This window comes from Mobula hypostoma, chromosome 21 (assembly GCF_963921235.1).
Source record: "Mobula hypostoma chromosome 21, sMobHyp1.1, whole genome shotgun sequence".
Taxonomy (NCBI): Eukaryota; Metazoa; Chordata; class Chondrichthyes; order Myliobatiformes; family Myliobatidae; genus Mobula; species Mobula hypostoma.
Genome location: NC_086117.1, coordinates 44,381,386 through 44,515,347, shown reverse-complemented (window position 1 = coordinate 44,515,347; position 133,962 = coordinate 44,381,386). Strand labels below are relative to the sequence as shown.

At 42.9% G+C, this 133,962-nt stretch overlaps 2 protein-coding genes across 2 annotated transcripts; one reads left to right on the top strand and one right to left on the bottom strand.

The window, feature by feature from the left end:
- The first annotated feature begins 13,559 nt into the window (after positions 1-13,559).
- On the top strand, positions 13,560-83,983 carry tprn (taperin). Its single transcript, XM_063073866.1, has 4 exons — positions 13,560-16,026; positions 70,770-70,971; positions 77,171-77,298; positions 78,833-83,983. The coding sequence occupies exons 1-4, from the start codon at positions 13,618-13,620 to the stop codon at positions 78,893-78,895; spliced, it is 2,802 nt and encodes a 933-aa protein (XP_062929936.1). The 5' UTR covers positions 13,560-13,617; the 3' UTR covers positions 78,896-83,983.
- Positions 83,984-88,836: 4,853 nt separating this feature from the next.
- ssna1 (Sjogren syndrome nuclear autoantigen 1) lies at positions 88,837-107,395 on the bottom strand. The gene is made up of 3 exons (XM_063073865.1): positions 107,232-107,395; positions 97,404-97,603; positions 88,837-95,701 (listed from the first exon to the last, which is right to left on the bottom strand). Exons 1-3 carry the CDS (start codon positions 107,281-107,283, stop codon positions 95,615-95,617), a joined length of 339 nt encoding a protein of 112 aa, XP_062929935.1. The 5' UTR covers positions 107,284-107,395; the 3' UTR covers positions 88,837-95,614.
- Positions 107,396-133,962: the final 26,567 nt, after the last annotated feature.

Below are 133,962 nucleotides of genomic sequence, written 5' to 3'. Positions count from 1 at the left end.
AAGAAGTTCCCCCTCATGTTACCTCTAAACTTTTGCCCCTTAACTCTCAACTCGTGTCCTCTTGTTTGAATCTTCCCCACTCTCAATGGAAAAAGCCTATCCACGTCAACTCTATCTATCCCCCTCATAATTTTAAATACTTCTATCAAGTCCCCCCTCAACCTTCCACACTCCAAAGAATAAAGACCTAACTTGTTCAACCTTTCTCTGTAAATATAATAATGATAAATATGATAACATGAATTAATAATAAGTACAGAATAATATACACAATAATAATTTACCGATGTGCAATACTGTGCAATAATAATGTACGAAATAATAAAACAGAGACTACTGTGATGTGTATTCTCCTGGCTAGCAGGTTATTGGAGGATCATTCCTAAGATCTTGAAACTCCAAACCCTTAAGATTCAATTAAAATATAAGTAATTCTTCCTCCTTAAGGAGGAGCTAAGAAAAGAAAACTGCTATCGTTGTTTGGTCAAGGCGGCTCGTCAGAGCAACACACACAAAATGCTGGAGGAACTCAGCAGGTCAGGCAGCACCTAGGAAATGAATAACCAGTTGACGTTTTGATCCGAGGCCCCTCTTCAGGACTGGACACTGGCAAGAATTGCCTGCTGCGCTAATGATGCCCACTCCTCAAGTACGTGTGCAAGCGTGTCACGGTTTCTGTGAATGTTGCTGATGCAGTGTTATAACTAGGGAGTAAATGATTTCCACTGATGTTTTCACAGCCCTGCTATGTCCAAACTCCTCTGCCACTCTAACCTGTAGAACCACAGATTCCTCTCATTGTGGAACCTTGGCAAGCAAAGCATATTGTGTGATAAACTTGAGAAGGACAGCATGTTTCTGTGAGCCTTTGCCTTTACTCCCTGCATTCAGTTCCCTTGTTTAATGTGCTGTGCCTGCAAATGTCACCATACTCGTCTCACTAACACACACACACATATTCATGTACCCAGTCACACCCATCACAGACCATAGAAACTACTTATAAATCAATGTGTGTCTGCTTAAGTTGCTCTTTTTAGTATTGTGGTTAATAATTAAAGTCCCTATTTAAATTTTCTGCTGTTCATCTGTTTTTCAAACTAAGCTTAAGTGAAAATGTCTGTTTGTATGTTATGGAAACAAGTTTTAGTAAATACCGTGCAGGGTGTGGGATACAGATGCAGATGTCAGTGGCATGAATTAAGGTGTGGAACATGCAGTTCAAGAGCTTTCTGCATTCCAATGTGTGTGTGTGTGTGTGTGTTACAATAACATCTTTTGTTTACCTGAATAGAATTGGTAATATCTAAAGAATAGAAAAGGGGGTGGATAGTTTCCAGCACTGCTAAGATACCAGAAAGTTTTGGCTACATTACTACTCAATAGTAAAGTAAGAAATGGGAGCAGGAGTAGGTTATGTGTCCTCAAGCCCACTCCGCTACATCATAAGATCATGGCTGGTCTGGTTGAATCTGATGGCCACAGTTCTGCTTAATCCTCATTAGACTCAACCTCACTATGGTCCAAAAATCAGACCAGATCCACTTTGAATATATTGAGCAATTCAGCTTTTATGGTTCTAGGGTAGATAATTCCAAAGATCCATCACCCTTTGAGAGAAATTCCTCCTCAACACCATTTTAAATGGATGAGAATTTAATTTGAAACTATCGCCCCGCTTCTAGATTCTACCACGAGGGAAACATCCTCTCAACACTCAACAGGTCAAAGACGTGCTATGAACCCCGTTTCTCATTTCAGGGATGCAGCCTGACCAGTTGAAGGTTGCCAGCATTTTTAGGTTTCTAGCATCTGTAGTTTTGGTTTGTCTATCCCTCAGCACCTACTTTGTCGAGCCTTATCGGAAGAAGATCACCTCTTATTCTTTAAAGTTCAGTGAGTGTTCAGCCTACTCATCCTCTTGTAGAGAAAACTCCCTTCATTTGAGGAATGATTCTTGTGAACTTTCTCAGAAACAGCCTCCAATGAAACTAGTTCCTGCTTTAAATAACAAGACCAAAGCTGTATACAGGTTTGATAGCACCAATGCTCAGTGTAACAGCAAGACTTCCTACTTCTATATGCAATCTCTTTGCTCTAAGGGCCACCTCATTTCTTACCCCAAGGCTTAAGCTCTCTTTTAGACCCAAACACCCCATCAGGCTGACTCTGCCACCAAACTGAAGGAGTGCATCACAGTGGGAGATACCAACAAATGTTTTCTTTTGGCCAGGAAACCACCTGCTGTAGATATAGAAAGTTATGTGTCTGCTGTACAAGTGATGTAGAAAGTTCCATGTCCCCAGCTGAGACCAAAGTAACAAGTTCTTTGGTCAATTCCAGCCCTCCAACATAAAATGCTTCTTATTTTCAACTGTGATACACGTCAAATGTAATCTTACATCAGCTGTGGTTCTTTGGTTGTGAAACACCTCATGACATTTCAAGAACGCACGGAGTTTATACAAAAGAATACGGACTGTCTCCCTTCTGCTTTGGAGACTTCCACTTTGGGCTTCATGTTGGACTCTTTTGGAGACTGAGGTAGTTTCAGCTTCTGCCAGCTCGAAAAGCTCGAACACAGGGATTTTCCTTTGGGAGAGAGACAGGGACCGTCACACGCAGACACCCTTCTCTGGCAGCAGTGAGCCAGACAGTGCTGAACGCCGGCTTGCCCTCTGCACTTTTGCCAGCAGACTCTGATCACTGAATAACAAGTCACGGGCTGTGAAGTGCTACAGAGCATTTTATTTTGCATTGTAATTCAAAGATTCAACACTTAAGATTTAAATCACGTTTATTATCAAAGAATGTACACCTTGAAATTTGTCCGCTAACAGGCAGCCACAAAACAAGAGACCTGAATAACCCAATAAAGAAAGACCAAAAACCACCGTGCAGGGAAGGAGAGGGAAGAAACACACTGTGCAAACAGTCGAAGCAAGCCAACAGCATTCCAAACCAGACTGAATCCCAGATCCACTCCCAGAGCAGCTGGAGTAGGCCCAGGCCAAGCCTTGGTCCCCAGTCATCACACCAGCGGGGCAGAAATGCCTGGCAGCCGGATCAGTTCACAGCCTCAGTGTCGCAGAGAAATAAGTGAACATTCGCGGGAAAGCGAGCAAAGTCAGCTTTACGTTTGCCTCTGTACCTGACCCTTGGGCTTCCAGTCTATCTGGGCCGACGTCTACATCGTCCGAGCTCTGGGTAGTTCCACATTCCAGGACCCGAATGCAACAGCAACAACACACCCGGCCACTGTTCTTGTCCTCACCAAATTGGCTCGGCGCTTGGAGGAATCCAGCCTCGCGCCCGGGTTAAATAGACGGGCATCAAAACTCTTCCACAGCAACTCCTCTCCACATCGCTCACTCCGTCTCTGGCAATGACCCTAACTGAAGCATGAACACGTTCTGTTTTTCTTTGTCCTACCTCAATACACAATGCACTGATTTGATCTGTACGAACAGCTTTTCTCTGTATCTTAGTACATGTGACAATAATACACCAATTGCAATTCCATTGCTGGTAGACTTACCTTAAGTTGACAAAACTCTGATTCCTAGAATGTGCTACCTCAATCTCTTTCTCCCGCTCACTCTCTTTCCCCTTGCACATTACCTCTTTACACTTGCCTCTGTGATCAAACAGCTCCCTGTACACCTCCTTTTCCTGCTAACATCCCTTGAATGGCAGAGGGAGTATACCAGTCAGGGGCTGACCTCTGCGTTTGTGTGTAGAGTTTCAGAGCCACAGCCCCCGGTACCCAAAGTCTGAATCGCAGTTTCTGTGTGAGGCAGGTGACACTTCTTGCGAGTCGCACTCTGTAACTGCTGGTTTCCAACTGGTGTCCCAGGGCAAGCCTTTGGATAAGAAATGAAAATCAAAAAAAGAGAAAAATCCTGGATATCTGAATTAAAAACAGAAAATGCTGGAAAACCTCAGCAGGCCAGTCAGCATCCATGAGAAGAGAAACAGTTAATAATTCAAGTCCGAGACACCATCAAAGTTCGGTTTTGATGAAGAGTCTCAGATATAACACAGACACTATCCGACCTGTTGTGCTTTTCTAGCTTTTTTTTGGTTTTTATTTTGGATAAGGAATGGCATTCATCCCCCAAATTGAGTTGCGGGGTACAACTCCTGCTGTGCACAGCCCTGGTGTGTAGAAGTCCATACTATGGCTCTGAATTCTATATTGACAAACTACTGTTACTTGTGACTGTGATTATTGATGCCTGTTCCAGAGTTGTGGGAATCCATCAAGCCCTTTTGCAAACAACAGGAAATCTGCAGATGCTGGAAATTCAAGCAACACACATCAAAGTTGCTGGTGAACGCAGCAGACCAGGCAGCATCTCTAGGAAGAGGTACAGTCGACGTTTCAGGCCGAGACCCTTCGTCAGGACTAACTGAAGAAAGAGTTAGTAAGAGATTTGAAAGTGGGAGGGGGAGGGGGAGATCCAACCTGATGGCATGAACATCGACTTCTCTGACTTCCGCTAATGCCCCATCTCCCCCTCGTACCCCATCCATTATTTATTTATATACATACATTCTTTCCCTCACTCTCCTTTTTCTCCCTCTGCCCCTCTGACTATACCCCTTGCCCATCCTCTGGGTTCCCCCCCTACCTTTGTCTTTCTCCCTGGGCCTCCTGTCCCATGATCCTCTCATATCCCCTTTGCCAATCACCTGTCCAGCTCTTGGCTCCATCCCTCCCCCTCCTGTCTTCTCCTATCATTTTGGAACTCCCCCTCCCCCTCCCACTTTCAAATCTCTTACTAGCTCTTCCTTCAGTTAGTCCTGATGAAGGGTCTCGGCCTGAAACGTCGACTGTACCTCTTCCTAGAGATGCTGCCTGGCCTGCTGCGTTCACCAGCAACTTTGATGTGTATTGCAAGCCCTTTTGCATTCTGGCAGTTAATCATCCCATCAATAAGATAGATATGGCCATGCTCGGAGCATTTTCTTCAGAGCCTGAAAGACAAATCTTTATAATTTCTTATTGTTGTCTTTTTTCTTCTTTCAAATGTTGGAGTCTGTGATCGGCATTTTGGTGATCTATTGAGTGATCTGGTGCTTTGCTTTGAGCAAGGTGAGTGACCTTGAGATTGAGAAGCCTGGAGACGGTAGGGATCGACTCCATTTCCCTACGACCTCGACGACTAAAGCACCGAGAAGCCTGGAGACAGGAGTGAGCCCGTGATCGACTCCACTTCTTTACGATCTCGGCAATTAAAGCTCCAAGGAATTTTGGAAAGTGCGGAGGGCAAGCCGGCGTTCAGCGCCGTCTGTCAGCCTCTGGCTCACCGCTGCCAGCGGAGGGGGCCTGCGTGTGACGGTCCCTGTCTCTCTCCCCGAAGGAAAGTCCCTGTGTTCGAATAGTCTCTCTCTCCCTCAATGCTGTCGGGAGATGGTGCCGGAGTCTGGGGTCTTGGGTAGGGTTTAATTGACACGGTCTGTGGATCGGGCTCTGCAGTTCATGTTATGTTGTTTTTTTGGTTCCTGGTCGCTCCTTTTTTGGTTGCTATTTTGGACGACTTTGAACGGAGGCAGCCTGCGGATAACCAACACAGAGCTGAACTGAGTATATCAGGACTCTTGTGCTTTACATTCTGTATTTTTCATTTGTCTTTCTTTTGTTGCTGTTTGCGTGATGTGTTTTTGTTTGTGTGAGGGAGCGTTGGTGTGTCTCTTTGAATGGGTTCCATTGTTTTCTTTGTTTCGTGGCTGTGTCTGGGAAGACGAATCTCATGGTTGTACATACTTTGCCAATAAATGTACTTTGAACCTTTGAAAGAGTGAAGGTACAGAAACAAAAGCCTGTCGTAATTTCTGGCGTCCAGTGTCCTTTCAGGCGCCTTCTCTTCTAGGCTGCTGTGGCTGCCTTCAGTCCTCCTTTGCCAGGCTTGCTCTGTTGACTTGGACCGAGAGACGAGCAGGCAAGGAGCTTGTGCTGGGCGTGCAGGCACCGGAGTGGGGCTGAGGAGCTTGTGGTGGGAGTGCGGGCACTGGAGTGGGGCTGAGGAGGGCTGGCGGAAGGACCACCAGCAGCAGAACCGCAAGAGCTGTTTAATGGATCTCAGGGGCTGAGAGATGAGAAGGTCTGTGCAGGAAGATCTACGACAATTGTAGAATATTGGCCATGCCACTGGATTAGTACGGTAGTAATCTAGAGTACATAGAAACATAGAAACATAGAAAATAGGTGCAGGAGTAGGCCATTCGGCCCTTCGAGCCTGCACCGCCATTTATTATGATCATGGCTGATCATCCAACTCAGAACCCAGCCTTCCCTCCATACCCCCTGACCCCTGTAGCCACAAGGGCCATATCTAACTTCCTTTTAAACATAGCTAATGAACTGGCCTCAACAGTTTGCTGTGGCAGAGAATTCCACAGATTCACCACTCTCTGTGTGAAGAAGTTTTTCCTAACCTCGGTCCTAAAAGGCTTCCCCTCTATCCTCAAACTGTGACCCCTCGTTCTAGACCTCCCCAACATCGGGAACAATCTTCCTGCATCTAGCCTGTCCAATCCCTTTAGGATCTTATACGTTTCAATCAGATCCCCCCTCAATCTTCTAAATTCCAACGAGTACAAGCCCAGTTCATCCAGTCTTTCTTCATATGAAAGACCTGCCATCCCAGGAATCAATCTGGTGAACCTTCTTTGTACTCCCTCTATGGCAAAGATGTCTTTCCTCAGATTAGGGGACCAAAACTGCACACAATACTCCAGGTGTGGTCTCACCAAGGCCTTGTACAACTGCAGTAGTACCTCCCTGCTCCTGTACTCGAATCCTCTCGCTATAAATGCCAGCATACCGTTCGCCTTTTTCACCGCCTGCTGTACCTGCATGCCCACTTTCAATGACTGGTGTATAATGACACCCAGGTCTCGTTGCACCTCCCCTTTTCCTAATCGGCCACCATTCAGATAATAATCTGTTTTCCTATTTTTGCCACCAAAGTGGATAACTTCACATTTATCCACATTAAATTGCATCTGCCATGAGTTTGCCCACTCACCCAACCTATCCAAGTCACCCTGCATCCTCTTAGCATCCTCCTCACTGCTAACACTGCCACCCAGCTTCGTGTCATCCGCAAACTTGGAGATGCTGCATTTAATTCCCTCATCCAAGTCATTAATATATATTGTAAACAACTGGGGTCCCAGCACTGAGCCTTGCGGTACCCCACTAGTCACCGCCTGCCATTCTGAAAAGGTCCCGTTTATTCCCACTCTTTGCTTCCTGTCTGCTAACCAATTCTCCACCCACACCAATACCTTACCCCCAATACCGTGTGCTTTAAGTTTGCACACTAATCTCCTATGTGGGACCTTGTCAAAAGCCTTTTGAAAATCCAAATATACCACATCCACTGGTTCTCCCCTATCCACTCTACTAGTTACATCCTCAAAAAATTCTATGAGATTCGTCAGACATGATTTTCCTTTCACAAATCCATGCTGACTTTGTCCGATCATTTCACCGCTTTCCAAATGTGCTGTTATCACATCCTTGATAACTGACTCCAGCAGTTTCCCCACCACCGACGTTAGGCTAACCGGCCTATAATTCCCCGGTTTCTCTCTCCCTCCTTTTTTAAAAAGTGGGGTTACATTAGCCACCCTCCAATCCTCAGGAACTAGTCCAGAATCTAACGAGTTTTGAAAAATTATCACTAATGCATCCACTATTTCTTGGGCCACTTCCTTAAGCACTCTGGGATGCAGACCATCTGGCCCTGGGGATTTATCTGCCTTCAATCCCTTCAATTTACCTAACACCACTTCCCTACTAACATGTATTTCGCTCAGTTCCTCCATCTCACTGGACCCTCTGTCCCTTACTATTTCTGGAAGATTATTTATGTCCTCCTTAGTGAAGACAGAACCAAAGTAATTATTCAATTGGTCTGCCATGTCCTTGCTCCCCATAATCAATTCACCTGTTTCTGTTTGCAGGGGACCTACATTTGTCTTTATCAGTCTTTTCCTTTTTACATATCTATAAAAGCTTTTACAGTCCGTTTTTATGTTCTCTGCCAGTTTTCTCTCATAATCTTTTTTCCCCTTCCTAATTAAGCCCTTTGTCCTCCTCTGCTGAACTCTGAATTTCTCCCAGTCCTCAGGTGAGCCACTTTCTCTGGCTAATTTGTATGCTACTTCTTTGGAATTGATACTATCCCTAATTTCTCTTGTCAGCCACGGGTGCACTACCTTCCTTGATTTATTCTTTTGCCAAACTGGGATGAACAATTGTTGTAGTTCATCCATGCAACCTTTAAATGCCTGCCATTGCATATCCACCGTCAATCCTTGAAGTGTCATTTGCCAGTCTATCTTAGCTAATTCATGTCTCATACCTTCAAAGTTACCCCTCTTTAAGTTCAGAACCTTTGTTTCTGAATTAACTACGTCACTCTCCATGTTAATGAAGAATTCCACCATATTATGGTCACTCTTACCCAAGGGGCCTCTCACGACAAGATCGCTAATTAACCCTTCCTCATTGCTCAAAACCCAGTCCAGAATAGCCTGCTCTCTAGTCGGTTCCTCGACATGTTGGTTCAAAAAACCATCCCGCATACATTCCAAGAAATCCTCTTCCTCAGCACCTTTACCAATTTGGTTCACCCAGTCTACATGTAGATTGAAGTCACCCATTATAACTGCTGTTCCTTTATTGCACACATTTCTAATTTCCTGTTTAATACCATCTCCGACCTCACTACTACTGTTAGGTGGCCTGTACACAACTCCCACCAGCGTCTTCTGCCCCTTAGTGTTACGCAGCTCTACCCATATCGATTCCACATCTTCCCGGCTTATGTCCTTCCTTTCTATTGCGTTAATCTCTTTTTTAACCAGCAACGCCACCCCACCTCCCCTTCCTTCGTGTCTATCCCTCCTGAATATTGAATATCCCTGAACGTTGAGCTCCCATCCCTGGTCACCCTGGAGCCATGTCTCTGTGATCCCAACTATATCATAATCATTAATAACAATCTGCACTTTCAATTCATCCACCTTATTACGAATGCTCCTTGCATTGACACATAAAGCCTTCAGGCACTCTTTTACAACTCTCTTAGCCCTTTTTAATGCTTGCCCTGGATTTGTCGGCCTGCCACTTTTACTTTTCCCCTTTGTACTTTTTGCTTCTACGCTCACTTTACACCCCTCTGTCTCTCTGCACTGGTTCCCATCCCTCTGTTGTGAACTAACCTCCTCACACCTAGCCGCTTTAATTTGATTCCCACCCCCCAACCAGTACAGATTCAAGGTCTGAATCCTGCCACGGCAGTTGGGTTTCTGTTAAAGAAAAGGCTGTGTCAGTAATAGAGACAATGACGCTGCTGGAACCAGTCTGTTTCACAGACATCATTTAGGGAAGGAAATATACTATCATCATCCAGTCTGTATACAGACGTGATTTCAGACCCACAGCTGTGTGACTGGCACTTAACTGCTGTAGCTGCAGATCAGCCAGCCACATTGTGTCACCTCACAACTTAAACAAAACCGGCTTTGACTTGTGTATCCAGCATGGTGACTAATAGCCTGCAGTGGGACTAGATCTTCCTCCTCTCACTTTCTATCTCTCACCCACTGCCTCTCCCCGGCGGCACCCCACGTCATTGTTGATGTACTGGGTGGCTGTCGCAATTTTACTTTCCCTGCCCCTCCAACCCCCGGCCACTCTCTGCTGCCCGTGTTCCCGCCGCAGACTCCACGCCTCCGTGTGGCAAACGCACTCAAACCGGCAAGGTCCCTCCCATGAACGCTTGGGGTCTCGTACTGAAGTTGGGAGAGCTGTTCCTCAAGCAGCACTCTGAAATAGAAAACCTAAACGCTGGAAGCGCATCACGTTACTGGTGTCTCTCTGGATTTTTAATAAAGCACCGTGACGGCTCGGTGAACAGCGGGACCAGCTCAGTAAGCGAACACCCCAGCACAACTGCAGATGCTACAGATCTAAAACAAAAATAAAGGATGTTGGAAATACGCGACAGGTTAGGCTGTACCCATGGGAAGGCAAACAGAGCCAACGACTCAGGTGGAGACTCGTCGTCAGAATCACCTCAGCAGCCCTGGACACACCATTTTGGAGATAAGCCCTTTGTCCTAACATCCACCCCCCCACACACACACACCCTCTCTGCAAATCAACACCAACTCGATTTCTCATCTTACTAGTTATTTTGAAGATTTTTTCACTGGAACCTTAACTCTGTTTTATCTTCTCCACAAATACTACCGGCAGTGTGGAGTGTTTCCACCACGTTCTCTCTTTTTTTTTAAATTTTCAGATTTTCAGCACCTGGCATTTGATGGATTTTCAGTATCAAACTTACAAAGTCGTAGAGACAGCGCTGGACTCTCCAGCCAACATAAAAGTCTTGGATCACAATGAGGAGAGAAAAAGCTAGGACTACTCAGCAGGTCAGGCAGCATCTGTGGTGAGAGGAGCAGCAGGTCGATGATCTTTAGACAGGGTTCTGAGAGGTCATTCAGCTGAAGAGTTAGTTCCATTTTCCTCTCTGCACATTGAACTTAGAAGAGTACAACACAGGAACAGGCCATTTGGCCCACAATGTTGTGGGTGAACCAGCTAAAAAGCAAATCAAAAACACCCAAACACTACCTACACCATGTCCATATCCCTCCATCTTCATCACATCCATGTGCCAATCTAAGTGTCTCTTAAAAGCCTTTGCAACACACATAAAATGCCGGAGGAACTCAGCTGGCCAGGCAGCATCTGTGGAAAAGAGTAAACGGTCAGCGTTTCGGGCTGAGACCCTTCAGCAGGACATGGACTATGTAAAAGCCTTTGGTGTATTTGCCTCCAGCACCATACCAGGCAGCGTACCAAATGTAGCCTCACTTGCTAAGTGTTTCTGGTATCTTCTCTTTTTATTTTCAAATCTCTGACACCCGCAGTTTTTAGTTTTTTGAATCCCTCGTACCACGATCACTGACCCACCCGATGAGATGACTCAATGGTAGGGGAAAGTTCTTTCTGGGAGTGTTTTGCCGTAAGTTTGAAACCTCCCATTACTGAAGCACTAATTGTCATTTGCTTTCTACCAGGAAGAACAATGATGCAGGAAGCTCAAGAAATGTACAGAATGTAATTTGCTTGGCGGGGGTGGACTTCATTATCTGGGGTTGCCTCAGTAGCACCATCACTAGCAGCAAGAGCTAGCGGCTGGACTAAATGTGTGGCGGGTGAAGAGACAACCAGCGCAAGGGTTGAAGCTACGACCTCATCCTAAACCATCTCCTGTTGTAGAAGAACCTGTCCAAGTCAGCGTTGGTAGGAGTGACTGTCAGACAATTCTTGTGCAAAACAAGTTCTACCTTTGCACAAAAACACTCAACCTTGTATTGTGCGGCACACTGACTGTGCTAAATGAGATAAGTTCACACCAACTCTAGCAGTTCAAAGCTGGACGTTATCAGGCGCTATCAACACCACAATATTAATAATGAAATTAGAACAGTACAGCACAGGAACAGGCCTTTTGGCCCAAGCTAATTAAATTAATAATAACTGTCTAGATAAACTAGTCCCTTCAGCCGACACAAAGTCCATATCCTTCCATTTTCCGCACATTTATGACCCTATCCAAGAGCTGCTTGAATGCCTCCACCAACCCCCGGCAGTGCAATCCAGACTCTACACATCAAAAAAAACCTCATCTCCTTTGAGCAACACGCACACAAAATGCTGGTGGAATGCAGCAGGCCAGGCTGCATCTCTAGGAAGAGGTACAGTCGACGTTTCAGGCCGAGACCCTTTGTCAGGACTAAATGAAGGAAGAATTAGTAAGAGATTTGAAAGTGGGGGGGGGGGATCCAAAATGATAGGAGAAGACAGGAGGGGGAGGGATGGAGCCAAGAGCTGGACAGGTGATAGGCAAAAGGGATATGGGAGGAACATGGGATGGGAGGCCTAGGGAGAAAGAAAGGAGGAGGAGAGCCCAGTGGACGGGCAAGGGGTATAGTCAGAGGGACAGAAGGAGAAAAAGGAGAGAGAGAGAGAGAGAAAAAATAATAATTAATAATAATAATAATAAATAAATAACGGATGGGATACGAGGGGGAGGTGGGGCATTAACGAAAGTTAGAGCAGTCAATGTTCATACCATCAGGTTGGAGGCTACCCAGACGGAATATAAGGTGTTGTTCCTCCAACCTGAGGGTAGCTTCATCTCGACAGTAGAGGAGGCCCCTCATCTCCTTTGAACCTACCCCCTCTAAGCTTATGTACATGGCCTCCGGTATTAGACATATCAGACCTGGGTAAAAATATACCAGCTGTCTACTCTATCTATGCTTCTTGTAAATCTTATAAACTTCAATCAGATCTCCCTTCTGACTCCACCATTCTAAAGAAAACAATCCAACTTTGTGCGACCTGTCCTTATGGCACATGCCTTCTCATCCAGGCAGCATCCTGGTAAACCTGTTCTGCACCTCATCGTCACTGAGGAGGTGTCCCCGACCAGAAATATTAATATCGTTTCTCTTTCCACAGGTGCTGGCTGACCTGCTGAGTGTTGAGAGCATTTTCTGTTTTTTTAATTTCAGATTTCCAGCATCTGCGGCTAAAACCCTCACAGGCCAGCGTGTCTGCCTATTAGTAGGATCAAGTTGGAGGACAAGGCGTGGTTGAATGTGGTGTGCAAAAATGAATGCAGGGAGCAATGGGTGCTTTAGATTAATGGCAGGGCAGGCATGCAGAGGGTGCTACGTTTCCTGGCTTTTGGAGGAGTATTATCTTGTTCAGTGCTATTGAGGACAAAGTGCATAGGTATTTCTATGCACATATTTTTGAATGATTATGAGGGCACATCCCAGTCTTACCTGATTACATTTCTGTCAACACATGCACTGTTTTACACCAGATTTCCAGTATGGGCAGTGTTTTACCTTATTTACTCAGCATCCTGATCTCGATTCCCCTTCCACTGCTGGATTAAATGCTGAGGAATCCAATCCAACAGCGCAATCTTCATTGTCCCTCTCACGAACTTCTTCGGTGCAATTAAGAATGGCTTTGGCTATGAGCCGACCGTACATAAATGATAACGTTTATTTGCCTGTAGGGTTACAGATAAACATGGAAACAGAAATGGTAAAGGAGAAGAATAATAAAGTAACAACAAAACCGGAAGTGATCATCTGTCCAACCTTCCTACTTCAGTATAAAATAAGACCTTTTTTACCTCATCCCCACTTTCCTGTATTAGCTAATGTTAATATGACTTACTTATGTTAATAAATAAGTCCTGCAAGCTACTCCGGAGGAACAGTTGAAGTTCGGAGGAAACTAACACAGGTTTGACAAAGCGGGAGAAAAGTTGTCCCGGGCTGGCTTGGAAACATGCCGTCGTCTCCCGGCAGGTGGCGCAGCGGGGCTACTCCCGGACCCCGCTCCCCGTGATTGTGTTTGTGGTCGCCATGGAGACGGGGGCGTGTCGAGGGCCGAGGCGCGGTGGCCGGCGGGACGGTGGAGGAAGGGGGAGCCGGATCCAGAGGTTGCGGGCTGGCCAGTCAGTCGGCGCGGTGAGGGCGGGCGAGCGAGCGGTCGGGATGTCAGTGAGCGAGCAGAGGCTACCGCTCCGCGCCCAGGAGCCGGTTCTGGACGCCCAGGCCATGGCTAGGATGCCGGCGTGGAAGAGGGAGATTCTGGAGCGACGGAAGGCCAAGCAGGCGGCGGACCGGGACCGGGACCGGGACCGAGCCCGAGCCTCAGCTGCCGGCGGCTGGGCGCAGAGCCCGAACACCGGCCGTGGGTCAAAGCCGCCGCTGGAGCAGGCGGAGGACGGCAGCTCCGTGCTGCTGGAGAGCATCGCTCCGGTCCAGGAAAACCCGTTCATCAAGCGGGAGAGGTGGCAGCGGCAGCTGGGCGACCGGGAACCGGGTGGCGGCGCGGCCCCGACCTCAGGCCGCTCGGTGCCGCGGCTCCTGGAGCTGTACAGCCACATCCCGGGCGTCCGTACCATCCGGGCCGACAACATCATCATCATCGAGTCCGACCCCGACTACTTCGCCGAGGCCAGCCCCAGGCACGGCGACTCGCCTCGCGTCGGCAGCTTGAGCGAGCTGTTACCGCGGGACGGCGAGGTCGGCGTGGCCGAGATCCGAGCCGACGAAGTGTTCGTCTACGAGACGCCTCTGAGCCGCAGCGCGGAGAATCTGAGCACCCTGGCCACCGAGGAGGCCGGCTCGGGACACCTGCACGGCAAAGTCAGCCGCTTGCTGGAGAAGTTTGACCAAAACTACGTGAAGCCAGCCCGGTCGAGGAGCACGGATAATCTGCTGGACGGATTATCCGCCAAGGACGGACAGAGCAAGCCATCCGTGATGCCAAAACCCCTGGTCCTCTCCAAACACAACCAAGGTCCAGCGCGGTCGGATGCCCAGCCTAGATCCTGGGGCAGCTCGCTCTCGGAGGCTGGGCGGTCGCCTGGTCCTGTCGTGAGCAGCGTGTCTCCCCCTCTTTCGAAATCACTCCCGTTGTCATCCCCCAAGAGGCACCCTTCCTCCCCGTCTCCAGGCACTACGTCTTCGTTTTCCCACGTTTCCTTAAAGGATCAAGGTACCAACATTTCTGCAGACAGACCTTTCTCTGTGTCGTCTTATCGTAAGCAGTTTGAAGGCTTGCACAGTGATGGATGGCAGAAGGATTTGCTCCCTTGGAAATCTCCTTCACAGAGGAGTAATGAGAACGGTGTGAAAGATTGCACCAACAAGGGAAATAAGGTAATAGAGAATGGTCTTCCTGAAGTTGATTTTGTGGGGAACCATGTGAACTCAGTGAAGGATGGGAAGACAGGGCAGCAAAATTGGTCAAATGCAAGTGATGTTGGGAATGGCCGGGTGCCCACTCCTCTTAAAGCATCCGGTGTGGAAGTCTCGAAAGGAACTGATAAATGGGGGCCAAAATGCGAAGTGGATTCAGGAAAATCTCCCAAATCATGCCCTGAACCCTCACGAACTGTGGCTGAGGTTTGTCATACCCCTCTGCCTAAGAATCCCACTCCTCTGGGGAAAGTGGAAGGTGCGGCCAAAGCCACTCCAAACCTATGCAATGGCGTGTCTGCTTCCATGAGTCTCAACAACTCCTTTGAGATTGTTCCCGCCACCCCGCCAGATGTTGCGTCAATTCCAGAGGATGATATCCAAGCAAGAGCGTTGGCAAATCTTAAGAAGCAATCCAAGAACTCATTTTTTGTGATTCCAAAGAAAAGAGCGGATGCCTCTGTAGCATCCAGGGATATTTGTGGTTCCGGGGAAGTGAGCAATAAATCTGATGAAAAGCCAAAACCTGGCATTAATGCTTCTGCGCCCATTGTGATTCAAACAGACAGAAGTTCAAGTGACTCAGAGGAAAACGATGAAAGAAAAGGAGACCTATCTGATGAAGAAGCTCCTCTTCCCAAAGCAGATTTTGAGATGAAAGAGACCTTGAACAAACCTAAATCAAAAGGTAGCTATGATGTGTATTCCACGCACATGAATGCCCAGCTTTCATCCAGTGAAGGAACATCAAGCATATTGCCCACCGAGTTGTCAGAAGCAGAGCAGGAAGCTGAATCTGGTGTAATACTGATCAGAAAAGGTGACCTCCCTGTCACTAACATAGATGATATTTTAGCTACGGAAGAAACCTTGAAACAATCAGCCATTGCAAAGCCATCTGTAAAGAAGGACAAGTCTCCCAGTGAATCCTTTGGTGGGTTACACCACCCCTTTATGCAACGGAAGAGTGGAAATACCTTCACCGTTGTTCCTCAGCGAAAGCCGGCAAACGGTAGCCAGGAAGCTCCTGCCCATAAGAGTGAGACCTCTCATGATGTGCAGCCAACTGAGGAGCTTGCCAAACTGGGGGCATTATTAAAGAAGCGTTACCCAGCTGCTGAAGATATTCAGGTGATAGGAGGCTACCTGTCGTTGGAGAGATCCTGTTTATCTAAGAGTGGCTCCACCAGAAAGAAGGTAGGCATCTGATTTCAGGTGGTAACTTGTCTTTATGCAAGATGAATTTACGTGTCAAGGAGGGGAAGATTGCCAAATGATTCTTTGTGCATTTGCCCCAGGCGAGTCATACAATTCATCTTCTATTGCGCGTGGTTTTGGAAGAACAGTTGGGTTAAATTCAGTTCTGTGGTTGCCTCTTTAAACGCCCCTTCTCCAGTCCACATTTATTTTCCAATTTCACAATCTACTGACTTGTGGTTTTGTGCTCTCATGAAAACCCCATGGTCTCTGGGTGCTTTTTGACTGTCAAGGGAATGGAATCTCCCACAGCAGATTGGAAAGTTAAAGCCTGTGGTTTATATGAAATCGCCTACAGGATGGATTGTACATGTCATATTGCCTGAATGGTTCACTATGATCAGCAAGCCTCTTGTCCCAAAAATAACTCTCCCTTTGTTACACAGTTTCACTCCAGGGGTTGTTTTGATCTTAAAGTGGTGAATGACTGACTTTACTAGGAAGCTAGTTATAATTTGGAGCTGCATAGCAGATTTGTAGGATTACGCAGGGAATGTGGGACAGAATCAGGCTGTGTGGTTCAGCCAGCCCACGCTCGTGCTTGTGTATTCAGATCTCTTGTTTTTACTCATCTGCATCTATGGGCTTCACCCTCGTATGGTCTGTTTGCTGGCCTCTTGCATTTACCCAGGTGGTCAGCTTCAGCCCCTGTTGGGTCTGAGTTTCATATTCTCACCACTCTTTGAAATGATAATGAAGTGACTTCTGAATTCACTGCTGGCTTTCTATACGAGGAGCTTGACTGCCACTGGTTACGTTCTCCTGCCTCTTTATCAATATCTTCTGTAATTTTGAAAAGTCCGGTATGTTTGTCCTGTCTCGATGTGGACACCCTCTTTTCATTTTACGCGCCTACATCCTTAGTATATCATCCAGAGCTGTACACAGCCCTGTGCGGTCTGAGCAGGGTTTGTTTATTTACTGAGATACAGGTATAGTGTGGAATGGGCCCTTCGAGCTGCACCTCTGACTTGATCTGAACCTGATCATGGGATAGTTTACAATGACCGATTGAACTACCAGCCGGTGCGTCTTGGGAAAGTGGGAGGGAACCAGAGCACTTGGAGGTAACCAATGCAATCACGGGGAGAATGTGTAAACTCCTTACAGGCAGAGGCGGGAGTTGAACCCGGGTCACTGGTACTGTAAAGCGTTGTGCCCGGTATTCTGTGCAGGTTTAGCACAATAACTCCATGTGGTTTACTTTCTTTTAATGATCTTGCTAACCTGTAGTGCATCTTCTTGTGCTTCAGCATCTTTTTGATCGCTTGCCCCATGTAGAACTTGCACGTGATCTCACACTTCGCCTTTTTTCCCTACCAAAACACATCCCCTTGAATTTATTTGCATTGAACTTCACTTTGTTTCCCTGTTCTAAGGTTTTGATGTTGTTCTGTATAATTTTCTTTTTCAGTGTTCACTGTTCTCCCGACCCCATCCCAAATTTGGTTTCAACTGCAAATTTAGTAGTTGCACTTTTGGTTCCAACATCTAGTACTGAATGTACATTGTTAAAGTACTGGAGTCCCAGTGATGATTCCCTTAAAACACCATTACCCAGCATTGAGAAGAGCTACTCTTTGTTTCCACACTGCTTTCTGTCCATATGTGAGCTAACAATCTATTCAGCTGCTTACACGCGTTCACCAGCAACTTTTATGTATTCAGCTGCTTGCTCCATTTCACCGCAGTCTCAAGGCTTATTAGTCATGATGGGGAATCTTATGCGGGGACTTTTGAAAATTAAAATAAATTGCGTCGTGTGTATGTGCTCTGTTTTCTCCTCAAAACATTACAAAATTTGGTCAGAGACTTCCTTGTTTATTAACGTTCTGCTAACTGGAAGTTCTTCTATCGTCTCCTTAGAGGACGGTTCCATTATCTTTCTGCTCCCTGTGGCCTTGTAGCAGATTGGAACTGAGTGGGAAAATGGATTGGCCATGATGAAACGGTGGAGCAGACTCGATGGGCCAAATGGTCTAATTCTGCTCCTGTATCTTGTGTTTTTGTTTTAATACTACCTGGCCTGTAATTCTTGCGGCGAGTTCTATTCCCCTCAATTCAGGTATTGCATTGGCTATCTGTTTTGTCTTCTGGTTCAATAAAACACATTTTTAAATGTGTAGTGATGTTTCCACTATCATTTGGGTTCTTTCAAGATGAGTAGAAGCAATCTGCTTGGATTGCTTTATGGTATGAGTTTGATTACTTACTGTATCTCTTTCTTTCTGTTACTAGAAGCACTCATCTCAAATACAATCCACTTGTTTTATTTTCCTTCTAAGTATTGAAGCAAAATTAATCATTCAGTATTTCCCTAAAATCTTCGGCATACTTCTATCTCTTAATTGTCTTATTGCTATCCCATCCTTTAATTGACATTTGTACAATTCTTCACTATTTAGTCCCTTTCATATTTTTTCATATTTTCCCTTTTTCTTGCAAGTGTATTCCCCTCATAAACTCTTGGTTGTGTATCTCTGGAATCTAGATATGGTGGGAGGCCAGTTCATAAGCTATACTTAAAAGATAAATATTTGGAAGTTTGAGGAACTGGCACAGAAGAAGAGTTGAGACCTGCGTAGATCAGGTAATTGCAAAGGGTTCACATACTTTTTTTGCTACAGTTTGTGTCTGTTCTGACTCTGAGTTGTTCTCGTGTTATCATAAATTCTCGTGGGTGTCCAGTGTGCTCTTTTTGTGAAATGTTTTTACTGCATTCTAAAAGCTGTTTTAAAATCTTTCCAATTATTCAGCATTGTTGTTTATCAGCTTTGGTCATTTTATAAACTGCAATCTTATTTGAATTGGAGCTATATTAGTACTTTTCATCTTTGAATTCCTGCAAGACTTGGGAGTAGATGTAATCCTGGGCTTTTGACAGTTTCAATTTCCGACTGAATACACATGCCCACTGTACAAGGTGATGAATGTTATTCTTGTCCCAGCATACATTTTTGTTCAGTTGAAAGAATTTCTTGATTAGAAGTCTGATCCCTCATTGCGAGCCCTGTAATTAGTTGGATTTTCTAGAGGCTGTCAGAATCGTCTGAGAACAGCAGTGGTGTGAAATAAACACAGATCCATTGGCATAAGTGATAGGAGCAAAATAGGCCATTTGGCCCATTGAGCTGCTTCGCAATTTGATCATGGCTGATGTATTATTCCTCTTAACCCCATCTTCTTGCCTTCTCGCTATAACCTTTGATGCCCTGAGTAATCAAGAATCTACCAGCCTTCACTTGAATGATTTGACCAATCTTGAGCAGTATGCTGGAGGAGTTCTGTGGTGGTTCTTGGTGGGGGGGGGGGGTCGATATTTTGGATAAAGATTAACGCATTGCGTGGGACTACAAGTGGTTCCGACAGGTTTGGTAGCAATAGGCTGAAATGTTAAAAACATTGTGATACATACAGTAATGGAGATAGTGAGTCTTGGTTGTTCAGTAAGTTGCTAGATATACTACACGCTTAAGACTGGAAATATTTTGTTTCTGTACACAAAAACCTACAATCTACACTCGGTGGCCACTTGATCATGTATCGGATTGTAACCTGGTGTGGTCTTCGAGGTTCGATGTGTTGTGCATTCAGAGATGCTCTTCTGCACACTACGGTTGTAACACATGGCTGTTTACATTACTGTCACCTTTCTGTCAGCTGAACCATTCTGGCCATTCTCCTCTGACCTCCCATTAATGAGGTGCTTTCACCTACAGAATTGCTGCAGTGAACTTTTTTCATTTTTTGCATGTGTGAAAATCACAAGAGATTAGATGTTTCTGAGATACTCAAACCACCCCGTCTGGCACCAACAATCATTCTACGATCACATTTCTTCCCCATTCTGATGTTTGATCTGAACAACAACTGAACCTCTTGACCATGTCTGCATGCTTTTATGCATTTTGTTGCTGTCACATGATTTGCTGATTTCGATGTTTGCATTAATGAGGAGGTATAGCTCAAAAGTGGCCACAGAGTGTATGTTGCTTTTTGTAGGTTCTACTCTCTCAGATTCTTTGTGCAGAGAATGTGGATGTTGGTGTTTTTGAAACTTTGCTCTGCAAGAGCTTTTGGAGGATCTCAAAAACCGTACTATTTCTTTAAATTCTTGGTGGGACAAAAGAGATGATGTATTGTGTTTTTGCACAAGTCCCACAGATTCAAGGATAGTTACCATGGACACGGTGTAACTGCAGGGCAGGGCAGGGCAGGTCAGGTGCAGAATGAAGAACACCTTTATCTGGGCAAGAATTCTGGATCTCGTGTGAGGGTCGTACTGGTATATATGATATTCCCATTTGTGAGTACCAAGGGAATGTATTATTTCTACATGTGAGTAGTAGTGGAGATTATTGGGACTGAGTGCAAGAGCCTGGCTTTCTATGATGTGAAGCGTGAGATTGTGAAACAGAATTCTTTAACCTATCATGATTTTCCTATTGGTATAGCAAATTTAGCAAATTGGATTTAATTTTAGACTGGTTACATCTTCTACATTAATTTCACCACTGTATCTTTCATTTATTACAGCTGTGAACATGCTGATAATTTGTGATCTGATATCTCCTGATAAACAGTAACTTATTTGGATCACACAGCAAGTAATAAAATGACTCACCTGGAAAGGTGGTGAATTATCCCGTTCACTACGTGTGAGCAAAGCTACTTGTGCATTAGCAGATTTTTGTCTGGTTAGCATAGCTATTCATTGTCTGGATTTTGATTGGACTTGACACTTGTCAATCATCAACAGGTGAGAGTAGCTGGTTTAACGCAGGAGTTGAATCTCCCGCATTGTAGGCTTTACGTGAGAGGCTGATTTCAGTTTTGTTCGTCCCGCCCCAAATTTGATGTTAACATTGAGTGTCAACCAAGATTGTCTGATTTTCACCCTACAAGGATGTATACTGCTAATTATTTTGGGGTTAGTGGGATATTGTTAAAATGGGATGTGTCACATTAGTGGAATGTGTGAAAAGTACATAGCAAGATTAAAATAAATGTTGCTGATGCCAGAAATCTGAAGTAAAGGTCAAAAATGTTTGCAGGTACTCAATGAGTTGTGCAACGTCTATGGGAATGAACTACAATTACAAATGTTTAAAGTTGATGACCTTTAATTATAACTAGAACAAATCTGCAAGGTAACAAGTTTCCCGCAGTAGGGGAAATGGTAGGAAGGAACGAAGAATCTGCTGGGGGAACTCTGGCAGCATCTGTGAGGGAAGAGGAATTGTTGACATTTTGGGTCAAAACCCTTCATGAGGAAAGACATTTCCTTTCCCCACGGATGCCGCTGGGCCTGTTGAGTTCCTTCAGCAGATTGTGTGTTGTGTCATCTTCCAACAGCTGTTCCTCCAAGCAACAAAAAGGAACCGTGGAGGAGAGACCAGTGCTTGGATGACAAGGATGATGTGGCAAGGCAAAAGAGGGGCAACTAAAGCAGCAAGATGGAGAGGAGGTATAAATGAGTAGCAGAATCACTATCTGGCTGTTGAACTTGGTATTAGATTTAAATCCAGATGGTTTGGTATCTGCCCCGTGTGAACTGGGAGTTTAGAATGCAGATGGAATGGGTAGCCAGACCAGAGATCTGCAATGCAGTCACGGTTAGAGCTTGTGCTGGGGTCAGGTAACTCGTCATAGTCAGACTCTGGAGTTCTCCTCTGTTTCTCACTCCCTTTAAATTTGCCAGATTTATTGGAAAACTTAGCATACTGCATATTTTAAAAAGTGAAAATAAAAGCATATTAATAAGGCTGATCTGGGAAATCTATTGGTCTGGTACTACAGAAGTCCCAAGAGTACTGGATCATTGTGGAGTTACTGTGTTAAAAACAGAAGTTGTAATCTGCTTGGTTAAAAGATGAGGTTTGTGATCATCTTCGTTGGCACGTTAGCTCATTATGGCTTTCTGGAAACAGCACCATAAAATAACTTCGGAGAATGAGTACCTGCTTTGCCTCCATTAACTCAGTTTTGCCTACATTTGTCAGACAGAGTCCCATTCTGGTCATATAATCTTTCTGTATTCTACCTGGCCACTATTTTTTCTCTCTTGTCTTCTGTTTCTACTTTCTAAGATTTGTTCATCTCTGATTCATTTGAGTATGATAAAGGATCATTAATTCAAAGATACTGCCTGATATTCTATGTAAAACATAAATTTCTGATTTAAAAGCAAATTAACATGTTAATTAGAACTGCAAACAGTTTCAAGCTCCTGACAGTGGACATCACGCACAACCTCTCATGGACCCAGAGCACATCCTACGCAGTCAAGAAAGCTCACCAACACCTCTGAAGAGAGCTGGACTTCGCACGTTCATACACGTGTCATTCTACAGATGTACAGTAGTTTGATTCCAAAGAGTAAGACTACTTCTCTCACCATCTCCACCATGACTCTTTTGTTTCCTATTAGTCACCGTATGTACAGCCTAGCATCACTTTATGAACATACAATCAATCTATGTATTTAAGGTATCTTGTGTATCTGCCCTTATTGTGTGCTTTTTAGTATCATTATTGTTCTTTATCTTTTGTGTTTTTTCTTGTGTTGCATCGAATCCACGGTAACAGTTCGTTCATTCTCCTTACACTTGTGTACAGGAAACGGCATTAAACAAACTTGAACTTGATGAAAGGTGGAGAACAATCACTCTCCTAACAGCCAGTCAGAAAAACTAAATCCTTCACCATTCCCCTGAGTTGCTTTTAAACTGCTACTTAAGGCATGCTTGAAATCTCCTACTTTACTTACATCGCTTCTATATGGTGTTGATAGTGATATGAGCATTGTAACTGAGAATTGCTGCACAAAAGAAAGTTATTTGCTTATTGTCGCATGTTTTATATTTTTGGGACTTGTAGCCTAACCATTTACTCATGCCTAATTAATGGCTTTCTTCTATCACAAGGTCAGAAATGGGGAGATTTGCTGATTGTACAATATTTAATTCCATTTATTCTGTTACCAAATGAAATAGTTGATGCCTGCATGAAGTAAACTAAAGACAACATTAAGTCAAGGTCTGAAAGATGACAGCTGATGTTTTTGCCATGAAGATATATATCTATCAATTCCACCAAGAGGCAATTGAGCCCACCATCGTTGATGTCCAGTGGCTTCAACTTTGGTGAATCTCCATCATCAACTTTATGGGAATTACCACTGGTTAGAATTTCACCTGGACCAGCCACACAAATACCATGGCTAGAAGAGCAGAGAATGGTAATCTGTGATGAGTCACTGAACTCCTGAAACCTCAAATGTACTACGTACAAGTGAGTATGAAATATTCTCCACTAGCTTGGGTGATTTCAACTTCAAAAAAACACTCAAATGTAGACAAGGGTTTCAAATGTAGCTGAGCTGTGCTGGGAGATCGGTTGAGCGGTTTTGTTGATGGTGTTTGGAGCTGGCCTTTGTCAGCTATGACAGTAAATGCATATGGTCTTACATAAGCCTGGTCTTCACTGTATGTGGTTATAGGAAATGACTGCTTATCCAGTGTGGGAGTCAGCTAAACAGGACAAGATCAGAAACTGGAGAGGTTAAGGTCATGTGGCTAAGCTACCATTGGATCCTGGTGCTTTTGCAATCCAAAGGTTCTTTGGAAGTCCAGAATGAGGCAGGAAGCTTTTTGCTAAGCCACTTTATTAAGTGTTGCAAGATCGAAGAATGAACAAAGAAGGAAGAACTGAGAGAACAGAGGGAAAAAAAGAGAAAGTAGCCGTGGTCATCTCGTACTCAGACTGTTCCACTGATAACAATTAACCCATAAAATAGCCAGACTGAAGTGGCCAGACACCTGCTACTGAAAACTTAAAGTTTCTGGAAAAATTCAGAAGCAACTGTACAGTAAAGTTCTGAACATTAACGTGCATGTGGATGATTATATAAAAATACCAGATAGCATAGGAAGGTAAAACTGCAAGAAAGGTAACGATTCTACACCCCAGTCTGACATGACTGAGGTTGAATTTTCTTATTCCAGAGGTGTTCAAATCCCATTGTGGAAATTAAATTAAATCTAGAATTAAGAATCTTGACTGTGGCCATCAATATACAGTAATTATTGCATAAACGTCTCTCCATTCCAGCCGTGGTGTTAGGGAAATCAATGCTTACTTGTCTAGACTGGGACCCTCAATGCACTTGATGTTTAACTGCCCTCTGAAAGAAGTCAGCTGGTTATGGGACAGATCTCTGAAATTTGTGATACTGTATAGTATATAGCCCTAAAATTTATGCTCTCTAGAGTGTGATTTGAGTTCTCAGTACCTGGATGACTGAACTGCAGTGAGTATAAACCTGTGTTCTTGGAATGCAGGTGACTCAGGAGGAGAGCAACTTGCGTGCACTTGATCTGTGCAGTTTGAATCTTCATCTGGTGACACTGAAACAAGAATGCTGAGTCTGAGTTAGCTCTAAAATTGAGCAAAATTAAGACATATTTTCAATCCATTAATCTTGGCTGAAGGATTCTTAAGACAGCTCTTTTGGGATGTGAAATAGTAACACCACTGCTGTTTAGGTTAGTGCTTTAGTTTTAAAGAAATCATTGTGGGATACAGAGTATTGAGGACCTGTTTCCATTAATGAAATTTCAGAAATTGGAGCTTAATTTTACATTCCCTTTTGGCATTTCAATGGAATAAAATGCAGCCAAATATTTGTCACAGCATGACTGTTCTTCAGAGCTCTCCCAGTTCTCAGAATAACGTGGAACTAATTTTAATACTTCTAGCAGAACCTGATCAGCTGTACTTCCCAATCTTTTGTAAATTACTTCTCCCCCGTCTGTTTCTTTACGACCCTGAACTGAGCTCTGTTCATCTAGACCACTTTGAAGTAAGTATTGTATTGACAGTTTCTGCAAAATGTAAATAAACTCAACTTCCCCATGAGTTTATTTTTTTACGGCTAAGTTATGATCCGCGAACTTTGCACCATGATGCCTATATAGTGGGCGAGTCTAAAGTTTGCAGATACACCTTCTACACAGTTTGTACAAAGTCCATTTTAGACTTGTAGGAATGTTCCAATTTCCTTTATCTTTTTGTGTGAGGAGATGTTCTCATTTCATTCTGAGTAGCCTTGCTTTGTCCTTAGGATGTTGCATTGAATCGAGTGACCTACAGTTGGTGTTTCCATAAGACCATAAAACATAGGAGCAGAATTAGGCTATCTGGCCCATCGAGCCTGCTCTGCCATTCCATCATCGCTGATCCTGGATCTCATTCAACCCCATATACCCGCCTTTTCGCCATAACCTTTGATGCCCTGACCAATCAGAAAACTATTATTTTTAGCTTTAAATATACCCACAGACTTGGTCTCCACCGCAGTCTGTGGCAGAGCATTTCACGGATTCAACACTCACTAGCTAAAAAAATTCCTCCTTCCCTCTGTTCTAGAGGGTTGGCCCTCGATTTTGAAGCTGAGCCCTCTAGTTCTGGATACCCCACCAGAGGAAACATCCTCTCCACATCCACCCTATCTAGTCCTTTCAACATTTGGTAGGTTTCAATGAGATCCCCCCCACATTCGTCTAAATTCCGGTGAGTACAGGCCCAAAGCTGCCAAACGCTTCTCATATTTTAACTCCTTCATTCCTATAATCATCCTCATGAACTTCCTCTGGACTCTCTCCAAAGACAACACATCCTTTGAGATATGGGTCCCAAGACTGTTGATAATACTCTTAGTCTGGCCTGACCAGTGTCTTACAAAGACTCAGCATTATCTCCTTGCTTTTTATATTCTATTCCCCTTGAAATGAATGGCAACGTTGCATTTGCTGCCTTTACCACAGATGCAAACTGTAAATTAAACTGGAATACTTACAGGAGAACTCCCAAGTCCCTTTGCATCTCTGATGTTTGAATTTTCACTCCAGTTAGACAATAGTCTGCGCTATTGTTCCTTTTACCAAACTGCATCATACATTTCCTAACACTGTATTCCATCTGACACGTCTGCCCATTCTTCCAATGTGCTTAAATCCTTCTGCAATCGCATTGCTTGCTCAGCACTACCCACCCCTCCACCTATCTTCGTATCATCTGCTAACTTTGCCATCATTATTTGCTAAAGTGATTTGGCCTGAAAGGTCAACTGTACTTTTTTCCATAGATGCTGACTGGCCTGCTGAGTTCCTCCAGCATTTTATGTGTGTTGCTCAGATTTCCAACTTCTGCAGATTCTCTCTTGTTTGTGATTCCATTATCTAAATCATTGACAAACAGTGTGAAAAGAAGCGGTTCCAATACCGACCATTGAGGAACACCAGTAGTCACCAGAAAAGGCCGCCTTTATTCCCGCTCGTGCCTCCTGTCTGTTAGCCATTCCTCTATCCATGCCATTATCTTTCCTGTAATGCCATAGGATCTTATCTTGTTAGGCTGCCTTGTGTGGCAAGATTTCCCTTTATAGAAACTGTGCTAACTTTGACTTATTTTATCATTACTTTCCAATACCCCGAAACTTGATCCTAAATAATGGACTTCAACACTTTCCCAACCACTGAGGTTAGGCTAACCGGTCTATAATTTTTTTTTCTTTTGCCTTCCTCCCTTCTTAAAGAGTGGAGTGACATTTGCAATTTTCCAGTCCTTCAGAACCATGCTAAAATCAAGTGATTCTTGAAAGATCATGACCAATGCAACTGCTATCTCTTCAGCAACCTCTTTCAGAACTCTGGGCTGTAGTCCATGTGGTCCAGGTGACTTATCCACCTTAAGACCTTTCAGTTTGCCTAGCATTTTTTCCTTTGTAATAACAACGGCACTCACTGCTGCTCCCCGACACTCACAGACCTCTGCAACACTGCTAGTGTCTTCTACAGTGAAGACTGATGCAAAGTCCGTATAGCCTTCTCCCCTTATCCCTTCATGCCCTGACCAATCAAGAATTTATCAACCTGTACCTTAAATATACATATAGACTTGGCAAAGAATTCCACAGGTTCACCATTCTCTAGTTAAAGAAATTCCTCCTCATTTCTGTTCTAAAAGGATGCCCCTCTATCCTAAGGCTGTGTCCTCTGGTCTTAGACTCTCCCACCATAGGAAACGTTCTCTCCACATCCACTCTATCAAGGCCTTTTATCATTCGATAGGTTTCAGGGAGGTCACCCCTAATTCTTCTGAATTCCAGTGAATACAGGCCTAGAGCCATCAAACACCCTTTATATGACAAGTCATTCAAACCAGGGATCATTTTCGTGAACACATCCTTTCTATGACAAAGGGCCCAAAACTCCAAGTGAGGCCTCACCAGTACTTTATAAAGTCTCAACATTACATCCCTGCTTTTATATTTTAGTCCTCTTGAAAAGAATGCTACCATTGCATTCGCCTTCTTCACCACAGACTGAACCTGTAGATTAACCTTTAGGGAATCCTGTACAAACACTCAAGTCCTTTTGCACTTCAGCTTTTTGTATTTTCTGTCCATTCAGAATATAGTCAATCCTTCAATTTCTTCTACCAAAGTGCATGACCATACACTTCCCCACACTGTATTCCATTTGCCACTTTTTTCTCATTCTAATGTGTCTAAATCCTTCTGTACCCTCTCTACTTCGTCAGAACTACCTACCCCTCCACCTATCTTCATACTGCCCGCAAACTTTGCGACAAAGCCACCAATTCCACCATCCAAATCATTGACATATAATATAAAAAATTATTCACTGGCAACCAACCAGAAAAGGCTTCCTTTGTTCTGACTCTTTGCCTCCTGCCAATCAGCCACTGCTTTATCCATGCAAGAACCTTTCCTGTAATTCCATGGGCTCTTAGCTTGTTAAGCTGCCTTGTGTGGCACCTTGTCAAAGGCCTTCTGAAAATCCAAAATACTTAACATCAACTGATTCTCCTTTGTCCAACCTGCTTGTTATTTCTTCAAAGAGTTCCAACAGATTTGTCAGGTAAGATTTTCTCTTGAGGAAACCATGCTGACTAAGGCCTATTTTATCATGTGCCTCCAAGTAGCCTGAAACCACGTCCTTAACAATAAACTCCAACATTTTCCCAATCACTGTGGTCAGACTAACTGGCCTATAGTTTCCTTTCTTCTGCCACTCTCCCTTCTTGCAGAGTGGAGTGACATTTACAATTTTCCAGTTTTCTGGATCCAGTCCAGAAACTAGTGATTCTTGAAAGATCATTACTAATGCCTCCATGATCTTTACAGCACATCTTTCAGAACTCTGGGTTGAGCACCTTCAGGTGACTTAGCTACGTTCAGATCTTCCAGTTTCCGAAGGCCCTTCTCTCTGGTACTGATAACTTCTTGCACTTCATGACCCCTGACACCTGGAACTTCTGTCGTACTGCTAGTATCTCCCACAGTGAAGACTGATGAAAAAATACATATTCAGTTCATCCACCATTTCCATGTCCTTGATTACCACCTCTCCAGCATCATTTTCCAATGGTCCGATATCCGCTCTCCTCTCTTGTACACTTTACGTATCTGAAGAAATCTGGTATCCAATGTATTGGCTAGCTACACTTTTGTATTCCATCTTTACCTTAATAACTATTTTAGTTGCCTTCTGTTGGTATTTGAAAATTCCCTAATCCTCTAACTTCCCACTTATTTTTGCTCTATTACATGCTCTGTCTTTGACTTTTACTTTGGCTTTGTCTTCTCTTGCCAGCCGTGGTTGTGTCGTCTTGCCTTTAGACTGCTTCTTCCTCTTTGGGATGTCTCCTTGGGGAACTGCTGTCTTTTACTGTTTAGGCCTTAGCTCATCAAGTTTTTCCATCTGCTTTAGGCTTAACACAATAGTCCATATTACCTTCAGGCCAGATGCCAGCTCATCACATCTTCCTCTGCTGCTGGTCACGGCATTGGGCTCAACTAAATAACACTCAAGTTCGGGAGAGTCTGTAAACACTTCACATCCTGCCGCTGACCTTCACGCAAAGCTGGCTGTAGTGAGAATGGGAGAATATTTACTCTACATGGCTTTATTATAACCTAATACTGTTCTCTAATATGTTCCCATTTTAATTCTGTAACCTTTGTGCAACCACTGTTGTTTAATCTCATGTCAAGTGTGATAAATCTGATTCTGATGCTGAAATAATTTAATCTAGTTAATTAAGTTTCTATCAAGCACCAAAAGTCTTTGTTGAGTCAAACCATGAAAAGCTGGAGATTTAACTTTAGGGTCACACCACCCAAAATCTTTTGGCGACTTGGGAACTGCTCCACAGTGCGTGGGACATGTCTGAAATGCAGGAAGTTAGTCTGTTTAGCTTTTTGTGTCCCAAAAAAGATATGAATGTATTTGTGGCATCCAGCCCATGGGCTGTTGCAACTTGATTTTTGGCTCCAGCTCTTTTACTTTTCATTTCTTCCACCAGTGAAAACGGTCTGATTTTACCCAACATATTAACTTTGATATTTTAAACCCTGAATTAAATGGATTTTTAAAATCCTAGACTATACAAGATAAATACGTAAAACTAGGGATCTGTGAATGGATACTCCAAGGTCTCTGTTCCCCTGCACTAATCAATAACCAATTTGATTCACTCACTTGGTTCTTCTTCTCAAGTACAGCACATTATATTGAATTCCATTTTCCACTCCTCTGTTCAGCTATCATCCCATTGATATCAGCCATAACTTGGAGCTTTTTGCTTCTGTATCAGTTCTTTGATATAATCAGAAAACTTTTCAATCATGACCTTGTTTCAATCTGTTAAGTAATGGAGATGGAGGGATTCATTGAGCAGAAGGCAGATGAAACCCGGAGTCGGAGGGGGATGAAAATGCTGATAGGGTTGGGAGGGTGGGGTTGTGTGGTGAGCTGTTGGGAAAGAGGACAAACAGGAGGATCAGAGGTGGATTAAGGGAGAGGAGAACATGGCAGTTAATGGCTATCTGAAAATGGAGAACTCGGTGCTCATACCATTTGGTTGTAGACGACCCAGGCATGAGGTGTTTCTGTAGTTTGCATTGGGCCTTGCTCACTCTGGCAGTAGAGAAGGTCAAGGATGAACAGGATGGAGTGGGAATGGAAGTAAAAATGAAATATCTTACTCTTGACTGCTGTTATTAGAACAATTCAAAGTATTCATATGGAATTTGTTTGGTCCTGAGAAGTGTTCGACAGTAGAGATGCTGGATACATGCACCTAGTTGCTAAAAGCACCTAGTTGCTAGATGTTGGCTTCAGTTATTTTTTTTATAGAGAAAGCAAAGTTTAGGCAATAGAGCAATACTGTGGGTTCTTGACATTCTGTGATCTTTATGTAGTCCCCTGGCAAGCCTCAGGCTGGCTCAACTCGCTGTCGTCTGGGGTAAGCAGCCTTCGGCCCCGCCAAACTGGGTAATCAAGTTTGTGTGGATGCTGTGTGATGTACCCCACCCCGCCAAATAACAGACAATGCACCATATGCGATTAAATGATTACACTTTATGGATCTTACTGGAACTATGTAAATAATAGAGATAAAATATAGAAGGAAAGCAAAAGGTGCCAGACTTATCAAGGTTCAACCACGTTATGCACATAGTTGGAGCTCAATTAACAGAGTCTTCTTTCCACCATTCGATCCCCTCCGACCCCCTCGACCCGCCGCCTGGGACCAACCACGGTAGTTGACCAGACGCTCCATACGAGTCTCTCTTCGTCTCCTCTCCTCGCCGAAGACCCTGGGCCTCGGACTCTCGCTGGGGGTCCATCTCGTCGGCCAACTTACAGCACCGCGTCTCCTCTCTCTGTCCCCATCACGCCTTCTGTGCCAAAGCCCGCGCAACACAATAGCTTACAGACACACAAGAAAGAATAACTTCTATCTCAATTGGTTCGGTCCTTCTCTTATCAATATAACCCAAACAAGCAGAGAGAGAGAGAGAGGACTCCTTACATCGCAGTTATTTCAGAAAAGCCATTTTAAATATAACATAACAAAGAAGCCATTTTGATTAGCCTATGCAGTAACATAAAAGAAGAAACCCCTTACACTCCCCCCCCCACCCCCACCAAATATCACTTCTTGAAGCACAGCAATGATCTGGTAGAAGGAATGCCCAGCTGTCCATGTAATATGGACCAAATACATTTGGACTAACTGTACCAAAGACATTTATTTATTTAATGAGGTACAGCGTGGAATAGGCCTTTCTGGCACTTCGAGCCATGCTGCAGAGCACCCCCTCCCTATCTAACCCTAGCATAATCTCCGGACAATTTACAATGACCAATTAACTTACCAACTGGTACGTCTTTTGGACTGTGCGAGGAAACGGGAGCACCTGAGGAAACCCATGAAATCCAAGGAGAACATACAACTCCTTACAGGCAGGGGTGAGAATTATACCTGGGTCACCTGTACTGTAAAGCTACCCACCCTTTCTTCCTAATGTAGGATATAGGAGTTAATTGTTCATAATTTTGATAGATGGAGTTGTAGTTAGTTTATAAAGTGTACAGGGATACTGAGTGCAGTGAGAATCGATGTTAGTTTCCACATTGTTTATTGGTTAATAAAAGTGTCTTTGTTCTAGTTCAAATGCTTGATATTTCCTGAAGATATTGTTCAGTATTTGGCCCTGTTCTGTCGAGTCTCTTCTGTTAAAGGAAACCTCACGAAGGAACTTTACCCCAGCCATGTGATTTCTTGAACAAATCTTTTGAGGAAATCCAAAGATACGATAAGGGTGGGGAGTAATTCCCCTGTTCTTGCCCCATAGTTAATTAATTTATAGCTTATCTGTTCAGTAAAGTCATTTAACTACTGATTATGTTGACTGACGTGGAGGGTTATGGTTGCAGTTTTGATAATTGGGTGGAAAAATATAAGCTGAAGAAGGCATTGAAGGGAGGACATCTGAAGTATTTGAATATAGCCCTGTCAAGTTTTTATCCATCTTCTCAGTTAACTAATTAATTGATCTGGTCTACTGTCAAATAATCAAATCAGTGTCTTAGATTATGTGAAGTATTAATCTGTTATTTACTTTAATACCTTAATATTTAATTTGTGCAAACCTGTTTGAATGATTGTGTTACTGTTCTAAAGCCTTTGGCAGTACTGAGCCCTCAAAGGTCCTGAGGAATACCAGAGGTGCAATCTCAGTGCATGTTGCTCCAGGCCTGCGTGCCACTTGGAGAATTGCAGGCTGATTGGGTCATCTTTTTTCCTACCATGTATGTTCAGGAAAAGTGAATGTGGATGGTTGGCCAAGTCTAGGTAATGGGTTGATTTCAGCTGGCCTGCCCCTCAATCTTTAAGCTCTGCTGTCCTGCACCAGAGAAGTAGTCTCACTAGATCTACCCTATTTTATCATATTAATTACCTAAATTGAAGAGAAGGCAAATCTTTTTAGGGATATATAAGCCAAATTTGTATGACTGGACTCCAGTATTATTCCAGTGATTGTGAAGGTCACACTCCACAAAGTCATGACATTTATTTTCCACAGTATACAATTCTCCAGAGAATGACTGCTCCTGTTAGCTGTACCACTCACGTTTGCTTGAATATAGGCCAGCAATATTATGCTTCAGTTTTAATGAATGCCTACATCTCTTTTCTCAGTTAAACTTCACAATATCTCACCATGAAGAAGTTGTTCTGATTTGCCTTTTGGATAATTTCTCATTTTGTTATATCAGACTTCATCTGCAGAAGGTGTTCAATTTGTAACTTGCGGCTGCATTCTGCATTATTGGATGTACAGCCTTCTTTAATGAATAGCAAACTTTAAGTCCAGAAACTTAAGGAATATCAGATATCAAAGTTTTGTCTCATTGAAAGTGAGTGCTCTTGTTCTCTGTCTCAACAACAATGACAAATCTCCCAAAAGGTCTTGTAACAATCTTATTTATGTAGTTGTGGGAGTCTTGTGATGCACTCGAAGATCATTGAGGTGCTTGACATTTAGCCTGGTATTTTGTACAGTGGTGAGTAGACTTGCACCAAACCAGCCCATTGCTCTGTCAGGTGTACATTGAGCTTTGCTGAACAGAAAGGAGGTTTTATAAAGAGCAGAGTGATCAGGTTTAAGATGTACTTACACCGAACCATAGACTAGTGATGAATGACAGTGACCAAAGTGGTGTTGTTATTGTCAAGCACAGGTAAGTATCAGTGAGTTGATCAGAGGAGTCAATGGAGTTGCTCTCTTCTGTAGTCCTTTGATGCTTCTGTGCTGTGCCTATACTGAGCTGAGTAAATGAAAGAAAGGTGAGTGGCCACATTATTGGTATTGCTTTATTATTGTCACATATACAGTGAAAAGCTTATCTTGCCTATTGTATGTACAGATAATTTTCCGAAGAAGTATAGGTTAGGGTTGAGTAGGTTGTGGACATGCTATGTTGGCACCAGCCACATGTCCACACTTGTGGACCGCCACCAGCACATCCTCGGACTGTGGTTGTGATACAAACAATGCATTTCACTGTATGTTTCAATGTACACATAACAAATAAAGCTATTCTTTAAACTTTATCTTTAAATCTTTATACGGTGTCTTGCTGTAGAATCCGGTAAAACAATCATGCAGAATAAAGTGTAAAAGTTACAGTGAAACAATAATGAAGGCAAACAATAAAGTGCAAAATCATATTGAGATAAATTGTGAGATCAAGAGTCTGCCTTATTGTACAAGATGTCTATTCAGGAGTTTGATAACAGTACATTAGAAGCTGATCTTGAGCCCAGTGGTATGTACTTTTAGGCTTTTGTATCTGCTGCCTGATGGGAGGAGTAAATGGGATCTTTGATAACGTTGACTGTTTTTCTGAGGCAGCAGGAAGTATGGACAGAATCCATAAAGGGGAGGCATCCACAGCTCACTGCCTTTTCATGTCATATACAGGGCAGTTGCCAAATGACCGGAATGGCAACCAGAGGCAATGCTTTCTATAGTGCATCAATAAAAAATTGGTAAGAGTTGATGGGGACATGCCAAATTTCTTTAGCCTCCTGAGGATGTAGAGGCATTGCTGATCTTTCCTGGCTGTTCCATTGACATGCTTAGATCATGACAAGCTATTGGTGATGTTCACTTCTGGAAGCTTAAAGCTTCAACACCATTGATGTAGAGTGGAATGTGTGCACCAGTCTCCTACTTTAATTTTGTTGACATTGGGGGAAAGGTTGTTGTCATGATACCATGTCACTTAGCTGTCTATCTCCTGCAATCATATTACAATGTCTTTGACGTTATCTTGGTTACCTTTTATCATTTGTTCTTTGGATGTTAGCAAGATCAGAAAGGCTGATAGTGCCAACACTCTGGTTGTTCTTGTAGCGGTGAGCATGCTCCGATGATAGTCAGATCGGTATCTCTACGATATTATAGTGCTTAGGATGTAGTAAGAATTTATCCATTCTATCGGTGTGGTTGATACCGATTCATCTAGTTTTATTCAATATTTTTGTAGAATATATGTGCATCGTTTATTTTTTCACTATGGTCATGTTTCCAGATGCCAGTTATCAATTGCACTGCCCGGCTCAGGCATACAAGTTTGGGGAGTGTTATGAAATAGGGTGAGTTCAAGTGCATTGTTCACTGAAAATGTATCTCAGGTAGATAGGGTAGTGAAGAAGGTGTATGGCATGCTGGCCTTCATCAGTTAGTGTATTGACTATAAGAGCTGGGACATTGTTGCTGTTACACAAGACATTGGTGAGGCCTCACTTAGAGTTTTGTGTACAGTTGTGGCCACACTGTTATAGGAAATATGTTATTAAACTAGAAAGAATGCAGAAACGATTTACCAGGATGTTACCTGGACTTGGGTGGTGGGGGATGGGGTGCTGAGTTATGTTGAGTAAGCTCGGACTTTATTTCCTGGAACACAGCACATTGAGGGGTGAGCTGATAGGAGTATATAAGGTCGTGAGGGGTATAGACAGGATGAAATCCCATAGCCTTTTTCCCCAGGGAGGAGTTGTGAAAAGCAAGAGGGGACAACATCGATTTATAATTGAAGCTGAGAGATTTAGAAGGGTTATTGGGGCAGCTTCTTTATGCTCGTGGGATGAGCTGCCAGAAATAGTGGCTGAGATGGAAACATTAGCAACATTTAAAAGCCACCTAGACAAGTACATGAACGGGAGAGGTGTGGGGGGGGGGGCTGCTGAGGGCCAAATGATTAATTTTGAGGAAATAAATAATGTTTTATATGTAGAGTCCAATCAACATTGTTCTTGCACCTTCTGGAAATACAAGGGGTGATTGATAAGTTCGTGGCCTAAGATAGAAGGAGATGAGTTATTAACTTCAAACTTTCTGTGTGTAAATGAACTTATCAATCACCCCTCGTAGCTTTATACCAAAGTATTCTGACCCAGTGAAAGATACAAAGATTAATCAATGTGCTGGGAGCTTTTTTTTCACTATCCGGTCTATTTCTCCCCAATGGGGTATCGATTGGATATGGAAGTCAAAGTCGGGTTTGTTGCCATATGCACAAGTAAGTGTATGCAATGACAAATTTATAGGCACATACAAGCTGCATTTGTAAGAAAAACACAAACACATTATATGAAATTTTAGGAAGGAACTTGTTAAAACAAGTCTATTTTACTACAAAGTGATCAAAGTAATTAGTGTTGTGATTATGAAAGTGATCCTCTTGGTTGTAATCTGAATTATATTTTTCACATTTTGCTACCATATTCCTGATATCCTCCTTTTAAAAAGTTCCTGATATGTAAGGGGAGAGGGGCTTTGAAAAATTACTCGGGAAAGGTGGGAATGCAGAGCTAGGATCTGCAATTATCCGATCAGACTGGCGGAAACGACTTGAGAGACCGAGTTACTTTGGAGCAGTAAGTAGTTCCTAACTTGTCATTTGTGTCTCAGGCTGCCTGCTCCCTTGTAAATTACCAGAGCAGGAATGGTAGATCTATATTATAACTTCTCCGAGAAAAAGTTACTGTTTATTTGCCTTCAAGCACACTTTAAAGCTTTATCCCTGTTCTTTTCCCACCCAAGAGAAGTTTTCTGTATTTCCTTTTGGAAGCTTTTAATATTTTAATATGGATCGGGGAGACTGGAGAGGTCTTTCTCTCCCTCTTACTAGCTGCTGTCTGAGGAAAATGCAGGAGTCTTAGGATCCACTTTGCCAGGATTGATCAGCAAGGCTGTGGATTCATTTTGGGGAACTTTGCGGTTCGTATTGCTTGTGTTCCTGCATTCTGGTTACTTTCTTTTTGATGTTTTCGGGCAGTTTGATAGGAGCGATCGATTTGGATTGGGCCGTTTTGTCAAAGAATGACCCTGTGGTCTGCATTGACCAGTGACGCCATGCTGAACTGAACTAAACTGAATACTACTGGTTTGATATCTGTGTTGTTCACTGGCTTTTTGCCATTTGTGCAATTTGTTCGTTTTTATTGGCTTGTTGAGAGTTTGTTATTTTCTTGAGCATGTCCTATGGTGTTTCTTTGTTTTGTTGCTGCCTGTGGGAGAACGAATCTCAGTTGTATTCTGTCTGCATACTTTGATAATGTACTTTGAATATTTAAATCTGTAGTAACAAGATCTATAAATGATACAAGTACAAGGAAGTGGCTGGTGGAAAAGGCAGAAGCCAATCTCGTGGAACAGTAACCACAGGCAAAGTTCACAGCTTAATTGGATAACAGGGGTGAATAAACTGTATTTCCTGTTTGGAGAAAGGAGAATAGCACGGGTAATTTTGTTCCAAAGGGCCCAGAGAATGGATAATTGGTTCTAGTAAATGGGTGTTGTCCTAGTATATTTCAGCTATCAACACTTCTTCAATAAATTATCGCATCAGATTATTAAACAACATTTAAATGCTTGGCATTATGAGTATTATACTCGTATAGATAGGGGAGAAAAAAAAGAGTGCCCTTTCCTTGTATGGTGCTGTAGAGATGAGTGTGGAACCCATCTGTTCACTAGCAATAGCAGTGATATACAGTGGTGCTAGAAAGTTTATGAACCCTGTGGAATTTCTCTATTTCTTCATTAATATCTGATCAAATCTTCAAGCAAGTCCTAAAACTAGATGAAGACAACCCAATTAACTAAATAACACAAAACATTATGCTTGTTCATTTATTTATTGAGGAAAAAATGATCCAATATTGCATGTATTTGTTGGAAAAAGTATGTGAACCTTTGCTTTCAGTAACTGGTGTGACCCACCCCACCCCACCCCACCCCACCCCACCCCACCCCACCCCAATAACTTCAACCAAATGTTTCTAGTAACTGTTGATCAGTCCTGCACATCGGCTTGGAGGAATTTTAGGCCATTCCTCCTTACAAATCTGATTCAGCTCTGGGATGTTGGTGTGCTTCCTTGCATGAACTGCTTGCCTCAGATTCTTCCACAACATTTTGATAGGATTAAGGCCAGGACTTTGACTCGGCCATTCCAAAACTCAAATTTTCTTCTTTTTAAACCATTCTGTTGTTGATTTACTCTTGCCTTTTGGACCATTATCTTGTCGCATTATCCAACTTCTATTAAGCTTCAAGTGACAGACTGCAACCCTGACATTCTCTTGTAAAATGTCTTGCTACAATTTTGAATTCATTGTTCCCTCCACGATTGTACAGTGGTATGCAAAAGTTTAGGCACCCCTGCTCAAAATTTCTGTTACTGTGAATAGCTAAGTGAGTAAAAGATGACCTGATTTCCAAAAGGTATAAAGTTAAAGATGACACATTCCTTTAATATTTTAAGCAAGATTACTTTTTCATTTCCATCTTTTACAGTTTCAAAATAACAAAAAAGGAAAAGGTTTCAAAGCAAAAGTTAGGCCACTCTGCATGGTCAGCACTTAGTAACACTCCCTTTGTCAAGTATCACAGCTTGTAAACGCTTTCTGTAGCAAGCTAAGAATCTTTCAATTCTTGTTTGGGGGATTTTCGCCCATTCTTCCTTGCAAAAGGCTTCTAGTTCTGTGAGACTCTTGGGCCAACTTGCATGCAATGCTCTTTTGAGGTCTATCCACAGATTTTCGATGATGTTTAGGTCGGGGGACTGTGAGGGCCATGGCAAAACCTTCAGTTTGCACCTCTTGAGGTAGTCCATTGTGAATTTTGAGGTGTGTTTCGGATCATTACCCTGTTGTAGAAGTCATCCTCTTTTCATCTTCAGCTTTTTTACAGATGGTGTGATGTTTGCTTCCAGAATTTGCTGGTATTTAATTGAATTCATTCTTCCCCCTACCAGTGAAATGTTCCCCGTGCCACTGGCTGCAACACAAGCCCAAAGCATGATCGATCCACTCCCATGCTTAAAAGTTGGAGAGGTATTCTTTTCATGAAATTCTGCACCCTTTTTTCTCCAAACATACCTTTGGTCCTTGTGGCCAAAAAGTTCTGTTTTAAATTCATCAGTCCACAGGGCTTGTTTCCAAAATGCATCAGGCTTGTTTAGATGTTCCTTTGCAGACTTCTGATGCTGAATTTTGTGGTGAGGACACAGGAAAGGTTTTTTCTGATGACTCTTCCATGAAGGTCATATTTGTGCAGGAGTCGCTGCACAGTAGAACAGTGCACCACCACTCCAGAGTCTGCTAAATCTTCCTGAAGGTCTTTTGCAGTCAGATGGGGATTTTAATTTGCCGTTCTAGCAATCCTACAAGCAGTTCTCTTGGAAAGTTTTCTTGGTCTTCCAGACCTCAATTTGACCTCCACCGTTCCTGTTAACTGCCATTTCTTAATTACATTACGAACTGAGGAAATGGCTACCTGAAAACGCTTTGTTATCTTCTTGTAGCCTTCTCCTGCTTTGTGGGCATCATTTATTTTAATTTTCAGAGTGCTAGGTAGCTGCTTAGAGGAGCCCATGGCTGATGATTGTTGGGACAAGGTTTGAGGAGTCAGGGTATTTATAAAGCTTTGAAATTTGCATCACCTGGCCTTTCCTAATGATGACTGTGAACAAGCCATAACAAGCTAATTAAGGTCTGAGACCTTGGTAAAAGTTATCTGAGAGCTCAAATCTCTTGGGGTGCCCAACACCTTTGCATGGTGCTCCTTCCTTTTTTTCACTCTAAAACTGTACAAAAAAAAAATACTAATTTTGCTTAAAATGTTGAAAAGAATGTTTCATCTTTACCTTTATGACTTTTGGAGATCAGTTCATCTTCTCCTCACTTAACTATTCACAGTAACAGAAATTTTGACCAGGAGTGCCCAAAATTTTGCATGCCACTGTAAGCTGTCCAGGCCCTGAAGCAGCAAAGCAGCTCCAAATCATGATACTCCTTCCATCATGCTTCACAGTTAGGATGAGGTTTTGATGTTGGTGTGCAGTGCCCTTTTTCCTCCAAATGTAGCAATGTGCATTTCTTCCAAAAAATGTTTGTCTCATCTGTCTTCAGCCCATTATCCCAGAAGTGTTGTAGGATATCCAGGTGGACTTTTGCAAACTTGAGATGTGCAGCAATATTTATTTTGGAAAGCAGTGGTTTCCTCGGTGGTGTCCTTCCATGAACGCCATTCTTCAGTGTTTTTCTTACAGTGGACACATGATCTGAGATTTTAACGAGTTCTAGAGATTTCTGCAGGTCTTTTGCCGTTACCCTTGTGTTCTTTGTCACCTCCTTCAGCATTGCACATTGTGCTCTTGGTGTGATCTTTGCAAGATGCCCTCTCCGAGGGAGAGTAGTAACAATACTGAATTTCTTCCATCTCTAGACAATTTCTCTTACTGATGAACATTTGGGTCTTTATAAATCCTTTGTAGCGTTTTTTAGCTTGATGCATCTCTACAATTCACACCTCTAATCTCATCTCATTGACTGGAACATCTGGCTCCAAATAGCTTTTGTAGGAGGCATTACCCCAGAGATTCACATACTTTTTCCAATAAATACGTATAATATTGGATCATTTTTCTGAACAAATAAATGAACAAATATAATGATGTTTGTGTTATTTATTTAATTGGGTTCTCTTTATCTAGTTTTAGGACTTGCATGAAGATCTAAACACGTTTTAGGTCATATTTATGCAGAATAAAGAAAATTCTACAGAGTTCACAAACTTCCTAGCACCACTGTAGAAGAGGAAAGCAAATGTAATATGTTCAGTTTTTCTGATGATTCAAAGCTGGAGTGGTGATGTGGACTGGGAGGAAAATATGAAGGCTTTAGGGAATATGGCGTAGTTAAATGAATGGACAAGGACATGGGCAATGGAGCGTAATGTAAGAAAAATGTGATCAACTCTATTTTAATGGGGGGGGGGGGTGGAGTCTGTATTTTGTTTACATGGCGAGAGGTTGAAAGGTCTTGATTTTCAGGTAGACCTGGGTGTCTTGTATACAAAATACTGAACTTTAACACACAATTACACCAAGTAATTAGGAAAGGATATATTTTCACTGTTGCGTGGTGGATCCCAAACAGATATGGAGTACAGGTGCCTGGTGGCATGGTGTCAAGATAACAGCGTTTCTGTCAGTGTCAGGAAAACGAAGGAGCTGGTCAGTGACTTAGTCATGGACTCGTAGAGCACTACAGCACAGAAACAGGCTCTTCAGCCATTGAGCCCATGCCGAGTTGTTATTCTACCTAGTCCCATTGACCCACACCTGAACCATAGCCCTTCATACCCTCCCATCCATGTATCTAACCAAACTTCTCTTAAATGTCGCATTCACCACTTCCACCGGCACCTCGTTCCACACTTGCTCCATCCTCTGACTGAAGAAATTTCCTGACCTCTCGTCCTCGTCTCACCCAACCTCAGTGGAAAAAGCCTGCTTGTATTTACCCTGTCCATACCCGTCATAACTTTGTATGCCTCTATCAAATCTCCTCTCATTCACCTACGCTCCAGGGAATGAAGTCGAAGCCTATTTAACTGTTCCCTGTAACTCAGGAGCTCAAGACCCAGCAACAACCCTGTAAATTTTCTCTGCACTCTTACAATCTTATTGACATCTTTTCTGTGGGTAGGTGATCAGGAATGCATTCAATAATCCCAATTTGAATTAAATACCAGTTTCTCAAAGTGGTATGAACCTAAATTTGTATTGTCTGTATTTGAAGCATTATCAGTTTTGCTGTGCATTCAAAAATAAGGGTCTTTTGCTGTTTTAATGTAATAGATGAACTGTGGAGGGACAAGTCACTGATGTAATCTTCTATTTTTATATTCAAGTTTGTGCCTGATCTGAATACATAGCAGAAATAATGTTAATGGGGAAATTAAGTGGGTGGTCAAAAGCTGCCCCCAGTACTGATAAACCAAGCAATGTACAATGCTTAGATCTTAAATTGACCCATCGTTTTCACTCTGACAGTAGCATTTCTGCGCTGACTCCCATATTCAATAGAATTCTCTTGGGTAAATTTACAACTTGCATGACATAGACCGATTTATCATTGATCATCAGACTAGCCTTGGAAGCAGCTTACTCTTAAGTCCATCTTTTCCTTTTGGGAGGCTTTACATATTAAACTGGGAAATGCTGTGATACGATTTCACTTTGTTGAAGAGTGCGGAACATTCCATGTCACAATATTGAAGAGTTTTTACACCAGGGAGCATCACTGATTGGCACAGGCCTCAGCTGTTAATGACCCCATGCTCATCCAAAAGCCACTTAAATTACAGATTTTCTCAGAAATGCCATGTACTTAATTTGGCAGGATACTTAATAGATTGAAGGGTGGTGATTTGAGCAAGCAGAAAGAATTATGAAACTGTTTACTTTAAAAATCTAATGCTTTTCACTTTTTCAGAAATGGGAATGTTTGGGAACGATTTTGCATTTCCTTTTGCCTCTAACCAGATTAAATGGAAGTCTGTTCTGATCAATTGCCCTAAAATTACTTTTATTTTTTAAATCCATTACTGTCAATACCATTTATGACACAGCTGTGTCTTGTTCTCCTGAGGGCTATGGCTCTGCAAATCGCTGAAATGGCAATTAGAATTTCACACTCCTGCACTTAAATGATTACAGGACAAGATGGAAAATTGGTTTATTTTAAGGAATGAGTTGTTTTTCTGTGATAATTTGGTCCCAACACCAACAAAATGGTCTGGTTTCATTTTTTGAAGTTTCAAACAAGGTAGGCAGTTGAATAGTTCTCTCTGCTCAGGTGATTGCATTGATTATTGCAGATGATTAATTTATTTTCATATTTGTAAGGCAAAAGGTATTCTTGCAACATTATTACTGTGCCCTTGCTTCCATTCCCCTTGAATCGACTGTTCACACACTTACAAAGAAGATTGTTTACTGCTAAGAACCAAGAGCAGTCTTGTTTTTCTCCGTTCTTCTGAAGATTTTGTATTCAGGAAGATGCATTCATTTGCAGAACAAATTGCAATTAATTTCTTTGAAATATTTATGGAGTCATTTTAAGATTCACTGTTCCACACATATTCTCTCAATGGCTGGTTTCGCCCATTTGTATACCTCTATGTTAGAGGCCGAAGTACAGATCATCTTGCTGTGAGTTGGCATTCCTTTCAAGTAAAGTAAATAATATAGCTGTCTCCGAAGCCTGCTGCATGATAAAAGATCTCCCTACGAGACCTTAATGCACTACTGATGGTGTATGTCCTGGATAAGATGCCTTAATGAGCTCATTAGAATTCTGTTGCTTGATGCACATTGCTCCTTGGGCGATTTGTAATGTTTTGAGGGTTCAGGGTCTCCCACTTCTCTGCACAAGTGAATAATGAATAGTTTGAGAGCTGGCTTCTCTCTAAAGGTCTGCTGCTGTGCATTGTGGTTAAGTAGAGCAAGATCATTGGTTGGTGTTTCACTCAGTGCTGTGGTACTGCCTGATGAAAACGAGATTAGCATTTTTTTTATTAAATCTAATCCTTCTCGGGTAATTAATGGTTCCTTTATTGTCGCGGCAGCTGAGAGGCATTCCTGCCTGATGTCTGGAGTGAAGGTCTTTCTCTTTTCTACAAAAAATCCCAAGAAAAAGCCAGTTGCTGTCCAGACAAATTAAGATGTATCGTTCTTGTCAGACCAAGACAAGCCCAGTGATAATGTGAGAAAAAATGTATCAGAACCGACTCCACTGAATTAAAGTACACACTCTTCTCTCCTCAGCCTTCTCTTTACATGAAATATTTCCACTGATAACTGAGTGTCAATAATTTCTTCAACAGAAATATTCAACTCCATGCCAACAACACTGGAAGGAGGTCACTCTGAACAGAAACATTCATCTAAATGCCTTCAGCTGCTGTATTCTTTTTTTCCCATAAATTCATTTCTTTGAAAATCTATGGCCAGACTAGGAAAAAGGCAATCATTGACCTTTTGTCCAGCTTCCACAGGGCAGACCTTGTCATTTTAATGACTCCTTTATTTGGATTTCAATTGATTTCATAACTTTATTTCAGCACTGATGAACAGAAGGAAAACACAAATAAATTCTAGATCCAGTTCCTCAATGATAACAATCATTCAGCCAAGCAGGGTGAATTTTATTTCTATCAGTAATGAAAGATCAAGGGTTGCTTTGGCTTTAAGATGGCGCTACTGAAGTTGGTGGACAGCTTACTAGTGGTTCATAAAGCAAGAGATATGACTAATTACTTTATTAGTAACACTTTTTCTGTGTTAAATTGTGGTAAATTAACACTGCAAGCAATGAAGAGGCGTGCAAAGGCGAGGCTGAGTCAAGGGTTAAGGCGTGCAGGTAGGATGCAAAGTTGGAGTGAGGAATGTTCGAGGAGAAGTGGTTGGAGCGAGGTGGAGGCATGTTGGAATGAGCGATGGAGCCCATCCACTTAAACCGGCAGTGGGGTTGGATTGATCTAAGCACCGAACCGATTTGGAAGGGTCAAGTGTGGGCCGGAAAGTGGCTGTGGCCATGGGCTGGGTGTCAGGACCTAGGCCCAGAGTGTAGTGCTGGGGAGGGGACTGGATCCTAGTTCAGGAGATGACCCGGTGTTTGGGCAATTTGAACACTGGACAGATAGACTGGAAAAGAAGGGTGTTGAGACCAGAGGCAAGGGTCGGGCTGATTCCACTTGTTGCTCCGAGACGTTTGTTCCTCTCTCTGCGGTGCTGAGCTTGAATGGCTGTTCCAGGCTTTGTATCTGCGAGCTTCACGATGATGTGACCTGATGTGTGATCGACTGAGTCTTTGGGCCTACTCTGGCTGCTCCGGGTCTATGGGCTCTGTTTAGTTCTGAATGGTGTTGCTTGCTTTTATTACTTACATGCTCTGTGTTTTATTTCCCTCTCCCTCCCCCTCCCCCTCCCTCCGCCTCTCCCTCGGATGTTGGTCTTTCTTTTAAAATTGGGTTCTTTCGGACTTGTTTTGTGGCTGCCTGTAAGCAGACAAATCTCAAGGTTGTATACTAAATGTACTTCGAACTTTGAGTGGAATCTTGCCCGTGGCTGCAATATATCATTAGTTTGTAAATTCACATGATACATGGCTTTATTTCCTGTAAAGCACGAGGCTGCAGTGAAGTCAAGAATGTTGCTGTGTAAATACTTTTACAATCTTCTGTTTAATTTATTCACAATCACATTCACTTCAGCCCTGGATCACTCATTGATCCTTTGTTCCTTGCCTCCCTGCACTTCGTCACATTCCCCTTACACAGAGTCTTGTTCCCCATTTCTTGCTGTGCCTTTTCTTGCTCGGGTTTGCTCTTTTCCCACTTTGAGCACGCACTTTCAAAACTAAGGTGTAGTGGACATTGCCGGTGCTCAGCTGAAGAATTTGAGTTTGTGGACTCGTGTCATTGGGGAGGTTCAACAAACTAAAAAGCAGCAACTAAACCAGGAGGTTTAGCCAACTGTTTGTGCTGAGGACTTTGATAAATGGTACATTCTTTTTATGCCATTTATTGGAAAGTTTCAAATGTCAATTTGGTGAAAGCTTTGTAGAATCTGTAATGTCAGTGATATGTAATCTTATTGCTTATTCTCCATCCAGGTAATCGATCTGTAGAGCTAATCAGCTGTGACCCTGCACTGCTTCTTAGTACAAGTTCGCCCTGTCTGACAGGGAAGAAGCATATTGGTTACATATAGGATGGCTGTCGAATGAGAAGAAATTGGATGAAACACTAGGGTTATACAATTGACTGATGTTGATAGCCCTGTAATCGGGATACAGTCTACAGTTAGCTGTAAAAATAGAAGCTGGTTGTGCAACCAATGTCTTCGGGATGATGTCTGCAACAAAATTAGAAGTTAGTTTCCTAGGAGGGTCAATATCTGAGATGCATTGCAAACTAGGCTTTGTGTCAGCACCTGCTGTGTAAGTGTGTAATTTTTTTATTTGACTTTTTATGAAAGGTAAGTTTGCATAAGGACAAAGTAATATTCAGAGCTGATGATCCATTTGGAGCTGCGAAAACTTGAAAAGTACTTTTCAAATGGAATTTAAAACGATCAGTAATTGGATTGGCACAGATGGCTTTGGAGAAATCATGAAGGATTGCAATTGGTTTCATCTTTCCAGTACAGTTCAGTGCAATGCTCTTGACTATTCTGATTAATGAAGAGTTGGTACATAGTTGGTCACACCCTGTCTATGAACGTTTGACGATGATTAAGTAACTATTCTGGAAAATAGAGCAATTTTTCAAATGAAAACTGGAGGGTCCTCCTTTTGGGACCCTGGTAGAGAACTGAAGCTGGGTGCCAGTTCTGTTCTGCATTGTATGTGCACACAATTCTGAATGTGGCCTCTAACTGCAACTAAAATGACAAAGCAAGGTACAGTAACATTTGAAAGGGCAGCATTTCTGACAGAGACCCTGGTTAGAAGTTTCCCCTTTATTGGAATTGGCATTCTGTGCATTGAATGTGGTTTGATGGAGCTCCCAAGAGAGATTTAGCCAATAAATACACTAAAGTCAGCTTGCTTTCAAATTTTTCCTGTAATGGTGAGATTTTAAAAAATTCTGTCAGTACTGTACTACTATAATCTCAATATTTTAGTATAGGATAAAGATAACCAATACTGTTGTTTCATGTAAAGATAACTTTCTAAGAATTATTTTCTCCATTCTCAAGAATTCAAATGTGTTTTAAAATCATTGAAGTGGTTTCAAAGATAAGTTATACTTGTGAGTTCAGTGAAAATATGTTGGCAGGAAGTGTGTCTTGGAATAGCTGCATCTCCTGGGACTGTAGTAAATTGATGTTTTGGCTAATCACTACATATAACTAACTGGATGTGCGTAGAGGATGTTAAATATTTCGTATTTACTGGTTGAAGGTCAACCAAGTTGCAGTCACTTCTCTCCTCCAGCTCTGTTTTTCTCTCAACCTCAACATTTGATTTAAGCAAGTTTTCAAAAATCCAGTGTAATTATTTATTAAAATAATGCAGTTTAATTTAGCCCAGTTCTTATAAAAGGTTAACAACCTTTAAATGTTAACTTTTTCTCTCATCATACTTGCTGGAAGTCTCAGCAAGTTGGGTAGCTTCTTGTGTTGTGCTATTAATGTTCCAAGAGTATGCAGCCAAATTTCCAAAGAATCAGGAATACTAATAATGTGTAGGAAAGATCTCTTTGGGCTGGTTTCTTCTCTGGATCTTAGACATCTTTTGAGATTAAGATTTTAAATCCTGATGGTTATTTTGGTACCAAGTTTACTTGAGGTGGACAAAGCTACTCTTCTTGAGCCAGTAATTAGCTGGTAATGTGGATGGTTAATTGTGTACTCCATTCAGGGCCACAATGGTGCTTACAAATAGTAATTGGAGAGGAGATAAGTGGAGTTGTTGTAGAGTAGTTCTGTGATCAATAGCTACCACCGTTGTTTTATTTATTAGCTGACTTACTCCTCAGTAATGTCATTGGAATATTATTTGGCTTTGCTGGAATTGACCTTTAAGGAGCAAATGTTTAATATTCCATAGACAGAATGATCAGAAGTACAAGTTGGTACTCACAGATGAAAGTTGGCTTTGCCAGACATCATTCACAGTTCTGTTCATGAGCAAAATAATTCTGATACCAGAATTGGTTTTGATGTTTCTTCTACCAAACCTCCCAGTGAGGAATGGGAAAGGTGATGGAAGGCAACAAACGCCTATGTGAGTAAACTTCTGAGCTGAGAACATTAACAAAATGTAAGATCTAAGTTTTAAAAAAAATGGTGATTAATACTTTGACCAAATCTTGCCCCAATCTTGACTTTGGTTTAGAATCCTTGCTCAGTCATTTTAAACAGTAACACAAAATTATATGATAAGTAATCAGAATATTCAAATACATAAGAGAAACGTGGAAGAGTGGGAGTTCAGAGCACAGGAGCAGGAGGAGGAGGGAGGATGTGATTTCCGTGGCAAGTTTTGATAAACTTTATTATTTGTGTTAAAAAGGAAATATCAGGAGTCCACAGCAGAAGAGACTTGTGGAAGATTGATGTTTTATTAATAATTAACTATTCCTAAAGTTCAAGTAAATTTATTACCAAAGTACATGTCTGTCACTGTATACAACCCTGAGATTTATTTTCTTGTGGAAATACTTTAACTTCCAATAACCATAATAGAATCAATGAAAGACTGCCCCAGCATGCGGACAACCAGTGTTCAAAGGACAACTAACTGTGCAAATACAAAAAGGTAGAAATAGTAACAATAAATAAATAAATAAATAAGCAATAAATATTGAGAAGATCAGATGAAGAATCCTTGAAAGTGAGTCCATAGATTGTGGGAACAGTTCAGAGATGGGGCAAGTGAAGTTATCCCCTCTGGTTCAAGAACCTGATGGTTCAGGGATAATAACTGTTCCTGAACCTGCTGGAATGAGTCATGAGGCTCCTGTAGCACCTCCTGAAGGCAGTAGCGAGAAGAAAGCATGACCGAGGTGGTGGTGATCCCTGTTGATGTATGCTGCTTTCCTGCAACAGCACTCCATGCAGACATGCTCAGTGATGGGGAGGGCTTTACCCGTGATGGACTGGTCTGTTCAAGAGCATTGGTGTTTCCATAGCAGGTAGTGATGCAGCCAGTTAATATACTCTTCACCACACATCCAGAGAAGGTGAGTTAGCTGCCCCAGAATGGACACGACAAGTCCCTTCACCAGAGGTGCTATCCCTCCCTGAACACCCCAAACCCGACAGTGTATACGGGAAGAACTCGTTCGTTGATAACTATTAGGAACTAATTCAGAGTTTTATAGTACTGTAGTAGCATTGGTAGTGTTCTAAGTTATTGGATATTTCATTTAAATACATAATTTGTTATTCAGTTAAATGGTAGTTTAGTTTTTTTTATATACTTGTTTAACTATTTCCATGAAACTTTCACTATTGGGGCAGCCGCTTAACTAGGCCGAAATGTATAGGTCCCAGTGTGTTCCGATTAACCGGAATCCACCATATTACTAGGCAAGTGATTTAACCACATTTTATATGGCTGTAAACCACATATGATAATGTATTAAGAGAACTGCTGTTTTGGAAGCTGTAGAGTTCTGACAAGGTCCTGTCTCACTTGAGTAGATGGTATATTCATCAGAGTTTGTTTATCAGTAGCAGTATTTCATCCGAGAGTAGGTGAACATCTTTTGAAAGAGCAGTCTCACCCTGCCTTTCGTTGCTGAAGCACTATACTCCCAACTATTGCTTGCTCATTGTGGTTTTAAACCAGATATTGTCGGACTATTCTTGGCCTCGTTAACATTGTGTTTCACTATGAATTCCCTTGGCCCAGCCTTTCAGTGAAGGAGACAAAATAGTGGAAAAATAATAGCTGCTCGTATTTTTAGCTGTTTTAATCTGAGTGCTTATATTTTGGTATCACAAATTTTAGGTGTTGACTTCTTGCTGCTCTTTTTTGACACCAGTTTGTGATAGTGGGTGGGGTGTTTGCACTGCGGAATGCAGAGTGAATTTTATGGGCTTGGTAGAGCTTCTCCTTTATAGTTCACCCTATGTGCTATGGGAGTGGCGAGGTTCTGTATCTAACTCAAGTCACGCTGTTTTTAAAGTTACCCAATATTCCTGCTGCAGGTAATGATACTATTTCCAGTGACCATGCATTACACTGACTCATGTTTCCATGATCTTTCTCTGATAAGCACGCTTGGTTGGTAGAAGCTTGAGTGTAACCTATTCTTTTCAACCTTGCATTTTTGATTGTGGCTAGACTATGTATAGTTGGAAACAATACAATCTTTCAATTGTTCTGGACCAAGATGTGTTATTTCCAGTCTCTGTCTGCCCTAAAATTTATTTTATTCTTAAAATGTACAGGAATACAATTGGTATATGTCATTATTTTTATTCCCTACACTGAACAGTTCAATGCATTCCCTTAATTCATTCTCTTAGTTCATCCTCAAACATGGCATAATCGCCCTGTGTTGATAGGACCTGAGACAGTGGCCTTTCCCCACAAAACCTTTGCAGTGACTGCATCAAAGTTCATCATAGCCTTAGCGAGTGTGCCCATCAGCATCATTTGGTTCTAGGTATTTTTGTACTGGAAGACCAATAAGTTTTGGACAGACCAAAATGTGTTTTCCACCAAGTTGTTTCGGTGTTTGCCCCGGTATGTATCACTGGATACAACCCGGGGAAAAAGGAGTCCTGTATTTACCAGCTGCTCTGACACCTCCTTGACAAAGCCACTGAATTTCTTTCTAGGCCACCTTGGAGGTGGACTCTCTGAGTTTCATTACAGCCATTTTGAAGGCAATGTATTGAGAATCTGGCTGTGTAAGAGTGATCTGATGGGGAGAGTTCTTGCTAATAGCCGAACAAGGTCTTGTTTGTTTGAGAGTTCCATCAATGAAGCGTTTGACCAAATGACTTTGATGTTCTTCTCCAGATCATCCAACAGTAGCCACCATCACTGCCTCCTTCAGGGTCTCCAAGACATCCTGTGCAGCCCACCTAGAATTTCCCAGATTTGGAATACTGAACATTCCGTGAGGTATCCTGTGAGGCAGAATGAGCTCAAAGGCAAGTGGGTTTCAGTGGTATATTGATGAAATCCCACTTCTGGTAGGTTTATGAACCACTTATAAAAACGTCCAATAGTCAAAGACAATTAGACTATTCAAATTGATCCAATACTGAAAAAGGATCTAGTGCCTTCCTGACATGTATGGTTTCAAAGATAAACTCTGCTCTCGATACCTGTACCCGGCTGAAAGCCTGAGAAGAGTTTATTGATCCAATAGCTAATTTTTAAAAATTGTTTAGTAAATTAAAGCAATTATGATAAAGTGAAATAATGTAACCTTTTAGTAGCATTCTTAGAATCAGAATCTGACTGAACGTGCCAAGAACTTAAGCTCTAGTTCTCTCAATGCTAATTAATTTTCAACTGAAGCCAAAGAACAACTGAGCCAAAACAATAGTGTGCAATTCAGTCAGACCATGACCACATGGTGCAGAACTTGGGTCAGACATACCTTAAGTGGTAAATTGGCTTTTAAACAGTTGTGACCACACCTTGAGGACTCTATTCAGTGGCCAGATTTTGCAGAGACTGAGGTTCACCTCTTGTCAGACTGCACCTGTAGTTTTGGGACAAGTTCTCAATAATCCCAGCTTGTGCGTGGGTCCAATTCAGATCAGCAAGAAAGGAGAACAATGCTTTAGCTTTGGAGGCGGTGCACAGACATGAAATTGGCCACTAGTTGCAGGGCTGAGTTATGAGTAGACTAGTAGGGTTTTATTTTTAATCATGAGCATCTCAGTTTCACTCTACGCTGATCTATTAACAAATTCCAATGTTAGGTTTAAGATTCATGTATGTACTCAGCCGCTAATGAAAATGTTTGTTTTTGTATTTTATTTATATTTCATATGCAATATTACTGGCTGGAAGCAAAATATTGAAACGAGTATTATTTGCTTTTTATAGTCAAGTTCAGTTTAATATCTTATGTACAGGTGCAGTGAAAAATGTGCTTGTAGCAGCTTCACAAGCATATCCTATTGGAGATGCAACATTTATAAGAAAAATAATAAATTATACATGAAAAACACAATCAGATCATAAACTAAAGTTCATTGTAGTGCAAAGTGGTCGTATTATTACATATTACATAAAACTTATAATTGTGCATTGTCTCAGCCCACATACTTCATTTTGTGCTCTTCTGAAAATTGTAACTGTTAAAGCCTTAATTTCATTTTATCTTACCAAAATATGGGCAATTAAATCCTGTATCCTAAGTTAGGAAGAAAGAGTAGGCGGCATGGTAGTGTAGTGATCAACACAACACTTTGCATTACCAGCGACCTGGGTTCAATTCTCAGCACTGCCTGTAAGGAGTTTGTACGTTCTCCCCGAGACCACATGGGTTTCCTTCAGGTCCTCCAGTTTTCTCTCTCAGTTCAAAGACATTACCGACCGGTTGGTAGGTTAATTGGTCTTTGTAAATTGTCCTGTTATTAGGCTACGATTAAACTGGGGATTGCTGGGCGATGTGGGTCGAAGGTCCGAAGAGCGCTGATTCTCAATGGACAAATATACTAAACAGAAAGGAAAGGGTAAATCAAAGTGTTTAGAAAGAATTTGAGATTGAAATGTGAAAGTGTAGTGTACAACTGATACAAATAACATTTAAGATGGCTACTGAGTCTCTTCTACCCCCTGCCTGCACCCCCCCCCCACCCAAAGCATGGAATGGGCTCCCAGATCTTTTAATGCAAATCTTGCCCTGGGCTTTGTTATGGTATCAATGGTAGCTACACTTGGGAGGTTTGGTATGCTGAAAGGCTGAGCAAGGTGACTGAGTAACATTTCTTCCCAATGTGATCTTACTTATAGACCTGTCCCAAGCAATTTGCTCTGGTGATCTGGTTTCAATAATTTTCATGTGTTGTGGGTATAAAGATATTTATTGATGCTTTTTTGAACAAGTAAGAGATTTGTGAAGGATTATTCTGATTTTAACTCCAGCAAAATTGCATAGGAGCTGATGTGCCAGCAGAACACTTCGCGCTAACGAGCAGTTAGTTTCCCACCCAAGTAAGTTTATATATAGGCATTTTTTTAAAACTCAAATCTTGTCAAGACTGTCATCTGGCAAACCTTAAAAAGAAATAGCATTTTACTCAAATACCAATTATGGCTCACATGTATCAAAGCTGCACACTTCATTTCATTTAATTTCTCGTTGGCTGTTGAGAACGATGTGAAATGTGATGAGTTTCCCAAATGCATCTGTAACAAAGGGGGCTCCAGTAAGATTTTGTGGTGTCCATATTTTGGAATGAGGTACTCTAAGTTCTGAAAACTGCGTTCTTTTATTTAATCCTCTTGAACAAATCTGGTCCATGGGAGCTATGACATTCACTATGTGTATTATGTTTGTCATTTGAACACATGAAATCAAATAATGTGTGCTTCCAGTGATTATTATTGGCTGTATGTTGTTCAGCCAGGTGTGCAATCATTTTGCAGATACATTTTGAAAGGAATTGTGTACTGACTCATGAATTGTAAGAACAGCAGGCTGCTTGGCTCAAAGGCACAGGTAAAAGAGACAAAGGCTCCAAGAGACTGCTACTGCTGGGCTGCTTTCTCATTTTTACTCATCTCAACAACAAATTATTGCACATTATTGAATAGGTTAGGACTTTATTCCTTGGAACGTAGAGGATTGACAGGAGATTTGATAAAGGTATACAAAATTATGAGGCGTACAGATGGGGTAAATGCATGCAGGCTTTTTCCAGTAAAGTTGGGTGGGACTACAACCAGAAGTCATGGGTTAAGGGTGAAAGATTAAAAAGTTTAAGGGGAACATGAGGGGAACCTTCTTTACCTAGAGGGTGGTGTGAGTGTGGAATGATCTACCAGCACAAGTGGTGCATGCAAGCTGGATTGCAATATCTAAGAGACGTTTGGATAGGTATGTGGATGGTAGGGGAATGGAGGGCTATGGTCGCAGAGCAGGTCAGTTGAAGTAGGCACCTTAGATGGCTTGGCTTGGACTAGATGGGCCGAAGGGCCTGTTTGTGTGCTACATGTTTTCTATGACTCCATGACTATTGGTAATTTTCCTTTCAGCTAACAATAGAGTTGGCATTTGTTATGAGATTTAAAGGTGTTAATTATATGTATTAGTGGAGAAAAATGATACTTGACAGAAGTGGGAGTTGGTCATGCCTGTCACAGCTGCTGGAGTCTGATGCGTGGCAGGTCTAGATTTCGACTCAATGATCTGGTTCCCTCACTCCTCTCCATTTGCAGTGATGCATCAAAACAAAACTATTCTTAAAATGCAATATTACTGAAGAATGTAAGTAAGCCATTTGAGGTTAGGCCCCACGGTTGCTAATGTTGGGACAAAGGATAGAGCCAGTGACTGAAATTGAATGAACTGTGGGACTGGAAGAGGTTAAGAGAGGTTGACATAAAAAAAATTTAAATTGTAGCAGCGAGGTGAAGCATTTTCCATTTGATTTGGAATTTAATGGGAGAACGATTAAGCATGAGGAAAAATTACTGTACAATTAGAAAACAACATTACTTATCCTCCCATCAAATGAAGATTACTGACATTTTGATTTGACAATGCTCGACAGTTTTTAAGCATGTCAGCAGAGTTAAATGACTTGAGAGGAGCATTTGAGTTGTTGTCCATAATTGGACATGTGTATTGAAAAGGAATTGGTAGTTGGTATTAGTGGAAGAAAGGGTGATACTCTGTTAGGGTTTTCAATTGTCATTCTTGGGTAAATAACACTAACGTATTCAGGGCAATACATACAAAATGCTGGAGGATTACAGCAGGTCAGGCTACATCTGATGAAAGGAATAAACAGTTAACACTTTGGGCCGAGACCCTTCATCAGAATTGGGAAAAAAGACGAGAAGTCAGAGTAAGAAGTTGGGGGGGCAGGGAGCAAGAAATACAAAGTGTTACATGATAGGTGAAACTGGGAGGGGGAGATGAGGTGAAGTAAAGAGCTGGAAAGTTGATTGGTGAAAGAGATAAAAGACTGGAGGTGGGAGAATCTGACAGGAGAGAGTAAAAGACCATGGAAGAAAAGGAAGGGTGGGAGGAGCACCAGAGGGAGATGATGGACGCATACGAAAAAAAGGTGAGAGAAGGAAATAGGAGTGGGGAATGGTGAAGGGGGAGGGGCAATTATTGGAAGTTCAAGAGAACCATGTTCACGCCATCACGTTGGAGGCTACCCAGATGGAATATAAGGTGTTGCTCCTCCAACCAGTGTGCAGCAGAGAGGAGGCCATGGACTGACATGTCGGTGTGGGAATGGAAAGTAGAATTGAAATGGGTGGCCACCAAGATTTTCTTGTGTTTGTGACTAACCTATTCAGGTTACAGGATGACCAAGTGGAGCAAGTGGTGCCCTGCAACAGAGTCATTACCCATATTCTGCAGATACGACTATTTTAATAGCATTGCTTTGTATCAGCTTTCCTTTTGCTTTAGTTACTATTTCAGGAGTTGACTATTTTAATGAGCTGGTATAAAAGTCATTTGGAGGCTGTGGCCTTTTAAACACGTAGACTCTCCATCGCTGCTGCTGGCTTCACAGCCACGTGATCTTTGTTTGCATATGATTGCAGGACCTAATCCGGGCGTGAGCTTCCTGTTATTTGGCAATCTGATTACTGTGTGTTTTAATGCACTTATTCATAGGTTATGGGTGTTGGCAGCAAAGTCAGCTTTAATTGCCTTTGAGGTAATGGTGGAGAGCTATTGCCTTGAACATTTGCAACAGGGCTCTCACAATGCCGGAATTCCAAGATTTCAGTAATGACGAGGCGACATGTGTCTTTCCCAGTCAGTGTTTTGTTCAATCCTGAGGAGAGTGTGCATATGGTGCTGCTTCCTTGTGCCAATGACCCTGCCTACCTTGCTGTTGGTTTAGATGCCCTCCGTGCAGCTGTGGCAAGCAAATGAAGTGCATTTGTAGAGGACAGGGCGCTTGTAGCTGCAAGGTGTTTGTAGAAGGGTAAATGGGGTGACCACCATAGGGCTACTTCGCCTTGGGTAGTGTTAATCTTGCAAGAATTGCAAGTGGATTAACTTGTGCAGTCATCATCCAGCATCTCATATCTGACCTCGCGATGGAAGGTCGTTGATGAACATTGAGCGTGGGACACTGCCCCAAGGAGTCCCTCTGCGACAAGGGCAAAACTCTCTGACCTCTGATGATTGCGACTGGAGCTCAGAGTCGAACCTGGAGCAGTGCATCAGCTGCATGATTTGCCGTGCCACTATCCTGAAGGGCATTCGTGTCAGACAAAGTTTGCAGCCTCTATTCCAATAAGTATTCTTGGAGGACGTGGATTTGCAGTGCAGCCTTGATCACCAGTGACTCTTTTTTTCCCTCAATAGCTTAGTCTGTCTTCTGAAAGATGGCTATCTATCTGTTTACCAGCAGAAAGATGCATTTACTGTTTTAAAAATAAAATTCTTTCAAATGCTGGTGGCAAGTTTATGTGACAATGTCCCAGAATACACTCAGACTTGTAGAATCCTTCAATTTCTTTAGGAATAGTGCAACTGTGAAAGTAATTATAAACCTCCATTGCAAAGCACTCCAGGTTAAGTGGAAATCAAGTTGTCTGCTGGCTGTAGACAGTTTTAAAACAATACAATATGCATGCTAATTCTAACTCCCTACTTCGATTTGTATTTTTTGCCATACACGGCCTTTCCTAACTTATTTAGAGATACAGCATGGAACGGGTCCTTTTGGTCTAATGAGCCGCACTGGCCAGCAGCCCATCTATTTAACCCTAGCCTAATCATAGGACCTTTTACAATGACCAATTAGCCTATTGACCAGCACGTCTTTGGATGGTGTGGGGAACCCACATGTTCATGGGGAGGGCTGACAAACATCTTCCAGAACTGAACTCCAAACTCTTGATGCCCCGAGCTGTAATTGCGTTACACTAACTCCTACGTTACCATGGCGCCGCACTTGTTTAGAAATGCAAACTAAGTATGTTGGTATTGTCTGCACAAAACCTGACAGGATTTTCGTTGAGGTCAACTTCCTTCATCAGTTGATGAGTAAAATGCACTTTGTAAGTTAGATTATTTCACCTTGTAGAAGAGTATGTGTTTTCCCTATGTTGTTGGGAACTGTTCGTGGTCTTTTTCTGACACAATCTATTTAATAAACAAGCATTCCTATAAATCAGTGAGTAGTTCATCCAACCACCCTTGGCCCATCATCAAGCATTGGCGGGTGTTGTCTGGCCCTGCCTCTTTAGTCACAGCTCTTGTGTATTGTATCCCAGCTCCAGTTCACTGTGGCTAACTTTGCTTTGGCAGTGGTTGGCACCTCCCAGGAGATCCATTTTTCCTGTGACCTTACAAGAAACTGTGCAGTTGTCTTTTATACTGACTCAGACAAGATCTTAACTTGTATCTGCCTCTGCTTGAGGGTATGCAGATCAGTCTACAGGGCAGCTAGTATTGCGTAAGGAAGTCCCAGGGTACCCAAGTAGTGTGACTGTGTAGTGCAGAGACTGTCAGCTAACGTGCCATTTCCTCAAACAAGAGAAAATCTGCAGATGCCGGAAATCCCAGCAGCACACTCAAGATGCTGGTGGAACTCAACAGGCCAGGTAGAATCTGTGGAAAACCGTACGGTTGAGGTTTTGGCCTGAAACGTCGACTGTTTACTCTTTTCCATAGATGCTGCCAAGCTTGCTGAGTTCCTCTGGCATTTTGTGCGTGATGCTGTTTCCTCTCTGCTTGGCTGGCCACACCTCTCTGAATATTTGCTGTTCCAATGAAGAGCTAAAAAATATTCATTTTATTTTGCCACAGGTAGCTGGTCCTGATTTGTGCAGCTGTCAGTCAGCATTGGGTCTTTTAAATTTCTTATGTGGCCAGAGTGCTTCCCATAGTGGAGAATGATGCTCGGCACTGAAGTAAAATATGAGTTAAACATGACGTCCTGTTCACAGGAGGGATGCCTTCCATTTCCATTTACAAGCTTCCTGATGTTTTGGCCACTCGTTGTGTCTTTTATGAGAGAGGGGAGAGGGAGACTGGAAGTTCATCCCAATCTGGGCAGAGAGCAGGGTCTACTTGAGATTTAAAAAAAAATCAGGGAACCTCACTCCCACCGTTAAATAAAGGCCCAGCAGATCTGTGACCAATATTCAATTGGATATTAGCTCTATATGGGATTGAAGTGCTGTCTGTTGGATCATTAGATTACCAGCACCACACCAGAATGCCTTGATTTTGTAGAGTATGGGCAAGCTGACTCCATCCTTTTGCTGGATGAGTTTGGTGATAGAGAGCTGATCTAAACCAAATGCTTCCCATTCCTTATAGTATCCACATTTTTGCATTGAGTCTTGAGAAACAGATTGAGTTAATGCCCAGGCAAAAATGATCTTTTATTGTACAATAATAATCAGTTTTGCCACATTGATGTAGATAGTAATCAGTTTTGACACATCAAGTTGGAACTGATTTCGTACGTGGTCTATATCACTGTTAGGGAGAGAGAGAACAATGCCAGAGGTTTGCTTTACTTAGTTTGATATTGCCTGCTTTTGTGGCAAGAATTGGATTCTGTTCAACCATTCAGTCTTATCTGAGCCCAGAGTATATTGGAGAAAGCTCATTAACACAGATATAAATCTGTCTACACTGATATATTTAATGTAATTTGCGTAGTAACATGTTTAAAGCAAATTCTCAATATCTTTCAGTAAATGGAGTTAGATGATTTATAATTCTGTTGAATTGGGGGCATGTTTTTGTTCAGAAAATTGAGTGACAAAGATAAGAACTGTTTTAAATGCATCATCTCTCTGAATGCAGTGGTAAGCCCATTTTGCAAACAGATGTGCTCAATCAAGGGCATGGGAAGAAGTTAGCACCATCTTCTAAATCTCTGACAAAAAAAAGTGTATGGAACATAACACATAGTTTGAATGATTTGTGAAGTAGTTTTTATTGTATATAAGGCAGTTCCTGCCAGGAATTTGTCAGGGAACATGATTGTAGTTTCCTGGAGTTGAGGATTTGGGTAAGAGTTCAGGCTCCTGTTGCCCTCTGACTCTTCAACTGTGTACTCACACAGACCCGCTACCACAGACCTTTCTCACCCACCTGGCTGCACCTATCACCTTCCAGCTAGCTTCCCTTACACCTCCCCCCCCACCAACCTTTTTGTTCTGGCATCTTCCACCTTCATTCTCAGTCCTGAAGAAGGGTCTCGGCCCGAAACGTCGCTCCAGCATTTTGTGTGCATTGCTTTGGATTTTCAGCATGTACAGACTTCTTCATGTTTCTAATCAGTTTGATATCCCTCAGAATTCGTATGAATGCAAGGTTCATGTACTTTTGGTATAATTACGACTTTATAAATAGTATATTCGGTAAATGGCAGTGTGAGTTTAGACAAATTGTTGGACTTCACTTGCTGCTGGGTTACTGCACAAGGCAAAACTTTCTGGTAAATTTTATTGAAGTATTTGGAATACTATTTGTATTTTTTGTGGTAAAATGCTGAATGTTCAGTAGCATTTTAGCATCTTAGTAGAGTTGGTGCTTGACTATCCAGGGTGTTGTGATGCAGCATCTCCGTTTCACAATACGGAAATGAATAATGCAGAATACCTTGCCCTGTCACTGAAATCTGGAGAGTGGTCATCTTCCCCGGGACCCCACTGGGATAGAATCTTGGATGTTTGGGTCCAGAGGGATTCTGTGTATGTGGGTGGTGCAGTACTGATCCACAAATTGGATAGGCTTCCATTCAATAAATAGGAGCTGAATGTAAACATGGTATATACGCTGTGTGATAAAGAATAGTACAAACAGTACTTGCCACTCCAAAAGTAACAATTGTAGGGCTGTTCTATACCTGTTGAGCTTAAACAAGGAAAATAGATAGCTTGTGGGAGGGTTTCAAAGCAGAGGAAGGTGAAAAAAAGTTTAATTTTGTGAGCTGATTTGGAGCAGACTCAATGGGCCAAATGGTCTAATTCTGCTCTTGTATCTTCTGGTCTGATTGAGAATGTCTTGGAGTTCCTGCACTAGCATATCCTGTATTAGGGCATGAAATCTGGTAGGATTCATTCTTGGTTCCGTAGAAACGAAAGGAGTCATAGGAATTATAACATTTTAAAACACAGCAGCACAAGACAGTTACTTCTGTATTGATTTCTCAGGGATGGGATGGGATTTTAATACATTTGGAGTTGATGCCATGCAATTGGAATTTGTGGGATTTTGTGAATTCAGGAGAATCTGGAATAGTTCTTTCTCCTGATGCAAATCTAAAAAAAAAATCAGGAATGTGGCACATAAAAGACAAGGAAATATCCTTTTAGTATATTTCAAAATGTGAAAAATATTTCGGCTATCTTTACCAGTTCATTTGGAAGTACCATTTTAAACTTTTTTTTGTATAAAAAAGGATCTGGTGCTGCTTTTCTTTAAGTTTAGAACTGAATTGAATGTACCTGGACTGGTTCGATGCTTTGCGGTTTGGAGTTTTATATTCTGTGTTTTTTTGCTCATTTCTGTTTATTGCCATTTGTGCGATTTGGTCTTTTTTTGTGTGCGTTGGGGGTTTGTTTCTCTCTGAATGGATTCCGTAGTCTCCTTTCTTTGTTTTGTGGCTGTCTTGTGGGGAAGACAAATCACAAGGTTGTATCCTGCATTCATACTTTGATAATGAACTTGAATCTTTGAAAAAGGAAATGTTAGACTTGCCCCTCATCGGATTTTACAAATCATTCAGAAAGGTAATTTGGGTGATGGGTGCGACTTGATGAAATCAGTTTCTTCTTGCATATCCTGTTGCTTAATTTCTAATCTGAAACAGCATCACCTGACTCTTTCAGTGATATTTTTGTGTGTGAATGTTGAGTCAGAGTCTTGAGCGTGTTTTTGTTTGAGCTTTCAGACATGTGTTAAATGGCCTCATGTTTAAATAAAAATCAGGGACACACTTCAGGGTCATATATCACCAAGCCTGTTAGTGTGGGCGATGAGCAATCAGTGAAATTGTACTCTTCTCTTTTCATGACATCAGTGCGCCAGTATGTTCGGGAGCAGAGAACGAGCAGTGTCTGATCGAGCCCTGGGTGCTGGGCAGTGCTGCCTGTCAGCTCGTGGGATCAGTATTACTGGGTCACGGTTATTTCTTGGCTCGTTTGATCTTTATCACCTTAAGTAATTAGTTTTATTACCTTAGTTCTGAGAAAGCTGAATTAAACGGTTGGTGGGTGCCAGAGCAACAAATCTCCTTGAAGGGGCCATGACTGCAAAATTCTGTCAGAAGTATACTCTGGTGTGCACACATTTAAATAGGCTTCACATGTTTAATGTTGCTCTGCTCATTCTGCCATCCAAAGTGGCAATAGTGGTTGGGTGGGGTTGTTTATGATGCTGAGAAGGGGGCGTGGCATTGATATCCTGAGCTGTGAGAACAACATATATTTGTGGTTTTATTGATGTTCTGAATTCACTGAAAGATCATACCTTAATTTTCCCTGTGGCCATTGACCCCGATATGAAGAATGGTTACTGGATGCTTTTTCTACCTTTCTAAGATAATTATCTATTAGTCTAGATTGGGAGAGACTTGGGGGCCAAATAATGATATTAAATTGCTTGGAGTCTAAAAAGTCCTTCCTCGCGTGCTTCCAGCAGTGATCGTTGTTTAGTGATTATTAGTGCAACTGCACCTTACTTTTCTTCCTTATTAATCTCAGGGGAAAAAGTCAGTTTTTTTGCCCGTGCACTTTGCAGTGACAGAGGCATTAACAGTCATTGTGTTTGGATATTTGCTGATGCATCAGAAAGCAGACGTGTTACTGAGACTGCTGAGGATTAACATGAGGCAGGCCAACTCAGCTTTCAGTCTCCTTCTGTTCTCTGACCTGAAAACCGGATGATGTCCATTCTCACAGGTCAGTGCCCTTGGTTGAACCACAAAGAAGGCAGTTGTCAGCATCTCTTTTATAAGTATAAGGACTTTTGGCACATCATCAAAGACTCTGACAAACTTCTGCATATATACAGTGGAAAAATTTTGACTAATTTCATTATGAATTGGAATGGAAGCTCCAATGCACAGCAATGCACGAGGCCAGTTGCATCATGGGTGCAGCTTTCCCTGCCATTGAGGGCATCTACAGGAGGCATGTCTCAGGAAGGCGACTTTTATCATCAGGCCACACCTTCTTTATGCTGTCATCGGGCAGGAGGTACAGGAGCCTGAAGACCCCAACCTCAAAGTTCAACTACAGCTTCATCCCCACTGCCATCTATTTTTGAACCCACTAAACTAGCTAGCAATTTTGCGATCTCCTGAAGGATTTGGTGAACTTGACTCTCAAGAATGCAGGTACAGCAATGGCCAAACTAGCCTTTGCCGGGGCAGACTTCAAGCCAGATTGAAGAGTCGAGGCCTGAGAGTGGAAAACAAACCGGTGTTCAGCCCGCAGAAGCAGAATTAGGCCATTTGGCCCATCAAGTCTTCTCTGCTATTTCATCACGGTTGATCCAATTTTCCTCTCAGCCCCAATCTCTTACATTCTCCCCGTATCCCTTCATGTCCTGACCAGTCAAGAATCTCTCAACCTCTTGCCTTAAATATACATAAAGACTTGGCATCCACAGCTGCCTGTGGCAAAGAATTCCCCTGATTCTCCACTCTCTGGATAAAGAAATTTTTCCTTATCGCTATTCTAAAAGGATGCTCCTCTATTCTGAGGCTGTGTCCTCTAGTCTCAGACTCCCCCACCATAGGAAACATCCTCTCCACATCCACTCTTATCAAAGCCTTTTCACCATTTGATAGGTTTCAATTAGGTCACTCCTCATTCTTCTGAATTCCAGTGAATACAGGCCCAGAGCCTTCAAAGCTCTTCATATGACAAGCCATTCAATCCTGGAATCATTTTCATGAACCTCCCTTGAACCCTCTCCAGTTCCAGCACATCCTACTAAGATAAGGGACCCAAAACTGCTCTCAGTACTCCGTGAGGTCTCATCAGTGCTTTATAAAGTTTCGACATTACATCCTTGCTTTTATATTCTAGTCCTCTTGAAATGAATGCTAACATTGCATTTGCCTTCCACACCACAGACTCAACCTGCAAATTAACCTTTAGGCCAGGGAATCCTGCACAAGGACCCCCAAGTCCCTTTGCACATCACTTTTTTGTATTTTCTCTCCATTTGGAAGATACTCAACCCTTTCATTTCTTCTACCAAAGGGCATGACCATAAACTTTCCAACACTATATTCCATTTGCCACTTCTTTGCCCATTCACCTAATCTGTCTAGGTCCTTCTGTAGCCTCTCTACTACTACTACTAAACTACCTGCCTCTCCACCTATCTTCATATTGTCTGCAAACTTTGCAACAAAGCCATCAATTCCATCATCCAAATCATTGACATATAACATAAAAATAATCAGTTCCAACACAGACCCCCTGTGGAACACCATTAGTCACCAGCAGCCAACCAGAATAGACTCCCTTTTATTCCCAGTCTTTGCTGCCCGCCAATCAGCCACTGCTTTGTCCGTGCAAGAATCTTTCTTGTAGTACCATGGGCTCATAGCTTGTTAAGTAGCCACGTGTGACAACTTGTCGAAGGCCTTCTGTAAATCCAAGTACACAACATCAACTGATTCTCTTTGGTCTGTAGTGCTTGTTCTTTCTTCAAAGAATTCTAACAGATTTGACAGGCAAGAGGAAACCATGCCTACTTTAGTATGTTCCTCCAAGTACCCTGAGACCTCATCCTTAATCAACTCCAACATCTCCCCAACCACTAAGATCAGACTAACTGGCCTATAGTTTCCTTTCTTTTGCCTCTCTTTTTCTTGAACAGTGGTGTGACGTTTGCAATTTTCCAGTCTTCTGGAATTAATTCAGAATTGAGTGGTTCTTGAAAGATAATTACTAATGCCTCCACAATCTCTTCAGTCACCTCTTTCAGAACCCTGGGGTATAGACCATCTAGTCCAGGTGACTTATTGACCTTCAAACCTTTCAGTTTCCCAAGAACCTTCTCTCTCGTAATGGTAACTCCATACATTTCATGACTCCCGACACCTGGAACTTCCACCAGACTGCGAGTGCCCTCCACAGTGAAGACTGGTGTAAAATACTTATGCAGTTTATCCAGCATTTCCTTGTCCCCCTTTACTACCTCTTCAGCGTTGTTTTCCAATGGTCTGATATCCATTCTCGCCTCTCTTTTACACTTTATGTATCTGAAGAAACATTTGGTATCCTCTTCAATATTATTGGCTAGCTTAGTTTCATATTCCACCTTTAGCTTAATGACTTTTTTAGTTGCCTTCTGTTGGTTTTTAAAAGTTTCCCAGTCCTCTAACTTCCCATTACTTTTTGCTCTATTATCTGCCCTGTCTTTGGTTTTTATGTTGTCTTTGACTTCTCCTCTTAGCTACGGTTGTGTCATCTTGCCTTTAGAATATTACTTCCTCTTTGGGATATATATATATATCCTGCACCTTCCAAAGTGCTTCCAGAAATTCCAGCTTTTGTTTCTCTTCCTGCCAGTGTTTTATTTCAATCAGTCCTGGCCAACTCCTCTCTCATGCCTCTATAAGTAATACTGACGTATCTGACTTCAGCTTCTCTTTCTCAAATTTCGGGGTGAAATTTGAAGCCCACTGCTCTTTTCTGTAGAGCTGAAAAGCCTGACACAGTTGGAGGGAGAGTTTGAGGCAGCAAACACTACAGATCCTCACACTTCCACACATCCATAACTTCACTGTGCATATATAATCCCGCATCATCTCCATCTTGGTAAAGCTGAATGGTAATGTCTCAGGTTTAAAATTTAAAACTTTGAAATAAAGCCAAAAAAACTGTAAAAGAAAGGAGGTAAGTGTGGTGATGTATGGAATTCACCGGCTGAAAAGATTGTGAAGGCAGAAATTCCATTTTGTTCTAAAGATACCTGGGTAAACAAAGAGCTTAGAAGTGGTAGGAAAGTTATTTTTTTGTTATTTTTAGCTGGCGCGTATACAAAGGCTAATTATATACCTACTCTATCAAAGATTTTATTCTTTATTCTATGCATTGGAGCCATTATGAATTGTTGCTCCTTGCAAGAGCATTTGCTGAGGAGGCTCATTAACTTAATTGAAGGCTTCATTTTGTGCAACTCATCAGAGTGCTGGAGGAACTCAGCAGGTATGGAAATGAATAAACAGTCAACATTTCGGGCCAAGTCCCTTCTTCAGGACTGGGAAGGAAGGGGGAAGATGCCAGAATAAAAAGGTGGGGGTGAAAGGAAATGGGACTAGCTAGAAGATAGGTGAAGCCATCCTAAACAGGTTGAGATTGGTTAGTCTGTGTGGAAACCCAACTCATCTGCAGGATTTCCACAGTACAGTGATATCATCATTTTTTTTTCTCTATGAATGATGTGGGAAGTCTGAGATTTTGTGCCCATCCCCATTTAGGATGACAACTGAGTGACTTGTAAGGAGACTTCAGAAGTGACTAAATTTCAACTATTTTTTGAGAGTCACAAGCAGGCTTTACTGGGTAGGTGTTAATTATCAGTGAAGCTAACGATTGTTCATGACTGACTGATGGACTTTCATGTTCATTTATGAACTGGCTCAAATTATTGAATTCAGTCTGTAAACTTAAAATTCGTAAGCTTTTGTTATAAACCATAACTACTAGGCTGCCATTACCATATGTCCTAGTAGATGTTTTTTATACTGTAATAGTTACTTTGTTCTGGCGCATGGTCTTGACCCAAAATATCGACCATCTCTTTGGAACTCAATGGGTCCAGATACCGCTCTACCCATTGAGTTCCTCCAACAGATTGTTTTTTCTCATCCCTTTCGTTAACTTGCTTATTTCTTCAACTCAACTAAATGTGAAAGAAACTTTGAGAATCTCTGAGACTGAAGGTGATTTCCACGTAGTCGTTAAACAATTAAGAGTGCGCGAGGAACCCATTTGTCCAATTGCATCCATCCTTGATAAAGGAGAGCTACGGGTTAATTCTGTTTTCCCAGTAGAGTGGGTAGAAGTGCATATGCAAATACTTTATGGAGAATAGAGGCTTTCTGCTTGTATCATTGCATGAAGAAGTTAATTGCAAGCTGTAAACTTCCCCTGTCTTTAATTAAATCTATATAAAAAGGATCTGATTGAAAGGATCTGATTGTTGACTTTTCTGTTGTTTTCTCCAAACTGCTTAAATCACCTCGTGAGAAGTGTGTTTTACCGAAATTGTGTACAACTATACACCGTGTTCAGTGTTGTGGAAAGGGTAAGTACCACAGACTGTAGTGCTCCTCCGACAGCACCCCTTCACCCTCCCAACGACTGCTTTGTGTGAAGTTCTACGTTAATGAGGTGGAACAGAGCAAGGGAATATACACTGAGCGGGGGGGCGGGGGGTGGGGGGATATGGAGTGGCATGGAGGGAGGATATGGGGTGGTGCAGAGGAATAGAGTGCATGTCCAGAGATATGTGTCGACAAGTTGGTTTAAAAAGGCAAATTGGATGCTGTCCTTTATTAGCATGGAACTTGTCTATTTTCTTACACTACACCATTTCACTCTATTGGCTCTCAGAGCAATTCACTAATCCTATTTCCCACTAGTTTTCTGTGTCATCTGTACACTCCATTCAGCCTCTCAACTACACACTACACTCGTCTTTGAGATGTGGGAGGAAGCTGGAGTCGCAGTGAGCTGGCAGACGATACGAGGCAGCAGATATACATTGCTGCACCACCAAGCTGTGGGTTATGTTGGAACTGTAAATAAAGGTTTGAGTACTTTATCTTGCTTAATTACAGGAGAGATGTGATGGCACTGATTAAAGTGCAAAAACAATTTGAGGCTTTTGCCAGGGTTGAAAATCTGTAGCCACGAAGAAGGATTGGCAGGGTTGTAATGTTTTCTTTGGAGGCTGAGGGGAGATGTAATAGTTTAACATCATGACAAGCTAGGAAAAGTGAGTAAGGATCTATTTTCCTTTAGCAGAGGTATCAAACTGAGGGGAAAGTAAATGGTAGGGTTATAGGGGTCTAGAGTTCTCTGCTTGAAAGGGTGGAAGAGGTAGAAACTCTCACCATATTTAAAAAGTTTACATTCAGAGCTGTGACCAACCCAAAAAGACTACACGCAGAACTAGTGCTAGAAAGTGGGATCAGTTATGTAGCTCTGTCCAGTACCTATGATGGCCTGAATGGACTCCTCCTGTATTATAGGTTTTCCGTGAATAGTGAAAGATCATTGAACTGAAAAGCTTCTCTCTACACCCCCCACCCCCGCTGTACCCTTGCGTTCTCTGAACTACCGAGTATTCCATCATTGTGTATCTTACTGCAGAAATCTGAAATATTTTGCTTTTCCCAGTTTTTTACCCTAGTTGGTGAGGTGTAAAGAATTTTATTTGAATGCTCAATGAAAAGTGCAGAGCCGCCAACACACAGAGGTGAAAATCAATGAAGTATTAAGAGATAAAGTGCTTACGACAGCACAGCAATCCATTCTAAAAAGATGAGAATTGTGTGAATTTTGTTTTAAAAATCTAGCTGTTCTCAATTTCCTCTCATGAGAACAGGAAATGTTTGCCCCACTAAGTCAGGAAGCTTGACTCATTTCCTCGTTGTCCACCCTGAGTTATCACTGAACTTTTCTACGTCAGCTTTATGTGCAACTCTTTCAAGTTCATTGACATTTGCCTCCCTCTAATCTGAGAGTGAGGCTGTGGTAGGGAAGGCACTTTAAAACAAAAATCTTTGTTAACTAATTTGCCTTTAAAACCTCTATAAGGAATTTAGAGGAATTATTCTTAATAGACCTCTCCCCTCCAGTTCTATCCGCTAATAGTACTTGTACCCCAGGAGTCAACTGGGAGAATATCTGAATGGGCAAGAACAATGGAGAAGGTATGGAAGCAGGTGCACAAATGATTAAAGTGACATGCAAGAGAGTTTCCTTTATGAACCATATGAGAGGGACAGTGTGTGCTATGGAATAGGACACATCTCCCTAAAGTGGTAATCAGTGACCACTGTGCCTGTTCCATCCTGCTGACTCGACAATGTGTTGTGGAGGCTGTGGGCCACTTGAAGACCTGAACTAAGGACATGAATCCCTCTCACTAGCTTCGTCCCAGGAATCTAATGCCAGCTTGCGGGCAGAGACTTGGGGACCAGAAATTCATGGCTTACTTAGGGCCCAACTTGAGATCCAGCCATAAGTGAAGATGTCCTGTACTGGTCCACTGTTGCTCTACAACAATGGGATGGAATATTTGTAGATACAGAACTACCAGTTCACGTAACCTATATTAACCATTTTTTAAGAGCTATTGCAAGGAAAATGGAGGTCAAGATATTTTGAATTACCAACCCAAAGCTGACTCAGTTTAGAGAGGAAAATGTACATGAAATTGAAACATTTGCACTGATGTACTTCAGCGATACTTCAGCATGGGCAAAGAGGAAATGAGTCAAGCTTCCTGACTTAGAGGGCAGGTATCTCCAGCTCTCATGAGAGGAAGGTATGAACTGCTAGATGCTAGATTTTTAAACAAAAACATAATATATTTTTGACTGCCTGGGAGTGTTACCTGAAGCATTTTCCTCCGAATTTTGAGTTTACTGCTACCTCAGAGTGTTGGTGACTTTGCCCTCCACTTGCCCCACACTCAGCCTGTGACCTCCCCTCCCCCCCTCCACCGGTTACATTATTTATGCTGGTTGGTGCAAAGATCTCTTTTGTCCCAGCCTTGCCAGACTGGCTGTGCCACAGCCTGATAAGGAAACACCAGCGCCTTTGAATGAAAAATCCTGCAAAAGCGGATGCAGCCCAGTCCATCACGGGCAAAGCACATCTACACAGAGTGCTATTGCAGGAAGGTAGCGTCCATCATCAGAGACACACCCCACCACCCAAGTCATGCTCTCTTCTCGCTGCTGCCATCAGGAAGAAGGTACAGGAGCCTCAGGACTCACACCACCAGGTTCAGGAACAGTTATTACCCCTCAACTATCTTGGACCAGTGGGGATAAATTCACTCAATTTCACTTGCCCCATCAGTTACCGCAACCTATGAACTCACTTCCAAGGACTTTTCATCTTATGTTCTCAATATTTATTGCTTACTCATTTATTATTATTATTACTTTTTGTATTTGCTCTGTTTATTGTCTTTTGCACACTGATTGAACACCCAGTTGGCGCAGTCTTTCATTGATTCTGTTATGAATTTATTGAGTATGCCTGCAAGTAACAGAATCTCAGAGTTAAATATGTTAGCATATACTGTATGGCAAGTCAAGTCGCTTTTTATTGTCATTTTGACCATAAACTGCTGGTACAGTACACAGTAAAAACGAAACAATGTTCCTCCAGGACCATGGTGCTACATGTACTTTGATGATAAATTTACTTTGAACTCTGAATTCAGGCTGCAGGTTTTAGTCAGTCTCTCACTGCAGTCTTGGTCTGCTTCCTAGTTAAAGATGGTGATGGACGAAGTATAAGAATATTTAAAAGAACTGAGTGAAATTGGGCTTCTTGGAGGAAAGTGGCACTGAGATAAAACATCTGGCTTTCTGAGCAGGCGCAAGTACTAAAGTCACTTGCTGCATCTGCTTATTGTTTATGTTCTTGTGTTCCTATTTCTTGTCCATTCCCAACCCTGCCCCAAACCACCATTTCCTTGTTGATCATGAATGCTACATATTTTAATACAGCTTGATTTCATTTCTCAGCTGCTTTGTATATCGCCTTTGTTTTCCTCATTTTCATATTGCACATTGTATACTTGCTTTCAGCAGGACCAAGACCTCAGTTTCCCTTTGTGCCTGGCACAACTGTGTATAATCTTTTGACATTCGAAGGAGTCCAGTTTTGTGATCTTTCTGTACATTTGTGTGAGGATGTGGTCTGAGCTCTCATTGTCTCTGAATGCTCCCCACACCCTGGTCGCAAGTAGCAGTTTCTAGTCCATACCTGCTACATCTCATCTTTGTACTCTTGCCTATCCGTGCTAAATTTAACTCAATTCCAATCATTACCACTGAAGTTATCTCTCATCGATAACACCTACAGCTAGCTGTACAGCTTCCGTTTGCAAGTCTAGATCTGTTACCTGTCTTGTCGAGCTTGCCATGTACTGGATAAAAATGTTTTCAATATATTTTTAGAACTCTTGACATTCAGCGGGTTCAGTTTTCTGATCTTTCTGTATATCCGTGTGAACATGTATTGATAATATCTTGGTTGATAACTATTGGTGCAATTGAAGTTCCTGACTGGTATTCCTCTTTTAGCTTCTCATAAGTACACTATTGTCTTGCTCTCACGGTTGGGAATGATTGTACTTTCCCAGTCATATGATTGCTGGAGCACCTTTGATACCAAGGCTTGGCCCTGGCTGTATTCCCTAAAGGAAGTATCACCCTTGCAGGATTCAGATCTGAATATGGTTTAGTGAATGAGTCACAACTGGGGAATTTCTAGATTACCTACCTGGTCCTATTGCCCCTCAATCCATTACTCACTCTTGTAGCTCTCAGCCTCATGGATGTACTCGTGTCTGGGGCTGGAATTCCAGCTGACGATGCTCCCTGTATGTGTATTGGTCAGAGTTCCCCTTGGCGTCATTTTTATCCAGCCTTCGTGCTGGACTGCCCAGCAACCCCGACAACCCCAATATAACCCTAACTTTATCACAGGACAATTTACAACGACCAGTTAACCAAACTGGTTTGTGGGAGCACAGCAGAGGACCTGGAGAAACCCCACACATTCCACAGGGAGACTCCTCACAGAGGATGCCGGAACTCTTGACACTCTGAGCTGTGGTGGTGTCGCGCTCCACCTTGCCTTTATTTATTATTAAATAAATACAGTGCTCTCTTACTATTAAATAAGCTTATCATAAGTGATATTAAGACTTGACATTGATCTGTAAAAGAAGGAAGAAAAGCGATTATACTCACTGTAGTTAATTTTCCTCAGCTGGTGTCAATTTAAAATGTATTTTTCTTGCCTCTTCCTTCACACTTGCACACCCTTGGCTCATGGCTGTCTGATTATTTTTTAATGTGCCCAGTGCAAGTTGTTTAATGAATCAAGTTCTATCTTCTCCTTTGACTGTTTAATCTATTATCCTAACGACTGGAAATCAAATCTCTGAGTTCTGGCCTGCTGGCAGTCTGTGGGCAGTTCTCAAGGTGCTGGCTCCTAGCTCTTTGTGCTCTTCTCATTTCTCCTGTGTTCTGACTGACGGCTCGCTTACGTTCAGCTCTTGTCATCCCACACTGTTTCTTTATGCCAAGTGCTTGTTCTCCATCGCTGCCTTGTGTCCCTATCACTAACAGCTCCTGTTTTCTTCCGCCTCCCCCAGCTGCTTTCTGTCTCATCACTTCTCTCTGTCCCGTTGTCTCCCACTCTCTCTCTCTCTCTCTCGCCCTTTACACCACTAGCATTTATGACAGCAACGGAGGCCCATCTCTGGCTTCTTTCATTGCATCCGTAGCTTCCAGTCTCCCATTCGCCTTTCCTCTATTTACACTCCTACCACTTGTACTCTTCACCTTCTCCCTTCACCTACCATTACTTCCCACCTCTCACTGCAGTACCAGTCAAAGCCTTTTACTAAGTAGATTAAAACTGAGCTTCTACTGTGGAGGAAGGCTGAAGTTCACGCCTGGTTTAATCGCCTGCCCTCTCTTCCTGTTACCTTTTTACAGATGAAGATTTCTTTCAATGATTCTAGTCTGCACACAACATTTGAGTACCCCTCTGAGAACTCGCTTATTCAAGAGGAGGAATCTGAAGTGAGTGAAGACGATGAAGAGGAGCAGCTCTCGATGAGCAGCTTTCCACGTCCCAGCTACACCAGCTCTCCCACGTCTGTGAGCAGCCCCATTCGGACCAACAGTGTGGCCTCAGGTACGTGTCATCGGACTCCTGCACTAGAGTTTCTGATCACAAATGAAACCTTTCCACTCAAAGGGTCTGTCTCACTGCAGAAAACGATGAGAATGAAGTGGTGAGTTGGCAGTTCATCCTGTGTACTCGTCACTGAGTTATAAGGTGGCGCACAGTAGAGAAGTTGGGCAGTAATTTGGTATTTTCCAGCAGAGAATCCACAGGGAAGGCTGTTTTAAGTCACTTTGTTGCATTCAAATAGCTTTGATTTGAAATCAAATCAAAGTAGCAGGCAATTGACCTTGTGCAGTCTTGAACTGATAAACTCTCAGAGAGATACCACATGGAATGGGTCTTTTGGACCACTGTCAACCATCATTAATCCCAGTTTTTCCTTCCACATGTCTGTTATCACCCTCCAGATTCTACCCACACACCGAGGGCAATATAACATGAGATACAAGAGCAGAATAAGGCCATTTGGCCCATTGGATCCATTTTCCCTCTCAGCCCCAATCTCCTGTCTTCTCCCCGTTTCCTGACTGATCAACTTCTACCTTAAACATACCCAATGATTTAGCCTCCACAGCAGCCTGTGGCCATGAATTCCACATATTTACCACTCACTGGCTAAAGAATTTCCTCCTCATCTCCATTCTAAAAGGGCATCCTTCTATTCTGAAGCTCTGTCGTCTGGTCTTGGACTCTTCCATCCTCTCCATATCCACTGTATCGAGGCCTTTCAACATTTGATAAATTTCAATTAGGTCACCCCTCATTCTTCTGAATTCCAGTGAATACAGGACCACAGCCATCAGAGGCTCTTCATTTGACAAATCTTTCAATCCTGAGATCACTTTCGTGAACCTCCTTTGAATTCTTTCCAATGTCAGTACATCATTTTGTAGATAAGGGGCCCAAACCTGCTCAGGATACTCCAAGTGAAGCCTCACCAGTGCTTTATAAAACTTCGACATTACATCCTTGCTTTTATATTTTAGTCCTCTTGAAATGAATGCTAACATTGCAATTGCCTTCCTCACCACAGACTCAACCTGCAAATGAGCCTTCAGGAAATCCTGTCCCGGTCCCTTTGCATCTCTGATTTTTATATTTTCTCTCATTTAGAAAATAGTTTACCCTTTTATTTCTTCTACGAAAGTGCATGACCATTGTTGTAGCGTGGATGAAATCACCAGATAGACAGAGCTACTGGTAGATACAAAGCAGCTTCTTTATTCGACACAAGGTACAGGCAGAGACATTTTCAGTGGAAAGGTCTGCTAGCCCAATGTGGGCTTGATATTTATATACTAAACACAAAGGCAATCGCTACTTAAAGTTACAGACAATGCTTCCTTTTGAAGCTACATACAAAACATCACACCTGACTTCATCCTTTCCTTCCGATGCCAACATGTCTGGGTTGGTATCCACAGCCTTTAGGAATGCAAGTTAAATCCACAATACATTTATTTGGCATTTTACGTGCTAACATAGAAGACAATTCATATCTATGAAGTATAGATAACGCTGTCTTCGAAACTACCTGTAAACTTCATCCCAGAGGCGTCAGCAGTGTCTGGTAGTCACAGCTTTTCGGAAATGCATTGTTACAAATGAACTCAATCCACAGTACTTTGTCAAATAGAAGACCGGTGGCCAGAGTCATTTAAGTGTAAACGAATAATCTACCCAAAACTCACTCTAACAACCATACACTTTACCATACTGCATTTTATTTGCCACTACTTTGCCCATTCTCCTAATCTAAGTACTTCAGTAGCCTCTCTACTTCCTCAAAGCTCTGAACACCACTGGTTACCAGCAGCCAACCAGAAAAGACTCCCTTTATTCTCACCGTTTGCTGCCTGCCAGTTCAGCCAGCTTTATCCATGCTAGTATCTTTCCTGTAAAACCATGGGCTCTTCATGTGTGGCATCTTGTCGAAGGCATTTTGAAAATCCAAGTATACGGGATCCACTGATTGCTCTTTGTCTATCCAGCTTGTTATCGAAGAATTCCAACAGATTTGTCAGGCAAGATTTTCCCTTGAGGATACCGTGCTGGCTACTGTCCATTTTATCATGTCCCTCCAAGTACCCTGAAACCACATCCTTAACAATAGACTCCAACACCTTCCCAATCACTGTGGTCAGACTAACTAGCTTGTAATTTTCTTTTCTTGAAGAGTGGAGTGACATTTACAATTTTCCATTCCTCTGGAACCATGCCAGAATCAATTGATTCTTGAAAGATCATTACTAATGCTTCCACATACTCTTCAGTCACCTCTTTCAGAGGATTTCCATCTGGTCCAGGTGACTTATCAGACCTTTCAATTTCCCGAGAATCTTCTCCATAGTAATAGTAACTTTACATACTTCTGCTCCCTGACACTCTTGAACTTCTGGTGTACTGCTAGTTCTTTCCACAATGAAGAATGATGCAAAATGCTTATTCAGTTTGTCCGCCATTTCCTTGTTCCCCACGACTATCTATCCAGCATTATTTCCCAGTGGTCTGATATCCACTCTCGCCTCTCTTTTACACTTCATGTATCTGAAGAAACTTTTGGTATCCTCCTTAATATTATTGGTTAGCTTACTTTTGTATTCAATCTTTTCTTTCTTAATGACAATTTTTAGTTGCATTCTGTTAGTTTTTAAAAGCTTCCTCTACAGTAGACAATTAAACTACCAGCCCATGTGTTTTTTGAACATGGGAGGAAACTGGAGAAGACCTAGATGATCACTAGGGGAACAAGCAAACTCCACAGAAACAGCACCCGAGGTCGGGGTTACAGCTGGGCCTCTGGCACTGTGAGGTAGCAGCTATACTGTGCAGCGTGTTGCTCACCTTTAGCACAGACCTCACCTCAATCCCATTTGTTTTAGTAATCAGGATTGATTGAGGGACATGTACAGAACAGTCATTCTAGTGCTGGAAGAGTGGGGAGATAAAACCCACATCTTCTGTTCCCTTCACAAAACTAGGCTGGGGAGCAGGGAGTCTCTTGTGGGAAGTTGCTGATACAACAACGCTAGGACTGCTGCTTGGATCTAGAATAAATCAGGAACTTTCAGAATCGGGTTCGATATCACTGGCACATGTTGGGATACAATACATGAAAATACTGAAAAAAAAAAACAAAATTACAGAGAGCATATATTAAAATAGGTAAATTAAAATACGTAGTGCAAAAACAGAAACCAAAAAGAAATAGAGAGGTAGTGTTCTCATGGGGTCAAGCCCATTTAGAAATTGGATGGCAGAGGGGAAGGAGCTGTTTCTGAATCGCTGAGTGTGTGTGTGCCTTCAGGCGTCTGTACCTCTCTCCTGATGGTAACAGTGAGAAGAGGGCATGTCCTGGGTGGTGGGGGTCCTTAATGATGGATGCCGCCTTTCTGAGGCAACGCTCCTTAAAGACATCTTTGATACTATGGCGGCTTGTATCCATGATGGAGCTGACTAATTTTAAAACTTTCTGCAGCTTGCTTCGATCTTGTGCAGTAGCCCCCCACCCCCCCCCCACATACCAGGTGGTGAGGCAGCCAGTCAGAATGTTCTCCACAGTACATCTGCAGAAGTTTTCAAATGTTAGAAGACAAACTAAATCTCCTCAAACTCATAATGAAATATAGCCACTGTCTTGCCTTCTTTATAGCTGCTTCGATATGTTAGGACCAGGTTAAGTCCTCAGAGATCTTGACACCGAGGAACTTGAAATTGCTCACTCTCTCCACGTTTGATGTCTCTGTGAGGATTGATTTGCATTTCCTCGTTTTACCCTCTTTGAAGTCCACAATCAGCTCTTTGGTCTTACTAACGCTGAACGCAAGGTTCAGGAAGCAAATCATGGGTGAGGCATTGCCTGAATATGATCTGATGTTGCCCAGAAAGGTTCAGTCAATAATTTACAAAATTAGACAAGTTTATGCAATAAAATTAAATAGGTGTAAGTGGGGCAAAGTAATTACTGGCTTTTATGGATGGAAGTGTGTTTGCTGGGGGAATTTCTGTTCACATTGCAACAGGAACCATTTCACTTTAAGCCACTCTGGTTCTTCATTTTGCTTAGAAGTTGACAGTTATTTTATTGGGCACTAATCTTGAGAATTGAACTAATAATCCAGAGGGAAGAGCTCAGATCACATTGGAACTTAAACTCTGTTAGTTAAATCAATTTGGATTACACTATACTATTGTAAACTTCCTAGTTTGATAACATCCTGTAGAAAAGAAAATAAGCCAAGTACAGATGTATTTTTCTTCTTTGTATATAGCTGAATATCTGTCTTCATGATGAATGTTCCTTCAGACCAATGGCGAAGGTCCATTTGAGACCTAGCTGGCTTTGTTCCAGGCAGAACTGGAGAAACAGCGTCATCTGGTGGCTATAGTTGGGTACTGCAGGTTATTTTTTAAATACAATGGATTCCAGATAATTGGGCCATCAGTTAATCGGGGCAGCTGCTTATTTGGGACAACTTGGAGGACAAGACTTAATTGTGAAAATAGAAGGGACTCCCAACTTGTATGTAGGCATTATCCCGCTTAACTGGGATGGGAGACTGTTGCTGAACAGTTTCAAACTAACATCAGTCACTTAGACTTTATGACTGTTAGACACTGTGCTTAGAGCAAGTAGCTTTAAAAAGTGTCAGTTGTGTGTGTTTGTGTTCAAAAAGTAGTGATTTTTTTTGTCACTAATGATGAGAAATAAGCAGTAAGACAATGCAAAACTGTTTAGCTCAGTGTAGTTTCAAGCATTTAGACTTAGATGTTCAAAATGGCTGGGAGTGAACAAATTAGGAACTACTGAGAACTTGAAGGTATTGATAATCATCTTGAATGTCACAATGAAAATTAAGACTGTCTAAAGCATTAAGTGAAGGCAGCCCATTATCTGCACTTGGTGTCTGTGCTGATTTTGTTCGTTTAAAGTCAATCAAAGAATGTGGTGGCATACACTGGATGAATTTGTCCATCAATAACTGTTAGGAACTAATGCAGTTTTATAGTACTGTATTGGTAGTGTTCTAATTTGTTCTGTATTTCATTTAAATATATTATTTGTTACTGGGTTAAATGGAAATTAGCTTTTTTATACTCTTTTAATTATTTCCATGAAACTTTGGCTAATTGGGGCAGACACTCAATTGGGCCATAATGTTCTGGTCCCGCTGTGTCCCAGTTAACTGGAATCCACTGTACACAAAACTAGTTATCTTCAAAATTTAAAAAGCAAATGGAAAGAAGAACAATGAATTAAAAAAATGAAATAGAAGCCTTATCTGAGCTATTTTGGTGGTAGATTATTGATTACAATGCACCAGAAGACAGCTCTTGATAATAAACATTATGGTCAGCACAGGATGGAGATGAGAGTGAGGTTCTCTAAGAATAAAAATTAAATCACGGCAGATACCATGAAAGAGGAAGTAATGTTATTATGACTGACAAAAGACACAGGTACACTACATCATGCTTTCTAGATCATATGGTTAATTCAGCAGAAGGTGATCAATTGAGGGCCAGCATTGGGCTGGATGGTGAGGCTAAATGTAGGAAAGCAGGAGTTATTTGAATAGGTTATCAATGGGGTTATTTGGTCTTTCAGTTCCACTGTTCAGTACAATCACGGCTGATGCTGTATCCAGATACCACACTCCTGCTCCCTCTTACCTCCACCTCCCCTCCCGACGGCTTCTGCATCTAGAAATCGCTCTGCCTCGAGTACTTTCAGCAAATTGGCCTCCGCTGTCTTTTGGTCGAGAATACTGTTTCTCCTCTTTAGTTAGAAATCTTAAAATGTTTAACTTTCTTCTAAAATAGGTAGTAAAAGTTAGTATTATTGTTTGATATCACCTGTAGTAGTCACAGAAAGTACATGTTGAAGGACAGAAAAGACATTTGATGTACTTGCTGCCTTCTGATGGGTGAGAGACTGACATTAATACATGGTCTGAATCACTTTTTGAACTTCCATACAATTTCAGTTCCGCTGTTTTCCTCGAGGTTTTGCAGTGTTTCACGCAGCTTCCAGTCAATGGATGTGTACTCTGATCTTATCTCACCCACTGTACAGGATAATTTAAAACAAACTTAGTGATTTGATATTTCACTGTTTATGATCTGATAAGATAACAATCTTAAAGATAACAATTCCTTTCTCTTCTTCCCTTTCCTGCCACTCACCCTCCCACCTTTGATGCAGCCTTGTCGAACTACACGCCTAAACACACGATGCCATTCGATACATGGCAGGAGCAGAAGATGAACAAAACTTTGTCCAGTGGGGACAGCTTGCTGCAGAAAAACGAATCCGTGACAGAGGACAACATGGTGAGTTAGTTATGGAATTAATGGCTGCTGGTTGATGTGGAACATAAGCCATAGATTCAACAAGTGAGAGCCATAATGTTGACAGGAAAACTATAGTCACATGTATTCTGCAGCGTAACATGGGGTGACAACCAGTTCTAAACTTTGAGATGATTAACACATCAGGACCTCCTCCCTGTTCCCTCGTAAGGGACTAACATGATCTTTTCCGAATTTAAAGAAGATAATTCAGGATTATTCCCCAAGACGCAAGTTAATTGCTTTAAAGGATAAACTATCCAGAGAAATAAAGAAGAAAGCTGAAAGACATGAGAATTAGGGTTCCATTTTATACAATACAGGCACCTGAACTGAAGTAAAGTCCTTTTGAAAAGAGCAAATGGGGTTGTAGAAAGGATGGTAAGCCAATGTAGGTGGGAGAGGGATTGTTGACTGTTATTGGTTACCTAAATAAGAGGTGCATGCACTAGAAATGGATGAGCTGGCCGTCACAGAACTGGACTGAAGCTGGGAATGAGATGTATCTGGGGAAAGGAAGACGAGTGATAAAACTGCAGTAGTGAAAGGAGCTTTAATAATTTTAATTTGACATGAACTGGGAGAACTAAAGAGTTTAGCGAGAAAGGGAAAAGGGAGTTGGGAAACAACAGTGCTTATAAGACCTGTGTGGAAGTCATGGGCACCTGTGCCATGTTACATACCTGGCTCCAGGTGAGCAGATGTCTTATGTAGACTTGAAATGGTGTTGAAGATTAAAGGAAGAATGTCATTGCTGTGGGTCCACTTTGGGTGCTGTTTGGAGAATACCAGATACAAGCAGCTCAAGAAATTCATGGATTAAAATCTTATGAATTATTAAATGAAAATACACAAATTGATGTCAAGCTAATGAACTTTTGACAAAAGGATTGTGTGGGGAGATGTCCTTATTTCTTCAGGCACTTCCTACCGCTGTATGGGTGTCACTGTACCATTGGAAGGGACTGGAACCAGGATCCCAGTGGACAGTGGGTACAAGGACTTGCAACTCAAAAATGGCATTTGGGAGAAGGCTGGGGAAGAGTGATATAAAGCACATGGCATTATGTGTAAAGATAAAATCAAATGATATAATAATGAAATAGCGATTATGCAAGTAAAACATAGAAGACTAATGATTTTGAGCTAATTTAAAATTCTGTTCCCTGAAAATGTGAGAGTAACTCGGATGAAGGCAATGACGAATATTTTCTTCACATTTGCTGATGATACAAAGTTAGGAAGTAGAGTTGGTAGTCGTGCAAGACGGTAAAAGTATAACAGGCCATAAAACTAATGGGCAGTGCTGGGAATGTGAGATCACTCATTGGATTGAAGTAACTAGGAAACAGAGAACGGAGGAAAATCTGCAAATAATGGAGATAGCACATGGGTATAAAAGAAAATGTAACAAGGGTAATATCATTTTATACTAACCTGTCTCTCTGCTCCTGTACAGTGCTATTTGTTGTTTAATGATGCCCAATACTCACTCTTGTTCCATTTTTATCCTCAGCTCACACCAGCAGACAGCAGCTCCCATTCGGATTACAGTAGTGAACCAGCGCTATACTTCTGATCAGAAGGAGTTGGGACCTAGAGATAGTAACAGTGCTTTTTTGGGACAACTTTGCCAGTAATGATTAGACTGGCAAATGCAGGCCACGTGCCATCTGAGATGTGGCCAGATGCTCTTCGAAAAGCTCACCCTCCCAATCGCAGTTCTGTGGGCCACACTTGCATGTCCCAGGACCAAGTTTAATTTCAAGAGAGACTCAATTTGCTTCCGTACATTCCTTCAGGTATCTCCTGTGCCTACAAGGAGACCCGTCTCCAGATTACATGTGAGACACAGCGGTGTTTATGTGGCAGCCTTGAGGCTCAGAGATTTTTTACCGACACACTGAGTTTGCTATGTTTGCACTTGCTCTTTAAGGGCTCTGACCTGTTTCTAAATCATTCCTGGAAACTGCCAGACAATGGACATTTGAAGCTTATTCTGAAAGATGCTGACTACTCAATTCCTCACTGGAGAGTTTCATTTTGTCTTGTCTTTTATGGCTTTGGCCACCTTTGTCTTTGAATATTGGGTACAGAACCTAGTTTGTGTTTTCAGCAGTTGCTTCCAGTTGTATTTGAGACTGCAATATCATGAAGTGTATATAATGAACCTTTTTGTCAGTAACTTCCATTGTGCCACAGGTTTAACCGATGGTGGTACTAGTCAAAGGGTTTGTCTGTTTTCATTTTTGTGCTTGTCTTTGAGTTTCCTTAATGATGTAATTAACCATCCTGGCATTTTTGACTTCTGACTGCCTCCTGGTGAGGTGTAGAGGCTGCGAGAGTGCCAAACCGCTTTGCATTTGAAAGTGGAATTTCTTTATGGAATGAGTTTAGTGCCATGTTTTTACTGGTTAGTTTGGGCAGTGGGAGAGAGTTGCTAAATTCAGAAGGGTTAAGAGTGGCGTTGAATTTTTCTGTACACCTGCTATTCCTCAGGAATTGAAAGTATGTTAATGCCTTGAGTGAGATATCAGATTTTTGAGAGGCTTCAAACAGTGATCAAGGACAAAGCTCTTCTCTCTTTGTGGATTCGTTTAAATCTGGATTACACGTTCTGTACCTGGCGTACAAAGGTCCTTGTAAATTGGACCTGATATCAGTGACTGCTAATGAGAGCAGAAGTGTTGGAATTGAAGCAGGAATCACTTCTAGGCTGCTTGTGGTATGATGCCACACCTAATTAAGGGATAATTTGTGTTGATTCGTGCAGACTTTCCTATACTAATAAAAAGAAATTTATTCCCAGATCTTACAAAAAATGACCCCCAATTGGGGGGAAAATGTGAGACCTGAAATTCTGTTTTACTCCTGTCTACTGAAATGGTCATGTGCACTGCTGTAATGGTGAAAGTCTGCAAGACATGCTGCTTTAGCCATTGCTTTGGAGGCTGCTGTTCTTTGAGCTTGAATGTGTCGGAGCTGGGAAGCAGTTAATGCCAATACCAATTCCAATGCTGCAGAAAGAAAAACGAATGACTTAGATGGATCTCCAGTTGTACTAGCTGAATTGTGTGTAGAAAGATATTTTACTTGTATTTGACATTAGCTGTGAGAGGAATGTTTAAAGGTGCCAGGCTGCATTAGTTCCATGCCAGTTTCCCAATTGTGCAAATAAGTATGTTTCTTAATTCATTGGGATTTGGGGCAATGAACCATGAGTGAGAATCCTCAAGACCTGGGTAACTTATCTTCGGTTTCCCGAGAATATGGAATGCAATTTAAAAAAAGTCTAGCCTATTACAGCTTCCTAATTATAATTAGGTTTAAAATGTTAGATGAGGAGTTGGAAATCGAGCACTTGTTGCAATTGCACTAGATTAGCCCTGATATTATCTGGTTCTCTGGTGGTCCATGAGGTAGATTCTTCATTCATGTTGAAATGTAAACTTGCAGAATGCACTCCTTTTTCCCTGGGTTTAAAGCCTGCTTGGGTTGAGGTGCTTGAAGAAACCTGTCTGGCAGCTTTATATTGAAGCTACTTTCAAGTACTCTCCCTGTTTTGTCCCCCCAAAGGTTTTTGGACAAAAGTCTGCGGTCTAAAAGCATTTGCAATTTTATTCATAGTTAAGGAGCCGTCTCCGTCAGGGTGGTGAATGAGAGCAAAGATCATCCACAGCTGGTCAGGGATGATGTAGAGGGGTAGGCATTGTTCTAATGCTGGTGTTAAGAGTTGAGGCAGTGTCATAATTGTGTAAAAGGATGTGTGAAATTATTATAAACTGACCTGCACTTTAATACCAAATTATCCGTTTTTGAGACTGTAGTCACTGTGCTTGTTTTCGTCTGAGGGTGGGTTTAACTGTGAGTGCTAGCCGACTGCCTGTTAATGTGTCAATTATTCAGATGCAGACATATATGAGGTAAGGCCTTTACTCATCCACCCTCTGCTTTTTTCCCACTCCCGCCCATGTTCTACTGTAATCCCATTGATCTGTGACACAAAATTAAAAAGAGAAGCACACTGGAAAATCTAAAAAAACATCGTCAGGAGAGGGAACCAGGCTAATCTTTTGGGTGGACTTTTGTGATCAAAACATTGTCGAGCAAAAGATTTCTACCTACACAATTGATATTTTTACTGTTTTAAATGCTAACAGCACACCTATATTGAATATATTCTACTTTTATTAATAGAGAGCTAGAGCTTCAGCTGACAGAATTTACATTACAGCTACACGTTTTTGATTGACAGTTCTGAGCACAAGGGCCCTACACCATCTGACCGATCTGAAGAATTTTTGAAGGAAATTAGCCATTTCTCTAAAGTCAACACTCCAAGTACTCTAAGACCAACTAACAGCATTCTTATTAGGAGAAGTTTATAGCTCTGGGTGAGTTGTAGGCATTTTATTCACATACAGTGTTTGAATAAAGAGCCTTCTGTGAGTTTTTTTGAGACAAATGAGCATGTCTGACAAAAAGGTTATCAAAGGAGGGATGAATTCTGTGTGCACATACAAAAAACACTTTGAAATTGCTTGGCAAGCCAGGGGAGTGCATCATCAGAGATCTGGATCCAGGGTGAAACTTGTTATTCCAAGAAATTCCATATGCACTATACAATTTTGCACTTAGAGACTGAACTGTAAGGAAGAAATGGAACTTGCCACCGTCCAGTCATAAGGCCAAATGTGTGCTCTTTTATTAACACTCACCTTTAATGCAAATGCTAAGAAAGCACGTTATATAAAAGAAAACACCTCAATTATGGACACAACAGTCTACTAGAGAAGAGTTTCTTTCATTATAGTTATATGCAATGCTTATTTTGATAGAAATTTTGTATTTTTGGTTGTAGATGTAATAATATAATGATTTATGATTTTCAGAGATGTGATTGGTTTAAAATAAAAAAATACACTGGCTATAGTATGTGTGTGAAAAGGCATCAAAAATCAATTTACCTTTAAATGTAGATAAAAACAGCAGGACACTACTTACTGCTGTCATTTGTTCTGACCTGTGGCTGATCAGTAACTGAACTTGACCATCTGAACTCTGCCTGACGTTTGGCTTAAGTCCGAGTGAAATATTAACAAGTGGTCCAAGACAAACACGTAGCAGGTAAGCTCATTGCCGCTCAGCCACTTCCAAGCTTCTGTAAGGCTCTGTCATGGTGCTCACGTAAGTACACTTCTAATTTGAAATTTTCTGCCTCAAAACATTCTTTCAGTCCCCGCCACCTGAACTTCTGCAACTTGGCTCTAACATTTGTCTTTTACCAGACCTCTTTACAAAAGGAAAACTCTTCATCAACCAGGATTCATTATTTTATATACTTAATGACACACCACTGGCCTATTACCTTCCTGGGGAGAAAAAACAGTCTCTCTACTGTCCTAATACTTCTCACGTCTCTATGAACTCCTTTTGAGTGGTCGGTGTATTAGTGGATTAAAAGTGGGACACGTGTTCAAACTCAGCAGAGTTTAATTTAGTGAATTAAATAAGCCCTTCATGAATATTTGGAGATATGTTTAAATAGGAATAAGGGTCTACAAACCAAGAACCTGACCTTTGCTTAGCTTACCTGTCCCACTGGCAGTCAGAGTGGCCCTGTGAAATTAGCTCCAATATAGACAAAGCAAGTTGATGCTGAATTTCCTCTGGTGCCCTGATGAATCAAACTCTTTCATATTGAACAACAAGGGCACAGGATATAATATTGGTGAAGGAGTCTGTTCATTGTGAAGAATATAACAATCAGGTGTGATCAGCAAGGGTTAAGAGAGCCAGCAGAAGGGGAGAAGCTAAGTTAATTAGCTTAACAGTGTGGAAGGTTGATCCTGACTAAGGTAGAGTTCTGTGAATCAATCACCCTCTCTGTTCTATCTAATGAGAGCAAATACAGTGACCTAATTTAAAAATCGAAGTAAAGGGAGATGCATCAATGGTTGTCACTATTGGAGGCTGATCATCCCAATTTGGGATATGTCTGCAGGAGTTCCTTAGGAAATTGTCCTAAGTCTAACATCTTCAGTTCCTCCTTCAATGAATTTCCCCACTTCTGACCCAATGTTGTAGGGATATTTTCTGAAGGTTGACAATGTTCAATTCTATTCACAACTTAACGTCCAAAACAGACATAACTGATAAGCAGAAAGCACCATTTACTATTCAAAAGTGCCAAGAAATTACCATCTTCAACCAGATGCCTAGATTTTTTTTTGGAAGCACTACTATTGTTAAGTCCACCACAGCAACATCTAGGGATTCCCAACCTGTGGTCCACAGACCCTCGGTTAATGGTAGGGGTCCATGGTATTAAAAGTGTTAGGACCCCCCCCCACCTGATCAAAGGGTTCACCATTGTCAAGAAACTCAACTGAGCGAGGTACGTAAGTTTGATGATGAGCAGGTTAGAGGCCGAGCATCTAACTGCAAGTAACTCGTATTCTTGACACCCTTAAACTTCTTCAAGGCTCAGGTCATGATTAAGTACTCCATTTGCCTGGGGAGAGTACAGCTCCAATGACATTCAAGCAACACTACACCATCCAGGACAAACCAGCCTGCTTGATTAGCACCCCAACACAACTTTGAATATGCATCCTCTTCACCACCATTGTACTATGACCCCAGGGTACACCAGTTACAACGTGCACTATAATTATGTGCCTAGACCACTTTAACAGCACCTCTCAAACCCACAACCTCAGTTAGAAAGGACAAGAACAGCAAGTGCATTAAAATGTCATTGTTTGTTCTCCAAGTTTACAGAATCCTGACTTGGAAATATATCACCAGTTCTTCATTGTTGAGTCCAGATAGTGAAATTCCCAAGCCAACAACATGTACCACAACCTCTAAAAGTTAGGGTGGGCTGTTAAGGCTGGTCATGTCTGTACTGTCCATGTTCCAAGGAGTAAATAAAAGAAAAGTTCAGCCAGCAAAAGTTTGGGGCCTTTCTATGTTGGAAAGCGAGGAATAAAAGGGCAGATGTTCTTGTGGTTGCAATGGAAATGAACCAAAGTTCAAAGTAAATTGATTATCAAAGTACATATGTCACTATATACAACCCTGAGATTCATTTTCTTGTGGGCATACTCAGTAAATCCAATAACCAATGAAAAACTGCACCAACGGGGCGAACAACCAGTGTGCAAAAGACAACAAGCTGTTGCTACCCAGGGAAAATGGGAGAGTATGTTGGTACACTTCTCTCTCTCCAGAGTTTTCTGAAGGGAAATGTCTGGTCGATACACAGAAAGTAACCATCTAGCTTTTCTGCAGCTCCCATGATTTTATTTACCTCTGTAAAGTTGCCCTTTAGCATCCTATTCTCCAAGGGAAAACATCTGCAGCCTATCCAGCCTCCTCATAATTCAAGACCTCTGGTCCGAGTGATACCCTTGTGAACCCTTTCTGCACCCTTTTTAGCTTCATGACATCCTTGCAATAGTTGGCCGACCAGAACTGTGCACAATACCAAGTACGGTGTCACCAATGATTTGTATTTTGTAACATGATGTCCCAACTCCAGTGCTCATTGCCCTGACCAATGACAGTAAGCATGCCAAGCACCACCTTCACCACTATCTCTATCTGTATTACCACTTTCAGCAATTATGTGCATATACTCCTAGCTCTCTTCTACAACACTCACTAGGGGCCTACCTTTTATGGCTTAAGCCCTGCCTTTGTTTAACTTATCAAAATTATGGAATCAATGGCCTTATGGCCAAGTTTGGATGATACAAAGATGGAGGGGAAGGAAGTGTTGAAGACGCAGGGAGTTGTGCAGAAGTATTTAGATTAGGAGAATGGGCAAAGAGGTGGCAGTTGGAATACAGTGCAAGGAAATGTATGGCCATGCATTTTGATAAATGGAATAAAGGTGCAGGCCATTTTCTAAATGGGGAGAGCATTCAGAAATCAGAGGTGCAAAGGGACTTGGGAATCTTCGTGCCAAATTGCCTAAAGGTTAATGTGCAGAGTTGAGTCAATGGTAAGGAAGGTAAATGTGATATAAGCATTAATTTCAAGATGACTAGAATATAAAATCAAAGATGTAATGCAGAGGCTTTATAAGGTATTGGTCAGACCCCACTTGGAACATTGAGAGCTGTTTAGGGCCCCTTATTAAGAAAGAATGTGCTGGCATTGGAAAGGGTCCGGACGAGGTTCATAAAAATGATACCAGGAATGAAAGAGGGGCATTTGATGGCTCTGGGTCTGTACTCACTGGAGTTTAGAAGAATGGGGGGAGGAGGGTGGTCTCATTGAAATGTATCAAATATTGAAAAGCCTAGGTAGAGTGGATGTGGGGAGGATGTTTCCTATAGTGGGGTTAGTCTAGGACTGGAGGAGACAGCCTCAGAATGCAAGCAAGGACGTCCCTTGAAACAAAGACAGTAGACAGAAATGTAGAGGAATTTCTTGAGCCAAAGGGTGGTGAATCTGTGAAATTCATTGCCACAGACAGATGTGGAGGCTATATCATGGGGTATATTTCAGAATCAGAATCATGTTTAATATCACTGACATGTCATATAATTTGTTGTTTTGCAGCAGTACAATGCAAAAGGTATAAAATATGAATTAGAATAAGAAGTAAATATTTTAAAATTAAATAAGTAGAGCAAAAATAGTGAGGTAGTGTTCATGGGTTGGTTCATTGTTCATGTAGAAATCTGTTGGAGGGAAAGAAGCTGTTCCTAAAATAATTAGTTTGTATTCAGGCTCCTCTAACTTCTCCGAGGATGTCCTGGATAATGGGGGGTCTTAATGGTAGATGCCACCTTTTTGAGTTATTGTGTTTTGAAGCTGCTCTCAATTCATGGGAGGCTAGTGCCCATGATGGGGCTGGCTCCACAGCTTTTCCAGTCCTGGTCAGTGGCCCCTCCATACCAAGTGGTAATGCAACCATTTGGAGTGCTCTCCACGGTACACTTAGAAATTTGCTAGTCTTTGGTGACATACCAAATCTCCTGAAACTGCTTATGACCTATAGCTGCTGTTGTGCCGCCTTCATAATTGTATCAATTTGTTGGGCCCAGGATAGAGCTTCAGAGATGTTGACATCCAAGGACTTGAAACTGCTCACTCTTTCCACTGCTGATCCCTCAATGTAGACGGGTCTGTTTTGCCTTGACTTCCCCTTCCCCTTCCGTAAGTCCACAATTCTTTGGTCTTACTGATGTTGAGTGCAAAGTTGTTGCAACACCACACAACCAGCCAATCTATCTTATCTCCTCATCAATCTATCTTATTTCTGTTGGCAAATTTATAGATGACGTTTGAATTGTGCTTGGCCACAGTCATAGGTGGAGAGAGTAGAGTAGCGTACTATTTAAATTGGAGGTTGATAGGTTCTTGATTAGTAAGAACAACAAAAGTTACGGGGCGAAGGCAGGAGACAGGTTGAGAGGGATAATACATCAGCCATGATGGAATGGAGGATCAGATTTGATGGGCTGAATGGCTTAATTCTGCTCCTGTATCGTATGGTCTTATCTTGCACCTGTGAGTTAAATTCCATCTGACATTCCTTAACCCACTTCCCCAATTACTTGTGACCAAAATAATTGGGTCAGAGCTCTGCTCTCCTACTGCATTGAGCCATGAACTGTGGTGGCAAATAAGCAACAGGAGGTTCTATAAATATGTGTCATCAGTGAACAAGGACACAAATGCCAAAAAGCAAGTTGAAGCACAGGAACAAGCTCTTCAGGCCACCATGTCCGTACTGAGTGGATGACATTTCCCAAGGTCTCCACAACATAAAGTCAATCTTAAGCCAATATAGTGTGAAATAGTAGCTGACTGCACTGGTTCTGACAGACTAATGGAATCCAACAATATTACAGCTATAGAGCTGAAGATGTGCTCCCAAACTATCTTCACATCTATCCATACAGCCAGTAAGGCAGCATGTCAGGAGAGAACCAGAGATAATATTTCAGATCAATGATTTTTGTCATTGACCTCAAATGTTTCTCTACAGATGCTGCCTGGCTTGCAGGTTGTTTACGGCTTAAGAGAGAAAGGAGAAAATGTTCTGACGGGTGTTCAGGATAATGTTCTTGGTAAGTACTTCCGTGGCCAAACAAGGAAGTTGGCATTGCTGGACTCAGCTCTGGAAATGATCCAGGCTAAGTAGAGTATGCAATAGTTGGAGAACGTATCGTAAACAGTGATTATAACATTTTGAAGTGAAATGGGAATGGATACAGGCCAGTCCAAAATCAAAAGTTAATTGGAAATGGGTCACAGCATGGAATAGACCATTCTGGCCCTTCGAGCCGCACTGCCCAGCAACCCCCAATTTAACCCTAGCCTAATCACGGGGCAATTTACAACCAATTAACCTACCAACAGATACATCTTTGGACTGTGGAAGGAAACCAGAGCACCTGGAGGAAATCCATGCAGTCATGGGAAGAACGTACAAGCTCCTTACAGGCAGCAGTGGGAATTGAACACGAGTCACTGGTACTGTAAAACGTGCCAACCACTATGCTACCGTACTGTCCCAGAGTTCCTGTTTCAGTGGGATAAATACAGATCTGGCCCTGGAAAAGTAGAACTGAACCATTTAAATCTGAGCAACACACACAAAATGCTGGAGGAACTCAGCAGGCCAGGCAGCATCTATGGAAAAAAGTACAGTTGACATTTCGGGCCAAAACCCTTCAGCAGGACTGGAGAAAAGAAGTTGAGGAGTAGATTTGAAAGATGGGTCGAGGAGAGAGAGAAATGTCAGGTGAAACATTATTACGATTATGAGGACACGCAGTCCCCTTTTATTGTCATTTAGTAATGCATGCATTAAGAAATGATAAAATTTTTTTTCCAGAATATCACGAAAACACATGAGAAACCGACTTAAAAACTAACAAAAACCACATAATTATAACATATAGTTACAACAGTGCAAAGCAAGACTGTAATTTGATAAGAACAGACCATGGGCACGGTACAAGTCTCAAAGTCTCTCGAAAGTCCCATCATCTCACGCAGGCGGTAAACCTCCAGTGCCACCAACTTGCCAATGCAGCATCCGACCACAGTCCGACTCCGAGTCCCTCCGAAAAACTCCGAGCTTCTGACCAGCTCTCCGACACCGAGCACTGAGCACCATCTCTGCCGAGCATTTCGACCTCGGCCCCGGCAACAGGCGATACACAAAGCCGAGGATTTGGAGCCTTCGTCTCCGGAGATTCTTGATCGCACATGGAGGGGGAGAGATGAAGCAATAATCTAGGAAGTTGATTGATGAAAGAGACAAGGCCATGGAAGAAAAAAGAAAGTGGGGGCAACACCTTGTATTCGTTTGGGTAGCCTCCAACCTGATGGCATGAACATCGATTTCTCAAACTTCTGGTAATGCCCCACCTCTCCCCACCCCTACACTATTTCCCATTCCCTTGTCCCCCCTCTCATGTTATCTCCTTCCCTGCCCGTCGCTGCCCTCCGGTGCTCCACCCCCTGCCCCCTTTCTTCCATGGCCTTCTTTCTGTCTCTTTCACCAATCAGCTTCCTAACTCTGCTTCATCCCTCCCCCTCCAAGTTTCAACTATCGCTTGGCGTTTCTCTCCCCTCCCCCCATGTTTTGAATCTACTCCTCAGCCTTTTTACTCCAGTCCTGCTGAAGGGTTTTGGCCTCAAACATCGACTGTACTTTCTTTTTCAGAGATGCTGCCTGGCCTACTGCGTTCACCAGCATTTTTTATGTGAGCGCTTGAATTTCCAGCATCTGCAGATTTCCCCGTTTGTAATTTTAGTTTGGAATTGTTTCAAAAGTTTTGAGGAGTTAAAGTGAGAGTTCCCATGCAATAATAGCATTCATTTCAAGAGGTCCAGAATACAAGAGCAGGGATGTAATGCTGAGGCTTTATAAGGCACTGGTGAGGCCTCACCTTGAGTATTGTGAACAGTTTTGAGCTTCATCTAAGAAATGGTGTGCTGGCATTGGAGAGGGTTCAGAGGAGGTTCACAAGGATTCTGGGAATGAAAGGATCATCATATGAGGAATGTTTGATGGCTCTGGGTCTGTGCTTGCTGGAATTTAGAAGGATGGCGGGGGGGGGGGGATCTCATTGAAACCTTTTGAATGTTGAAGGGCCTAGACAGTAGATGTGGAAAGGATATTCCTCATGGTAGGGGAATCCAGGACAAGAGGGCACAGCCTCAGGAGAGAGGGGCATCCATTTAAAATTGATGCGGAGAAATTTCTTTAGCCAGAGGGTGGTGAAATTGTTACCACATGCAACTGTGGAGACAGGATTGTTGGGTGTATTTAAGGCAGAGATTGATAGGTTCTTGGTTGGAAGATGGTTATGGGGAGAAGGCTGGGGAATGGGGGTGAGGATGGGAAAAAAGGAGCGATGGGCCACATGCCCTAATTCTACTCCTATGTCTTATGGTCTTCCCTGGTGAATGAATAGAGAGTAAAACAGAGCAGAATTAAAGAAGCATAGCAGATGCCAAGTTTTTAGCTCAAGGGAGGATTGGGCTGATTATAGAGGGTTTAAAAGAGCAATAAAGGAAATGGGAAAAGGAGTTCATGAAAAAAAGACTAGCAGCAGGTATAAAAGGGAATCCAAACAAAAAGGGTTTTAAGGGAGTTTGATCAGGGAGAACTGAGTCATTATCACAGAGGCAGAGGGAACAGCTAAGATCTAAATAAGTACTTTATATCATGTTTTTAGAGGAAGAGGTGCTGATGGAGATTCAGAAAGAGAGATGTCACTGAGATTCTGGATATGCTAGAACTAGAACTATGGACTTGCATAAATGGATATTTCATCTACTACGGATGAAACAGCTCAGCACAGCAACAGGCTCTTCAACCCACCCTATCTATACCAAGCATGACGCCAGTGTAAACTACTGCCAACTGCCTGCACATGGACCATATTCCTCCATTCCCTGAATATTTGTGTATTTATCTCAAAGCCTCTTACACACAGCCACTGTATCTGCATCTTCCATCTCACCTTCCACTGTCTGTGGGGGGAAAAAATAATTGCCTTGCATATTTTTAAACTTTCCCCTTTAACCTATGCCTTCTAGTATTTGATATTCCCACCCTGGGAGAAAGTCTCATATCTACTCTATTCCTCTCATTAGTACTTGTCAGGTTACTTAACCTTCAGCACTCCAGAGAAAACAGTGCAAGTTCGTCCAATCTCTCCTTGAAGCTAAGACATTTCAGCCCAAGCAACAACCTGGTGAACCTCTTCTGCACCCCCTCCACAACCTTCCCGTAGTGTGACAACCAGAACTGCACACAACATTCCTTTTGCGATCCAAGTTTTATACAGCTACAATATGACTTTGCCAAGTTTTAGTCAGTGCCCCAAACAATGAAGAAAAGTTTGCTATATGCCTTCTTCACCACTGTCTGCCTGTGATGCCATTTTCAGATGTAATGAGTTGAATCTCAGATTGTCATGGGAAGCAAGGGACGAAGTAATAATAAAAATTTAGTGTCTCGGATTGATTAGCAAACACCGATTATAAATTTGTTAAAGACAAGTCATTTTTAACTAAACTAATATGATTTTGATGAGATCAATGAGTGAAATGTGTTTAATATGATTTATGTGGACTTCCAAAGATCTTTCAATAAGATACTACATAGTAGACTTTCTCAGGGTGAAGACCTGGAGTAGAAGGGGTGGTGGCCAATTTTTCATTCTCTGCAACAGGAGACAGAATGGGGAAAGGCCATTACGTTCTGGAAGTGAGCATACAGTGGAGTTTCCCAAGGTCCAGTGCTAGAGACCATTGCCTTTAGTTATATAAATTCATTATTTGATTAGGTATAGTACATGGGTGACTATCTCTGAATTTGCAGAGGACACAAAATTTGGAGGGTTGTTAAACTGAGGATAGGAAGAGACTTCAACGAGATATGGACACACTAACTGGTAGATGGCAGATGAGATTTAATGCTGAGAAATAGTTTTATTTTCTGCTCAGAAGATGAGAAAATGTAATTATGAAAAGGTTGCATTGGTAAAAGGAATACAATACATTGAAAATGGCAGGTTAGGTTGATGAAGTGGTGTGGTTGAAGAATTATAGAGTATAATAGCAAGGAATACATGAGGCACTGGGTTTATCCATGTCTGCAATATTGTGTCCAGCTCGGGTCCTCCATATTCTAGCGATGAAGGACTTGCAGGCTGGAAAAATGGGAAATCCTTCGAGTCATAGTCATAAAGTAATACAACATGGCCCTTCAGCCCAATGGGTCCATGCCAACCATAATATCCTTCCTGCTCATCCCAATTGCCTGTGTTCGGCCTATAATCCTCCAAGTCTTTCCTCGCCATGTAACTATGCAAATACAACTTAAATGTTGCAGTTGTACCTGCCTTGATCATTTCCTCTGACAACTCATTTCAGGAACTCGCTACCTTCTGTGTGTAATACCCTGGCTTAGATTTCTACATTATGCTGTAGGTATTTCATTTTGTCAGTTTTCTGCAAAAGCAGTGTGTCCTACTGGTAGAATGTTTTGATTTTGGCTAAGATGAGAAGCCTTGCTGTTCAGCTTTGGAATGTTGCATCAGCCAATCAGGATGGTGGGATCTGGAGGAAGTGCTAGAGAGAACGGGGTGGAGAGAGGTTTGTGACACACAGTAGTCCAGTTTGGGGACTCTCTGGCAGAACAGAAGGGAGATGCAGCAGGATGCTGTGGGAAGAAGAGTCCCCATTGCAAGAAGTGCTTTGTGCAGATGAATGGCTCCAGGGAGGAGAGTCAATACTTCTGAAAGAGAGCCAGTTTGTTCGAGATGGACTTTAAGGGAAGTTTGGACTGCAGCTGGTGCTTTCACCCAGACCAAGGGTTCAGCGCCATGAGCAACGGTTATACCCAGCTTTGGAAGACACAAGCTCCAACTGTTATGTGCACGTTTAACTGAAATGGGCCCTTTTACTTCATTCTTTCTCAATAACTTTGATAAAGCTGAAATTAGTAAATATGCTTTATAATTTTATGTGGTGTACAGTTATTTCTTGCCAATTGATAATTGTATATGGGCAGTAGTTACACAGCATTCACTCAAACTGAAGTTTCTTTAATCGGAACAACCTGAGGTTCCTGTTTAGCTGAACCTCAAATCATACTGACCCTAGATGTATATTATTTTTGAAAGGTGGCCTTCTCACTGCAGTTGCACTGCACTCCCTCACTTCAAGCAGTAGAGATCCACTGTGGTCAAGAACCTGGGATACAAAATGAAGGAAGGTGATTGCCCAAAGAATCAAAGACGATAATGGAAAATTTCTTTATTATGGAGTAGGTGGTTAGGTTCTGGAATGCCTTGTTGGGCTGGAGGCAGATTCAGCTGTAACATTTAAAAGAGATTGAGAGTCTATCACCTCTTTTGTTTTTATTTCTGTATAAACATATTCAGTGAGTTCTACCAGGACCACTTAGCTACAGAAATTCATACCCAAGAGCAGATGACTACTCAGTATCTGGAGTCCATTGGCTGCCTGACTGGACAGTTTCTATTATGGCTCTCAAATATAAAATGAATCAGTATTTGAGGGAAAATGAAACAATAGAGCCATGGGGACTAGTTGCATTGCTCTTGCAGAGAGACAGCACAAACGTTAAGGTTCCTTCAGTACCATTGTCATTCAATGATTCCTTACCCAGCATGTGCAACTCCAGCTCGGCTGATGATCGTCTCACTACCCTATCAAATGATCTGCACTCCATTGTAATTTGAGATGCTCGATGAAGTCTCTCTAGCCAGCCACTGAACACATGTAATGCTTAGTAGCTTTAAACTGTGTCCAGGATATGCTTTTCAAATGCACAACTTCTTTTAGAGTCATAGTACAGATAATACAACAGGACAACAGGTCTTTAGCCCCACTCATTTGTGCTGACTATGGTGTCCCATTTAGTCCATATCCCTCTAAACCAGGGGTTCCCAACCTTGTTTATACCATAGACCAATACCATTAACTGAGGGGTCTGTGGACCCCATGCTGGGAACCCCTGCTCTAAACCCTTCCTAATCACATACTTGTCTTTTGAATATTGTTATTGTATCACTCAATCACTTTCTCTGAGAGCTCATTCCATACATGCACCATTCTCAACATGGAGCTGTTGCCCCTCTCTTGTGTAATGGCCTGCTTCAGATATTTTGTGCTATGCTGTAGGTATTTCATTTTAGCAATACTGTGAGAACAGTCTGTTCTGCTTCCAGCCTGTTTGGGTTACTGTTATAGGTAAGGGATGCTTAGGAATGTGTGTCATCCAATCAGGACGCTGGGGGAAGAGATTTTACGATGGACACTAAGGTGGGTCGAAGTCTTTTTGGTGGGAGGTGGCAAGAAAGGAGCCTGAGAGAACTGGCCATAGGATTTGATCTCTTAGGAACAGGTGCATCAGAGGGCAAAAATTAACCATCATGTTTTGGCACCATTTGAAGTTCCTGAGTTATGGTTTGATTACGTTGCTGTGGACCTGGTTGGTCCTCCCCTGCTCTCCTCCCCCCACCCCCAACAGCAGTTCCACACATCTCCTTACCAAGGTGGATGCCAGAGGTTATCCCTCTAGCGCCAATGATGGCTGCAGACAAGGCTCGGCTATTCATCGACACCTGGGTTATTTGGTTTTGCACCTCATCTGATGTTTCTTCTGACCGTGGTCCCCAACTCACTTCAGACCTCTGGGGCACAATGGCCCAGAATCTTGGCGGTAAATTGCATCACAGCATAGCGTATCACATGCAGTCCAATGGCCTGTGTGAGCGATTTCACTGTTCCTTAAAGGCTGCGCTGAGGACCCTCACGTGGGACGAGTATGGGCATGGTCGTCTCCCGTGGCTCTTGCTGGGGCTCAGAAAAGAGGACCTGCAGTCCTCCACACAGCTCAGTTGGTGTACTATGGGACTATGGGTGCCAGGTGATTTTATTCCTGACTCCACAACCACCTGGTTGGCACTTCATGTTCTGCCCTCCTCATTTTTCTATTTATGATTTATAATTTAATTTTTTAATATTTAATATTTGTAATCCAGGGAGTGGGAAGTGCAGAATCAAATATCGCTAAGATGATTGTACATTCTAGTACCAATTGTTTGGCAACAATAAAGTATAAAGTAAACTCAATTCTTTTACGTCTATTCCTACCTCCCATCATGGAAACAGCACTCTTGGGTTTCAGTTGACCTTGTTCATTTTTGTCCATAGTGATGCATATTGACACCCACTTAGGCCCCCTAATGATAGCCCGTTCCCTGTTTTGGAATGTGGTGGAAAGATTATTCTTGTAGGTAGGACGGGCAAACCTGAATGTATTTCTGTAGATCGCCTTAAACTGGCCTGCCAAGACCTGGATGGTTCCACTACCATACCTCCTGCGTCACAACATGAACATCTGCATGTTAGCACACTCCTGGATGTGCCAGAAGCACCTCTGCTGTTACTCCATAGGACCCGAGCCGGGCAGGTCATACGAGCTCCAGGCTCATTCACGAAGCCAGTTTTGGTGAATTCTGGGTTGGGATCGGGGGGGTTGCTGTGTAGGGTAATGCAGTGAGTGACAGATGATACATTGTTCATAACAGAAACTGTTCTACATAACTGATAAACACCGTCATTGAATTGTGTTCACTTTAAGAGATGGTGTCTGATGTAATGATGTCAATGTAAGGCCACTGCTTTCGGACTGCTCATAATGGAAGTAAAGGGTTGTGGCTTTTAAGCATATAAACTGACTCGTGTGTTTTATTCACAAAATCCTACAATAGTTTGACATAAAGCTTTAACTAAATCTTTAAGTATGAACTCAGTTATCCTGTCTATAGATGTTGCAATACCAAAATTTAGAACTTTGTGTTGAAAAACGTATGACTGCACAAAGATTTTTGTGGCCAATGCCCACCGAGACATTAGCTATTCCTGTCGACTTCCTCCTTCACAGCATAGCATTTTCCTTCAATGCCAAAGTGATTGGGGGAGTTCAAATGATAAAACTATTACAGAAATCGGGGATCACTATCCCTCCTCTCACCATAAAAGGCAGGTAAACTTCTTTCTAGTGCTGGAACGATTCCCAATCATTATAATGATATATTTAAATAATTCATGTTTTCTCTATCTATATACTTTATTACAACGCAGCACTACAAACAAGTCATTTTTTTTGAAGAATCAAAAATCCCTGATAGAGGTGTTATTTGAAACTGTACAGTGGGCATCTGTTGAGGACATTTCTCACTGCTGTGATTGAAGCTGATTGCAGAAAAATCAGGAGTCATTCATCCCTGTTCTCTTTGACTTGACTCAGACTTCCAGCTTCCCGCTTCAGGACAGTCAGCAGAGTCTGTGAGCTTTCCAGGATCTGTGCAAACAGGGAACAGCAATGGACAGGGCACTTAACTGCTGCAGAGGAAGGGCATCAGCAAGAAAACGCAGCATTGTCGAAGGAAGAATTAAGAAGGCAATGAATCTGAGTGTAACAAAGTCATTACCACTGAAACTACCTATTGATGTTGTATGGCCAAAACTTAGTGTTCAGGAGTATAAAAGGTGGCAAACAGAAGTGACAAATGAAATACAGCATAGGGAAGTGTATGGTCATGCACTTTGGTAGAAGGAACAAAAGCACAGACTATTTTCTAAATGGGAAGAAAATTCAACAGTGCAAAGGATTTCCTAAAGGTTCATTTGCAGGTTGGGGAAGGCAAATGTAACGTCAGCATTCATTTTGAGAGAACTAGAATATAAAAGTAAGGATGTAATGCCGAAGGTTTATGAGGCACTGGTGAGGCCTCACTTGGAGTACTGTGGGCAGTTTTGGTGGGCCCGTTATTTAGGAAAGGATCTGACATTGGATGAGGTTCAAAGGAGGTTCACAAGAATGGTTCCGGGATTGAAAGGCTTATTGTATGAGGAGCCATTGATGGCTCTGTGCCTTTATTCGCTGGAATTTAGAAGAATGAGAGGTGATCTCATTGAAACCGACTGAATGTTGAAAGAGTGGATGTGGAAGCTGTTTCCTATAGCGGGGGGAGTCTAGGACCCCAGGGCACAGCCTCAGAGTAAAGAGATGTCACTTTAGAACAGAGATGAGGAGTAATTTCTTTAACCAGAGGGTGGTGAATCTGTGGAATTTGCTGCCACACTCAGCTGCGGAGGCCAGGTCATTGGGTATATTTAAAGTGGAGGTTGATATGTTTTTGATTAGTCAGGGCATGAAAAGTTATGGTGAGAAGGCAGGAGAAAGGGGTTGAGAGGGAAATGGATCAGCTATGGTGAAATGGTGGAGCAGACTCGATGGACTGAATGGCCTAATTCTGCTCCTATGTCTTATGATTAGGGGGCTTAAAGTAAAGGGACCTTTGGGAGGCAGTGATCATAATATGATAAATTCACCCTGCAGTTTGAGAGGGAGAAGCTAAAGTCAGATGTATCAGTATTACAGTAGGGTAAAGGGAATTAAAGAGGCATGAGAGAGGAGCTGGCCAAAGTTAATTGGAAGGGGACACTAGCAGGGATGACAGCAGAGAAGCAACACCTGGAGTTTCTGGAAGCAGTTTGGAAGGCACGGGATAAATACATCCCAAAGAAGAAGCATTCTAAAGGCAAGATGACAGAAGAGTAGCTGACAAGGGAAGACAAAACCAACTTAAAAGCAAAAGAGAGGGCATATAAAACAGCAAAGAGCAGAGTCAAAAAAGTAATGCACAGTACCAGGCATCACTGCAAATACCTAACTGTACCATCCATGAAAATGCCAACAAGCTCAGTTTTCTGTTCTCCAAGCACAAATGTTTCAGCGTCCCTACAAAATTGTAACAGCACAGTCCCAGGGTACAAAAAGGATCACTCACAAAGTAGATTTCATTGCCTATAGTTCAGTGATCCCGCTGAATTAAAGTGTGATCTATGGGGATGAGGATCATGGATGCAGAAAGGAAAAGTGACTGACATAAAGCTTAGTTTTCCTGTAGGTTTTTAATGTCATGGCTGTGCATCTTGATGATATTTCAAGTAGTTGATAAGATTTCAATTAAAAGAGCCTGAGTGATTTTTGTACTCACCTTCATATAAGCGGCTTCAGTCTCTGCAATAGTTCTATCAAATTCATTTCGTGTGGCCATTTTGCGTGCTAGGCTCTCATTCACCTTTGCAAGTTTCTCCGTCAAAATGCGAATGTCATTCTGAAGTCTGTTCTTCTCTTCTTCTTCCTTGAGAATTTGCTGATTCAGCTCCTCTCTCTTTGTGCACAAATCCTCTATGCCTGTCATTGAAGAAAATAAAATATCCAGATCGAGTGTTAGTTACTGAATAGGTGACAGACTGAAAGGACTGAGTGGACACTTTCTGAAAACAAACTATACTGTTTTTCATTCCTTTCTTCCTTTTCCTGCTCCTCATCTGCCCCCTTTCCATGCTTCTCTCTCCCTTGACCTTTCTTTACACAGACAGAAATACATGGATTCAATCTAATAGCCATCACAGGACTGTGGTTGAAAAGCAACAAAGGTTGGGAATTAAACATCCTTGGATATTTAACTTTTAGAGGAGATGGACAAAATGAAAAAGGAAGTTGGGTAGCCCTAACATTAGCAAATTAATTAAAGATAAAAGTGAATGATCCTAGTTTAGAAAAATAAGAAATAGAAACAATTTGGCTGGTGTTGAAGAACAGTAGAAGGCAGAAAATATTCCTTCAATTTATATAAATATCCCCCAAAATAGAGTCATAGATTCATAGAGCCTACAATTCAGAAGCAGGCCCTTTGGCCCATCAAATCCATGCCGAACTATTATTCTGCCTATTCCCATTGACCTGCACCTGGACCATAGTTCTCCATATCCCTCCTTTCCATATACTTATCGAAACTTCTTTTAAATTTTTCAATCAAAATTGCATCTACCACTTCCATTGGCATCTCGTTCCACACTCACACCACTCTCTGAGTAAAGAAGTTCTCCCCCAAGTTCTCTTAAATATTTATCTCACCCTTAGCATACAGTATGACCTTAAGATGTAGGTTCACCCAACCTCAGTAGAAACAGCCTGTTTGCACTTACCCTATCTATACCCATATTAATTTTGTATACCACTATCAAAACTATCATTCTCCTTAACTCCAGAGAATATACACCTAACTTCGTAACCTTTTCCTCAAATCCCAGGACCATCTTTGTAAATTTTCCTTGTCCTCTTTGTCTTATTGATATCTTTCCTGTAGATGAATGATCAGAACAGCACGGTAGCGCTACGGTTAATGAATGCTATTACACTGTCAGCGGTCCGGGTCCAATTCCCACCACTGTCTGTCAGGAGTTTATACATTCTCCCTGTGACCGCATGGGTTTCCTCTGGGTGCTCTGGTTCCCTCCCACATTCCAAAGACACATGGATTAGTAGGTGAATTGATCACATAGATGTAATTGGGTGGCACAGGCTCGTTACCATGCTGTATGTCTAAATCTGAGTACTCCAGATTTGGCCCCACCAATGTCTTCTATGACTTTAACATAACATCCCAACATGTGTACTCAATACTCTGACATATAAAGGCCATTGTGCCAAAAGCTCTCTTTATGACACTATGCACCTATGATGCCACTTTCAAAGAATTATGGATGTGTATTCCCAGATCCCTCTGTTCTACCGCACTCCTCACTGCTCTGCCATTCACTGTGTAAGACGTACTTTGGGTTCTCCACTCAAAGTACATTAAATTCCATCTGCCATTTTTCAGCTGGTCTAAATCGCACTGCAAGCTTTGATAGTTTCCTTGCTGTCTACTATGCCCCCAGTCTTGGTGTCATCTGCAAAGGTGCTGATCCAGTTTACCACATTATCATCTATATCATTAATGGAGATCACAAGTAACGATAGCCCCAACACCGATCCCTGTAGCACATCACTAGTCACAGGCCTCCAGTCAGGGAGGCAACCATCTACAACCACTCTCTGGCTTTTTGGGAATGTTGAATCCAATTTGCTATCTCACCTTGAATGTCAAGTCACTGAACCTTCCTGAACATTTCCCATGTGGAACTTTGTCAAAGGCCCTGCCTAAGTCCATGTCCATCCACTGGTTTCCTTCATCAACTTTCTTGGTAACCGCCTTGAGATTGATCTAAGATTGATTTGACATAACTTAATGCACAGATAGCTATGTTGACTATTACTAATCAGGGCCTTATAATTAACAATTAGGACATCTTCCAATAATTTGCCCACCATTGACATCAGGATCACTGGCCTAAATTTCTTGGCTTATTCTTGAGACTTCCTTAAACAGTGGAACATTAGCTAATTCTCAATCCCTCAGCACCTCACCTGCGGCTAAGGATATTTTAAATACCTCTTCCAGGGCCCCTGCAATTTCTTCACTAGTCCACCACAAGGTTTGGGGGGGCGGGGGGGAAGCAACTTGTTAGGCCCTGGAGACTTATCAACACAACAAGCTCCTCCACTTATTCAGATATGGTCTACTGTTCTTAGATACTTAGATATGATACCTCTCTACTGTTTTGCCTCAGTTCTATAGACTGTGTCTGTCTCTCAAGTAAATGCAGATGCGAGAAAATCAGGTTTATTATCACTGACATAAACTATGTCATGAAATTTGTTGTTCTGTAGCAGCAATACAGTGCAATACATAAAAATTACTATAAATTACAGTAAGAGATAGATAGACAAGTGAAGTAGTGCTTTTGTGTTCATTGTCTGTTCAGAAACGTGATGGTGGAGGGAAAGAAGCTGTTTTTAAAACATTTGAGTGTGGGTCTTCAGACTCCTGCATCTCCTCCATGGTGGCAGCAATGAGAAGAGGGTACGTCCTAAATGGTAGGTGTCCTTAATGACTGAGGCATTGCCTATTGAAGATATCCCTGATGGTGGGGAAGCTGGTGCCTATGATGGAGCTGGCTGAATTTGTGACCCTTTTCAGCTCTGTCCAATCCTGTGCATTGGTGTCTCTATACCAGACAGTGATGCAACCAATCAGAATGCTCGCCACAGTACACATACTCTTCAAACTCCGTATGGGGTGTATGGGGTGTCAGGGAGGGGTAGCACCTCTGGTGGGGAAACATGTCGCATCCTTTTCAAGGCGGTTTGTCCACTTTTGGTCCCCACCTGGCACTCAGCTCTCACCTGTGGCTCCCCGTAGCTGTTTGCATGCGACAGCAGCCACATCCTGGGCAACGGCTTCGACAAGCTGGCCAAACCAGGTGAGGGTAGCCGACTGGTTTCAAACCCTTGGTGAGATAGGGAGTTGTCTATCCCAGCATGTGAAGACAGACTCTGGCAGACTGACCGGATGAGACCAATGGAAGGTCCAACGATCAAGAAGGCGGTCTCTGCAAGCGTTGTGGAACATGTAGAGCACGACTAGACATAGAAGACGTCCTGGTCATCCACTGCGCCTAGTCACATCTCCAGCTGTCTCGACTCTTGTCTTGCCACTGGATCCAGATGGGAATTGGGAAGAGAGTGAGGCTGATGCTGCGCAACTCTCCCTCACTTAAATCCAGATCATGTGGTACTCTCGACACCATCAATGGTGTCAAGGTCTTCATCGACAACGATGGACGAACCACCACCACTCTTCAAACTCCTAATGAAATATACACCGTCTTGCCTTCTTCATAATTACATCAATATGTTGGGCCCAGGATAGATCTTCAAAGATGTTGACACCCAGGAACTTGAAGCAGCTCACCCTTTGCACTGCTGTCCCCTCAATGAGGACTGGCTTGTGTACTTCTGACTTGTACTTGTGGGCACATCTGCTTTACAGACTTGAGTGGAGCACCAACACAGAGGCTGTGTACAAGGGCCAGAGTCGCCCCTACTTCCTGACAAGATTGAGGTCCTTTGGAGTATGCAGGTCTCTTCTTCACATAATCTACCAGTCTGTTGTTGCCAGTACAATCTTCCATGCAGTGGTGTGTTGGGACAATGGCATCAACGTGGGTGATGCCAACAGGCTCAGTAAACTGATTAGAAAGGCTGGCTCTGTTATAGGAATCAAATTGGACACACTGTGATAGAACAAAGGACCCTACGGAAAATCCTGGCATTTCTGGACAATGTTTCTCACCCTCTGCATGCCACCTTGGCAGAACAGAGAAGCACTTTTAGTAACAGGCTAAGACACTGCGCTGCTCCGAAGAGTGCTATATGAGGTCATTTTTACCCTTGATGATCAAGGCTCTATAATGAGTCAACTCACAGCCGTGGAAGTGATGACCCTCTCCTGATAGGCTTTTTAAGGTAACTTATTTTTTAATCTTTCTACTTCTCTTCTAATATTTATACCTCTGCACTTGTGATTCTGCAATTTCCTTTGGGATCATAAAGTGTCTATCTATCCAGCTATCTATTAGCAAAAATAATGAAAAGAAAATTGGCAATATTTACAAAAAGATGTCTACCAGGAAACACAATAATTAGCTCCAAACTATTTCTCCAGTGTGAACTCCTGGCAGCCTGATCTCTCTCTCTCTTACCGAGGGCAGAGTCCTGATTTCCTTAGGCACTAGGACATATCGACTTTAATTACTAGCCAAGTTAACTTAAGACTGCACATGAATTAGAATATGTTGCACCCCACAATGTGGTTTCAATCATATTACAAAATAAACAGAAGTATCTACATTAAATACACTATACAAACAACATGTACACACTTATACATCCCCATTACAAAAGAAATTGAATAATCCGCTGCGTATGGCAGGAAAGGCACCATAAAGCCAAGCCAGTAGAATACATTATTAGAACATACTGGGAAAGACATTGAAGTGTGCAGGCTCAGCACAACAGCAGAATGGCAAGGCAATGTGTGTGTGTGTATGTATATATATATATATATATGTGTGTGTGTGTGTGTATATATATATATATATATAGACAGATATATATACATACATATATATATACACACACACACACACATATGGAGTACGTTTGCTGAGCGTTCTCTGTCACAAGGGCAATTCATAGAGTGTGTCCGACAGTTTACTAGGTCAAAACAAGAAAAGATATTCTTCTAGATTTAGTATTGCATAATGAGAAAGGACTAATTGAAGAACTAATGTTGTAAGTTCTTGAGGGAACACTAATAATACGACAGAATATTGTCTGAAGTTTGAATGCGATGCAGTTTAATCTGAAATCTTAGTACTATATTCAGATATAGTAAACAACAAAAGCGCGAGCTGGCAATGCCACATTGCGCAAGCACATTAAAGGGTATAAGTTGGCAAATACATAATGGCTAACGTTTTAAAAATTAAGACATGCGAGCAATATATATCCCTGTAAAACAAAAAAACAGGAAAAGTGGTCCAGTCATTGCAATCAAGTTAAAGATAGCATTAAATCAGAGGAAATGATAATGTTGCTAGAAGAAATTACTAAGCTTGATGATTGATAAAATCTCAGGATATAAAAGCAGAACTGAGGCTTTGATAAGGAAAGAGAAACTAAAGTTCAATAGGCAAAGCTTCCATGTAAAAATAAAGCAGAATTAATTACCATGGACATAGACTAAGAAAGGACAAGATACATTGGAGAAATAAGGAAATTGCACAGAAGATAAACTAAACATTTTGTATTCTAAAATTATAACTACTAATGTCGGAAATCTGGAATGAGAATATAAAATCCTGGAGGTTCTCAGCAGATCAGGCAACAGAGGATCAGAGTTATTAGTACAAGTCAATGGTCTTTCACTGAATGTATTCCTCTGTGAGTAATGATATATTTTGTAGTATTCTTCATGGAAGACAAACCCTGAAAATAGTGGAGGACGATGGGTCCAGAGTGACCGGGGTTTGAAGAAATTCACATCAATAAGAAATTGGAATTAGAAAAATTACTAGAACTAAAAGGTGACAAGTCCCCTGATAACCTGCTTGCTACGGTTTTGAAAGAGATAGTGGTTGCACTGTCTGTGATTTCCAAAACACAGATTCGAGAACAGTTTCCACAGATTGGAAATTAGCAAATGTTAACCCACTATTTAAGAAGAGGGAAAGAGCAAATACTGGGAGTAATAGATCAATTGGCCTGACATGAGTTGCAAGAGGTGTTGGGACCCAACTATTCTTGTTAGGTCTCAACACCACCCTCTGTAACTGAATCATGGATTTCTTGACAGAGATCTGAGACAGTCCATGTAGGTGACCTTTCACACCAACTACTGAAATCACAGATAACAGGAGGGCAAAGCGCAAGTTGGGCTTCATTGCAAGAATAGAGTTGTCTTGATCCATTTATATTGGGCATCCGGAAATTGCAAATGGACTATCATGAACAAGTCTGTTTACTCTAACAAAGGAATAACATACCTGTGATAGGTGGAGTGCAATAAAGGTTTGTCGAATTGACATTTGTCACATAGGCATTTAGCACTCAATGTCTATCCTTTGTGGAAATTGAAATAATTACAGGTGAATCCACTGAACATGCGGAAGACTGCAGGATAGCTAACGCTGTGTCTTTATTTAAGATGGGTTGTAAGGATACACATGGTAAGTACAGACCTGTTAGCCTAACATCTGTGGTAGATAGGATACTGGAAAGCATTCTGAGGGACATTTGGAAAAAGCGGGGTTTGATTAGGGATTGCAAGTATGGCTTTGTGTGTGGGAGATCTTGTCTTACAAATTTGAATTTTTTGATGAAGTGCCAAGGAAGGCTGACAAGGTAGGCAGGGTACACGTGGATTTCAGTACAGCTTTTGATTAAAATTCAGCATTATAAGTTGCTCTGAAGGGTTAAATCACAGGACACCCAAGCAGAGCTAGCAAACCAGATACAACATTGGCTGGATGGTAGGTAACAGAGGGTGATGGCGATGTTGCTCAGACTGGAGGTCTGTGACTAGTGATGTGTCCCAGGAGTAATTTTGGGCCCATTGTTATTTGTCAGCTGCAGTACTTTAACAACTTGGACTGCAATATAGAAGAAGAGTTAATAAATTTGCAGATGACAATAACATAGGTGATACCGTAGACAAAGGAGTACCAAGGATTGCAGCAAGATCTTGTTCGGCTTCGTATGTAGGCCGACAAATGGAATTTAATTCAGTTACGTGTGAAGTGTTACATTTTGGAAGGACAAATCAGGTCAAACTGTTGTATTGAACAGAAAGACCCTGGGTATTGTAGAACAGAAGGAGTTTGGAGTACAGGTGCATAATCCCTTTAAAGTGGAGTCACAGGTAGACATGTCATTATGCCTTTAATGTTATCTCTTTTCCCTTTTCAAGGTGGATGGGGTTCTGTCGAAGACCCTAACCTGGAGCTACACTCAAACTTCAGATGCTGTGGCAACGGGACCCACTCCCGGGGGCTCATGACTGACTGTTTTGCGATATCCCAAGGGCATGGCCTAGAAGTGAAGGTGCCTTTGGTGTTCTGAGGCTTCATGGCCCTCATCTTCTAGGCCGAGTCCATGGGATATTGAAACACAGTCGGCTGTGCTTGGTGAGTAGAAGTTGCTGATGCTTTTTTTTGCTGAAGTAAGTGGGGGAGGGTCGGTGCTTTGACCATAAGATATAGGAGTAGAAGTAGGCCATTTGGCCCATTGAGTCTGCTCCGCCATTCAATCATGGCTGATCCAATTCTTCCAGCCATCCCCACTCCCTGCCTTCTCCCCATACCCTTTGATGGTCTGGCTAATCAAGAGCCTATCTATCTCTGCCTTAAATACACCCAATGACTTGGCCTCCACATCCACTTGTGGCAACAAATTCCACAGATTTACCTCCCTCTGACTAAAGTAATTTCTCCGCATCGCTGTTCTAAATGGACGTCCTTCAATCTTGAAGTCGTGCTCTCTTGTCCTAGACTCCCCTACCATGGGAAATAACTTTACCATATCTAATCTGTTCAGGCCTTTTAACATTTGGAATGTTTCTATGAGATCCCCCCTCATTCTCCTGAACTCCAGGGAATACAGCCCAAGATCTGCCAGACGTTCCTCATTCCTGGAATCATTCTCGAGAATCTTCCCTGCACCCTCCCCAATGTCAGCATATCCTTTCTAAAATAAGGAGCCCAAAACTGCTTACAACACTCCAAGTGTGGTCTCACGAGTGCCTTATACAGCCTCAATATCACATCCCTGCTCTTATATTCTATACCTCTGGAAATGAATGCCAACATTGCATTCACCTTCTTCACCACCAATGCAACCTGGAGGTTAACCTTTAGGGTATCCTGCACAAGGACTCCCAAGTCCCTTTGCATCTCTGCGTTTTGAATTCTCTCTCCATCTATATAATAGTCTGCCCGTTTATTTCTCCACTGAAGTATATGACCATACACTTTACAACATTGTATTTCATTTTCCACTTCTTTGCCCATTCCCCTAAAATATCTAAGTCTCTCTGTGGGCTCTCTGTTTCCTCAACACTACCCGCTCCTTCACCTATCTTTGTATCATTGGCAGATTTAGCCACAAATCTATTAATCCCACAGTACAAATCATTGACATACATTGTAAAAAGCAGCAGTCCCAACACCGACCTCTGTGGAAATCCACTGGTAACTGGCAGCCAACCAGAATAAAATCCCTTTATTCCCACTCTGTTTTCTGCTGACCAGCCAATGCTCCACCCATGCTAATAACTCCCCTGTAATTCCATGGGCTCTTATCTTGCTAAGCAACCTCCTTTGCGACACCTTGTCAATGCCTTCTGAAAATCCAAGTACACCACATCCACTGCATCTCCTTTGTCTACCCTGCTTGTAATTTCCTCAAAGGATTGCAGTAGGTTTGTCAGGTAGGATTTCCTTTCAGGAAACCATGCTGGCTTTGGCCTATCTTGTCATTTGCCTCCAGGTATTCCGTAATCTCATCCCTAACAATCGATTACAACAACTTTTGATGTCAGGCTAACAGATCTATGGCTTCCTTTCTGCTGCCGCCCACCCTTCTTAAATAGTGGAGTAACATTTGCAATTTTCCAGTCATCCGGTACAATGCCAGAATCTATCAATTCTTGAAAGATCATTGCTAATACCTCTGCATTGGTTAGAACACACTTGGGAATATCGTGAGGAGTTTCGGGTCTTATTTAAGAAAGGATGGCTGGCATTGGAGAGGGTCCAGAGGAGGTTCACGAGAATAATCCTGGAAATCAAGGGGTTGAAGCATTTGGGTGGGGGTGGGGGTGGGGGTGGGGGTGGGGGTGGGGTGGGGTTGATGGCTATCGGTTTGTAATCGCTGGAGTTTAGATGTGGGGGTGGAAATCTCATTGAAACCTATCAAATATTGAAAGGCCTAGATACAGCAGAGGATGTTTCCTAAGGTGGGTGAGTCTAGGACCAGAGGGCACAGCTCAGACTACAAAAATGCCACTTTAAATCAGAGATGAGGAGGAATTTCTTTATCCAGAGGGTGGAGAATCAGTGTAATTCATTGCCACAGATGGCTTTGGAGGCCAAGTCATTGGGTATATTTAAACTGGAGATTGATAGGTTCTTGGTTAGTTAGTATAGGCGTCAAATGTTACAGGAAAAGTCAGGATAATGGGGCCAAAAGGGATAATAAATCGACCATGATGGAATGGCGGACCAGACTCGACGGGCCGAATGTCCTAATTGTGCTCCCGTGTCTTACGGTGTTATGGAGTAGAGGCCCACAGGACATCAAATGATCGTCATATGTGAAACCGAGGTGTTGTGTGGACGACGGAGGCCCGGTTGCTGAATCTAATTAAGGCAGTGATAGATAGGTAACACTGTAAGTGGGGGAAAGTAATACTGACTGGTAGATTTACTATAACCTTAAAGAACACGAAGCAGGCAGAGGGTCCAACAGCCGACTGCGCCTCTTATTTCCTGCTTCCCGCCGTCCCATCACCTCGTCACCCCGTCCCACTTACATTTAACCAGTTCGTTGTTGTACGACTGCAGCGCGGCTCCCTGGTGGCTCATGGCGGCGGCTGCAATCGCCCTCGGGCCGCAGCTTCCCGACCGCCGCTGCCCCTCCCGCTCCCGCTCCCGCTCCCGTTCCCGCCAGCCGTCTCCCAGCAACAACCGACGGCCACCCGCGGCGCGTCATCAGCCTGCGACTGCGCCGCATTGATTTGACGTAGACAGGTGTCCCGGTTACTTGTCCAGAACCTGGCTATGTCAGACGCTTCTTACAGACTCAGTGACCGGACCCATCACGGCCGACGAGGGGAGGAGGGAAGGAAGAGAAGGACGCTGGTCAGACAGGACAAGGCCCAGTGGTTGACAGGAGTGGGGTCAAGAGAACTGAGTGCCAGCCCTTGAGTGAGTTATAATTCATTTCAACATCCTTCACTGTAATCATTTTGGCTGCCCGTTTCGGTGTCATTTGGACCTGAAGATGTGTCTCGGCCCGAGACGTCGACTGTCGGTTCATCTCCATGGTTGCTGCCTGACCTGCAGAGTTCCTCCAGCATTTTGTGTGTGGTGCTTTGGATTTCCAGCATCAGCAGAATTTCTTCTGTACCAAATACGTTGTCACCATCCTTTGTAAGATCTTACACAACGGCCAAGGAATAGAACGGATTTATTGTTCTCTAAGAAATTATTACTACTATGATAAGTCAACAAACATAGGACCCAAAAATGGCATGACGGTTCCCTTGCAATGGACTGGTTTGTCAACAGTAGTCGAGATGTCTCAGTATCAGCTGTGGGCAGCAATGGTTATCTTCTTAAGTTAATCAAAGAGTAAAGTCAAGGGCAGCTTCGAAGGATTCATTTCATAAAGCTCTCACAGGTTCCAAGATTTTTATCCTTTGTATACAAACTTAGGGGTTCAGTGGGGTGGCCAAAGGAGCTGTAGGGTGCTCCTTCCCTCTGCTAGCCTGCAGATCACCCTTGGGCAAGATGTTACAATGGCTTAGCATCACCCCCACTGATCAGGGTTACGTGATGCCATGGGAGCAGATGGTGGATGGTCATATTAGCAGCTGGTGCATGTCACAAGTCCCGGTTATGTGACCACAGACAATTTAACATAGAACATAGAATAGTACAGCACAGTACAGGCCCTTTGGTCCACAATGTTGTGCCGACCCTTAAACCCTGCCCCCCGATATAACCCCCCACCTTAAATTCCTCCATATACCTGTCTAGTAGTCTCTTAAATTTCACTAGTGTATCTGCCTCCACCACTGACTCAGGCAGTGCATTCCACGCACCAACCACTCTCTGAGTATTGCTAATGGCTGAAGAGTATTGCTAATGGCTGCGGTTATCTGTCTTGTACAGCACACTCACCAGAAGAAGGCAATGGTAAATCACTTTTGTAGAAAAAATTGGCAAGGATAATCATGGTCGTGTAGACTCTGATTGCCCATGTCATACAGACAGAGAACATAATGATGATGATGATAGTACAAACTTAAAACCCTGATTTAAAGATTTGACAAATGCTTTATAAGACATAAGTACAGAATTGGGCTGTTTGGCCTATTGAGTCTGCACCATCATTTGACCATGGCTGATATAAAATTTCCCTCAACCCCGTTCTCCTGCCTTCCCCATATCCTTTGACACCCTCACTAATCAAGAACATGTCAACCTCTCCTTCAAATACACCCGATGACTTGGCCTCCACAGCCATATATGGTAATGAATTTGACAGATTCACTGCCCTCTAGATAAAGAAATTCCTTCTAATCTCGTTTCTAAAGGGATGACCTTTTACTCTGAGACTGTCAAGTCCTAAATTCTCCCACTACTGGAAGCATCCACTCCACCTCCCCTTTATCCAGGCCTTTCAATATTTGGTAGGTTTCAAGGAGATTCCCCCTCATCCTTCTAAACTCTAATGAGTACAGTCATCAAATGCTCCTCGTACATTAACCTTTTCATTTCTAGGATCATTCTTGTAACTTCTAGACTCTCTCCAAAGCCAACATGTCCTTCCTTAGTTTTAGGGTCCAAAGGGCTCAGAATACTTAAAATATGGCCTGACAAACATCTTATAAAGTCCTGCTGAAAGATCTCGTCCTGAAACTTTGACTGTACTCTTTTTCACAGATGTTGCCTGGCCTGCTGAGTTCTTCCAGCGTTTAGTGTGTGTTGCTTGGATTTCCGGCATCTGCAGATTTTCTCTTGTTGGTGATCTTATAAAGACTCAGCATTACATCCTTGCTTTCAGTCTTTCTGAAGTTAACGCTGAATTGTATTTGCTTTCCATGCTACCAACTTAATCTGCAAGTTAACAATTAGGGAATCCTGCATTAGGACTTCCAAGTTACCTTGCACCCTGGTTGCTGAATTTCCACCCCATTCAGAAAACAGCCTAAGCCTTTATCCCTTTACCAAAGTGCGTGACCGTGCTGTATCCATTTACCACTTTGCTTATTCTCCTAATCAGTCAAGTCCTTCTGCAAACCTTGTCCTCAGCATTACCTACCCTTCCACCTATCTTTGTATCATCTAGAAACTTGGCACAAAGCTATCAATTCTGATATCCAGATTACTCTCATATAATGTGAAAATAGTGGACCCAGTCCCTTCCCCTGTGTCACACCGTTAGTCCCCGGTAGCCATTCAGAAACGCACCCTCCCCTCGTTATTCCCACTTTTATTCCTCCCAATCAGTCAATCTTCTATCCATGCTCGTACCTTTTCTATAATACCATGGGCTCCTATCATGTTTAGCAGCCTCATATCAGCACATCCTCAAATTAAACAGCATCACTGACTCTTCTTTGTCCATCCTGCCTGTTACTTCCTCAAAGAATTCCAACAGATTTGCCCTTAACGATAACAACCTTGCACTAACTGTAGCAAGACCAAGGAGCTGTTTATTGGCAGGAGGAGGAAATCAGAGGCCCAGGAGCCAGTCCTCATCGGAGTATCAGAGGTGGAGAGGGTCAGCAACTTTAAATTCCTCAGGGCTATCATTTCAAAGGATCTGTCCTGGGTTCAGCATTTAAGTGCCATTATGAAGAAAGCACGGCAGTGCCTCTACTTTCTGAGAAGCTTGCCAGGATTTGGCATGTCACCTAAAGCTCTGGCGAACTTCTATAGGTGCATGATGGAGAGTATATTGATTGGTTGCATCACACCTGCTATGGAAAAGCCGACAAAAAGTGTTGAATATCACGGGTAAAGCCCTTCCCACCACTGACCACATATATGTGGAGCACAGTCGCAGGAACGCAGCATCCATCGTCGAGGACCACCAACCAGGCCATGCTCCCTTCTCGCTGCTGCTGTCAGGAAGAAGGTATCGAAGCCTCAGGATCCACACCACCAGGCTTAGAAATGGCTATTAACCCTCAGCCGTCAGGCTCGTGAACCAGAAGGGATAACTTCATTCACCCCATCACCGAACTTCGCTCAACTTATAGACTTCATCTTCAAGGGATCTTCATCTCAACTTCTCAGTATTTATTGCGCGTTTATTTATTTATTATTATTATTTCATTTTTCTCTTTCTTTTTGCATTTGCAGTTTTTTTTGCAAATTGGTTGTTGTCCTTCCCCATCCTATTGAGTGCGGTCTTTCATTGATTCTATTGTGTTTCTTGTATTTCCTGTGATTCCCTGCAAGAAAATGAATCTCAGGGTTGTATATTAAAGTTTAAAGTCTGTCAAGAACCTTATGGCCCATCAGACTGGTGCTTATGCCGGTTTCCGTGACGTGAAGTGACTGAGAGTACGAGACTTCCCCCCGGATAGGACGCCAGTCTATCGCGAGGTTAACCCCCAGCATTTTGCCGGTACCCACTTTCAGCTGGGTGGACTGGAGCAGTGTGTGGTTAAGTGCCTTGCTCAAAGACACAACACGCTGCCTCGGCTGAGGCTCGAACCCACGACCTTCAGATCGCTAGTCCAACGCCCCAACCACTTGGCCACGCGCCACACAGGCTTGTATATAGTGACATATACGTACTTTGAAACCATGTTGACTTTGGTCTATTTTATCATAGTACCCTGAAACGTCATCCTTAATAATGGACTCTCAAATCTTACTAATCACTGAAGTCAGACTAACTGGCCTAGGGTTTCCTGAGTTTTGCCTCTCTCCCCTTTTAAAGAGTGAAACCCAATGCATTACTAGCACCAGCCTACCTGCCATCAAGGATAGATGTACTGAAAAATGCCAGAAAAAGGCCTATAACATCATGAAGGATTTCACCTACCCTGCTCATGAATTATTTGTCCCACTCCCTTCAGCATGGAGGCTGTGTATCATGCACACCAGGTCCACCAAACAAAAGCAGTTACTTTCCCCAAGTAGTAAGGCTGATCAAACAAACACCCACTAACCCAACCCTTCACACACCCCAACACCACTACTTAACCAGAGTCACTTTATGTACAGACACTCCTGATCCTTATGTCACTTCATGGACATACAATCAATGTATGTATATAAGCTATCTTATATACTTATATATTTTTTTGTTTTTTTATTATGTTCTTATTGTGTGTTTTTGTGCTGTGTTGGATCCAGAGTAACATTTCATTTTCCTTTACACTTTGGTACTGGAAATTACATTAAACAGTTTTGAATCTTGAATTTTGGGTAACAGTTGCAATTTTCCAGTCCTCTAGAACCATTCCTATGTCTGGGGATTCTTGAAAGATTGCTATTTGGCAAGTCAGATCATTTGGCTGTACTCCTACAGGAGGGGAGGGAACGTCGACTCAGACCATGAGAGGCCTGCGTCGGGCATTTTCATGCCTTCCAAGGTGCAGATTGGAAGTCTGTTTTGGGGCGCCATTCCTCACACAGACACTACAGCAATGTGTGGTTAAGTGCCTTGCTCAAGGACACAAACACGCTGTCACAGCTGAGGCTTGAACTAGCGACCTTCAGATCACTAGATGAATGCCTTAACCACTTGGCCACATGCCCAACACTTACAGGCAGAGCCTAAAGAGCAAGGCTCCAGAGATCAAGGCAACCAAGAGGTAATCGCAGGAGGCAGAGGAATGGTTGCAGGATAGCCTTGAGTCAGTGGTCTGGGCTGTGTTCACAAACTCACCTGAGGATCTGAATGCCTGCACTAGTGTCATTACAGACTGCACCATGGTCAAAACAGCTGTGGATGAGTGTGTCCCCACGAAATCATTCAGGAGTTTCCCCAATCAGAAGCCCTGGATGAACGATGAAATCTGGAATCTGCTGACAGCCAGATCAGAGGCATTCAAGTCTGGAGATCAAGAATGCTACAAGAGGTGCAAGTACAATCTCCAGAAAGCCATCACTCAGGCGGTGGAGATTCTGGATTAGACTGGAATCAACGAGGGATACTCGACAGCTGTGGCCAGGTTTGAATGCCATAACCTGTTGTGACATCGGGCACAACAGAGCTTCGATTCCAGATGAGCTCAATGCCTTCTATGCTCGCTTTGATCACCAGAACAGACAGGAACCACCACACTCTCCCAGGTCTCCCGATAGTCCTTTAGTCTCAGTATCTGAAGATGACTTGTGGGCTGCCCTCACGAGAGTGAATCCGGGGAAAGCATCCAGTCTGGATGGAGTACCTGGCCGAGTACTGAAAATCCGTGCTGACTAACTGGCTGGTGTGGTCACGGATATCTTCAACCTCTCACTCCAGCAGTGTGTGGTACCCACCTGCTTCAAGCAGGCTTCAATCGTACCAGTGCCCAAGGAGAGTGTGGTAACCTGTTAAATGGCTACCGCCCAATGACACATCCACAGTGATGAGGTGTTTTGAGGGGCTGGTGTTGAAACATATCAGCTCCTGTCTGAGTGGCAACTTGGATCCGCTCCAGTCTGCCTACTGAAGCTAAATGTCTGCAGGAGGTGCTGTCTCGTTGGCTTTTCACACAACCCTAGAACATCTGGACAGCAAAGGCACATACATCAGGATGCTCTTTATCAATTACATCTCGGCATTTAACACCATCATCCCCTCTAAACTAATCAGCAAACTCCAAGTTCTGGGCCTCAGTACCTCCTTGTGCAATTGGATTCTGGATTTCCTCACTTGTAGACCCCTGTCAGTTTGGATTGGCAAAAACAACTCTTCCACAATCTCCATCAGCACAGGAACACTGCAGGGATGTGTACTTAGCCCCCTGGTCGACCTGCTTTACACCTGTGACTGTGTGGCTAAGTACAGCTCCAACACCATATAGAAGTTTGCTGGTGACACCACTGTTGTGGACTGTATCAAAGGGGGTGATGGATCAACGTACAGGAGGGAGACTGAAAATTTGCGCCGCATTGATTTGACGTAGACAGGTGTCCCGGTTACTTGTCCAGAACCTGGCTATGTCAGACGCTTCTTACAGACTCAGTGACCGGACCCATCACGGCCGACGAGGGGAGGAGGGAAGGAAGAGAAGGACGCTGGTCAGACAGGACAAGGCCCAGTGGTTGACAGGAGTGGGGTCAAGAGAACTGAGTGCCAGCCCTTGAGTGAGTTATAATTCATTTCAACATCCTTCACTGTAATCATTTTGGCTGCCCGTTTCGGTGTCATTTGGACCTGAAGATGTGTCTCGGCCCGAGACGTCGACTGTCGGTTCATCTCCATGGTTGCTGCCTGACCTGCAGAGTTCCTCCAGCATTTTGTGTGTGGTGCTTTGGATTTCCAGCATCAGCAGAATTTCTTCTGTACCAAATACGTTGTCACCATCCTTTGTAAGATCTTACACAACGGCCAAGGAATAGAACGGATTTATTGTTCTCTAAGAAATTATTACTACTATGATAAGTCAACAAACATAGGACCCAAAAATGGCATGACGGTTCCCTTGCAATGGACTGGTTTGTCAACAGTAGTCGAGATGTCTCAGTATCAGCTGTGGGCAGCAATGGTTATCTTCTTAAGTTAATCAAAGAGTAAAGTCAAGGGCAGCTTCGAAGGATTCATTTCATAAAGCTCTCACAGGTTCCAAGATTTTTATCCTTTGTATACAAACTTAGGGGTTCAGTGGGGTGGCCAAAGGAGCTGTAGGGTGCTCCTTCCCTCTGCTAGCCTGCAGATCACCCTTGGGCAAGATGTTACAATGGCTTAGCATCACCCCCACTGATCAGGGTTACGTGATGCCATGGGAGCAGATGGTGGATGGTCATATTAGCAGCTGGTGCATGTCACAAGTCCCGGTTATGTGACCACAGACAATTTAACATAGAACATAGAATAGTACAGCACAGTACAGGCCCTTTGGTCCACAATGTTGTGCCGACCCTTAAACCCTGCCCCCCGATATAACCCCCCACCTTAAATTCCTCCATATACCTGTCTAGTAGTCTCTTAAATTTCACTAGTGTATCTGCCTCCACCACTGACTCAGGCAGTGCATTCCACGCACCAACCACTCTCTGAGTATTGCTAATGGCTGAAGAGTATTGCTAATGGCTGCGGTTATCTGTCTTGTACAGCACACTCACCAGAAGAAGGCAATGGTAAATCACTTTTGTAGAAAAAATTGGCAAGGATAATCATGGTCGTGTAGACTCTGATTGCCCATGTCATACAGACAGAGAACATAATGATGATGATGATAGTACAAACTTAAAACCCTGATTTAAAGATTTGACAAATGCTTTATAAGACATAAGTACAGAATTGGGCTGTTTGGCCTATTGAGTCTGCACCATCATTTGACCATGGCTGATATAAAATTTCCCTCAACCCCGTTCTCCTGCCTTCCCCATATCCTTTGACACCCTCACTAATCAAGAACATGTCAACCTCTCCTTCAAATACACCCGATGACTTGGCCTCCACAGCCATATATGGTAATGAATTTGACAGATTCACTGCCCTCTAGATAAAGAAATTCCTTCTAATCTCGTTTCTAAAGGGATGACCTTTTACTCTGAGACTGTCAAGTCCTAAATTCTCCCACTACTGGAAGCATCCACTCCACCTCCCCTTTATCCAGGCCTTTCAATATTTGGTAGGTTTCAAGGAGATTCCCCCTCATCCTTCTAAACTCTAATGAGTACAGTCATCAAATGCTCCTCGTACATTAACCTTTTCATTTCTAGGATCATTCTTGTAACTTCTAGACTCTCTCCAAAGCCAACATGTCCTTCCTTAGTTTTAGGGTCCAAAGGGCTCAGAATACTTAAAATATGGCCTGACAAACATCTTATAAAGTCCTGCTGAAAGATCTCGTCCTGAAACTTTGACTGTACTCTTTTTCACAGATGTTGCCTGGCCTGCTGAGTTCTTCCAGCGTTTAGTGTGTGTTGCTTGGATTTCCGGCATCTGCAGATTTTCTCTTGTTGGTGATCTTATAAAGACTCAGCATTACATCCTTGCTTTCAGTCTTTCTGAAGTTAACGCTGAATTGTATTTGCTTTCCATGCTACCAACTTAATCTGCAAGTTAACAATTAGGGAATCCTGCATTAGGACTTCCAAGTTACCTTGCACCCTGGTTGCTGAATTTCCACCCCATTCAGAAAACAGCCTAAGCCTTTATCCCTTTACCAAAGTGCGTGACCGTGCTGTATCCATTTACCACTTTGCTTATTCTCCTAATCAGTCAAGTCCTTCTGCAAACCTTGTCCTCAGCATTACCTACCCTTCCACCTATCTTTGTATCATCTAGAAACTTGGCACAAAGCTATCAATTCTGATATCCAGATTACTCTCATATAATGTGAAAATAGTGGACCCAGTCCCTTCCCCTGTGTCACACCGTTAGTCCCCGGTAGCCATTCAGAAACGCACCCTCCCCTCGTTATTCCCACTTTTATTCCTCCCAATCAGTCAATCTTCTATCCATGCTCGTACCTTTTCTATAATACCATGGGCTCCTATCATGTTTAGCAGCCTCATATCAGCACATCCTCAAATTAAACAGCATCACTGACTCTTCTTTGTCCATCCTGCCTGTTACTTCCTCAAAGAATTCCAACAGATTTGCCCTTAACGATAACAACCTTGCACTAACTGTAGCAAGACCAAGGAGCTGTTTATTGGCAGGAGGAGGAAATCAGAGGCCCAGGAGCCAGTCCTCATCGGAGTATCAGAGGTGGAGAGGGTCAGCAACTTTAAATTCCTCAGGGCTATCATTTCAAAGGATCTGTCCTGGGTTCAGCATTTAAGTGCCATTATGAAGAAAGCACGGCAGTGCCTCTACTTTCTGAGAAGCTTGCCAGGATTTGGCATGTCACCTAAAGCTCTGGCGAACTTCTATAGGTGCATGATGGAGAGTATATTGATTGGTTGCATCACACCTGCTATGGAAAAGCCGACAAAAAGTGTTGAATATCACGGGTAAAGCCCTTCCCACCACTGACCACATATATGTGGAGCACAGTCGCAGGAACGCAGCATCCATCGTCGAGGACCACCAACCAGGCCATGCTCCCTTCTCGCTGCTGCTGTCAGGAAGAAGGTATCGAAGCCTCAGGATCCACACCACCAGGCTTAGAAATGGCTATTAACCCTCAGCCGTCAGGCTCGTGAACCAGAAGGGATAACTTCATTCACCCCATCACCGAACTTCGCTCAACTTATAGACTTCATCTTCAAGGGATCTTCATCTCAACTTCTCAGTATTTATTGCGCGTTTATTTATTTATTATTATTATTTCATTTTTCTCTTTCTTTTTGCATTTGCAGTTTTTTTTGCAAATTGGTTGTTGTCCTTCCCCATCCTATTGAGTGCGGTCTTTCATTGATTCTATTGTGTTTCTTGTATTTCCTGTGATTCCCTGCAAGAAAATGAATCTCAGGGTTGTATATTAAAGTTTAAAGTCTGTCAAGAACCTTATGGCCCATCAGACTGGTGCTTATGCCGGTTTCCGTGACGTGAAGTGACTGAGAGTACGAGACTTCCCCCCGGATAGGACGCCAGTCTATCGCGAGGTTAACCCCCAGCATTTTGCCGGTACCCACTTTCAGCTGGGTGGACTGGAGCAGTGTGTGGTTAAGTGCCTTGCTCAAAGACACAACACGCTGCCTCGGCTGAGGCTCGAACCCACGACCTTCAGATCGCTAGTCCAACGCCCCAACCACTTGGCCACGCGCCACACAGGCTTGTATATAGTGACATATACGTACTTTGAAACCATGTTGACTTTGGTCTATTTTATCATAGTACCCTGAAACGTCATCCTTAATAATGGACTCTCAAATCTTACTAATCACTGAAGTCAGACTAACTGGCCTAGGGTTTCCTGAGTTTTGCCTCTCTCCCCTTTTAAAGAGTGAAACCCAATGCATTACTAGCACCAGCCTACCTGCCATCAAGGATAGATGTACTGAAAAATGCCAGAAAAAGGCCTATAACATCATGAAGGATTTCACCTACCCTGCTCATGAATTATTTGTCCCACTCCCTTCAGCATGGAGGCTGTGTATCATGCACACCAGGTCCACCAAACAAAAGCAGTTACTTTCCCCAAGTAGTAAGGCTGATCAAACAAACACCCACTAACCCAACCCTTCACACACCCCAACACCACTACTTAACCAGAGTCACTTTATGTACAGACACTCCTGATCCTTATGTCACTTCATGGACATACAATCAATGTATGTATATAAGCTATCTTATATACTTATATATTTTTTTGTTTTTTTATTATGTTCTTATTGTGTGTTTTTGTGCTGTGTTGGATCCAGAGTAACATTTCATTTTCCTTTACACTTTGGTACTGGAAATTACATTAAACAGTTTTGAATCTTGAATTTTGGGTAACAGTTGCAATTTTCCAGTCCTCTAGAACCATTCCTATGTCTGGGGATTCTTGAAAGATTGCTATTTGGCAAGTCAGATCATTTGGCTGTACTCCTACAGGAGGGGAGGGAACGTCGACTCAGACCATGAGAGGCCTGCGTCGGGCATTTTCATGCCTTCCAAGGTGCAGATTGGAAGTCTGTTTTGGGGCGCCATTCCTCACACAGACACTACAGCAATGTGTGGTTAAGTGCCTTGCTCAAGGACACAAACACGCTGTCACAGCTGAGGCTTGAACTAGCGACCTTCAGATCACTAGATGAATGCCTTAACCACTTGGCCACATGCCCAACACTTACAGGCAGAGCCTAAAGAGCAAGGCTCCAGAGATCAAGGCAACCAAGAGGTAATCGCAGGAGGCAGAGGAATGGTTGCAGGATAGCCTTGAGTCAGTGGTCTGGGCTGTGTTCACAAACTCACCTGAGGATCTGAATGCCTGCACTAGTGTCATTACAGACTGCACCATGGTCAAAACAGCTGTGGATGAGTGTGTCCCCACGAAATCATTCAGGAGTTTCCCCAATCAGAAGCCCTGGATGAACGATGAAATCTGGAATCTGCTGACAGCCAGATCAGAGGCATTCAAGTCTGGAGATCAAGAATGCTACAAGAGGTGCAAGTACAATCTCCAGAAAGCCATCACTCAGGCGGTGGAGATTCTGGATTAGACTGGAATCAACGAGGGATACTCGACAGCTGTGGCCAGGTTTGAATGCCATAACCTGTTGTGACATCGGGCACAACAGAGCTTCGATTCCAGATGAGCTCAATGCCTTCTATGCTCGCTTTGATCACCAGAACAGACAGGAACCACCACACTCTCCCAGGTCTCCCGATAGTCCTTTAGTCTCAGTATCTGAAGATGACTTGTGGGCTGCCCTCACGAGAGTGAATCCGGGGAAAGCATCCAGTCTGGATGGAGTACCTGGCCGAGTACTGAAAATCCGTGCTGACTAACTGGCTGGTGTGGTCACGGATATCTTCAACCTCTCACTCCAGCAGTGTGTGGTACCCACCTGCTTCAAGCAGGCTTCAATCGTACCAGTGCCCAAGGAGAGTGTGGTAACCTGTTAAATGGCTACCGCCCAATGACACATCCACAGTGATGAGGTGTTTTGAGGGGCTGGTGTTGAAACATATCAGCTCCTGTCTGAGTGGCAACTTGGATCCGCTCCAGTCTGCCTACTGAAGCTAAATGTCTGCAGGAGGTGCTGTCTCGTTGGCTTTTCACACAACCCTAGAACATCTGGACAGCAAAGGCACATACATCAGGATGCTCTTTATCAATTACATCTCGGCATTTAACACCATCATCCCCTCTAAACTAATCAGCAAACTCCAAGTTCTGGGCCTCAGTACCTCCTTGTGCAATTGGATTCTGGATTTCCTCACTTGTAGACCCCTGTCAGTTTGGATTGGCAAAAACAACTCTTCCACAATCTCCATCAGCACAGGAACACTGCAGGGATGTGTACTTAGCCCCCTGGTCGACCTGCTTTACACCTGTGACTGTGTGGCTAAGTACAGCTCCAACACCATATAGAAGTTTGCTGGTGACACCACTGTTGTGGACTGTATCAAAGGGGGTGATGGATCAACGTACAGGAGGGAGACTGAAAATTTGGCTGAGTGGTGTAATAACAACAACCTCTCACTCAATGTCAATAGGACCAAGGAACTGATAGTAGACTTCAGGAGAGGGAAACCCGAGGCTCATGAGTCAGTAATCATCAGAGGATCAGAGATGGTGAGGGTCGGTAACTTTAAATTCCTGGGTGTTACTATTTCAGAGGACCTGTTCTGGACCCATCATATAAATATTATTGTGAAGAAAGCACGATAACATCTCTACTTCTTCAGGAGTCTGCGGAGATTCAGCATGTCATCAAAGCCCTTGGTGGACTTCTATAGATGTGTGGTGGAAAGTGTGCTGACTAGCTGCACTATGGCCTGCTATGAGAACACCAACGCCTTTGAGTGGAAAATCCTAAAAAAGTAGTGGATTTGGCCCAGTACTTTGTGGGTAAAACCCTCCCAACCATTGAGCACATCTCTATGAAATGTTACAGTAGAAAAGCAGCATCTATCATCAAAGGTCCTCACCATCCAGGCCATGCACTTTTCTCGCTGCTGCCATCAGGTGGAAGGTACAGGTGCCTCAGGACTTGCACCACTACGTCCAAGAATTATTACTACCGTCAACCATTAGGCTCTTGAGCATTAGGTTTATTCATTATCTGCATTTGCACAGTTTGTTTACAGTTTGCAGTTCCTGATGTTTACAATTTACAGATCCTGTTTACAGTTACTGTTTTGTAGATTTGCTAAGTATGCCTGCAGAAACATAATCTCAGTGTTGTCTGTGGTGACGTGTATGTACTCTGATAATAAATTTTACTTTGAACTTTGAACTTTAATACCAACCACAATCTTTCAGAATCCTGGCGTGTAGTCCGTTCAGTCCGGGTGACTTATCTACCTTCAGATCTTTCAACTTCTCAAGCACCTTCTCCCAAGTAATAGTGACTCCATTCACTTCTGTCCCATAACCCTCAAATTTCTGACACGTTGCTGGGTATCTTGCAGAGTGAAGACTGATGCAAAATGTTTATTTAGTTTGTCTGTCATTGTAGTTGAACATTCACTTTTGCCTGTCTTTGGTATCTTTTATTTATTTTACTACATTATCTTCATATTTCATCTTTTCTTCCTTCATTGCTTTTTATTGCCTTTTGTTGGTTTTTAAAAGCTTCTCCATCCCTTTAGTTTCTCGCTAATTTCCGCAATATTCCACGCCTTTAATGCTCCCTAAACATCACAGACTTAAAGAACTCAATCCATTAATGAGAAATAAATCAACTCCTCCCTGATCACGCCCCCACATCTTATTTTTAGCCCAAGTCCACTAAGCCACTCTGAAGGCAGTTGTCTTAATAGACTCAACTGTATTATGTTCCTCAGATTTGACACAAAGATCTGCTTTTCTTCTATCTGTGCGCTCTGTTTTATTTCTCCAGAGTAATGACGCCTGCCTATTGGGGCACAAGCTGTAAACACAAAATAATCTGCAGATGCTGTGATCAAAGCAACACTTTCAGTACGCTGGATGAACTCAGCAGGTCGGGCAGCATCAGTTAGAAACGATGAGTCGTTGTTTTGGGCCGGAACCCTTTGTCAGGACTGAAGAATGAAAGATGGGGAAGGATTTGAAGAATGCTTGTAGCTTCAGTTGAAAGACCAGTAATTTGAAAGACAAAGGGGTGGGGGAGGGGCAGCATTGACGTCATAGCCCTGAAAACAATGGGTAGTAGAAGAGGAAGGAGGCGGAATCATGAGGGAGCTGGGGGAGGGAGTAGAGTGAAATAGGGATAGAGGAAGGGAGGGGGAGGGAATTACCGCAAGTTGGGGAATTCTATGTTCATACCAAGGGGCTGGAGACTACCTAGACGGTATATGAGGTGTTGGTCCTCCAACCTGAGTTTAGCCTCATCATGGCAGTAGAGGAGGCCATGTATGGACATATCTGAATGGGAATGGGAAGCAGAGTTGAAGGGGGTGGCTACCGGGAGATCCTGTCTGTTGTGCCGTAAATTGTTGCTGTAGATCTTGACCGGAAGACATCAGTTGAAGCTTTTATGTTTACACAATACTGTCTGAACATCCTTCTGTTCTTTTTTTCCTTTGTCACAATAATTAGACTATTATGAATACATTGTGTCGTTAATGAATATCACAATCTTTGTAAGAATATTTTCCTAGTATTGCCAACCCTAAATTTCAAGATGTTAATGAATTTGTACCTAAACCTATGCCATTGAAACTGAATATTGTTACAATATACACTCAGTGGTCACTTTTATCAGTTTCCTCCTCTACCTAATAAAGTAGCCACTGAGGGTATTTCTGCTGCTCGAGTCCATCCACTTCAAGGTTTAGCATGTTGTGCATTCAAAGGTGCACTGCTGCACACCACTGTTGTAAAGCATGGTTACTTGAGTTACTGTTGCCTTCGTGTCAGCTTGAGCCAGTCTGGCCATTCTCCTCTGACCTCTTCCATTAACAGGGCATTTTCCAGAGAACTGCTGCTCACTGGATGTTTTTCGTTCACCGTTTTCTGTAAACTCTAGAGACTGTTGTGCGTGAAAACCGCAGGAGATCACCAGTGTCTAACCACCCGCCTGGCATCAACAATCATTCCATGATCAAAGTCACTTAGATTACATTTCTTCCCCACTCTGATGTTTGGACTAGCCATGTCTGCATACTTTCCTGTTCGAGTTGCTGATTAGATATTTGCACTAACGAGCAGGTGTACGTAATAAAGCCGCCACTGAGTGCACATCTCTACATGAGGTCCTGGCTCATTCCATTTGCTCCTATGACTTGGAACATGTCATGCAATTAAATTCCTTTGAAAAGAATTAATCCCTGCTTGAACATTTGCTTTGGACAAAATAATTCCAGATTCCAACTACCACATGAAAAGTATTTGTCCCAGGACCATCCCCAGGCCTTTTTACAATTAACAAATCCATCCATATAATCAAAAAATGATGAAGACGTCCTCCTGCACAGGCTGACTCTGTGGTTAGAAGGCATAAGGTGCATTGGCTTTCATCAATCGTGGTATTGAGTTCAAGAGCATGCATTATGGGAATAGAATGAGTATGGGAATAGGAGAATAGGATGCCTTTTCTCCTTGGAGCGACGGAGGATGAGAGGTGACCTGATAGAGCTGTATAAGATTGTATAAGGGGCATTGATTGTGTGGATAGTCAGAGGCTTTTTCCCAGGGCTGAAATGGTTAGCACGAGAGGGCACAGTTTGGTACAGAGGAGATGCCAGGGGTAAGTTTTTTGCATAGAGAGTGGTGAGTGCGTGGAATGGGCTGCCAGCGACAATAGTGGAGCTGGATGCGATAAGATCTTTTAAGAAACTCCTGGATAGGTACAATGGGCTTAGAAAAATAGAGGACTATGGGTAACCCTAGGTAATTTCTAAGGTAAGAACATGTTCAGCACAGCTTTGTGGGCTGAAGGGCCTGTATTGTGCTGTGGGTTTCCTATGTTTCTATGTTCATATCTTAAAATTTCAACAATGTTTTACTCTGATTGAAGGGGTAAATGGCAGATGGAATAAAATTGCCAGTGGAGCAAAAAGCAGAGAAATGTGTATCGCACACAAAATGTGGGAGGAACTCGGCAGGTCAGGCAGCATCTAGGGAAATGAATAGTTAATGTTTTGGGCTGAGACCCTTCGTCAGGAGTAGAAAGGAAGGGGGAAGACACCAGAATAAAGAGGTGGGGGACGGGAAGGAATATAGCTGGTAGGTGATAGGTAAAATCAGGTGGGTAGGAAAGGTAAAGGGCTCAAGAGGAAGCAATCAGATAGGAGAGGAGAGTGGACCATAGGAGAAAAGGAAGGAGGACGGGCACCAGGGGGAAGTGATAGGCAGGTGAGAAGAGGTAAGAGGCCAGAGTTAGAAATGGAAGAAGAGGGAAGGTGGAGGAAAATTTTTTTTACCGGAAGGAGAAATCAATGTTAATGCCATCAGATTGGAAGCTACCTAGATGGAATATAAGGCATTGTTCCTCCAGCTTGAGAGTGGCCTCATTGTGGCAAAAGAGGAGACCATAACTGACATGTTGGAATGAGAATAGGAATTAAAATAGTTGGACACTGGGAAATTCTGTTTTTGGCGGATGGAGTGGAGGTGCTCGACAAAGTGGTCCCTCAGTGTAGAGGAGGTGTATCTGGAGCACGGGACACATAGATCACCCCAGCAGATTTGAAGGTGAAGTGTTTTGCCTCACCTGGGTGGACTCTTTGGAGCCCTGAATGGAGCTGAGGGGGGAGGTGAATGGGCAAGTATAGCACTTTAGCTTGCAGGGATAAGTGCCAGGAGGGATGAATAGACAAAAGAATCCATAGAGGCGGCAATACCTGTAGAAAGTGGAGAGTGGGGCGGGGAGAGGTAGAGATACGTTTGTGGGGGGATCCCTTTGGAAATGGTGGAAGCAGCAGAGAATGACGTGTTGGACGTGGAGGCTCATGGGGTGGTAGGTTAGAACAAGAGGAACCTTATCCCTGTTAAGAGGGCAGGAAGATGGGGTGAGCGCTGATGTCCAGGGCATGGTGGAGACATGGGTGAGGGCAGCATCAATGGTGGAGGATGGGAAACCCTGTTCTTTGAAGATGGAGGACTCCTCTGATGTCCTGGAAAGGAAATCCTCATCCTGGGAACAGATGTGGCAGAGACAAAGGAACTGAGTGAAGGGAATAGCATTTTTACAGGGTAGGAAGAGGTATAGTCAAGATAACCCATGGGAAGTCCTTGGTTTAGAAAAGATGTTGTTTAGACAGTTTGTTTGCAGAGATGGAGACAGAGAGATCGAGAAAGGGGCTGGAGTTGTCTGATGTGTGTTTTTTTTTGCCCCTCTTTGCTTTGTTTAAATCGGGTTCTTTGGGTTTCTTGCTTTGTGGCTGCCTATAAACAGAAAAATTCTAAGGTGTGTAATTTATACATTCTTTGATAAGAAATGTGCTTTAAATGCTTTAAATATGAAGTTGACCAAGTGAATTTAAGGGCAGTGTGGAAGTTGGAGACAAAGTTGATGAAATTGAAGAGCTCAGCATGGATGCATGAAGCAGCACCAATGCAGTCATCATTGTAGCAAAGGAAGCATTACCAGGGAAGGCTTGGAACATGGACTGTTCTACGTCGCGGGGCCCAAATGTACATAGCCAACGAAAAGACAGACATAGCTGGAGCCAATGTGATCAATGAAAAGTAGACATAGCTATATGCATTAAGTAGCTGTAAGTAGATGTATTAAGTCGCTTTTTTCCAAACTCAAGGGTAGGAGACAGAGTTTCTATTTCTTGTGTTATCTATGCTGTCAATTCGTCACAGAGTCTCAGAGGTCTAATTGCACACAGGGAGTACAGTACTGAATTATGCACAAGCTCATGCAGTTTGATTGATCAGATTCTAATTGGGGAGAGGGACTGCTTAATGAATGCTGAAACTCTGAACCACGGTGCTGGCTGTTCATCTGCATGTGCTGAAATTAAGGAATTATTGATCATATTTTAATGAAATTTGTGTTGCTACTATAGCAATGTCTGTTTGAAACTGAAGCTTTGACTCTGAAACACTGAATTACATCAGAGTGCAAGATGTGAAAAATATAACAAACCTAATTACTAAAAAATATCACTTTAAAGTACAGCTCATGTCATTCGACAAGTGCCTAAACACATGAAGTCTTTGAATGCTACATGTCCAAACTGTGCACAGGACAGAATCCTGGAGAAAGCTGCTGCTTAATGATTGATTTCTGTCAGTCTTTCTTTTAAACAGGGATACAGTTTGAATTAGTGAAAGATAAAATCCTGATTCTTTAACATCTTGAAAAGACTGTATAACATTTTATCCATATCAGTGATGGGATCAAGGTCACTCCTTCTTCCCTACTTTGCTTTCCTGTATGTTCTGTATAACCTCTTTTTTTCTTTTGTTCTAATTTCTTAGTGCATGCATTACTAGATGACAATAAAAGAGGACTGTGTCCTCATAATCTAATCTAATCAAATTGTGTTTTTCCTTGTATCATTTTGTGCTTTATCTCGTGAATGTTGTGTATCTGATGTTATGCGTCTTTAATGCTGCTGCAAGTTGTTTTTTGCACCTGTGCACGCATATACTTGTGCACATGACAATAAGCTCCTAGAACATAGAAATCTACAGGCCCTTCGGCCCACAATGTTGTGCTGACCATGTAACCCACTCTAGAAACTGCCTAGAATTTCCCAAGTGCAGAGCTCTTTATTCTTCTAAGCTCCATGTAAGCTCTATTCTAAGCTCCTAAGAGGCTCTTAAAAGACCCTACTGTATCCGCTTCCTCCGCTGCCGGCAGTGCATTCCACGCACCCACAACTCTCTGTGTGAAAAACTTACCCCTGACGTTCCCTCGGTACCTATTTCCAAGCACCTTAAAACTATGCCCCCTTGTGTTAGCCATTTCAGCCCTGGGAAAAAGGCTTCTGGCTATCCACACAATCAATGCCCCTCATCATCTCATACACCTCTATCAGGTCACCTCTCATCCTGCATCACTCCAAGAAGAAAAAGCCAAGTTCACTCAACCTATTCTCATAAAGTATGCCCTCCAATCCAGGCAACATCCTTGTCAATCTCCTCTGCGCTCCCTCTATAGTATCCGCATCCTTCCTGTAGTGAGGTGACCAGAACTGAACACAGTACTCCAAGTGGGGTCTGACCAAGGTCTTATATAGCTGTAACATAACCTCATGGCTCTTCAACTCAATCCCATGGTTGATGAATGCCAACAAACCATCTTAACAACACTGTCAACCTGCGCAGCAGCTTTGAGTGTCCTATGGACATGGACCCCAAGATCTCTCAGATCCTCCACACTGCCAAAAGTCCTAGCATCAATATTAAATTCTGTCTTCAAATTTAACCTACCAAAATGAACCACTTCACACTTATCTGGGTTGAAGTCCATCTGTCACTTCTCAGCCCAGTTCTGCATTCTATCGATATCCCGCTGTAACCTCTGACAACCCTCCAGACTATCCACAACACCCCCAACCTTTGTGTCATCAGCAAACTTACTAACCCACCCTTCTACTTCTTTATCCAGGTCACTTATAAAAATCACAAAGAAGAGGGGTCCCAGAAAAGATCCCTGCGGAACACCACTGGTTACCGACCTCCGTGTAGAATACGCACCATCTACAACCACCCTTTGCTTTCTGTAGATAAGCCATTTCTGGATCCACAAAGCAAGGTCTTCTTGGATCCCATGCCTCCTTACTTTCTGAAGGAACGTTGCATGAGGGACTTTATCAAATGACTTACTGAAATCCATCTACACTACACCCACTGCTCTACCTTCATCAATGTGTTTTGTTACATCCTCAAAGAACTCAATCAGGCTCATAAGGCACGACCTGCCCTTGACAAAGCCATGCTGACTATCCCTAATCTCGACTTGATTTCACCTCTAGTTGTTCTGCAAAGCAACTTAGAAAAGAATAAAAAATACATGCATGAAACAATGATTATTTCTTTCTGAGATTAGACATTACATTCAGCACAGTTTCACACACATCTCTTAGTACACATTGCTGTGGAACAGCCATTCAGTATTTGATACTCTTTACCAGCGGTTCCCAACCACTGGGCTGCGGACCGGTACCGGGCCGCAAAACATATGCTACCGGGCCGTGAGGAAACGATATGATTTGGCGATATGAATCAGCTGCACCTTTCCTCATTCCCTGTCACACACACTGTTGAGCTTGAACGCACATGAGGTCATCACCTGCGCGTCATCCATGTCAGCGCGGGAAGGAGATAACTCCTCGAGCTTGCAAATGACGCTGGGCTAATAAGTGTGTTTGACATAACACCTCTACCTGCATTCTGGATCAAAGTCAAGGCTAAATATCCTGAGATAGCCACAGAAGCACTGAAAAGGTTGCTTCCATTTCCAACGTATCTCTGCAATGAATGCAACGAAAACTAAATTACGGAATAGACTGGACATAAGGAACCCCGTTTGAGTATCACCGTCTCCCATCACCCTTGATAGGACCGTCTCATTGCAGGAAAACAAGCCCAGGGCTCCCGCTGATTCAGCGATATTGGTGTGTTGCAATGATTTTATATGTTCATACGGGGAAAATATGTGCTGTATGTTTAATATCCAAATGTTACTTAAAATGTTACGATGCTATTGACTAACTTATATAACCATAGAACAATTACAGCACGGAAACAGGCCATCCCTGCCCTTCTAGTCTGTGCCGAACGCTACTCTCGCCTAGTCCCACTGACCTGCACCCATCCCATAACTCTCCATTCCTTTCCTGTCCATATAACTATCCAATTTTTCGTTAAATGACAATATCGAACCTGCCTCTACCACTTCTACTGGAAGTTCGTTCAACACTTACTTCAAGCTCCCCTGTCCTCCCCTGATAATTGACTTATCACTATATTCATGCGAGGAAAATATGCACTGTGTGTTTAATATTAAATTCGTTAGATAACCCCTTTCAGAAACAAAATTGAGTGCATTAGCAATTTATCACCTATAGTCCGGTCATGATTAACACCCCCCTTCTGCCCGACAGAATCGCCAAAAGCGATTTGTAGAGAAAATTCGTCACGTTACATGTATGCGCATGCGCACTGGTGCCCGCACATGGCCTCATGGTCATTGTAGTCTTTCTCGGGGTAAACACAACGTATTTGACTACTACTCTTGTCCGTTGGCAACCCTACCCCCCACGGGTCGGCCGGTCTGCCGGTCCGCAAGAATATTGTCAATATTAAACAGGTCCGCAGTGCAAAAAAGGTTGGGGACCCCTGCTTTACAACACTGCACAATTGTAACTTCTATCAGTGCAGCATTTTGTAGCATCAGTTAGGCTTAGACAAGTTGGAGGATTCCAGAGGAAATTACCAGGAGAGGCAGGGATTTCAACACAAGAGTAGAAATCTTTAATTTGAAGCAGTGGCAAACCAAAAAAGCATAAAATAACAAGTATGGTCTATTTGTTTCCTTACAATATTGAGTCACCTTCCCCGACACATGAGATACTGAGTTTATTTTATTGGTGTTTCAAGCTGATACGAAACTATGAAACTACCTGACAAGCAAGGGACATCAGGCAATGGCTTGGACTGTTATTTTCACAAGGAAGGATTTATAGCAGTATCCAGTTAACTTGCATAGAGTCATAAAGCATGGAAACGACACTTCAAACCAGCTAGTCCATGCAAACAAGTTTGCCACCTAGGATAGTCCAATTTTAGGTCCATATGTTAGACCTGCGCAAGCAGGCACTACTCAGCTGTCAGGAGTCACCTGCCACTTGTTTTCAACTCATCACCTGCAGCCTATTTAAACCCAGATCTCATTCACAATCCCTGTTCACACATCAAACCAACTAGCCTCAACCAGTTGCTCCTAGCAATCAACAGGAATTCTGCAGATGCTGTAAATTCAAGCAACACACATCAAAGTTGCTGGTGAACGAAGGGTCTCGGCCTGAAATGTCGGCTGCACCTCTTCCTAGAGATGCTGCCTGGCCTGCTGCGTTCACCAGCAACTTTGATGTGTGTTGTTCCTAGCATTCAGTTACCTTGTCATGTTGAGTATCAGTTCTCTCTTGTTTTGTGGCCCCTCATTGCTTGTTATTTTGCAGTTTATTATTAAATTATTGGTCCCTGCTAAATTGTCTCCACTGCTTTGCATTTGGGTTAAGACTCCTCTTCATTTCCTGACAGGATAAGTGAACTCTCAATTGACTCAGCAGAGTATACTCACTTAAAGGAAGTCATCTGTTGACATTAATTGCATTGAATTTTTATCACTTACATCCTTCATATACATGAGGACTAAAAATCTACGTTACATCTCTGTCTGAATATGCAGTGTGTAATGTATAGTAATTTGTAATAAATAGTATGTACAACAGGACAGTCAATATAACAAAGAAATACAATTGTATCAGCATGAATTAATCAGTCTGATGGCCTGGTGGAAGAAGCTGTCCCAGAGCCTGTTGGTCCTGGTTTTAATGCTGCGGTACTGTTTCCCGGATGGTAACAGCTGGAACAGTTTGTGGTTGGGGTGACTCAGGTGTCCAATGATCCTTTGGGCCCTTTTTACACACCTGTCTTTGTAAATGCCCTGAATAGTAGGAAGTTCACATCGACAAGAGTGCTGGGATGTCTTCACCATTTTCTACAGAGTCCTGTGATTGAGGGAAGTACAGCTCCCATACAGTGATGCAGCCAGTCAGGGTGCTCTCAATTGTGCCCCTGTAGAAAGTCCTTAGGATTTGGGGGCCCATACCAAACTTCTTTGACCATCTGAGGTGAAAGAGGCACTGTTGTGCTTTTTTCACCACACAGCTGGTATGTACAGACCACGTGAGATCCTTGGTGAAGTTTATGCTAACTAAAAGCTGTTCACCTTCTTAACCCCAGATCCATTGATGTTAATAGGGGTTAGCCTGTCTCCATTCCTCCTGTAGTCCACAACCAGCTCCTTTGTTTTTGTGAGATTGAAGGAGAGATTATTCTCTTGACACCACTGTGTCAGGGTGATGACTTCTCCTCTGCAGGCTGCCTCATTATCATTAGAGATTAGGCCAATCAGTATAGTGTTGTCAGCAAATCTAATTAGCAGATTGGAGCTGTGGGTGGCAATACAGTCATGGGTATACAGAGAGTAAAGAAGAGTGCTTAGGACACAGCTCTGAGGGGCACCTGTGTTGAGGGTCAGAGGGGCAGAGGTGAGGGAGCTCACTCTTACCACCTGCCGGCGATCTGACAGGAGGTCCAGGATCCAGCAACACAAGGCAGGGTCAAGGCCAAGGTCTCTGAGCTTCTTGCCGAGCCTGGGGGGAACTATGGTGTTGAATGCTGAACTGTAGTCCAAGAACAGCATTCTCACATAAGCATCATTCTTCTCCAGATGTGTAAGGATGGTGTGTAGAGCTGTGGTTATTGCACCATCTGTCAATCGGTTGTGTCGGTAGGTGAATTGTAGGGGGTCCAGCGTAAGTGGTACAATGCTGCAGATGTAGTCCTTGACCAGCCTCTCAAAGCATTTGCTTATTATTGAGGTGAGTGCAACAGGACGTCAGTCATTCAGACATGTTACCTTGGTCTATTTTGGTACAGGAACAATGGTGAATGTTTTGAAGCAGGAGGGTACTCTACACTGGGAGAGGGAGAGATTAAAAATGTCTGTAAACACACCTGCCAGTTTGCCATGCACACTCTAAGTACCCACTTTTGGATGTCGTCTGGTCCCGCAGCCTTGTAACTGAGCACACGGTCTAGAAGCAGTGGAAAACCATCTGCTCGCCACTCTCTTCCAACTCTCCATTTTGATATGAACCTGATGCTGCAACTTCCTGTCCTAGTGTGCCTTACACTTCGAGCTCCAGCTACCTCTGTATTCTACGACTGAGCCCAGGATGCCTTCATCATTACTCACTTGACTGGGTGAGCTCTGACCTGGGCCACTGCCAACTGGGACAATAAAACCACCATTTGCAATAAATAGGAGGAACACCAGGTTTTTGACCATCCAGAAAGTTGAAGGAGGGCAGTGGAGGCCTGCGTCAATCTTTGTTCTTGGTGCTGGATTACACCATGGAATCCAAGACCCTCGTGGCGGAGTGCAGCTGGAATGCAGAAGTGCTGCAGGTCCAATACCATCCCAGACTCCTGGAGCACTTGAAAGATGAGCAGACTTTCCGAGAGATGCCAACTGACCTCGAAAGCCTCATTCCTTTGGCCCTCCAAATTGATAAGAGTCTTATGGAACAGCCCTCCCGATCATTAGCTAGAACCCCAATTCCGTTCCCAGTACCATTTCAGGCTGCAGGACCCTCATCATCAATGGCCCCAGAACCTAGTTAGTTAGGGAGAGCTTCTTAACCCCCCTCTACCAAGAGAGAGAGAGCATCAGTGGAGAAACAACTTGTGTGCTTACTCTTGAGCTCCTGATAACCCATGCATCAAATGTCCACTGGGGCTAGCACCACCTGGTAGATATGCGGGTCCTTCTGTCCGGTAAGCATACCCCCCCCCCCATTCCAGCACCATACCCTGTCATTCTCTCTCCACACTCTGATGGCTCTATGCACATAGGAGACTGTGGTGGGTTCTGGCGCAGCAGGCAACGTTCTGGACTGGTCTCTGCGTTTGCTGCTTGTGCTTCCTACTGAGCCTATCTCAACCCTTCTGCATTGTGGCCATCGACAGATGTCCCTTGGGGTCTGGGAAGGTCAGGGTGTACATGAGTAACAGAGAGCACTGCAAGTCCATCCATTGCTTCTGATCGACTCACCCAACCTTCCTCTCATCTTGGCTCTTCACTCACAACCCTCACTTCGCCTGGTCATCTGGGTCACTGCTGAGTTGGTGACTCACTTGATTCAATCTCAGTTCTCTTCACCCCAGAAATATGTGGCAACAGAGGAAATCCTCAACCTCGACTAACTTCCCACAGGAACACCACGACTTAGCCATCACCTTCAATAAAATGGAAGCTAGCACCCTGCCCCCTCATAGACCCCACAACTGCGTGATTGACCTCCTCCCAGGCACCACCCCTCCCTGAGGTTATCTGTTCTCCCTCTCTCTTCCTGAGTCCCAAGCCATGAATGACTACATCACTGAAGGGCTGGAGCATGGCTTCATTCAACCATCCCAGTCCCCAGTTAGTGCACGATTCTTTTTTAGTGGAAAAGAAAGATTGGGGTCTACATCCCTCTGTTGACCATGGACTCAACAAAATCACCATTAAGAAATTTTACCATCTCCCCTTGATGGATGGCACATTCAAAACACTCCACAGGGCCCAGATCTTCACCATCCTGGATCTATGGAGTGCATATAACCTGACCCACATCTGCCAGGGAGAAGAGTAGAAGGTGGTGTTCCTAACACCTATTGGCCACTATGAATACTTGGTGATGTCCTTCAGATGTTCCACCAGTCCAGACATCCGTCCAAGACATGCTGCACAGATATATCGTCATAAATCTTGCTGACAACCTTATCTTTTCCAAGGACCCCCAAGTCCTTGTCTGTCACATCTGTTCAGTCCTTCAGTATCTCCTTGCAAACCGACTGTACTCCAAGTTAGAGAAATGCCAGTTCCTTCCTGGGTTACACCCTTTCAATCTCAGACATGACCATGGACCCAGAGAAAGTGTGTCCCATCTTTGCATGGTGCTGACCATGCTCTCACAAGCAGCTACAGTCCTTCCTGAGCTTCTCCAATTTCTACTACCATTTAGTCAAAATTACAGCCGGATTGTTGTTCCTCTCACCTACTTTGCCGATAACCTGGTTTGTTGTTACGGGTCATGGTTTTGAGGACCCCAAGAGACGTTTCATCACCACTCCCATTCTTCATCATCTGAACCCCTCTGGACCTTCCGTGGCAGAGGTGGAGGCATTTGATGCGGTGCCAGGGTCAACCTCTCCCAGTGGTGACAGGGTGGGAAGACACACTCTTGTACCTTCTTCTCATGCAAGTTCAGCTCTACGCAATGCCATTATGGAGTTAGAGACATGGAGCTAATCACCATTAAATGGGCCTTGGAGGAATGGAGATATTGCCTGCCCTCAATGTGCCCAGTCCAATTCCTCCAACCAGCAGCCCTCTGGGCTTCTGCGGCCCCTGTCAGTCCCTGAACTCCTGTTGTCCATGTTGCTGTGGATTTCATTGTGGGTTTGCCACATTTTGAGGGGGCCACGGAGATCATGGGTGGACCTGATCTCGAAGGCACCCGCTTCATTTCCATCCCCAAACTTCCATCAGTTGATGAGACAATGGACCTTGTTCTCCAACAAATAGTCTGTCTCCATGGCTTCCCTCAAGATATTGTGTTGGACAAGGGCCACAAGTCATCTCCTGCTTCTGGCGAGCCTTCTGCTCCCTCCTGTGCACTTCAGTGAGTTTGTCCTCTAGCTATCATTTGCAGGCAAATGGTCAGTCAGAAAGAGCCAATCAGCAAGTGGAGAAGTTTCTGTGATGCTTCACCACCTCTAACCCTTCCACATGGACGAGGTATCTGCTCTGGGCCAAGCTGTTCCGCAGTCTGCACACCTTCTCTGCCATAGGTATGTCACTATTTGAAGTGTTACATGGGTACCAACCCCAGTTGTTCCCCGCAGAGCAGCCGACGATGGAGGTCCCATCTGCTTGGGCCCTGGATTGCTGCTGCCGGAATAAGAGAAGATGGCATGGAGAGCTATCCTAGCTGCCAGCTGTGCCCACTGCCACCAGGCCAACCTCCAGTGGTGCCCAGCCAGACTCCCGGACTTGGGGACTGTGTCGGGCTGTCCACCCAAGGTCTGCCTCTGC

Excerpts from the sequence above, each read along its gene's own strand:
- tprn (XM_063073866.1), top strand. The coding sequence starts at position 13,618 with ATGTCAGTGAGCGAGCAGAGGCTACCGCTCCGCGCCCAGGAGCCGGTT. Across the intron at positions 16,027-70,769 it reads GTGGCTCCACCAGAAAGAAG|ATGAAGATTTCTTTCAATGA; the intron begins GTAGGCATCTGA and ends ACCTTTTTACAG. Across the intron at positions 70,972-77,170 it reads GACCAACAGTGTGGCCTCAG|CCTTGTCGAACTACACGCCT; the intron begins GTACGTGTCATC and ends CCTTTGATGCAG.
- ssna1 (XM_063073865.1), bottom strand. The coding sequence starts at position 107,283 with ATGAGCCACCAGGGAGCCGCGCTGCAGTCGTACAACAACGAACTGGTT. Across the intron at positions 97,604-107,231 it reads CAACAACGAACTGGTTAAAT|GCATAGAGGATTTGTGCACA; the intron begins GTAAGTGGGACG and ends CTTCAATGACAG. Across the intron at positions 95,702-97,403 it reads CTGAAGCCGCTTATATGAAG|ATCCTGGAAAGCTCACAGAC; the intron begins GTGAGTACAAAA and ends CTGTTTGCACAG.